The sequence below is a fragment of the Musca domestica genome, unplaced genomic scaffold (assembly GCF_030504385.1).
Source record: "Musca domestica strain aabys unplaced genomic scaffold, Musca_domestica.polishedcontigs.V.1.1 16, whole genome shotgun sequence".
NCBI classification, from domain to species: Eukaryota; Metazoa; Arthropoda; class Insecta; order Diptera; family Muscidae; genus Musca; species Musca domestica.
The window spans coordinates 14,366,623-14,510,801 of NW_026712219.1; the positions used below are offsets into that span (position 1 = coordinate 14,366,623).

The 144,179-nt window shown below is 35.1% G+C and overlaps 2 protein-coding genes across 3 annotated transcripts; both read left to right on the top strand.

Moving 5' to 3' along the window:
• The first annotated feature begins 16,959 nt into the window (after positions 1-16,959).
• On the top strand, positions 16,960-21,556 carry LOC101892947 (uncharacterized). The gene is made up of 4 exons (XM_020039987.2): positions 16,960-17,047; positions 17,534-17,743; positions 17,821-17,926; positions 21,175-21,556. Exons 2-4 carry the CDS (start codon positions 17,609-17,611, stop codon positions 21,519-21,521), a joined length of 588 nt encoding a protein of 195 aa, XP_019895546.1. The 5' UTR covers positions 16,960-17,047; positions 17,534-17,608; the 3' UTR covers positions 21,522-21,556.
• Positions 21,557-46,044: 24,488 nt separating this feature from the next.
• Positions 46,045-99,230, top strand: LOC101889846 (uncharacterized). 2 transcript variants are annotated; one of them, XR_009341823.1, is made up of 2 exons: positions 46,045-46,313; positions 97,536-97,622. XR_009341823.1 is itself a non-coding variant. In XM_011297966.3 (2 exons), exons 1-2 carry the CDS (start codon positions 89,280-89,282, stop codon positions 98,601-98,603), a joined length of 1,089 nt encoding a protein of 362 aa, XP_011296268.1. In that variant the 5' UTR covers positions 89,274-89,279; the 3' UTR covers positions 98,604-99,230. The 2 variants fall into 2 exon arrangements, 1 of the variants encoding a protein (XP_011296268.1); XM_011297966.3 differs by lacking the exon at positions 46,045-46,313 and adding an exon at positions 89,274-89,300 and having other exon boundaries at positions 97,536-99,230.
• Positions 99,231-144,179: the final 44,949 nt, after the last annotated feature.

Below are 144,179 nucleotides of genomic sequence, written 5' to 3' on the forward strand. Positions count from 1 at the left end.
GAAGAGATGGACCTGCATAGACAATTTTCGGTCACAGTCTGTAGCAATTATGAGGAACTTCAACTACGAAATTTTAAACAATTTCGGTGAATAATGTAGTTTAAAACAAGTAAGCAAAGGCTATAGTCGTACGAGGCCGACTATGTTATACCCTACAACACTACAATATGTTAGAAGCCCCCTTATGTCCAAATCCATATTGGAAGATTTCGCTTTTGAAATTAGGATTTTGACCAGGGAATTTTGCCCAACATTTATGCACTCCGTCGGGCTGTTAGTTGTTGTAGTCCATTTTACAGCTAAATATAATCCAATGGTCATCCAAAATGCTAGAATTCTTCCCTGTCCTTAACTCTCTTCACAGGCGTGTCGATTGGCTTCAATTGTGTGATCGGAAAAACATTTCTGTATCTCCAAATTTAGACTCATCTACATGATTTTCTTGTCTACGATATTTGGCTATATTCCTCAACGAAATCAGCATAAAAAAGCCAGAAGTTCGCCTTTTGTGTATTTCAGATATCGCCTGTAAATAATGCTGGTATTTTTTGTTTTCACACAAAATTAGAGGTCCATTGTACCCGCTGATCTAAACTCTAACTTTATGCAAGATTTCGTGTCCTTTGGTTTCTATTTGTGACCTTTATAACGGCTGCAAAATCAAGAAAATTTTTAGTTGTTGGTCCATTTCAACCCCTAAATATATTGCTAACATCTTTGAAAACAATAGGCCTAGCCCTTCTGAGCCTAACCCTACCCTAGATAAAATTTGGGTGAGGATCGGATGATAATTACAAAATATACACTTCATATTATAAGTCAAATTGAAAAAATCGCATGCGATAAAAAATTATGAAAAAATAAAAAAATTGTCACAAAATGCTAAAAAAAACCAATTTTTAAATATTTTTTGCCAAGAGGACATTCCGAATTGACAAAATTTGTCAAAATCGGTCCAGTCATTCTTGAGATATAAGCATTCTAACTAACATCCCTTTCCTTTGTATACACACAATTTATATATTTCGCTATATATATCCGATATTATTACTATCGGCATCTACGTAACGGTCAGAATTGACCTGTTCATCTATTTGTGATTTCGCCGGGATTAAAAATATTCGTGGTTTAATGGAAAATTTGACTTTAATTTAACACAAATGTTGTGGCCTATTACACCTACTAAATATTACTCGATAACCATCAAAATTGGAAGACTTTTGCCCAGCCCTAAGCTCTAGCTCCATACTAACTTCCGCGTCGATTGGTCTATAATTGCGACCTGTAGAACAACTGCAAATTCAGTTTTTGGTTCATTTTAACCACTAAATATTATGCGATCATCTCCAAAAGAAATAGGGTTCCATTCTGACCCTAGCCCCACTTCCATTCTAAATTTCATGAAGATCGAGCCATAATTGCGACATGTAAAGTGATTACAAATTAACATGGACAGACGGACGGACGGACATACATAGCTAGATCGACTCAGCTCGGCGAGATAGGAAGATCCATATATACTTCCCTATGTGGGAAACCAACATTTCGAGGTGTTACATAATTTTTGGCCCAATCCAAGTTTCAATACCGGTAGATAATCTCGCTAAAATCGGGAGGTCTAAAAAGTATATTTCGAGGTGTTACAAACATAATGACAAACTCTCCATACTATGGTGGAGGGTATAAAAATTGAAGACACATATATGGGCGTTTTGAAAGTTTAAATCGCAAGGTAGCCTAAGTCGAGGGGGCTAATTCCCGCTCCCTCGTATTTTTATACCCTCCACCATAGTATGGAGGGTATATTAAGTTTGTTATTCCGTTTGTAACACCTCGAAATATACGCTTTAGACCACACAAAGTATATATATTCTTGATCAGCATAAAATTCTATGTCGATTTAGTGATGTCCGTCCGTCTGTTTATGTGTGGAAATCACTCTGGCTTTCGAACGAAAAGAAGTAGGTTGATAATGTTTTACTCAGATGTGTCTTAGGTTTACGATTGGATATAGCCCCCATATAACTGTTAATCTCTATATTCGGTATTTTTATGCTTTTAGGGACATTGTTCACCGGAATTGTTTCAAATTTCGTTTTGCAGTTCGTAATGGATACTACAGTCTGTGACAGAAAATTTCCTAATCAGGTCTAGGTTATCGTGTAGTCCCCATATAATTTCAACGACATAATTCACCGGAATTGTTTCAAATTTTTCAATGGAAGTTCGTAATGGGTACTACAGCCCGTTTCAGTAAATTGGCTATTCAGGTCTAGCACTTGGTATAGCCTCTATATAACGGGGTCTTCCTATATTCGGTATTTTAAAAACTTCAGCGAAATTATTCACCGCAAATGATTCAAATTTCGTATTTGCAGTTCGTAACGGGTACTACAGGCTGTGACAGAAAATTTCCTATGCAGGTCCACATCTTCATATAGACCCCAAAATAACGGTATCTTCTTGAATACCAAATTTGAGAGAATTTCGTGGGTAAATGTGACTAGAATTATCAAAATACAGAATATTGGTGGTATCGTGATATTTGCACCCCCACAAATAGTACCTCCGGATATTCAGTATTTTGATAATTTGTGCACATTTTCTCATGGATTTGTCTAAAAAATTTCATTTGTGGTTCATAATGGGTTCTAGCTCCGGTGGCGCAACTTAATATGTATAGGTTTAGGTTTTGGTATAGCCCCCATAAAACGGTACCTCCCGATATTCGGTGTCTTGATGTTTTTTTTGCCACATTTTCTACCGGACTTGTCTTAAAATTTTTCGACCCCCGCATGCATAGTATACACAAGAACGATATATGGTACTACATACCAGATACAGCTATGAAATACCCTTCAGATTTGGATATAGTTCCCCATAAAAATCTTAATCCAAGTTCAGCCCAAATAAGATGGATTTTGGCTTATTCAACTTAATTTAGTTACGACATATAAAAGTACTGAAAATTGTGACTCTGTGTGGGTGAGGTACCATAAGGTGTTCGCAGATTTATATTATCTTCACAACTGTTCTTGTCTTAGTAAAAATGTTTGGATGTGTGTGAAATTCGAAGATTTCGTTTTCTTTGAGCATTTCGTTTTTAAAAATCTTGAACCCCATGTGGCGGAGTCACCAGAAAAAATGGTCCGATCTCTACCATCTCTATAACATATCTTATGTTGATGGAAAAATTGAGATTTACCAAGTCTGAATGGACCCAGATGTTAATTTCGCGTTTTAAGAGCTTCGTGGATATTCATAATTTTGATCCCTTTGTGGGGGAGGTACCAGAAGAAATGGTCCGATCTCCTGTGTTGATAGAAATATTCAGATGTGCCAAGTCTGAATAGAATCGGATTTTAATTTCGCGTCTTATGAGCTTAAAGGTTATTCAAAATTTCGACATTCTGTGGGGGAGGTACCAGAAGGAATAGGCCGAAATTTTTACCCTTTGTGGGGGAGGTACTTAATGGGGTGGACCGATATTATCCATTTTTGCACCTGACCTATCACTGATGGAAATATAAGGATTTGTAATGTTGGAGCAAAATTGGATCATCATTTCTCTTTCTGTGCAATAAAATATTTTCTTTGAAAATTGAACGATTGAACGATGTGGGTTAAAATTGTTGAGCCTGGAAGGTACCATATATAGGGATTATATAAATGGGGACTATGTACTTACATTGTCATTTGCTGTAAAATGTTTCTCTATGCCCAAAAAAGTCTAAATACACATTTCTAGCAAAATTGTTCAAAATCGACGTTTGTTTGTTACAGGTAGCTCTTCAAATACACATAGTAGTGTAGGGTATCATATAGTCAGCCCGTCCAATTTTTTACGTCTTTTTTTATCGGTCTCCATTTTTTGTTGTGCCGATGATGAAAATTAAACTAGTGAATTTAAGTTTTTTATTCTGAAACCAGTAAGGAAAGCTCAAATGTCGGGCGGGGCCGACTATATGATACCCTACACCACTATGCATATTTAGTAGAGCTCTCGTAAAAAGGTTTATACAGGACATTTCAGAGCTCTATGAGATATTTGGTACAAAATCAAAATCTATCTAATTCTATCGTGCATTTTACGAACTATAGCTATCTCTGAACCGGGTTTCTCCAAATTTGACGTATTAGCTTCTAGACTGAATTCGGTCTTATGTACGAAAATTCAGGTGATTTGGGCTGATATTGACCATTTACTGCACATTTAACCCGAAATCGGATGAAGATATATATGGGAGCTATATCCAAATCTGAACCGATTTCGATAAAATTTAAAACAGCTATTCCTGTGCTCCATCTAATACCTGGTACCAAATATCACGGTTGTGGAGTGAATATTACGAATGTAAGGGACTAAAACACTATATCGGATGAAACATATATATGGTTGCTATATCTATATCTGAACCGATTTTCACTAAATTAGATATACTGGCTTCTAGGCTGAATTTGGTCCGATGTACTAAAATTCAGTCCATTTGGACTTATATCGGTCATTTGGTGAACAATTAACCCGAAATCGGATGAAGATATATATGGGAGCTATATCCAAATCTGAACCGATTTCGATAAAATTACAAACAGCTATTTCTGGGCTGTATCTTATATCTGGTACCAAATATCATTCTTGTGGAGTGCATATTACGAATGTGAGAGGCTTAAACACCAAATCGGATAAAACATATATATGGGAGCTATAGCTGTTTCTGAACCGATTTTCTCCAAATTTGTTGTATTTGCTTTAAGGCTAATCTCGGTCACATGTGCCAAAATTCGGGCCATTTGGGCTGATATTGACAATTTAGTGCACATTTAACCCGAAATCGGATGAAGATATATATGGGAGCTATATCCAACTCTGAACCGATTTCGATAAAATTTAAAACAGCTATTTCTGTGCTCCATCTAATACCTGGTACAAAATACCACGGTTGTGGAGTGCATAGTAGGAATGTGAGGGACTTAAAGATCAAATCGGATGAAAGATATATATGGGAGCTATAGCTATATCTGAACCGATTTTCTCCAAATTTGATATACTTGCTTCTAGGCCGAACTCGGTTGGGTGTGCCAAAATTCAGGTAATTTGGACTGATAGTGGACATTTGGTGCATATTTAACCCGAAATCGGATGAAGATATATATGGGAGCTATATCTAAATTTGATCCGATTCTCTCCAATTTCAATAGGGTTCGTCCTTGGGCTAAAAAAATATTGTTTGGAAAATTTCATCTCAATCGGATAATAAATGCGACCTGCATTTTGTTCACAAGAATACATGGACAGACGGACGGACGGACTGACATGCATAAATCGACTCAGAAAGTGATTCTATGAAGGTTCTCAAAAGTAACTATGGGTCTATCTCGTTTCCTTCTCCATGTTACAAACAAATGCACAAAGACATAATACCCTTACCACTATGTGGTGTAGGGTATAAAAATTACTCCCTGCTGTCAATACTCATTGCTTGTAAAGTAAGGTACTTTACCTCATAGGTAATGTAAAGGGATGGAGGTATCAATGAAAAAGGTGACGGTTATTGATTACCTCAACTATAAGTTGAACTTCCCATAACCATATTCGGAAGTCGTTAATATTTCCCTCTTAAATTGAAGATTTTTGAAAACATTTAAAATAAGCATTGATTTAAATTCAATACTTTTCAATGAAATGTTATTGAATGGAATAACAAAGCCAACAAATCCCAAGAAATACTACCAAAACAAATCATTCATATGATTCACATAAATGTTATTCATCATTTATGACTTTAAGAAGTGGTATTTAGTCCAATACCTACGTTTCAGGCAAGGTCAATTACCTGGAAATCGTAACAAAAACAAAAATCAACACAACATAAAATGCCCATGTCAGTTTCAAATTTTATCTGTTTTTTTTTTCTGAATTTCATGGCAATTTGGATGTGCAATCATTGATATTTTTTCGACTGACAACCGATAATTTTGTTAATAAAAAATTCCCACATAAATTAGTTAATGTCAACACCAAAAACAAAAAACGGCATACTACAACACCTCAAACTGGGAGAATCCTCAAAAATCGAAATGAATTCCCAACAACAAATCTGGCTGGCTGGAAGCGTGCCAACATTTGTTTTATTCCAACCAGCCACAACCCCTGCATTTTTTTCTTCTTTCTTTCCTTTTTTTGGCTTAAAGCAATTGACTTTATTTTGGGTGGCGTGTTAATAACAACGCCATTGCTTCGGCGGCGCCGTTTATGATTAAAAGCCAATAATTAATAATGATTTGTGGGGAGCGGGGAAATCGGTAATGGAATGTTGAGCAAAGCAACCACAACGAACTACAAACTATGAAAAAATGATTGACTTACGTGTTTCAATGTGCGGCAAAGTGATAACAAAAATCTGACAAAGCCGCTGACGATGTCGACGACGATGATGATGAGGGGTTTTAATAATTATTAGTAATTTATAAATGTTAACAATGTTCGTTAACAACGTCGAACCATCGATGTTAGCAGCAAATCGCAGCAACATTGAATAACAGCTATTATTATGTGGATTATAAATTAAAAGTTTTAGGTTTTTGGTGAGCCTCTCTTCTTTTTTGGTTTGGTTTTGGACCTTCCAAATGGCCAGCAATCAATATTATTTGATGTTATCTGTCATAGAGGTATGTATGTAATTTGTTGGCGGTTTGAAGAGACTTGGGGCTGTATGTTGTTTGGCTGTAAAAGAAACAGATGGAAGTCATGTGTTATTCTACGGGTACATTACACTATGCGGCGAAATTCTATATTTTCTCCACCATTGGAACTAATTTGGAAATTTAAAAAAAAAATGAAATCCTTAAAAAATTCTGTTAAATTTTAAAAATGCCGAATATTGCCGTTATATTGGGGTCTATACGATGTGGACCTACATAGACATTGTTTCCATTAGCCATTACCATATTCAAATTCGAAACTTTAAATAAACGGTTAATAATGTAGCTAAAATCATCAAAATATCGTATATTGGGAGGTACCGTTATATCGGAGCTGTGCGAACACCTGGACCTGCACAGACAATTTTCTGTCGCAGGCTGTAGCATCCATTGCAAACTTCAAATAACACATCTCAAACAATTTCGGTGGGTATTGTACCTAAGATCGGCAAAATACAGAATATAGGGAGGTACTGATATATGGGCCTATACGAAGACCTGGACCTGCATAGACATTTTTCTGTCACAGACTGTAGTTCCAATTACGAACTCAAAATACGTAATTTGAGACAATTCCGGTGAATAATGGCGGTAAAATCATCAAAATACCGAATATTGGGAGGTACTGTTATATGGGGGCTATACGAAGACCTGGACCTGCATAGACATTTTTCTGTCACAGACTGTAGTTCCCATTACGAACTCTAAATACGTAATTTTAAACAATTCGGGTGAATAATGGATCTAAAATCATCAAAATACCGAATATAGGGAGGTACCGTTATATGTTGCTATACGAAGACGTGGACCTACATGACCCATTTACGAACTTAACCTGCCTACTGGAAAAATAAACATGTTTAGCCTTCTATCTCAAATTTTAGCCTTCTATCTCAATTCGTTCGAGAGATAGCGTGATTACAACAGACAGACAGACAGACAGACGGAGATGGCTAAATCGACTTAGAATTTTACGCTGATCAAGAATATATATACTTTGTTGGGTCTGACATGAGTATTTCGAGGAGTTACAAACGGAATGACAAAGTTAATATACCCTCCATAGTATGGTGGAGGGTATAAAAAGCAGTAATTTAGGCCGGACCGAACTTTGAATACCCCCAACAACAAAAAGAACGAATTTGGAAATTAAAAAAATCCGTTAGCAATTCTCTTAAAACCTTAAGAATACAAAATATAGCGAGTTACCGTTATATTGGGGTCTATACGAAAACATTGATGTACATTAGCAATTTTCATCACAGGCCATTAAAATATTCAAATACGAAACAATTCCGGTGAATAGTGTCGCACAAACATCAAATTACTGTTACACAGGGGCTATACGAAGACTTGGTCCTGCATGGCAAATTTTCAGTCACAGGCTCTAGTACCCATTACGAACATTTATTACGGAATTAGAAACAATTCCGGTGAACAATGTCGCTAAAATCATCAAACTATCGAATATAGGGAGATACCGATGTTTAGGGGACCTATAGGAAGACGTGGACCTGCAAAAGACAATTTTCAGTGGCAGGCTTTAGTACCAATTATTAACTTCAAACACGAAATTTGAAACAATTCAGGCGAGTAATTTCACTAAACTCATTAAAATACCGAAAATATAGAGAGGTGCCGTTATATGGGGGCTATACGAACTCCTGGACCAGCATAGGCAATTTTTCGTCACAGGCTGTAGTTCCCGTTACGAACTGCATATACGAAAATTTTAAAAAGTTTCGGTGAATAAGGTAGCTGATATCATCAAAATTCCGAATATGGGGAGTTACCGTTATGTTGGACCTAAACGTGGACCTATGTAGCCTAATACCAAAAATCATTCGGACCAAACACAAATTTGAATACATTTTTATGAACCTACTTCAATTCGTTCGCAGGCTAGACAGACGGACGGACGAAAAGACACACAGACGAGCATCGCTAAATCGACATAGAATTTTGTGCTGATCAAGAATATATGAATACTTTGTGGGGTCTAAAATGTATATTTCGAGGTGTTACAAACGGAATGACAAACTTAATATACCCTCCATACTATGGTGAAGGGTATAAAAAGGCCCATTTAAGAGACTACATCGCAAAGTAACGATTCATCAAATCCTATTTCCGAAATTCGCATTAGAACAGTACGAAAAGTACAGAGAGGTAAAAGATCTAGAAGTCTTAAATTTAGAATGAGGGTCATTTCCTATCATGGGAACTGTTAGAGCTAAAAACATTAAATTTGGTAATGGAATCAAGGTTGAGTAGTAGAGTCGATGCAAGGAAGTGGTTCTTGAAGTGTGTACTTATGTATGCGAAAAGTACTAAATGGCAATAAAATTTAGTACAATTTGAATTTGGAGCTGGAATCCTGAAATTTGAAATTAACGTAACTGGCGAAATGTTTACTTATGTGCACGAAAAGTACTAAATGGTACTTAATTTGAAAAAAATTTCGATTTGGGTGAATCGGTTGAGCTGGAATTCTGAAATTTAGAAATAACATTACAATTTCATTCTAGGACTGAGGAATGTACTAAACTTGGTACAATTTAAATTTTGGGTTAACCGGTAGACTTGGATTCTTGAAATTTGAAAATAAGATAAGATGAAGTGTATGATGTAGGTAGTTATGAAAATTGTTTACTTAATCGTACTAAATGGTACTAAATTTGCTACAATTTGGATTTGGGTGAACTAATAGGACTGGTATCCTGAAAATTGGAACAAATATTATTTTCGGAGTGTAGGATTGGAATATGTCAGTATTTTTAGAAAAATTGTACTTATATGTACTAAAATGTACTTAATAAAGTTCAATTTGTATTTGGGCAAACGCACACAGCCGGAATGCTAAAAGTGGAAATTCGTACTTATATGTACCAAATGGTACTAAATTTGGTAACAATTGAAATTGTGATAAACCGATGGAAACTGGAATTCTGAAATTTGGAATGAGAGTCACTGATGGAGAAGGGTTATTGGAAATTCGTACCTTAAATTTAAAAAAATGTTCTAAAATATCACTAAACTTCTAAAATGGTACCATTTGGTATTATGTGAACGAATACTGTTAAAAACTTGAATTTTGGAATGAGAATCAAGATTGAAAAGTAAGTTTGATATGTGAAGGTGGTTTTTTAAATGTGTACTAAGTGTACGAACTGTACTAAATCGTACTAAATTTAGAACATTTTGGTTCAGGGAGAACGAAAGAAGATGGAATTTTGGTGAGAATTTTCCAGAAAAAAAGTTATTCGTGATGGAATTTAAGCGTGATAGTGTGATTTCTTTGTATATGGCAGGAAAACCACAGGTGGCTATCGTTAGAGCACTTCCGTATTTAAATGTGAATAAATCTTGTCTCGTACCACCGCTCGTTACGTCAAGACGACGTCAAGAAATTGGACGGATGAAAACAGCAACATCAGCAGAAATGGTTCGAAAATTAAAGAAGCGACTTGATCGAAACCGGCGTCGCAGTGGCCGAGAAATGACTCGTGAGCTGAACATATCGCAATATTCCATTCGGCAAATATTGAAAAATGAGGTCGGAGTAAAGCCATTGAAATTCCCAAAAGTGCAAGAACCTACACAGCAACAGAAAGTAACTAGACTCAAAAGAGCTAAAAAGTTGCTTCGCTTTGTCGAAAGTGGTGAACTACCGAATTTGGTTTTTTCCGATGAGCAGTTCCAGTAGTTTGGTTTTCTCAGATCAGTAGTTCCACCAGAACCCAAACTCGCCGGGAAAGGACCAAAATACCGCAGAGCAAGCATGTGACTGTTTCATTGGCCATAATTCGTACCAATTCGGTGACCAATTCGAACAAATCTAAATTTATTCTAAAATTTGATGCTATTTCCGACAGTTTTTGCTTTCATTCAAAAAAAAAAACAAAATTAACAAGTTAAAAAGTAGTAAACTTTGAATACCCTCCACCATTTGGAACGAATTTGGAAATTTTCAAAAAATAAAATCCTTAAAACATTCTGTTAAAAATTTTAAAAATACCAAATATAGCCATTATATTGGGGTTTATACGACGTGGGCCTACATAGACATTGTTTGTCATAAGCCATTACGGTGATACGGTGGTAAACGGTGAATAATGTAGCTAAAATCATCAAAATATCGTATATAGAGAGGTACCGTTATATCGAAGCTGTGCGAAGTCCTGGACATGCATAGACAATTTTCTGTCACAGGCTGTAGCATCCATTACGAACTTCAATTACCACATCTCAAACAATTTCGGTGGGTATTGTACCTAAAATCGTCAATATACCGAATATAGTGAGGTACTTATATATGGGGCCTATACGAAGACCTGGTTCTGCATGGACAATTTTCTGTCTTAGGGTGTAGTATCCATTTCGAACTTCAAATACCAAATTTGAAACAATTCCGGTGAATAATGTCGCTAAAATCATCAAAATACCGAATATCGGGAGGTACCGTTATATGGGGGCTGTATGATAACTTGGACCTACATGGCCCATTTACGAACTTAACCTGCCTACTGGAAAAATAAACATGTGTGCAAAATTTTGGCCATCTATCTCAATTCATTCGAAAGATAGCGTGATTACAACAGACAGACAGACAGAAATCGCTAAATCGACTTAGAATTCTACGCTGATCAAGAATATACATACTTTGTTGGGTCTGACATGAGTATTTCGTGGAGTTACAAACGGAATAACAAATTTAATATACCCTCCATAGTATGGTGGAGGGTATAAAAATTGAGTATTGGGTGAAGGGACAGAGCTAGAATCCTAAAATTTGATATTGAAGTTGGTATCAGGAATTGCGATATGGAAGCGTTTTTGGAAATTCGCAATATAATTGCACGAAAATTACTACGTAGTATTAAATTTGTTATTGGGTGTTGGAATTGAGCTGAAATCCTAACATTTTATATGGATTTTGGAAAATTTCTCGAACAGTACTAAGTGGTACTAAATTGGGTATTGGATGTTGGGATAGATCTGGAGTCCCGAAATTTGGTTTTGAGGTCTCCTTTAGTATGTTAGATTGATATATTGAGGTGGTTTTGGAAATATAAATGTACGACAAATACTAAATTTGGTATTGGGTGAAGGCATAGAGTTGAAGACCCGAAATTTGCAATGGATGTCACTGTTGGTGTCTGTATTGGTTGAAGGGATAAAGCTGAAATCCCGAAATTTGTTGGCATCTGTGGCTAAGATATGGAGGGTGTTTTGAAAATGTGTCCTAAATTTGTGTGGAAAGTATTAAGTGGTATTAAATTATGTATTGGGTGTAAGGGTAGAGCTGGAGTCCTGAAATTTGATATGGATGTCTCTGTTGGTATCTAGTGCTGAGATCTGGTGGTGATTTTGCAAATGCATACTATAACTGTTCAAAAAGTACTAAATGATACTAGTTTTGAATCACTAGGATGCAAAGATGTAAATTGATACTAAATATTGTATTGGTGAAGGGATGGGGCTGAAATTTGATATTGAGGTCGCTATTGGTTTCTAGTGTTTACATATGGAGACGGGGAAATAGTTTTGGACAAAAAAATTGGATATGGGTCCATTGTGCAATGGATCGATAAACTTCGAGATCAAAGAGTCTGAAGACATTTTGGCGTTATTCTTTCTGAAAAAGGAAAAACTTGAATAATATATAAAACCTTAAAAGTCTGAAATTATAGTACGATGTAGTAGTAGTAGTAGTAAAAAACTTCTTTATTGAATAAATATTTTCAAATACAGTATGACATTAATAGATATTAAGAAGTTGATATTGGGATTGCGACAATGTTTTTAAAACGTCTGTCGCCTAGTTTAATAAATTCAAAGTTTTTCTTTTTTAGATAAAAGTGTTTAGTTAAATTCATTTATCAAAAGCTGCCTGTATTTATAGCTGACTTCAATGTAGTTTGTTAAGTCATTCCAGCCACTTTCTTCTTCGCCATTGAGTATCTTGATTATTTCCTCTTCATCAAGCGTTGGCTTTCTGAATGATCTCATTCTGAATTCTCGTAATACGGGACAAATTCCTAGAAAGTGCTGCATCGTTTCTACTTCCCGCATATTACAAAGCTTGCATTCTCTATTTCGGTCTCCTTGGTCAAATCTGTTGTATTCCAGAGGTATCATACCGCTACGCGCTTTAAAGATGCAAATGATTTTCTCTTCAGAGTACTTATCATTTAAATAGAGATGGCCAATATTTGTTTTTAGATGTCTATAAATTCGTTGACTCTGGCTATTTTCTTTTTTCCGTATATTTTCATTGTGGATTTGTAACTTTATGCATTTTATAATATCCTGACAGAAAGTAAACCAGTTGTTTTGAGAGGACATTACATGCGACCATTCCAAACTAAATGATTCAGCCAGTACCTTCAATTCCTTGGCCCAAAAAGTGTTCTTGCGATATATGAGTTGTGTAAGTTTTTGAGGAAGCCTGTTTTCAGAATATTGAAACAGAGTTTTTCCGAGATAGTTGAGGTGTAGCCCCAGTGTATATATTTGAGTATCTTCAACATCCGTTTCCAGCATCAAAATGTGGTTTGGAGTAAAACTAGGAACTCTCAATATTCGTTTAAGAAAGAATCTCAATAATGTGTTAGACTCTTCGAAGTAAGTGAATCCCCAGACCTGGGCAGCATATGTTTGTATGGATCTACAAACTGCTAAAAACAGCTTCCATTTTGCGTTCATATTTATGTCTGCTTTACCAATAAATTGTTTCCATGTCGAGTTTATAGCATTTTTTGCCTCTTTATTCCGATTTTGTACGTGTTTTAGGAACTTCATTTTTGGTGTGAACGTCACGCCTAAATACTTAAATTCATTTGAAATTTTGATTTCTCTGCCATTATACATCCATTTTTCATGTTTGCTTAGTTTCCCTCCGTTTCTAAAGACCATTATTTCCGATTTGGATAAGTTTACTTCTAGGCACCAAATTTTGCAGTATGTTTCCACTTTATCTATCATTTTTTGGAGTATTGCAATATCATCAGCAAGAAGCACAATATCATCTGCGTACAAAAGACTTCTGATATTGATATTGTCCACGAAAAGTCCACCCCCAATATGCTCGTGCAGATCGTTTATATAAAGTGCAAATAATAACGGTGACAATAGACAACCTTGTTTTACACCTTTTGTAGTTGGAAAGAAATCTGAAAGCTCTCTTCCATTCCATACTGCCGATTGGGTGTTATTGTATATTTTTTCTATTAATGTGACCATTTTGTATGAAATTCCCATTCTAAACAGCTTATAAATAAGTGCTTGTCTTGATATGTTATCAAATGCTGCTTTGAAATCGATGAAAAATGAGTATACTTTTTTCTTTTCTGCTAATTTGAGTTCGACAATAGAGGCAATATTGTATATGTTGTCAACTGTAGAGTAGTTTCTACGAAAACCAGCTTGATATTCGTTCAAAATTTCATGTTTTTCAACCCAATTGTAGAGCCGTTCATTAATTATCCCCATAAAAATTTTTGCCGCACAGTTCATGAACGAGATTCCTCTATAATTAGATGGCTCATTAAAATCTCCTTTTTTATGTATCGGAAAAATTACCGTTTTTGTGAAAGAGGTATCAATATTTGTGCTCGAAAATATGTTATTATATACATTCAACAATTGAGTATGTAGTTGTTCTGTGCCATTTATATAAAATTCGTATGGAATCCTGTCTTCTCCGGGAGCTTTATTTCTTTTCACACATGCAAATATTTTTTCCAGTTCGGACATAATTATTGGTGTGTCCAAATCAACATCTTCCTTATATGTAGGCGCATAGTAAATGAGTGTGGATTCTTCGGAATTATTTAAGAGACTTGAATAATAGCATTTAAAGATTTCTGGGGTTATATTTATCCCTACGAAGTTGCTTTCATTTCGAAGTTCTCTTGCCATTTTCCACCATTCTCCTGCGTTTCGTATGCTGTTTAGATTATTGCCGATTGATTTATAATATGCAGATTTACTTATATTACATATGTTTTTGTATTGGATTTGTGCGGCTGAATACCTTCTTTTGTCATCCAGATCTCCAGTTCTTCTATATATTTTGAGCAAATTAAAACTGTTTAAACGAGCTTTGTTGCACGTATTATTGTACCATTTTTGTTTTGCTTGAAATGTCGGCTTGTTTGAATATTGTGTGGGATATGACCTTGAAATCGCCTTACATATTGCCTCCAGGCATGACTGTGTTGTTACTTGGATTACTTCCAAATTTATGTTCAATCTTCGTTGGTAGTTATTCTTATTATTCTCTTTCCAGATGAGTTTTGGCAGTAATGACATCTTTTCTTCTGTTTGCGAATAGGATCCAATATTTATCCTTACTAGAATCGGGAAATGATCAGACCATACCTTATCCTCCACTCTAAATTCTACAATTCTTTCTAGAACTTCCTTAGATACTGCACATAAGTCATTCACAGAATCGCCTAATGTTGATATGTATGTGAGATCTCCTTCCTTATCGCCTTTTGTTATTCCGTTTAATATAAGCATATTGTAATCATCACAAAGCTGTATGAATTTTGAACCTTTTTGATTAACTATTTTGTCTTTTGATTTCCTTAAATCATATCCTGAGTAGAACTTTTTCCGGTATATATCTCCGATACTCTGATTCACTTCTCCAATTCTCGCATTGAGATCTCCTATTACTATCTGATTTGAGGTGTCCGCGGTTTGAAATATTTGGCTCAGTTTTCTAAAATCGTGATCCCAAGTAGATGGCCTGAGGTATTGGGGTATAAGTGTATATACTTGTTCCTTATATTGTAATTTTATAATGAGCTTGTCATCTGTATGGATAATTTCGTATGAGACACCCATATCAATCATTTCTTGTTTGATGCCTATTATTATTCCACCAATTGCTCTTCCAAACCTATGGACCCTTATAGCAGGCTCGAAAACTAATTGATATCCGATAAAATATGTCTTGGCTCTTTCCATTTTTCCACTTTCTAAATGTGTTTCCAATAATAAAAATACTTCATATTGTGTTATATATTGAAAAAACGTTGGGTATAGATATTTATTTTCTAGACCATTTATGTTATATGATAGTATGGATATGCTTCTTGTTTCGTTTACGGGAGTTATGTGCATCAGTTTTTTGGATGAAAATCGTTAATCAGAGTACCATAATTTAAATTGATTGACTTTATAACGTCTCCATACAACTTAACGAGTTCCTGTTCTCCATCAGCGTTGCCAGATACAAGTTTGTTATCTGCATTCCATCTGAACCAACTGTCTTTTATTTTAATCCTGTCTTCTCTCACCACGACTTTATGTTGTTTGCTAACTGAAAGTAGGTTTTTCTTAAGTGTAAGAAAAGCTTTCTTATGTTGTTGTTTATTAGGTATCATATCCCTCTCTATAGAAATATTTGACCCAGCTAATTTTCTGGTATTCTGAAAAACGTCTTGTATTGCCTTTTCATTATCAAGCTCTACAATTACTGCCATTTTGCCGTTACGGTCAAAAACTTTTTGCGCGTTCTTTATGTTGGCTAATGTGGCTAACTTTTCCTTAAACAACTTCACCACCTCTTCTCTTGGATTTTTGTTGCTTGGCAATCCTTTGATGAACAATTTATTTGGTTTAATCTGGTTCTGAAGCCAATTAATATCTCTTTTAAGTTGTGTGTTTTCATTCTTTACATTGCTTAGTTCTTCTTTTAATGCCTGATTTTCTGATTTAAGGCCATTTATGTCAGTACTAAAATTAACCATTTCAAGTCTTAAATCCTCTAAATCAGACTTTGTGGGTAGAGTTTTCAGCTTTTCATCTAAGTTCGTATTGATGGTTTCTTTTATTAATTTCACAAGATCATTGGGGTCCATGTTTGATGTTGTTTTACTGTTCTCTGGCGATTTGATTTCTACGTGTTTACGTTTAGGTGTTTGACAACTATCCTGCATGTTTCCGTACCCTGGAAGTTATCATAAATGGCAATGCTGTTGATCACAGATGTTATTTATCGATAACTCTAACTTTTATTATCGGAAAATTGCCACCACTAAACTTGGTTAGATAGAGTCAGCTGCTAAGTTTGTTTTGATTTCTCAGTGTTAGTTTACTCGTTGGTTTTATATTTGTGAATTTTGAGTGAAAATTCTTTCTTTTAAAATATTGTGAAAATAAATTAAATTTGCTGCTCACCAAAAGCTCTGCAGACGTTTATTTGTTGTGTTTGTGACTATGTGACTGCTATGGATTGTTATGATGTCCCACGCACTGGAATCATTTGTTTATTCTTGGAGAAATTTTGCTTCAATTGGAGACTCTATCTACGCACGTCTGTCCGCTGGTAATTAAACTCCCATAATCCCATAATAGTACGATGTAGGAAGTTTTGATTAGCAAAATTTGTTAAACTGAACAAATGGTGCATTTCGAGCATTAACAAAGCTTCATAGGAACTGTTGGAAGAAATCGTAAATATTAAGCTAGACTTTTCGAAATTCCCTTACAAATCATCATATTGGAATGATGACGTCAAAGACAAAAATGTTCTTCATAAAATTGCACTATAAGTCGTCAAAGAAAGGAAATCTCTTCATTCATTGTAAATAAGGAAAATATTTGCATCCATATCAAAAAAAAAAAATTTGCCTACAAAAATTTTAAATTCTTTTTAAATGTGGGTGTACTTTCCCACAGCAATAATGTGGTTTACAACGATGATTAATATTTTGTGGCATATAAATATATATTCTATAAGATATGTGGTCGCACTTATCGCAATAGAAAAATAATAATGATTTTATCTTTTTGATGCTAAATCTGATCTTAGTATTAAATTGTGCGAGCTAACAAACGGAGATTTATAATATTCTAATCACAAAAAAACAAAATAAATAAATAAATAATGAAAAATATTGTGTGGATATCAATTGTCATCAATTTATTCCTCCTAACGACTCAAATAATCGGTCTGGAAAATAAGGATATACCATGGTTTATATATCGCAAAAGTATCTACTACATCGATACCAAACCTAATGTAAGTCCAAGAAATTTGACAATTATTTCGGCGATGAACAGAAGTTATTTCTGGAGACAAAAAATATTTATTTCCAGTATACCGCCAAAGATGCCGACAGTATTTGCCAGGATAAAAGCATGATATTTCAAATATACACAATTGATATTGCCGATTTAATGGAATATGTCGATGGGATTTATGGTAAGTTGGCTTGATTTGTGTTTTTTTCTTTTGATTATGTTTTGCAGTGGGGAGTGAAATATATTAGCTAATATTAGTTGATTCGAACTTATAAATACCTATAGATCCGTGAAATTGATGAATACCATTGTAGGAGGACTTCAAAGGAGATTTTTTTCACAACTTTTAAAGAATAATATTTCAAGGACCAGTAGAGCATAAAAATTAGATTTAAAAAAAAAAAAAATCAAGGATCAACGTGTGTTTTTTATAGAATTATTTTTAAGGTTCAACGTGGATTTTTTAAAGAAAAATTTTTTCAATAACAGCATAAAAATTAGATTTAAAACAAAAAAATTCAAGGATCAACGTGTGTTTTTTTATAAATATTTTCAAGGATCAACGTGGACTTTTTAAAGAATTTTTTTAAGTATCAGCATAAAAATTTGATTTAAACCAAAAAAATTCAAGGATCAACGTGTGTTTTTTTAGAAATATTTTCTAGGATCAACGTGATTTTTTAAAGAAAAATGTTTTCAAGGATCAACGTTGATTTAAAAAAAAAAATTTTCAAGGATCAACATGGACTTTTAAACAAAAATTGTTTTCAAGGATCAACGTAGATTTTTTAAAGAACATTTTTTCAAGGATCAACGTGGACTTTTTAAAGAAAATTTTTTCAAGGATCAACGTGAATTTTTTAAAGAAATATTTTCCAAGGATCAACGTGAATTTTTTTAAGAAATGTTTTCCAAAGATCAACAACTATTTTTTAAGAAATGTTTTCCAAGGATCAATATCGATTTTTTTAAGAAATGTTTTCCAAGGATCAAAGTCGATTTTTTAAAAAAATTTTTCAAGGATCAACGTGAATTTTTTAAAGAAATATTTTTCAAGGATCAACGTGAATTTTTTAAAGAAATATTTTCCAAGGATCAACGTGAATTTTTTAAAAAAATGTTTTCCAAGGATCAACATCGAGTTTTTTAAGAAATGTTTTCCAAGGATCAAAGTCGATTTTTTTAAAGAAATGTTTTTCAAGGATCAACATCGATTTTTTAAGAAATGTTTTCCAAGGATCAAAGTCGATTTTTTTAAAGAAATGTTTTTCAAGGATCAACGTGGATTTTTTAAAGAAAATTTTTTCATGGATCAACGTGGACTTTTTAAACAAAAATTGTTTTCAAGGATCAACGTGGATTTTTAAAGAACATTTTTTCAAGGATCAACGTGAATTTTTTAAAGAAACGTTTTCCAAGATCAACACCAATTTTTTAAGAAATGTTTTCCAAGGATCAACGTGGATTTTTTAAGGAAAATTTTTTTAAGGATCAACGTGAATTTTTTAAAGAAACGTTTTCCAAGGATCAACACCCATTTTTTAAGAAATGTTTTCCAAGGATCAACGTGGATTTTTTAAAGAAAATTTTTCAAGGATCAACTTGAATTTTTTAAAGAAATGTTTTCCAAGGATCAACACCGTTTTTTTAAGAAATGTTTTCCAAGGATCAAAGTCGATTTTTTTAAAGAAATGTTTTTCAAGGATTAACGTGGATATTTTTTAAAGAAACGTTTTTCAAGGATCAACGTGTATTTTTTTAAAAAAAATCTTTTTCAAGGATCAGCGTGAATATTTCCAAAGAAATGTTTGTCAAGGATCAATATAGATTATTTTTTAAAAATGTTTTTCTAAGATCAAAGATGTTTTTTAAAGAAATGTTTTTCAAGGATAAATTTTGATTTTTTAAAGAAATGTTTTTTTCAAGGATAAACTTTGATTTTTTAAAGAAATGTTTTTTTCAATGACAAACATGAATTTTTAAAATAACGTTTTTCAAGGATCAACGTGGATTTTCTTTAAAAAAATGTTTTCCAAGGATCAACGAGGATTTTCTTTAAAAAAATGTTGTTCAAGGACCAAAGTGAATTTTTTAAGGAAATGTTTTCCAATGATCAACGTGGATTTTTAAAGAAATGTTTTTCAAGGATCGACTTGGATTTTTAAAGAGATTTTTTCAAGGATTAGCGTCGATTTTTTTAAGAAAGGGTTTTTCAAGGATCAAGGTTGAGTTATTTAAAGAAATTGATTTTTTGTAATGAAATGCTTTTGAAGGGTCAGTATGGACTTTTTTGAAGATATGGTTTACAAGGATCAACGCGGATTAAAAAAATATTTTTCAAGGATCAAGGTAGAATTTTAAAGAAATGTTTTTTTCAAGTATCGACGTTGATTTTTTAAAGAAATGTTTTTCAAGGATCGACGTGAATTAAAAAAGTCAAGGATCAACTTTGATATTTTTAAAAAAATGTTTTTCAAGGATCAGTTTTGATTTTTTTAAAGAAATATTTTTAAGGATCGACGTTGATTTTAAAAAAAAAAAAAAATATTTTTCAAGAATCAACATGGATTTTTAAAAGAAATGTTTTTCAAGTATCTTGAGGATTTTTTAAGGAAATATTTATCAAAGAGCAACTTGGATTTTCAATCGAGGTTGAAATTGGATTTTATAAAAAAGATTTTTTAATGATCAATGTTCAGCATTTTAAGGAAGATTCTTTCAAGCACAGAGTTTGAAAAAATCCTTGATTTTTAAGGACGTTTTTTATTAGAAGACTTTTTCATGAACTTTTTCTGGGAGTTTTGAAAAAAGTTTTTTTAAGGATCAAGAGAAAAACAAACGGGATTTTTCAAAGAACATTTTTCAAAGTTTATCCGAACAATAAACGTGAATTTTAGAAACCAAATTAAGATCAAAATAGAAAGAAATTTGCATTTTTAAAAAGATTTCTTCAGGGACCAGCCGAGCAATAGACGTGGATATTTTTTCAAGGTTTATCAGAGTCATAATTGTGAATTTTTGAAAGAATATTTTTTCAAGGTTTATCTGACGTTTTTGAAAGTTTACATCACCAAGTAACCTAAATAGAGGCGGCAAGTTCCCTTTCATTTTCTTCAAAGTCTTTTAGTTCTCCGGAGTCTTTTAGTTCTTCTTAGCCTTTTAGTACTTTTTCCTTTAATACTTAAATGATACGAGTACACCAGGAACGAACGCATGGGCAGGGCAAGTTATACCTTTGCATGGAAAACTTTATTTTGTGTTTATTGACATACCTCCCTAAAATGGATTGAAAATGCGTTGCCCCTTCGTCGTTGGTGTACACTATTTCTAAAATTTCGAAATTTTTAAAATGTCATCGCTAACTATTTTTTTTTTATTTTCTCTCTTCCCACACACACACACACATACACACTTTCTTCAAATTCGCAGGTCATGTGCCGTCATTTTGGACCTACCACAACTCATATTATGGCCTACGCATGGGAAGTGGAAATGAGAAATCCTGTTATCGGATTAATAAAATGAATAATGCCGTCATCAAAACCGACTGCGATGAGAAAATGGGTCTGTTGTGCAAGCGAGCCTATACCGGCGCCACTTTGTATTTTGTCAATGGAACACGTCATGACATCGATGAGTGTTCCGTTGCGAGATATTGCAATCCCCATTCGACGGCATATGATCACGTCATCAAGTTGTGTCTGGTGCACTATTTCAAATTCGATGTGGATAATCGGCGAAATAAAACGATGTGCTTGGATGAGGATTTCCTTTAAGAATAATAAAAATAGAATTTTTAATTTTAGAAGAAGTGGAATTTTAAATTCTTTATTGTGGAAAATATGGATGGAAATGTGAAGACTATTGCAAATAGTAGTTATGTTTTTTTTTTCTCACAAAAATATATATCTCAATGGGGCAAAATTTGGGAGGCAAGTTAGACGAATAAAAGTCGGACTAAAAGTAAAAGAAATTTGTATTTACGTCTGAAAATTGTACATCGCAAAGTAACCCTAGTTTTCCCGATGGCTTGCACGATGGTCAGTCTTGGTGCGTAGTCGGTGATAAGGCTTTTGGAAATTCGTACTAAAGGGATATGAAAGTACTAAAATGTACTAAAAATTTAATAATTTAAATTCGTCAAACGGATTGAGCTAGAATTCAAAAATTAGGAATGAGAGTCAGTAATGGAGTGCAGACAAGATGTACCAAAGGGTTTTTGGGAATTCAAACTTTAAGGTTACGAAAAGTTCTAAAATGCTATTAAACTTCCAAAATGGTATAATTTGTTATTATGTTAAGGGATAAAGCCAAAAACTTGAAATTTGGTATTAGAATAACGGTTGGAAAATAAGTTTGATGCATGAAGGTTGTTTTGGAAAAGTGTACTAAGTGTGCGAACTGTACTAAATGGTACTAAATTTGAAACAGAGGGAATTTTGATAATTTGTCTTGTGGTCACTGTTGGTGTTGGGTTTGTAATATAGAGGTGGTTTTGTAAATATATACTACAAGCGCACGAAAAGTACCAAATAGTACTATATTTGGTACCATTTGATATTGGGCGAACAGATAATGCTTGAAATATGTTTAGCCTTAACATATGGAGGTGGTTTCGGAAATGGGCACTATAATTGTACGAAAAGTACTTAATGTTTATACCCTACACCACAACGTGGTCAGGGTATTATGTCTTTGTGCATTTGTTTGTAAGAGGCAAAAGGAAACGAGATAGACCCATAGTTCCTTTTGATGATCTGCATAGAATCACATTCTGAGTCGATTTATACATGTCCGTCCGTCTGTCCATGTATTTTTGTAAACAAAGTACAGGTCGCATTTATTGCCCGATCCAGATCAAATTTTGCGCAGATCATTTGCTTGGTCCAAGGACGAACCCTATTGAAATTGGAGATAATCGGATAAAATTTAGATATAGCTCCCATATATATCTTCGCCCGATTTGCCTTTTATTGTGCACCAAACGTGTAACATCAGCCTGAATTGTATGGAATTTTGCATATGCACCCAAATTAGGCCTGAAAATAAGTATGCCAAATTTGATCGAAATCGGTTCAGATATAGCTATAGCTCCCATATATATTGTTCGTCCGATTTGTTATTTTTGTCCTCCGCAGCCGTAATATGCACTCTGTAACAACAATATTTGGGGAAATATATCAAATACAGCTCAGAAATACATTTGCTAAATTTGATCGAGATCGGTTCATCCAATATAGCTCCCATATATAACTTCGTCCGATTTATCTTTGATTGTGCACCAAGCGTCTAATATTTGCCCAAATTGGATGAATTTGGCACTTACGACCGAATTGAGTCTAGAAGCTAGTATGTCAAATTTGGTGAAGATCGGTTCACATATATACTGTTCATCCGATTTTTTATATTTGTTACCCACAGCTGTAATATGCACTCCGTAACAACGATATTCAGGGAAATATATCAAATACAGCTCAGAAATATCTTTGTCTAATTTTATCGAGATCGGTTTCGATTTGGATATAGCTCCCATATATATTTTTTATCCGATTTCAAATTAATTGTGCACCAAATGGGCAATACAAGTCCGAATTTAAAAGATACAAATGCTTCGGCTTATTTAGTCCTTTGAACTTTAAATTATAATTATAATCATAGCGTGTATGATTGCATTCTCCCATAAAAACTTTTAATTGTTATGCGCAGCTCTACTAAATTAGCAAATGGTGTAGGGTATCATAAAGTCGGCCCCGCCCGACCTTAAGACTTTCTTTACTGGTACAACATTTGGTATTTGGTGAATGAATAGGACTGGAATTCTCAAATTCGATATTGAGGTCTCTGTTGGTATCTGGTATTGAGATATGTAGGTAGTTCTAAAAATATATACTATAATTTTACGAAAAGTACTAAATAGTACTTGATTTGGTGTGGGGTGAAGGAATAGAGCTGAAATCCTGAAATTTGATATAGATATCACTGTTGATATCTGTTATTATTATATGGTGATGGTTTTGGAAATGTGTACCATAATTGTTCAAAATGTCCAGAATGGTACTATATTTGTTATTGGGTGAAGGGATATGATATGAATGTTTGAAATTTGATACCTAGATAACTGTAGGTTCAGATTGGGAGGTGAGTTTGGAAATAGCTACTATATTTAGACGAAAAGTGCTAAATCTGGTATTAGGTGAAGGGAGAGGGTTGGGATCCTCAAATCTGATATTGATGTCTCTGTTAGTATCTGGAATTGAGATATGAAGTTGGTTTTGGACATATGTACTAAAAGTACTATATAGTATCTCATTTCGTATGGGTGAAGGAATATAGCTGAGATCCCGAAATTTAATATTGAGGTCTCTGTGGTGGTTAAAAGTAGTTAAAAAGTACAAAATATTACTATATTTGGTACAATTTGATATTGGATGAACAGATAGTGTTTAAAATCTGAAATTTGGTATTAGCATCGCTGTTCATGTGTAGGCTGAACATATGAAGGTGGTTTCAGAAATGTTTGCAATAATTGTACAAAAAGTACTAAATGGTACCATATTTGGTATTCGGTGAAGGGATAGAGATAAAATTCTGAAATTTGATATTTAGATAACTTCTGGTATCTGAGGTTAAGATTTAGAGGTGTGTTAGGAGATATCTACTATAATTGTACGAAATTTACTAAATAGTACTAAATTTGGTATTAGGTGAAGCAATAGAGCCGAAATCTTGAAATCCTTCAATTTGATATAGATGTCACTCTTGGTGTCTGTGGTTAAGATATGAAGTGTACGAAAAGTACTATATAGTACTATATTTGGTACAATTTGGTATAGTGCTTGAAGTATGAAATTTGATATTAGGGTCGCTGTTCCTGTGTAGCCTGGACATATTAAAGTACTGAATGTAGCCTGATATATGAAAAGTACTGAACGGTACCATAGTAGGTACTAGGTGAAATGATAGAGATAATATTCTGAAATTTGATGTATAGATTACTGAGGGTATCTAAGGTAGGGATTTGTAGGTGGGTTTCGAAATGTGTTCTATAAAAAGTAGTAAATTGAAGTAAATTTTATATTGGATTAAAGGATATTGCTGGAATCCTCAAATTTGATATTGACGTCTATTTTGGTAACTGGAATTGAGATATGGAGGCGTTTTTATACCCTCAGCCATATGGCTACATAGGGTTTATATCATTTGATACAGAACATGTGGAGTCGATCTAACGATGTCCGTCCGTCTGTCTGTCTGGCTGGCTGGTGCGCACGATAACTCTCGAAGGGAGCATCCGATTAGGTCCAAACTTGGTACATCGTAATATTTTTTTCAAACTTAGATCGAGTTCGGAGATGGGCAATATCGGTCCACTTCTTCTGGTACCTCCCCCACAAAACGTCGAAATTTTCAAAAAATATATTTTTTGCACAGAAAGAGAAAGGATAATCCGATTTTGTTCCAACTTTGCAAATCCTAATATTTGCGTCAGTGCTAGGTCTGGTGCGAAAATGGACAATATTGGTCCACTCCTTCTGGTACCTCCCCCACAAAAGGTCGAAATTTTAAAAAATATATTTTTTGCACAGAAAGAGAAATGATAATCCGATTTTGCTCCAACTTTGCAAATCCTAATGTTTGTATCAGTGCTACGTCAGGTGTAAAAATGGATAATATCGGTCCACTCCATCAAGTACCTCCCCCACAGAGGGTAAACATTTTGAATAATTGTAAGTCTTATAAAATTTGATATAAGAACCCGATTGTCTTAAAATTTCACACATTACAATGTTTTTATAAACTCAAGATCTGATGTTAAGATGGAACATATTGGTCCACCCCTTCTGGTACCTCCCCCACCAAAGGTCAAAATTTTGAATATCCATTAAGCTCATAAAACGCGAAATTAACATCGCATTCCATTTAGACTTGGCACATCTGAATATTTCTATCAACACAGGATCTGTTTAAAAAAAACGGTTGAGATTGGACCATTCCTCCTGCTACCTCCCCCACAAAGGGTCAATGTTTTAAAAAACCAAATCGTTTATAAAATCCGATAAAAGCATCAAGTTCTCTTTATATTTCACACATCCCATTATTTTCACAAACAAAAGATCCGTTGTGAATATGGGATATATCGGTCCACTCCTTCTGGTAGTCCCCCACAAAGGCTCAAAATTTTGAATACCCATTAAGCTCATAAATAGCGAAATTGACATCCGATTCTATTCAAGACTTGGCACATCCCAAAATTTGCATTAACACAACACATACCAAACCTAGCACATCGCAATATTTATATCATATTTATTTAGGTCCGAAACGAAATCGCCAATATTGGCCAATTCCTTCGGGGACAACTGCATAAGGGGTTAAACCTTTGAATAATTATAACAGAAGTCAAAATATTTTTAAATAACACCGACAGATACTTTTTTACTTGTTTTGATATATGTTCTATAATTGTACGAAACGTACTAAATTTGGTACCGGGTGAAGGAATAGAGCTGAAATCACTAAATTTAATATATATGTCATAGATGTCATGTTCTGAAATTATGAAATTTGATATTGGTTGCTAAGGCAGAAAAATTGAATGTGGGTCCATTGTGCAATGGTTTTACTAACATCCTCCTCGGTAATCTTCAAAATGACAAACTTTGAAATCTTTTTGGTGTAAAAGGTAAATACAGGCTGAGATAAAAAAACTGCAACAAAGTCAAACGCCATAATTTTTAATTTTATTGAATGAAAGCAAAAAAATCGGAAATAGCATCAAATTTTAGAATAAGTTTACATTTGTTCGAATTTGTCACCTTTGGTGAGAATTATGGCCTTCAAACAGCAAATGAAACCGTCACACGCTGCCTGGTATTTTGACCCATTCCCGGCGAAACGCTTGCTTGAGGTGATCGACATTTTTTATGTCAACTTTACTTTCCAAAATACTCCAGACACAATAGTCCAACGGATTGGTATCCAAAGATTTTGGTGGCCATTGTGCGCTGGAAATGAAGCGAGGAAACTCATTTTGTAACGATCCTTGGGAGGAGCGTGCTGAGTGCGATGATGCTAAGTCCTGTTGGAATGTCCAAGATCTGCGGCCAAAATGTTTGCGTGCCCAAGGCTTTAATACACCCTCCAGAATATTTTCGCAATAATATTCGGCATTTATTTTGACGCCACAGTCGATTAATACGGAGCGGAGAGCGACCATCGGCTGTTGTGGCTGCTCACACCATCTTCATGGCCGGCGCTTGAGTTCTGGTGACCAACCGAAGGTGCACATTTTCAGCTGACCTCTTTGGCAAGTAACCAGTATAATTTTGTTTGTTTACAAACTGCAGGACTGAACGAATGTTTTCTCATCGGAGAAAACCAAATTCGGCAGTTCACCACTTTCGGCCAAGCGAAGCAACTCTTTAGCTCTGTTGGGTCTATTTTCTTTCTGTTGCGGTGTAAGTTCTAGCACTCCTTGGAATTTCAATGGCTTTACCCCGAGCTCATTTTTCATTATTTGCCGAATGAAATATTGCAATATGATCAGCTTACGAGCCATTTTTCGGCCACTGCGACGCGGGTTTCGATCAAGTCGCTTCTCCGCTATTCGAACCTGGTGTTGCTGTTTTCTTCCATCTTCTTATGTGGTACGAGACACATAAGATCTATTCACATTTAAATGCTGGAGTGCTCTAACCATAGCCACTTGTTGTTTTCCACCCAAATATAAAGAAATCCGACTATCACGATTGAATTACATCACAAATAACTTTTTTTCTGGAAAATTCTCACCAAAATGTTTTTGTACGCTTGTAAACAATATAATGAAGTGTCACTGGAATAATTTTAACAGCTGTCGGACGAGTGACTTAGAAATGACAGCAGTCTAAAGTTGTTTGCATTCTGAAAATATATTACGATGTGTATTACGACTTGGTTGCAAAATTTTGTCAAACTGAAGATATTGTGAATTTTGAGTACTAAAAAGGACGGAAGAACAAATCTAAAATTTAAAGCTGGACTTTTCGCTGACGAAGTAGCCGACACTATCGGCTAGCTTTATAGAATAATTCTTCCCGAAGTCATATCATGCATTCTATAGCAATGCTATTTGGTACGAAAGGTACAAATTCCTTCGTCAAATTTGGCGAAAATGGGAGCTGGATAGATGTCTTATGTGTTAGTTCCTTCTGCCATAAAGCCATATTACGCAATTAAAAAAAAGGTTAATAGTTGATATGATCTACTTCACACAAATTCCTAATATAAATATTTATTTGTTACGGGTAGATCTACTAAGTTTGGTGGGATATCATATAGTCGGCCAGCCCTGGTTTTCATTTGAAAACAACCCATCTTCAAAATATTTTATTTTTCTTTGAGTGCATAGCAATCATGATAAAATTTTAAATATCCACCAATTAAATGTTTAACCATCATATTAAAAAACAAAAATCTCAAAATACAACCGTTTTATGTTTTCTTTTTTTTAAAACATTAGATTAACTGCCAACCAAAAAAAAAATCGCTCTCAACAAATCAAAGATAAGACTAATTGTCCAATACAACGGCACTCTTATAACTCGATATAATGGCCGAACGAACACCTTTTTATATTTTTTCTTACCTTTCGCCACTCAAAAGGCCACTTCAATTTTGTAAAAATAAAAAAAAAAAAAACAAATGAAAACGGCAGTACAAGGTTGTAAAATTTAAGGTCTCCTGAGATTATCAATGGATCACCAACTGCCACCTCCGACACCACCATCATCATCATCACCCCTAACCATTGCCATTGATTGAAAGCAGTTATCGATTTATAGTCCATTAGTAAAATCATTCGTTTAGGCATCAACTAGTTTCATGCTTTATTTCTTAATTAAACCCCCCAAAAAATGTTGTGGAGTGGAATTTTTGAAATTATGAAAATTACAAAATTTATTTAATTGTTTTTTTTTTTTTTTTTTTTTTTTTTTTGAGCCCATATTTTGCAATATTGTGAATTTGTTGGCTAAAATGTTTTATTATACCCTACAACACTATGTGTTGGGGGTATTATAAGTTTGATTGGGTCAAAAATTATGTAACACCACGAAATATTGGTTTCCAACATAGGAAAGTATATATATGGATCTTCCTAGCTCGCCGAGCTGAGTCGATCTAGCTATGTATGTCCGTCCGTCCGTCTGTCCATGTTAATTTGTAATCACTCTACAGGTCGCAATTTTGGCCCGATCTTCACGAAATTTAAAATAGGTGGGGCTAGGGTCAGAATAGAACCCTATTTCTTTTGGAGATGATCGCATAATATTTAGGGGTTGAAATGGACCAAAAACTGAAAAAATTCCTGATTTTGCAGTTGCTCTATAGGTCGCAATTATAGACCGAAATTAGCATGGGGCTACAGCTTAGGGCTGTGCAGAAGCCTTCCAATTTTAATGGTCATCGGGTAATATTTAGTGGTGAAATAGACCATAAACATTTGTGTTAAATAAAATTCAAATTTTCCATTAAACCGCGAATATTTTAAATCCCGGCGAAATCAAAAATAGACGAACAGGTCAATTCTGACCGTTACGTAGATGCCGATAGTAAATATATCGGTTATATATAGCGAAATATATACAATGTGTATAAACAATGGAAGGGGATATTAGTTAGAATGCTTATATTTCAAGAATGGCTGGACCGATTTTGACAAATTTTGTCAATTCAGAATGCCATCTTGACATAAAAAGTATAAAATCGAAAAAAATCGCAGAAAAATATGCCAATAACGATGTTAATTTAGATTTTGCAGTATTTTGTGACTTTTTTTTATATTTTCATATTTTTTATCGCATGCGATTTTTTCAATTTGACTTATAATATTTTGTAAAATTTTTTCACCTTACAACACGGGTTGGGGTTATTATATACAGATTGCAATTATCGTCCGATCTCACGAAAATTTTCACAAGGGTAGGGTTGGGCTCAGAAGGGCTAGGCCTATTGTTTTTAAAGATGTCCGCAAGATGTCCGGTTGAAATGGAGCAACAACTAAAAATTTCCCTGATTTTGCAGCCGTTATAAAGGTCACAAATAGAAACCAGAGGACACGAAACCTCGCATAATGTTAGAGTTAGGACAGCGGGTACAATGGACCACTAATTTTGTGTGAAAAAATACCAGTATTACTTACAGGCGATATCCGAAATACACAAAAGGCGAATTTCTGGCAATCGACACGCCTGTGAAGAGAGTTAAGGACAGGGGAGAATTCTAGCATTTTGGATGACCATTGGATTATATTTATCTGTAAAATGGACTACAACAACTAACAGCCCGACGGAGTGCATAAATATTGGGCAAATGTCCCTAGTCAATATCCTAATTTTAAAAGCGAAATCTTCCAATATGGATTTGGACATAAGGGGGCTTCTAACATATTGTAGTGTTGTAGGGTAAAACATAGTCGGCCCCGTACGACTACAGCCTTTGCTTACTTGTTATTATTGAAAATTATGGGACTGCTAATATGGGGAGGAAATGACATATGAAATCATAAATGAAAAATCCTAAACATTTGGGGATTTTGCAGGTATAGATACCCTCAGTCACTGTTCGTTTATTTGAACACATTTTAACTTGTATTATGATTACGTAAACTGTTGACCTTTTTAGTGAGGGGAGGGTTCCAAAAGAGTAGGAGTAGGCCAATGTTGTTCGTATCTGAAATAAACGTGCCAGATTTGGAATATACCGACTAATTTATTTATCTTTACATGTGATATATAATTGTTTTTGGAAAATGTGAAAATCTGCGTGAGGTAGCGCATATAATGCTGTAAAAAATATTTCGAATAATTGTTAAACAAAATATAAACTTTTTGTGGGAGAGCTGCCAGAAAGGGGTCAGCCCATGAATTACATTTTACCAAATTTTAAAAAAATCGTCGATTTTTTTTTGAAAAATTATGAGAGATATAAGTATTGGAAATTGTGATCCTCTGTGGTGAAGGTAAAATATAAACCTTTTGTGTGAGAGCTACCAGAAGGGTTCAGCCGATGAATTCTATTTTACCAAATTTTAAAAAAAATCGCAGAAGCAAGGTTTTTTTTGAAGATTATGAGAGATATAAGTATTGGAAATTGCGACTCTTTGTGGGGGAGGTACCAGAAGGCGTGGGCCGCTATCTATCATCTTCACCCAGATCTTGTGTTAATACAAATTTTGGAAAGTGTGAAACCTGAAAGAAATCGGCTGCTTCATTTATTGAATTTATGAGCGTTTTTGTTTCTCAAAATTTTGTTGTTGTTGGATAGGACAACAAGGAGTGGATCGACATATCCCACCTAACCAACATATCATGTGGTAGTAGCAATTTAGAATGTATCGAATTCGATTCATTTCGAATTTTATGAGTTTCATGTTTACCCGTTTTGGGGGAGGAACCAGAAGGAATGAGCCGATATATCCAATCTTCACACCAAATCTTGTGTAAGTAGAAATATTGGGATGTGTTAAATTTAAAGAGATCAAACAGGGAGAGATGAAAAAACTGCAACCAAGTTCAGACTGCTGTCATTCTTAGGCCACTCGTCCGACAGCTGTTAAAATTATTCCAGTGACAGCCATTAAAATGTTTACAAGCGTACAAAAGCATTTTGGTGAGAATTCTCCAGAAAAAAAGTTATTCGTTATGGAATTCAAGCGTGATAGTGTTATATCATATATTTGACTGGAAAACCACAAATTGCTATCGTTAGAGCACTCCAGCATTTAAATGCGAATAAATCTTTTGTGTCTCGTACCATCGCCCGTTACCGTGATACAGGTAGCTTAGCCCGACGTCAAGGAAGTGGACGGAAGAAAACAGCGCCATCAGCAGAAATGGTTCGAAAAGTAAAGAAGCGACTTGATCAAAACCGCGCGTCGCAGTGGCCGGAAAATGGCTCGTGAGCTGAACATATCGCAAAAGAGCTAAAGAGTTGTTTCGCTTGGTCGAAAGTGGTGAACTGCCGACTGCCGAATTTGGTTTTCTTCGATGAGAAAACATTCATTGTCCAGCAGTTTGTAAACAAACAGTTGAAACAGTTGAAAATGTGCACCTTCGGTTGGCCACCAGAACTCAAGCGCCGGCCATGGTGGTGGTGTGGGCTGCCATAACAGCCGATGGTCATTCTCCGTGGCATCAGATTAAATGCCGAATTTTATAGCGAAAATATTCTGGAGGGTGTATTAAAGCCTTGGGCACGCAAACATTTTCCAACACGACTCAGCATCATCGCACTCAGCACGCGCAACCAAGAATGAGGTTCCTCGCTTCATTTCCAGCTCACTGGAGTATTTTGGAAAACATGGTTGGCACTAAAAATATAGTGTCGGTCACTTCAAGCAAAATACGGCAGAGCAACATTCGGACAGCGTGTGACGGTTTCATTGGCCGTTTGAAGACCATAATTCGTGCCAATGTTAACCAATTCGAACAAATGGCATTTGATTTTGGCATTTGACTTTGTTGCCATTTTTGATCTCTCCCTGTAGATGATGTAGTCTAAATTTGGAGATACTGTAGGGCTTCTTGCTCTTGGAGATGATCTCAAAATATTTATGGGTTCAAATGAACTAAAAACAGAAAAAAAATTCTGATCACAAAATTGAGACCAATCGACATGGAATTTTGCATGTGAAAAGAGGTAAGGACAGGGAAGAAGTCTAGCATTTTGCATGACCATTGGATTATAATTAGTTGTAAAACGGACAACAACAACTAACAGCACGACGGAGTGCGTAAATATTGGGCAAATGTCTCTGATCAAAATCCTTAGGGTAATGGCAGGGAAGTACTCTATGACATAATTTCAAAAGCGAAATCTTCCAAAATGGATTTGGACATAAGGTGGCTTTTTATACCCTACACCACATAATGGTAAGGGTATTGTGTCTTTGTGGATTTGTTTGTAACATGGAGAAGGAAACGAAATAGACCCATAGTTCCTTTTGGTGATCAGCATAGAATCATATTTGGAGTCGATTTATGCATTTTCGTCCGTCTGTTTGTCCATGTATTTTTGTAAACAAAATGCAGGTCGCATTTATTATTCGATTGAGATGAAATTTTCTAAATAACATTTGTTTGGCTCAAGGACAAGCCCTATTGAAATTGGTGAAAATCGGTCCAAATTTAGATTCATCTCCCATATATATCTTCATCCGATTGTAGGTTTCTTGTATACCAAATGGCTAATATCATTCCAAATGGTGTGAATTTTGCTACATCCGACCGAATTCAGCCTACAAGCATGTGCTTCAAATTTCGGTTCAGATATAGATGTAGCTCCCATATATATGTTTCATCCGATTTGGTGTTTAAGTCCCTCAAACTCGTTATATGCATTCGGCAACAATAATATTTCGTGCTAGATATTTTATAGAACTCGCAAATACCTCTGCCATATCAAGATCGGTTAAAATGTGGATATAGATCCCATATATATCTTTAACCGATTTCGGGTTGATTGTGCACGAAATAGCGAATATCTACCAAAAAATCCTGAATTTTGGTACAGCCGACCATATTAGTCCAGAAGGAAGTACATCAAATTTGGAGAAAATCGGTTCAGATATAGCTATAGCTGACATACATATTTTTCATCCGATTTGGCGTTGGCATACGACAAACAATGATATTTGGTACCAGATATCTTATAAAGCTCGGATATACCTTTGCCAAATTTTATCAAGAACGGCTAATATTTGGATATAGCTCCCATATATATCCTTAATCCGATAATATCTACCCAAATGGAGTGAATTTCGGGATGTACTTATGCATTTTGTGCAAATCGTCTCCGATATATATTTTTTATACCCTCCACCAAAAAAGGTATGGAGGGTATATTAAGTTCGTCATTCCGTTTGTAACTCATCGAAATAATCATTTTAGACCCAACAAAGTGTATATATTCTTGATCAGCGTAAAATTCTAAGACGATTTTGCCCTGTCTGTCCGTCTGTCCGTCCGTCTGTCCGTCCGACTGTTGTAATCACGCTACAGTCTAAACGAATTAAGATAGGAAGCTAAAATTTTGCACAGATCTCTCTTTTGTTTGCAGGCAGGTCAAGTTCGAAGAAGGACTATATCGGTCCACGATATCGTATAGCTCCCATATAACGGTACCCCCGATATTCGGTATTTTGATGATGTTAACCACATTTTTCAATAGAATTGTCTGAAAATCCACACAAGGAGTTCCTTGTGGGTACTTTATACCTCGGCAGAGAATTGTCCATACAGGTCCACGATATTGTATAGCCCCCATGTAACGGTACCCCCACGGTATTCGGTATTTTGATGATTTAGCCACATTTTTCAATGGAATTGTCTGAAATTCCACAAAAGGAGTCCCTTGTGGGCATTTTACCTTCTCAAAAAGAATTGTCTATATAGGTCCACGATATTGTATATCCCCCATATAACGGTACCCCCCGATATTCGGTATTTTGATGATTTTACCCACATTTTTCAACGGAATTGTCTGAAAATCCACACAAGGAGTTCCTTGTGGGTACTTTATACCTCGGTAGAGAATTATCCATATAGGTCCACAATATCGTATAGCCCCCATGTAACGGTACCCGCGATATTCGGTATTTTGATGATTTTAGCCACATTTTTCAATGGAATTGTCTGAAATTCCACAAAAGGAGTCCCTTGTGGACATTTTACCTCCCCAAAAAGAATTGTCTATATAGGTCCACGAAATCGTATATCCCCCATATAACTGTAACCCCCGATATTCGGTATTTTTATGATGTTAGCCACGCTTTTCAATGGAATTGTCTTAAAATTAACACAAGTAGTTCCTTGTGAGTACTTCACCCCCTGAGAGAGAATTGTCTATACAGGTCCATGATATCGTATATCCCCCTATATAACGGTAGCTCCCGATATTCGGTATTTTATGATTTAACCCACATTTTTCATCGGAATTGTCTGAAAATCCACACTAGGAGTTCCTTGTGGGTACTTTATACCTCGGCAGAGAATTATCTATATAGACCCACAATATCGTATAGCCCCCATATAACGGTACCTCCCGATATTCGGTATTTTTATGATTTTACCCACATTTTTCAACAGAATTGTCTGAAAATCCATACAAGGAGTTCCTTGTGAGTACTTTACACGCAGACATAGATTTGTCTTTATAGGTCCACAATATCGTATATCCCCCATATATCGGCACCTTCCTATATTAGATATTTTAAAGATTTTAAAAGAATTTTTATTGGATTTTATTTTTTTGAAAATTTTCTAATTCGTTCCATATGGCGGAGGGTATTTAAAGTTCGGCCCGGCCGAACTTACTGCTTTTTTACTTGTTTAATATAATCCTTCTCCAAGTTATATCATGCACGCTATAGCGAACTATAACTGCTCTAAATCCCAATGTTGATAGATGGTATGATTTACATGAAATAAATTATTTTGGTACGGGAGCTCTACTAAATATCCACAGTGGTGTAGGGCTCCGCCCGACTTTTGACTTTTCCTTACTGGTTATATATTGTTCTGTTGTAGGGTATCACATGGTCGGCCCCGCAAGACTTTAGCCTTTGCTTACTCGTTATTATTATATTTATTATTAATATTATCATTGTTATCGTTATTATAATTTTTTTTAATTTATTTTTATTCATCGTTTTTTTTTTTTTTTTTTTTTTTTTTTTTGTGGGCCAATAATTTTTTTTTACCAAATATCGAAATATTTGTTTACTTTTTATATTTTTCTAAACAACAATTTCATTAAAGTTTTATGTCCCATCTCCTTCTTCATGCGAATGAAGAATTTCTGCAGCACTCAGTACTCTTCTCACAAATGAAAATAAAAGAAAACGTAAAAAATTGAGCTCATAAATTAAATTAAACCAAAAAAGGAATAGAAACACGATCAGTAAATATCTATTATAAATTATAAACACAAAACAATTAGATTATGTATGTTTTGCTTCGGCGACATGTTATGAATAAATTCATAAATTTTAGGAACTAAATATTCACTCAATTTTATATTCAAAACAAATTGAAAATAATTACTTTAAAACTAAGGCAAATCAACGATTCAAAGACCGAAGCTAACAATGCCGCGCATAAATTGCAACGGTAAAACGGCAATAAAAATTGCTGGACTGAAGACCGTTCAACGCCATCCAACCTCCAAACTGGAAATGAAATTAAATGATGTATTTATTTTGTGTGTGCGTGTGATTTTGAAATTGTTGTCTTTTTTTCTACTTGCTTACCACTGCTCTGGTTTAAACAATGTCCGCGTAGTTCACAACCAGAGGCTTGTTGAAATTAAATCGTTTAACTGTTGTTTTTTTTTTTTTTTTCAAATAATAAAAATGTAAGGCACGCATTTTCGAAGTTTTTGGTGTTGTTAATAATGCTGCTGCCGCTGTTGTTGTACGGTTTTGCGGTCTTGGTTTAAATGGAGGCGAAATAGTTTACCACTCATAAATATATTTAAATAATTTCATGATGTCTAATGTTTCACAGTGAGTCGGAAAAATAAGTAAAAAATTCCGCTGAATTTTGCCAAAACGATAATAAGGAAAAATTACATTTTTTAAGTTCTTCTAGTGTAAGTAATTTTATAAGGCATACTACCTTAAGGGAGTCTACAGGGTGAGATAAAAAAAACTGCAACAAAGTCAAATGCCACAAATTTTATTTATTTATTTTTTAATTTTATTGAACGAAAGCAAACAATGTCGGAAATAGCATCAAATTTTAGAATAACTTTAGATTTGTTCGAATTGGTCACCTTTGGCAAGAATCATGGCCTTCAAACGGCCAATGAAACCGTCACACTCTGCCCGAGGTCACAATCTGCGATCGAAATTTTGGTATTTTTTAGTGCCAACCTTGCATTCCAAAATACTCCAGGCACAATAGTCCAACGGATTGTTATCCGAAGAATTTGGTTGCCATTGTGCGCTGGAAATGAAGCGAGGAACCTCATTTTGTAACCATTTTTGGGTGGCGCGTGCTGAGTGCGATGATGCTTAGTCTTGTTGGAATGTCAAAGGTCTGCGGCCAAAATGTTTGTCTGTCCAAGGCACCTCCACCCTCCAGAATATTTTCGCGATAATATGCTACATTTATTCTGATGCCACGGTCGATTAATATGAGTGGAGAGCGACCATCGGCTTTCATCCATCACCATCACCATGGCCGGCGCTTGAGTTCTTCTGGTTGCCAACCGAAGGTGCACATTTTCAACTGTCCTCTCTGGCAAGTAAACACGATCATTTTGTTTGTTTACATACTGCTGAACAACGAATGTTTTCTCATCGGAGAAAATAAAATTCGACCTTTCACCACTTTCGGCCAAGTAGAGCAACTCTTTTGCTCTTTTGAATCTATTTTCTTTCTGTTGCGGTGTAAGTTCTTGCACTTTTTGGAATTTCAATGGCTTTACCTTGAGCTCATTTTTCAATATTTGCCGAATGGAATATTGCGATATATTCAGCTCACGAACCATTTTCGGCCACTCCGACGCGGGTTTCGATAAAGTCACTTCTTTACTTTTCGAACCATTTCTGCAGATGTTGCTGTTTTCTTCCGTCCGCTTCCTTGATGTCAGGCTACGCTATCAGTATCACGGTAACGAGCGGTGGTACGAGACACAAAAGATGTATTCACTTTTAAATGCTGGAGTGCTCTAACGATAGCCACTTGTGGTTTTCCAGCCAAACATGAAGAAATCACACTATCACGCGTGAATTCCATCACGAATAATTTTTTTTCTGGAATATTCTCACCAAAATGCTTTTGTACGCTTGTAAATAATATAATTAGCTGTAACTGGAATAATTTTAACCGCTGTCGGACGAGTGATTTTGAAATGACAGCAGTTTGAAGCTTGCAGTTTTTTCATCTCACCTTGTTAATTGCTCTGTTCCCGAGTCTACAAGTTTATACTAGGTTTGCTTTTTATACCCTCAGCCATATGGCTACAGAGGGTATATATCATTTGATACGGTCAAAACGTGCCTGGTCGAAATAACGGTTTTAGACCCTAGGTCTCTTTGGACCAAATCCGTTTCAGAACATTTGGAGCCGATCTAGCGATGTCCGTCCGTCTGTCTGTCTGTCTGTATGGCTGGCTGGTGCGCACGATAACTCTCGAAGGGAGTATCCGATTTGGTCCAAACTTGGTACATCGTAATATTTTTGTCAAACTTAGATCGAGTTCGGAGATGGGAAATATCGGTCCACTCCTTCTGATACATCCCCCACAAAAGGTTGAAATTTTCAAAATATTTATTTTTTGCACAGAAAGAGAAACGATAATCCGATTTTGCTCCAACTTTGCAAATCTTAATATTTGTCTCACTGCTAGGTCAAGTGTGAAAATGGACAATATCGGTCCACTCCTTCTGGTACCTCCCCACAAAGGGTCAACATTTTAAATAATTACAACTCTCTTAAAATCTGCTGTAAGAGTCCGATTGTCTTCAAATTTCACACATCTCAATATTTACATTAACCCAAGGTCTGGTGTTAAGATGGAATATATCAGTCCACTCCTTCTGGTACCTCCCAAACAAATGATCGAGATTTTCAAAAAAAATATATACTTTCTGCACAGAAAGAGAATCGATAATCCGATTTTGTTCCAACTTTGCAAATCCTGATATTAACGTAAGATCAAGGTCAGGTGCAAAAATGGATGATATCGGTCCACTCCATTAAGTGCCTCCCCCACAAAAGGTTGAAATTTTGAATATCCATCAAGCTCTTAAAACATTAAATTAACATCCAATTCCATTCTGACTTGACGCATCTCAATATTTTCATAAACGCAAGATCTTTTATAAAGGTGGTAGAGATCGGACCATTCATTCTGGTACCTCCCACACAAAGGACCTAAGTTTTGAATAATCAAAACGAACAAAAAATTCGAAATAAACATCGGGTTCTCTTCGTATTACACACGTCCCATTATTTCTACTAACTCAAGATGGGGTGTGAAGATGGGATATATCGGTCCACTTCTTCTGGTACCTCCCTCACAAAAGGTCAACATTTCGAGTATCCATGAAGTTCATAAGACGCAAAATTAACATCCGATTCTAATCAGACTTGGATGATGTAAGAGACAGATTGTCTTCAAATTTCACATATCCCAATAATTTTATTAACCCAAGGTCCGGTGCCAAGATGGAATACATCGGTCCACTCCTTCTGGTACCTCCCCCACAAAGGGTCAAAATTTTGAGTATCCATGAAGCTCGTAAAACGCAAAATTAACATCCGATTCTATTCAGACTTCGAGCTCTCAATATTTTCATCAACATAATATCTGTTATAAAGATGGTACAGATCGGACCATTTTTTCTGGTACCTCCCCACATAGGGTTCAAGATTTTTAAAAACAAAACGCTCAAGGAATTCGAAGAAAGCATTCAAATGCATCCATCCATCTCCTCAAATTTCCCACATACAGACATTATTTCTAACACAAGATCTCTTGTGAAGATGATATACGCCTGCCAACTTATAACTGTCATAACTTGCGAAACAAGTCGGCGATTCTTTACAACTTGCTATATCTAAATATTTCTCTTAACCAGTATTCTGATATGAATATGTAATTTGTCGGATTCTATGATTTCGCAAAAAATTGGAAACGAATGTCCGATTTCCTTCAAATTTTGCATATATCAATATATATTATCTGTATTAAATGAAGTATGAAAATGGAATACTTCAGTCCGCTATATCTGTTACCTGACGCATATTTCCATTTTCCGAAAATGTGCACATATCTCATATAAAGTACAAGAAGTAGTCGATATAGTCCAAATCTGTCGCGATCATAACTCAAGGCTGGGGGTATACATCTGTCGGCAAAACCGACTGATACTATTTTACTTGTTTTATTTCCAAACACTGTGCCTTTTGTTTGTATGACGGAATAGTTTATTTTAACTATGTAGATAGCAAACGACCTCCACGGGTATTACGGCAAGGGGGAATGAATGCCGCAGATAAATACCAAAGAAACAAACAAACAAACAACGAAAAATGTTAACAAACTCTTCAATACCACCGACGAAGAAGCTGAAGAAGTCATTGGTTGTGGTATGTCTCATAGCTATTTCTTAGATTCGTGTTTGGTTTACAAACTAATTTTCTGGTTTCTAAACAAAATTTACAAAAAAAAGTTTTTATTTCTTTGCTAATTTTTAAGAAATATTTTTTTTTTCGATACTGCAATAATTAAATCATAGTTATACCCTACAACACTATGTGTTGGGGGTATTATAAGTTTGATTGGGCCAGAATTTATGTAACACCTCGAAATATTGGTTTCCCATATAGGAAAGTATATATGGATCTTCCTAGCTCGCCGAGCTGAGTCGATCTAGCTATGTATGTCCGTCCGTCCGTCTGTCCGTCTGTCCATGTTAATTTGTAATCACTCTACAGGTCGCAATTATGGCCCGATCTTCACGAAATTTAGAATGTAGGTGGGGTTAAGGTCAGAATAGAACCCTATTTTTTTGGAGATGATCGCATAATATTTAGGGGTTGAAATGGACCAAATATTGAAAAAATGTCGGATTTTACAGTAGCTATACAGGTCGCAATTATAGACCAATCGACGCGGAAATTCGCATGTAGCTAGAGTTTAGGGCGGGGAAGAAGCCTACCAATTTGGGTGGTCATCGGATAATATTTAGCGGATAAAATAGGCCATATCTTTTTTGTTGAAAAAATTCAAAATTTTTCATTAAACCGCGAATGTTTTAAATCCCGGCGAAATCAAAAGCCATGACAAGGTTACCTCTGATCTTTACATTGATGTTAACATCCATCAAATCGGATATATAGCAAAATATGTACGATATATATGTCTCTCAAAGAAGATATGCTTGAAAGATCTCTTATATGTCGAGAACGGCTGAACTGATTTCGACAGTTCTCATTAATTCAGAATGGCCTCTTCGCAGGAAAGAAAAAACGCCTAAAAAATCGCATAAAAATATCTCTCTAAAGATGAAAATATTGATTTTGTAATATTTTCTCATATTTTTTCAATTTTGTCATAATTTTGGCATATTTTCATTTTGAATTAAACATTTGGTAATATTTTTACAGCTAACAAAACTAAGTAGTTAGGATATCAGGATATCATATACAGATCGCATTTATGACCCGATCCTTATGAAATTTTGCATAGGGATAAGATGAGGGTCAGAATAGAAGCCTACTCCTTTTGGAGATAATCGCCATATATTTAGGGGTTGAAATGGAAAAAAAAAACTGCAAAATTTTCAGCAAGTCGTAATTATTGCCCGATCCTCACGCGCATTTGAATGGAGGTTACCGGACATTGCAAAAGCCAAATAGTTTTGGATGGCCATCCAAAAATATTCAATGTGTGAAATAGTTTGCCAACTTTTGTAGACAAAATACGAAAATATCCATTCCAGTGTCTTTTTGGAGAATTCACAAATACAGGAAAGACGCACTTCTGACTATTTCGTTAAGGGCAATTTCGTTGAAGAATATAGTCAAATGTCTGTATCTCACATAGATGCGTTTAAGTCAAAAACCAATAATAAATGTTAATCTTTTGCCACTTCTGAGAGATTATAGGTCTTTGGGAAATATTGGTTCCAGATCTAGGAAGACCATTTAAGTGCAACATCTACCAATAAATTGGAAATGAGCAAATTAGTTTAAGTTGCTATTATTCGAAAATTAGAGAACGAAACCTGATGGTTTTCTTTTATTATTTGTCACAATATCTTGTGGAATTCTGTCGAGTATTTCGCCTATATAAACTGTATGGTTTATTATAGTGTTGTAGGGTATTCAACGGTCGGCCCCGCTCGACTGTAGCCTTTGCTGACTTGTTTTTGTAATGCTTCTGATGTGAATGTGGATAATGGTAGAATGGTTAATAGTTGTAGTGGTGACAGCACTCTTCCATACCAACCACAACGTCCGCAATGACAAAAATCAAAGAGTTTGCCTTCATTCATTTGAATGATCCGAGACTTCTTTGTTGAATGCATTACCGAGCATTAACAAACCGCCAAGCTAATGTGTCATCATCAATCTTCCCCCCAGCCACATAGACCACCCTCAACACACATCATTCAATTGATAGGCATATCATTAGTATCTGCTAAACTGTTTAAGTCATTCATCGGATATTGCATTACAAATTTATTTTATTATTATTATTTGTTTTTTTTTTTTTGTTTTATTTTTTGTTTTGTTATGTTAATGGTATGTTAGGAAAACAATAAAAAGAAGAAAACCCATTGATATTTATAAATATAATATGACAATAGTTAAAATAACTTAATAAGATATTAATAGAGGGACATTATTGAAATTGACACAGGTGACAAATTATGGATCTAAACATATTAACCCGAAACAAAGAGGGGTCAAATCTAACAAAAAAAAAAACATACCGGTCACAAAAAGGGGTGAAGGCAAATCATGTTTTGCAGAAATTCGGTCATCTCTTACATCTGAAAATCTAAAAAATGCCCTAGACCTAAATAAAAAACATAAATAACTAGCAAGTGCGAAAAGTCCAATTTAAAATTTTGATTCGTTCCAAGAGTTTGTGTTAGGCCTCAAAGTGTATATATTATTCTTTTTTTTTCAAAATTTTCAGACTTTCATGATTTTTCCTTATTTGAAAGGAATACTAAGAAAACATTTATTTTTTACACCAAAAATAATCTTCAAATCGATCATTTTGTTGTTGACCGTCTGTGGAAATCACTCTAGCTTCCGAACGAATTGAAGTAGATTAATAAAACTTTACTCAAATGTATGTTATGTCTGCAGGACTGTTGGTATTAAAAATGGGCCATGTAGGTCTACGTTTTGGAATAGCCCCCATATAACGGTACCTCCCGATATTGGGTATTTTAATGATTTTAGCGACATTTTTCACCGGAATTGTTTCAAATTTGGTATTTGGAGTTCGTAATGGATATTACAGCCTAAGACAGAAAATTGTCTGTGCAGGTCCACGTCTTCGTATAGCCCTCACAGTATAACAGTACCTCCCGATATTGGGTATTTTAATGATTTTAGCGACATTTTTTACCGGATTTGTTTCAAATTTGGTATTTATAGTTCGTAATGGATGCTACAGCCTAAGACAGAATATTGTCCGTGCAGGTCCACGTCTTCGTATAGTCCCTATATAAAAGTACCCCCCAATATACGGTATTTTGATGATTTTAGCTACTTTATTGTAATGGCTTATGACACACAATGCTTATGTAGGTCCACGTCGTATAGAACCCAATATAACGCATATATTCGGTATTTTTAAGATTTTTACAGAACTTTTATTTTTTTTTTTTTTTCGAAAATTTCCAAATTCGTTCCAAATGGTAGAGGTTATTCAAAGTTCGAAGTAAGTTCCGAACTTACTGCTTTTTAACTTGTTTTAATTATTTTTTTTTTGTTCTTCAAAACTATTTTAAAGTCTCCATATGGAAACCCAAGAAACCAAAAGTGACCTCAATAGCAAATTTCAGAATTTCAGCTCTATCTCTTCACCCAATTCCAGATATGTGCAGGGTGAGATAAAAAAACTGCAACAAAGTCAAACTGCTGCTCTGCGGTATTTTGGCCCATTACCGGCGAAGCGCTTGCTTGAGGTGATCGACACTTTGGTATTTTTTGGTGCCAACCTTGCTTTCCAAAATACTCAAGACACAATAGTCCAAAGAATTGGTATCCGGAGAATTTTGGTGGCCATTGTGCGCTGAAAATGAAACGAGGAAACACATTTTGTAACCATTCTTGCTGAGTGCGATGGTGCTGAGTCATGTTGGAATGTCCAAGGTCTGCGGCCAAAATGTTTGCGTACCTTCCAGAATATTTTCGCGACAATATTCGGCATTTATTTATGAGGCCATCGTCATACGAGCGGAGAGCGACCATCGGCTGTTATGGCGGCCCACACCATCACCATGGCCAGCGCTTGAGTTCTAGTGGCCAACCGAAGGTGCCCATTTTCAGCTGACCTATTTGGCTAGTAAACACGGTCATTTTGTTTGTTTACAAACTGCTGGACAAAGAATGTTTTCTCATCGGAGAAAACCAAATTTGGCAGTTCACCACTTTCGACAAAGCCGAGCAACTCTTTAGCTCTTTTGAGTCTATTTTCTTTCTGTTGCGGTATAAGTTCTTAAACTTTTTGGAATTTCAATGGCTTTACCTAAAGCTTATTTTTCAATGTTCGCCGAATGGAATATTGCAATATGTTCAGCTCGCGAGCCATTTCTCGGCCACTGCGACGAGGGTTTCGATCAAGTCGCACCTCTACTTTTCGAAAATTTTCTGCTGATGTTGCTGTTTTCTTTCGTCCACTTCGTTGACGTCGGGCTACACTGCCAGTATCACGGTGACGAGCGATGGTACGAGACACAAAAGATTTATTCACATTTAAATGCTGGAGTGCTCTAACCATAGCCACTTGTTCTTTTCCACCCAAATATAAAGAAATCACACTATCACGCTTGAATTCCCTCACGAATAACTTTTTTTCTGGAGAATTCTCAGCAAAATGCTTTTGTACGCTTGTAAACAATATAATGAGCTGTCACTGGAATAATTGTAACAGCAGTCTGATATCGGTTACAGTTTTTTCATCTCACCGTTACTTATTTCCCAAAATTTCCTTGAATCTCCAAAACCTCTTTGGTGCATCAACGACCCTCATTCCAAATTTCCTCCTCCTTCCTTAAATATTTATTGTATTTTTCGTACCGTGCTAGTACAAATTTCCAAAAACCCAGCCTTATCTGACCTCTTCATCCAAAATTTCAAAATTCTTGCTTTTTGGCATTGATGAATCATTAAGTCAGTCAGCCTTCATTAAATATTATCCGATGTTCTTCCAAAATGTTGGTTCTAAATCTAAACTCATACACAACTTACTTCCAAAATCGGAGGTAAATCCAAAATCTATAGCTTTCACTAGATCTGACTGTATTTCTCGCTGTAATACTCTCAGAAATTATTTTTGACTTGCTGCCAGTTTTTAGCATAAGGTAATTCAGGGAGGAGACCAACTACATCTCTATATTGTTAGGCAATTTTCCCATATGGTTATGTGAAAATCTTATTTCAACATAAATATGCTGAAAATGTGCAAAACAATTCATAATTTCATAAGTTTGTCATTCCATCTGCAGTTGTCAAATGAAAATATGCCAGAAATGCTGCCGCCGCATAATCGAAGGAAAAACATATGCCAGACACGTTTCCATTTTTGGCCAACAAAGCCAGTGACACAACGCCAGAAAAATGTAATGGAATTTGCGAAAATATGCACCGAGAAAATGTGAGCAACAAAAAATCCTATGGATTGCATAATAAATGTTTCATTTGAATGTAATTTCTTTCTTTCCTTACCATCTTGGCTAGGCATCATCGGCAGAGCCAAAAAAAGAAGTAAATAATTTACGCCAACTCGTCCCAGAGTTGTAAAAATGAAATCCTGTTGCAAGTACTTCGGCTACACATTCACATTGGCGCAACAAGCCATTATGACAAATGGCCAAACACAGCCACAATTCAACTGCTCCCGCTGCAGCTGTCGGTGCAAGCAGAGCACACCTGTAACAGGTAATAAATGAGATGCCCACAGACATACGCACGTAAAGTGCCAAGTATTGGAACGAACTGAAGACGACGACTGGCGTTACACTGGGCCCCGAAAAGGAACTTCAGGGACTGGTATAATTTTGGATTCTTACTTATTTTCCAAAATGTCCTTGAATATCCGAAAACCCTTTGGTGCATCAACGACCCTCATTCCAAATTTCCTCCTCCTTCCTCAAAAACCTTTTTGTACTTTTCGTACCGTGCTAGTACGAATTTCCAAAAACCCAGCTTTATTTGATCCCTTCATCCAAAATTTCAAAATTCTAGCTTTCTGGCATTGATGAATCATTAAGTCAGTCAGTCAATCAGGACTGGTATAATTTTAGATTCTCGTATCAAAAAGCAGTGTCTAGGCAGGTTTTGGGACCAGAAAGAAGTTTTCCTTTGGATCTGACCAAATCTCGATAGAAATATTTTAAAGGTAAAAATTCACATTTCATAGGATTTTATATCAGAGTTATAGGAATTTATTATCCCTCGCAAAAAATACCATTTTTGTTTAAAATTGTTAAATTTCCCTTTGGAAATGGTGTACAGCTTCTCCAGTGTTTATGTCACACTTGAAATCCTCCACATGGGGGCCTCAAATTGATCACAAATGTTTAAATGGTTATTCAATCCTTGTTGGCATCTGATGCTGCATCACCGTCACCGTCACCATTACAATCACCACCAACCAAACACCAGTTCATACGTAACTCAACCGTTCGGCTAAACAAATACGAGGACAATAACTGGTTCATGTTGCAGGTGAAAGAGAAGAAGAAAAAGACGAAACCACCTTACCACAACAACACATTGTTGCCATACTTGCTGCAAGGCAATTTGGTGCAAGGAGATGAAATCTGAAAGGTAAGGACCCACATAAGAAATCAATGTAACAGAAACAAACACTATGCAACAGAAATAATAAAAACTCAAACCTTATTCGGAAGGAAACATATTATATTCTGCAACACGGAATTGTATTCACGGTGGAATTGTCGATATTAGGACAGAAAACCAAAACATAGGCCTTAAAAACTCTTCTGGGGTTGTAATCTGCAAAAAAACAAAAAAAAAAAAAGAAAGTCTTAAAGTCGGGCGGGGCCGACTTTATGATACCCTACACCACGTTGCTAATATAGTAGAGCTCCACATAACAATTAAAAGTTTTTATGGGAGAATTCAGTCATACACGCTTTGATTATAATTATTATTTAAAGTTCAAAGGACTAAATATGCCGAAGCATTTGTATCTTTTAAATTCGGTCTTGTATTGCCCATTTGGTGCAAAATTAATTTGAAATCAGATAAAGATATATATGGAAGCGGCATCCAAATCTGAACCAATCTCGCTAAAATTTGGCAAAGATATTTTTGAGCAGTATTTGATATATTTCCCTGAATATCGTTGTTACGGAGTGCATATTACGGCTGTGGGTAACAAATATAACAAATCGTATGAACAATATATATGGGAGCTATAGCTATATCTGAACCGACCTTCACTAGACTCAATTCGGTCGTATATGCCAAATTCCATCCCATTTGGACAAATATTAGACGTTTGGTGCACAATAAAAAGTAAATCAGACGATGTTATATATGGGAGCTATATCCAAATCTGAACCTATCTCGATAAAATTTAGCAAATATATTTCTGAGCTGTATTTAATATATTTCCCCAAATATTGTTGTTACAGAGTGCATTTTACGGGTGCGGAGGACTAAAATAACAAATCGGATAAACTATATATATATATATATATGGGATCTATAGCTATATCTGAACCAATTTCGATAAAATTTGGCATACTCATTTTCAGGCCTAATTTGGTTGTATGTGCAAAATTCCATACAATTCGGGCTGATATTACACGTTTGGTGCACATTAAAAGGCAAATCGGACGACGATATATATGGGAGCTATATCTAAATTTTGACCGATTATCTCCAATTTCAATAGGGTTCGTCCTTGGGCCAAACAAATGATTTGTGCAAAATTTCATCTGGATCGGGCAATAAATGCGACCTGTACTTTGTTTACAAAAATCATCAGATGAAACTATGGGTCTATCTCGTTTCCTTTTGCCTGCTACAAACAAATGCACAAAGACATAATACCCTGACCACCTTGTGGTGTAGGATATAAAAACAAATCCACTTGAAATGTTCCACAGCCCAGACTGGTTATTGGGCATTGAAAGTATAAAAACATCTACTACGATTTCGGAAAAAAGTGGACAATCTCTCAAAAATAAAACAAGTTTAAAAGTATCAGTCGGTTTTGCCGTCAGATGTTATAGCCTCAGCCTTTATGATTCTTATGATTGTTCAAACTGTTGACTCTCCAGGGGGGGTTCCTTAGGAGTGGGCCAACATTGTCCATTTCGTTTCTAACCTTAGTCTGATATAAATATTAAAACGTGACAGGTTTGGGCTATATCGACTACTTCTAACCAACATAGTATGGAGGGTATATTAAGTTTTTCACTACGTTTGTAACAACTCGGAATATAATATTTAGACCACACAAATTCTGTATTAAATTCTGTGTCGATTTGCTTAAATTTTGCTGAGATTTGTATAAGGTCTGCAGCACCTTTGGAAATAAAAGTGTCTAAATTTTGGTATAGCCCTCATATAATTATACCTACAGGAATTTTTGGTGTGTTAGTCACAATTTTAACCCAGAAATTTGATGTAAATTAGCAGCATGTGTTTCCATTATATAACAAACATTCATGCATAGAACTGTCAATATAGATCTAAGTTTTGATATAGTCTCCACATGACTGTACCTCCAGATATTCGGTATTTTGATGATTTGTGGCACTTGAGGTGTCACTTTTCAGCGGATGTATTTTAAACTTGGAACCAGAAGTTCCTACATCCTCTATTCACCTACGTTTTCGTATAGCCCCCGTATAACTATACCTGCCTATATTCGGTATTTTGATAATTTTACCTATATAATTCACCGGATTTTTTTTCAATTTTCGTATTTGAAGTTCCTAATGGGTACTACAGGCTATTTGGTATTTTCAAGATTTATGCGATGTTTTTCACTGGAATTGTATCAAGTTTCGTATTTAAAAATCGTAATGGTATATTACAGAAAATGCTTATCCAGATCCAATATAGTATTATTTGTCTACAGATTTTTTTTCTGTTCGAAATGGTGGAGTGCATTCAAAGCTCGGCACGGCCGAACTTACCGCCATTTCACTTGTTTTTTATTTAACGTTGCAACAAGCGTGAAGTTGACCACCAGTGCTCAAGCGCCGGCCATGGTAATGGTGTAAGCCGCCATAACAGCCGATTGTCACTCTCCGCTCGTATTAATCGACGGAGGCATCAGATTAAATGCCGAATATTATAGCGAAATTATTCTGGAGGGTGTATTAAAGCCTTGGGCACGCAAACATTTTGGCCGCAGACCTTGGACATTCCAACAGCACCATCATATCTAGCGCACAATGACCACCAAAATATCCGGATGCCAATCCGTTAGTCTATTGTGTCTGGAGTACTTTGGAAAACAAGGTTGGCACTAAAAAATACCAAGTGTCGATTACCTCAAGCAGGCGCTTCGCCGGGAATGGGCCAATACCTCAAAGCAACATTAGGGCAGCATGTAACGGTTTTATTGGACGTTTGAAGGCCATAATTCGTCCCAATGGTGATCAATTCGAACAAATCTAAACTTATTCTAAAATGTTATGCTTTTTCTGACATTTTTTGCATTCATTCAATAAAATTTAAAAAAAAATTACAAATTATGACGTTTGACTTTGTTGCACTTTTTTATCTCACCCTGTATATCGATTGAAACATTGACTGAACCTTATTTGAAGATCTGTAGATTTTCGAATTATAAAATATTTATTTATCAAATTTATTTTAGGTTCATCAAGCATAGATTATATTCGCTGATGGCATCCTTTCCCCTCCTTCTCTTTTGAAATCTGAAAGTGAATAAGTACTTCCGTTTACTAGAACTCTGAGGCCATATATCTGCCGGTAAAACGTCTAACTCGTTATCTAACTATTTTATTTTACCCTTTCCTGGAAAAATACAGTATACACACCCACGTATGGTGTTAAATCTTTCCAAAATGTCCAATCCAATAGGTCTCTAAAAAACGTACCACAAAAGAGCACTAATACCTTGCTTGTGACAGCATCCGCATTGCAAATAGCCAAAATACCCTCCATTTAGGTTGATGTCAAAATTACCGATTAAGTAATGTTCCACATGCGCAATGCGATATGCATACATATGTTATGTATGTTGCCCTGTGTAGATTGTGACACAAAGAATGATACAGATTTATTTGATTACATCCGTATAACAACGTCCATAAGTAGTTGGCCACTGCTATTGCCGGGCGATAGTCATTCCATTGACCAGTTTCTTTTTGTTTGCGTTTTACACAAAATTTAAGCCACTTGTCTTGTTGTTACACTTGTTGTCATTGCTGGGTTTTTGTTGTTGCAATGCTTATGCGATGGTCATCGCCTTTTCTTGGCATTCCAATATCGCCATTGTACAGCCAAACTCACATAATTTTGCACCATTAAATGGATGCTCGACTGACCTAATTTCGTTTTTCGGCCGAGTATTTGCTTCCCCGGATGTTGAATTTCATGTTGGCCGGCCAGTCAGTCATTGAGTTCAGTTGTTCAATTGTTGTATTTGTATTGTATTTGTTGTCTCCATTCGAACAAAAGTGGATTCATGTTTTTCTTCGCCCTCTTCATCTTCTTCGGGGTTTTCTCTTCGTTTTTTTTGCTATGTCATTGTGTAATTAGATGGTGTGTTTTTCGAATTTACAAAAATTGTTGTGCCTTTACAAATATTTTTTATAAAGACTGATATTACTTGTTGTTGGTGGGTTTGTTATTGTTGTCGTTGCTATTTTTGTTGGCCCATGTTTAATTCAATAAAATAAATTACATTAATTTTTTTCCTGCGTACATATGTATGTATTATACAATAAGTTGTTTTACTACGGTTCGGATTGTTGGGAGACTTTGCAAATCACCTAAACACCAATTTCTCAATAAATTTCAAACATAATTTTCACTCAATTTTATATGTAAATAAATTTGTATTTTTACACACACATGTAGTCGTAGGAGGAAAAGTTGGTTTTTATAATATAAAATTTGCTTGGGAAACATGGCTAAGATCTTCAAGGCTCCAGAAAGCTGGTGTTAAGGTTAAGCATTATTGCTAGATGCAGTTCTTTTCGTTTATCAACTACACATAGCAAACTATAGTATATTAAAACGAAACAAGAACAAGTAAAAAAGTTGTAAGTTCGGCCGGGCCGAAATTTGAATACCCTCCACCATTTGGAAAGAATTTGGAAATTTTCAAAAAATAAAATCCGTTAAAAATTCTGTTAAAGTCTTAAAAATACCAAATATAGCCATTATATTGTCTATACGACGTGGACCTGCAAATAAACGGTGAATAATGTAACTAAAATTATCAAAATACCATATATAGGGAGGTACCGTTATATAGGGCATAATATACCATCATACTATGGTGCAGGGTAAAAAAAACAGTTAACAATTTCCATAGTCTAAAATTTGGAGAGTCATGTAAAAATTTATCTGTAAATGTCGAAATTCCAGTATTCGAGGGTAATTTTTTGTTATTACGAATATTTAATCCAAATTTGAAAAAATTCTTTAAAAAGATGACTACAATCACCAAAATACCGAATATCGGGAGAAAATCCTGACTTATATAGACTGACTTGTCCTATATAAGCAGAATAACCCATCACGGAACCCAAATACGGAATTTAAGTAATTACGTTAAAAAAAGGTGGCTAAAATCGTCAATAATCGGTCAATAAATATCGAATATCGGGAAGTAATTTTATGTGGGCTATATTAAAACGTGGACCTTCATAGAAAATTTTCTGTCCCATAAGTAGAAAACGTTATAAACTCAAAATACCAGATTTAACAAGTAAAAAAGCAGTAAGTTCGGCCGGGCCGAACTTTGAATACCCTCCACCATTTGGAACGAATTAAAAAAAATTAAAAAAAAATCCATTAAAAATTCTTTTAAAATCTTTAAAATATCTAATAAAGGAAGGTGCCGATATATGGGGGGATATACGATATTGTGGACCTATAAAGACAAATCTATGTCTGCGTGTAAAGTACTTACAAGGAACTCCTTGTGTGGATTTTCAGATAATTCCATTGGAAAAAGTGGCTAAAATCATCAAAATACCGAATATATGGGAGTACCGTTATATGGGGGATATACGACATCGTGAACCACTATAGACAATTATCTTGCAGGGGGAAAAATACCCACAAGGAACTGCTTGTGTGGAATTTCAAACAATTCCATTGAAAAATGTGGGTGAAATCATCAAAATACCGAATATCGGGAGGTACCGTTATATAGGGGCTATACGATATCGTGGACCTATATAGACAATTCTCTTTCAGGGGTAAAGTGCTCACAAAGAACCCCTTGTGTACAAAGATCCACTTGTGACCATTCCGTTGAAAAATATGGCTAAAAACATCAAAATACCGAATATCGAGGGTAACGTTATATGAGGGCTATACGATATCGAGGACCTATATAGATAATTCTCTGCCGAGGTATAAAGTACCCACAAGGAACTCCTTGTGTGGATTTTCAGACAATTCCGATGAAATATGTGGGTAAAATCATCAAAATTCCAAATATCGGGGGTACCGTTATATGGGGGATATACGATATCGTGAACCTGTATAGACAATTCTCTCTCAGTGGGTAAAGCTCTCACAAGGAACTAGTTGTGTGGATTTTAAGACAATTCCATTGAAAACTGTGGCTAACATCATCAAAATGTCGAATATCGGAGGGTACAGTTATATGGGGGATATACGATATCGTGGACCTATATAGACAATTCTTTTTGAGGGGGTAAAATGCTCACAAGGGTCTCCTTTTGTGGAATTTCAAACAATTCCGTTAAAAAATGTGGGAAAAATCATCAAAATGCCGAATACCGGGGGTACCGTTATATGGAGGCTATACGATATTGTGAACCTATATAGATAATTCTCTGCCGAGGCATAAAGTACCCACAAGGAACTACTTGTGTGGATTTTCAGACAATTCCATTGAAAAATGTGGCTAACATCATCAAAATACCGAATATCGGGGGTACCGTTATATGGGGGCTATACGATATCGTGGACCGATATAGCCCATCTTCGAACTTGTCCTGTCTGCAGACAAAAGAGAGATCTGTGCAAAATTTTAGCTTCCTATCTTAATTCGTTTAGACTGTAGCGTGATTACAACAGAGGACAGACGGACGGGCAGGGCTAAATCGTCTTAGAATTTTACGCTGATCAAGAATATATATACTTTGTTGGGTCTAAAATGATTATTTCGATGAGTTACAAACGGAATGATGAACTTAATATACCCTCCATACTTTTTTGGTGGAGGGTATAAAAATATTCCGTTAGAAAATTTTGGAGAAATTTGTAAAAATGTTGAATATAGGGAGGGACAATTATATCAGGGCTGAATTACAACAGACAGACGGACGGATATGGCTAAATCGACTTACAATTTTACGCTGATTAGGAACATATGTACTTTGTTGGCTCTAAAATGATTATTTCAAAAAATCTAGGATAAACATTAAACCTTTTTTCGAAGAGATTTCTATTCATTAAAATTTCGAAATATTAAATCGTGACAGTTCAATGTGGCTAGGACCTTAAACTATTATCCCAGATTTTCGTATGTATATAATGCTAAATTACGACCAACCCAGTTAAAACCTTCAAGAAATCGGAATGCCGACACAAATAATTAGACACACACATTAGAAATCTTTTACGGAAAGAGCCATAATCGCAGCTATGTTGTATTACTTGTGATTAAAGTAGCTAGGTCTTGAACCATCTTCATGAAATTGTATGAATAGAGTAAGGGTCAGAGAAGAAGCTAATTGGTGTTGGAGTTGAAAATATTGGAGTAGAAAATATTAAGAGAGTGAAATGGTACAAAAGTATAAAATTTCTTGATTTGCGGTGGCTTTACAGGTCACAATTATAGGACCATCGACACAGAAGCTGTCGGTCAAACACTGATGGTAACATTTGTGCAGGCATTATTTAAAACATCCACTAAGATAGGTTTGGACGTAAGGTGGATTTCCAATAGGGTTGTTGGGTTGTTGTAGGATACCACATGATCGGCCCCGCACGACTGTAGCCTTTGCTTACTTGTGTTTTATACCCTCAGTCATATGGCTATAGAGAATATATATAAAAAACTGCAACAAAGTCAAAAAGCCATCATTTTTACATTTTTATACCCTCCACCATACTATGGAGCGATGTCCGTCTGTCGGTCCGTCTGTTCGTCTGTGTGTCTGTTGTAATCACGCTATCTTTCGAATGAATTGAAATAGATGGCTAAAATTTTGCACACATGTTTATTTTTGCAGTAGGCAGGTTAAGTTCGTAAATGGGCCATGTAGGTCCACGTTTTCATATAGCCCCCATATAACGGTACCTCCCTATATTCGGTATTTTGATGATTTTAGCGACATTATTCACCGGAATTGTTTCAAAATTGGTATTTGAAGTTCATAATGAATACTACAGTCTAAAATAGAAAATTGTCTGTGTAAGTCCATGTCTTCGTATAGCCCCCATATAACGGTACCTCCCGATATTCGGTATTTTGATGATTTTAACGACATTATTCACGGGAATTGTTTCAAATTTGGTATTTGAAGTTCGTTATAGGAACTACAGTCTTTGACAGAAAATTGTCCGTGCGGGTCCAGGTTTTCGTATAGGCCCCGTATATCAGTACCTTCCTATATTCGGTATTTTGATGATTTTAGCGACATTATTTACCGGAATTGTTTCAAAATTGGTATTTGAAGTTCGTAATGAATACTACAGTCTAAGATAGAAAATTGTCTGTGCAAGTCCATGTCTTCGTATAGCCCCCATATTACTGTACCTCCTGATATTCGGTATTTTGGTGATTTTAACGACATTATTCACCGGAATTGTTTCAAATTTGGTACTTGAAGCTCAAAATGGATACTACACCCTAAGACAGAAAATTGTCTATGCAGGTCCACGTCTTCGTATAGCCCCCATATTACTGTACCTCCCTATATTCGGTATTTTGATGATTTTAGCGACATTATTCACCGGAATTGTTTCAAAATTGATATTTGAAGTTCGTAATGAATACTACAGTCTGTGACAGAAAATTGTCTGTACGGGTCCAGGTCTCCGTATAGGCCCCATATATCAGTACCTCCCCATATTCGATATTTTGACGATTTTAGGTACAATACCCACCGAAATTGTTTGAAATATGGTATTTGAAGTTCGTAATGGATGCTACAGCCTGTGACAGAAAATTGTCTATGCTGGTCCAGGTCTTTGCACAGCTCCAATTTAACGGCATCTCCCTATATACGATATTTTGATGATTTTAGCTACATTATTCACCGTTTATTTCAAGTTTCCAATTTGAATATGGTAATGGTTTATGACAAACAATGCCTATGTCCACGTCGTATAGACCCCAATATAAAGGCTATATTCGGTATTTTTAAAATTTTAACTGAATTTTTTAAGGATTTTATTTTTTAAAAATTTCCAAATTCGTTGCAAATGGTGGAGGGTATTAAAAGTTCGGCCCGGCCGAACTTAGTGCTTTTTAACTTGTTTTTTTTTTTTTAATTTTATTGAATGAAAGCAACAAATGTTGGACATAGCATCAACTTTTAGAATAAGCTTAGATTTGTTCGAATTGGTCACCTTTGGCACGGTATTAGGAGATTTAAGGGGTCATTGTGCGCTGGAAATGAAACGAGGAACTTTTGTAACCATTCTTGGTTGGCGCGTGCTGAGTCCTGTTGGAATGTCCAAGGTCTGTGGCCAAAATGTTTGCTTGCCCAAGGCTTTAATAAACCCTCCAGAATATTTTCGCGATAATATTCAGCATTAATTCTGATACCACGGTAAATTAATACGAGCGGAGAAGGACCATCGGCTGTTATGGCGGCCCACACCATCACCATGGCCGGCGCTTGAGTATATCAACCACACAAGAGATACTGTGTTAGCAAATATCTTTGGATGCTTATTTCGCTTTGGCTTTTCAAAATCTTGAACAATATGTCGTGGACGTACCAGAAGACATGGTCCAATCTCAACAATCTTCATAACAGCCCTTGTGTTGATGAAAATATTGAGATTCACCAAGTCTAAGTGGAATCGTACGTTTTGTGAGCTTCGTGAATATTCAAAATTTTGACCTTTTGTGGTTGAGGTACCGGAAAGAGTGGGCCGATTTATGTTCTTTCCACAAGACCTAGGTTTAAAAAAAATATTGTGGTGTGTGAAATATGAAGAAAACCGGGATGCTTACTTCGGATTTTATAATCGTTTTGGTTATTCAAAACTTTGACCCATTGTGTGGGAGGTACAAGAAGAAATGGTCCGAGTGGACCGATATTGTCCATTTTCTCATCTATCACCTAGCACTCATGCCGATATTAGGATTTGCAAAGGTGGAGCAAAATCGGATTATCATTTCCATTTTTGTGCAGTAAAATATATGTTTGAAAATTTTGGGATAGGTACCAGAAGGAGGGGACCAATATTGTCCATCTCCGAACTCGATCTATGTTTCATAATAATATTACGATGTACCAAATTTGGGCCAAATCGGATACTCCCTTCTAGAGTTATCGTGCGCACCAGCCATACAGACGGACGGACCTCGCTATATCGACTCCAAATGTCCTGAAACGGATTTGGTCCAAAAAGACGTAGGGTCTAAAACTTTTATTTCGATGAGGTCGTATCAAATGATATATACCCTCTGTAGCCAAAATTCGATCTACGGAAAAAATACGGAAAGGGGAAATATATACGATATATATTTAAAGAACAGATATGGATCTGTTCTTCAAATATTATATCGTATATATATCCCCTATTCAAAAACTTGGGGTTACTAGCTTCTGGTAAGACGATCTATGGGAAAATCTCTGCGATATGTCGTAATGCGTGCGTGTATGACATATATGTATTAAGGGGTGTTACAAATTTGTTGGTCCCACGCATGGTTACGGTGCCCCCTTCCTATACTATGGCATTAGGTATAATTACATTAGTCTAATAACTCAATTCTACTGTCACATTCATTTATTTCCCTGTGATTTTTTTTTAAATAAGCGTTGAACTTCATACCATTTAATTACTCTGGTGATATTCCACCCGAAAATAAAAAACAAAACAACGCCCAAAACAAAGTAAACAGAAAATATTAATAAAATAAACAAAAAGAAGGAGAGGGAGAAGGGCGTTCAAACACCACACCCCGCCAACCCAAATCAGCTCATATTTTAACTGTTGCATTAAATGTTGTAATTGAAACCTGAAATTTCATTATTGTTGTTGGCCGTAATGAACGTTGTCATTAAAGACACGATGGTGTTCATCGTGATCAGTACGAGGTACCACAAAAAGCAAAAAAGGGCCACCTCATTATTACAGTTTCATAAAATGTGTAGTGTTTTTTTTTTACTTTTACGCTTCCATGCTCTCCAGCCATCCAGCCAACCAACCAACCATTCGCTCAAGTACATCAACGAATTCTTTGAAGGTCATCCGGCTTGTTGTAATTGTGGAGAAGGGCATTCACGTTGCAGATTACAAACCCAAAAAAATAAAATGCCCCACATTTACAGGTTACATGATTTACTCCATGGCGTTGCATTGCATCGTTACAATTTTTAGGGCCTTTCCCATAAGAATGTGGTTGGAGGAGCCATGGATAATTGTTACTTTGATTTAGGGTTACAAGTGTTCAATAACATACATATACAAAGGCAGAAGCAAACACACACAACTTCAGGTTCTATATGAGTGGAAAAAAAACAAAGTTCAAGGATAGCTACACATTAATCAGATTGAAAATATTTATTGATTTTTGTGCGATAATTATTTATAATTGTAACAATTATGTTGTGTCATGGCCGTCAAAAATAAAAACAAAACAATATTCATTGATGATAATAATCAAAAATGGTTTATTATGACGTTCTTTGTTATGGGTTTTCAGTTATAGATTATTGATGAATGATTTTTCAATAGGAGGTATTGTGATTGATTGCCATGGGGTATGAAAAGAAGATTATGGACTGTGATCTTGAAATTGATTTAAATTAGTTCTTTTTGATAGTCTTCCATATTAAACATACCATGAGTAGATATCATTTGATAAAATATGTTACCGTAACAAAAATTTCAAGAATCTTCTACTTTTGAAGTTATGAGAATCTTTTAATGGAAAATTTTTCTTCTGCAACAACTTGAACACTTTGTGAGAAAACTATTGAATGACACTCTCTATAAAAATATTTTGCTAGACAAATTAGCCGGAGCAAATTTAATATCTTTATTACCATTTTCTGAATAGTTGAGATGTAAACCTAAACAGATGAGTATATACAGGGTGAGATAAAAAAAACTGCAACAAAGTCAAACGCCATAATTTTTACATTTTTTATAAATTTTATTGAATGAAAGCAAACAAGTAAAAAAACATTAAGTTCGGACGGGCCAAACTTTTAATACCCTCCACCTTAGGGTAAAGAAACATTAGAACCCATTGCGTCCCACAAATACCAATTTTTAGATATATTCATGGGAAAATGTCGCAAAATCATCAAAATATTGAATATCGGTACCGCTATATGGGGCTATACAAAAACGAACACCTATACATACAATATTTCGGCAACGGAGCTAGAACCCATTAGGACAAAAAAATGCCAATTTATAGATAAATCCGCGACGAAATGTAAAAATCATAAAAATAACCAATATCTGGAGGTACCGTTATATGGGAGCTATACCAAAATGTGGATCTATACATAAAATGTTTTGCCACCGCAGAAGAATTTGCAACCAAATACCAGTTTTTAGACAAATCCGTGAAAAAATGTGGCAAAAATCATCAAAATCGGAAGGTGCCGTTAAATGGGGACTATGCCAAAACGTGGTCGGATATATCTAATTTTCAATACAAATTATTCTGATATATGTGATCGTGTTTTCAACAGACAGACGGACGGACATCGTCAAATCGACTTAGAATTTCATGCTGATTATGAAATATATATATATATATATATATATATATATATATATATATATATATATATATACATATATATATATATATATATATATATATATATATATATATATATATAGGGTCTATGACGAATATATTTTATTTTAGATTTGTTCGAATTGGTCACCTTTGGCACAAATTATGGCCTTCAAACGGCCAATGCTGCCCGAATGGTGCTCTGCGGTATTTTGGCCCATTTCCGGCGAAGAGCTTGCTTGAGGTGATCGACACTTTGGTATTCTTTAGTGCCAACCTTGCTTTCCAAAATACTCCAGACACAATAGTCCAACGGATTGGTATCCGAAATTTTGTTGGCCATTGTGCGCTGGAAATGAAGCGAGGAACCGCATTCTTGGGTGGCGCGTGCTGAATCCTGTTGGAATGTCCAAGGTCTGCGGCCAAAATGTTTACGTGCCCGAAGGCTTTAATACGCCCTTCAGAATATTTTCGCGATATTATTCGGCAATTATTCTGATGCCACGGTCGATTAATACGAGCGGAGAGCGACCATCGGCTGTCATGGCGGCCCACACCATCACCATGGTCGGCGCTTGAGTTATCGTGCACATTTTCAGCTGACCTCTTCAGCGAGTAAAAACGATCATTTTGTTTGTTTACAAACTGCTGGACAACGAATGTTTTCTCATCGGAAAGAAACAAATTCCGCAGTTCACCACTTTTGGCCAAGCAACTCTTTAGTTCTTTTGAATCTATTTTCTTTCTGTTGCGGTGTAAGTTCTTCCACATTTTGGAATTTCAATGGCTTTAGCCCGAGCTCATTTTTCAATATTTGCCGAATGGAATATGTTCAGCGATATATTCAGCTCACTAGCCATTTTTCGGGAACTGCGACGCGTGTTTCGATCAAGTCGCTTCTTTACTTTCCGAACCTGCTGATTTTGTAGGTATGTATGTCTGTAGGTATGTCCGTCTGTCCATGTTAATTTGTAATCACGCTACAGATCGAAATTATGGCCCGATCCTCACGAAATTTTGCATGGAGGTGGCGTTATGGTCAGAATAGAAGCCTACTTTTCGAGATGATCGCATAATATTTAGGGTTTGAAATGGATTAAAAACTGAAAAATGTTCTGATTTTACAGTTGAAGTAAGCATAGGGCTAGAACATAGGGCTAGGCAGAAGCCTTCCAGTTTGGATGGTCATGACTTACACGAGATCTTGTGATATAACTATTAAAATGTGTCGAATATGAATGAAATCGGATGATCATTTCGCGTTTTATGAACTTCATAGAAATTGTTCACCTTTTGTTGGGGAAGTACCAAAAGGATATGGATCGATATTACACATCTCCGAAATTGATCTTAGTTTGACAATAATATTATTTCGATTAAATCTACGAGCATTCGATTCTATACTTTTAGGTGAAGAATCGTCAAATATCGCATGTGGGACTCTTGATACCAGATTCGTACAAACCACGTACTATAACTAGACCCATAGTTCCTTTTGATGATCTGCATAGAATCACATTCTGAGTCGATTTATGCATGTCCGTCCATCTGTCCATGTATTTTTGTAAACAAAGTACAGTTCGCATTTATTGCCCGATCCAGATGAAATTTTGCACAAGTCATTTGTTTGGCCCAAGGACGAACTCAATTGAAATTAGAGATAATCGGTCAAAAATTAGGTATAGTTCCCATATATATCTTTGCCCTATTTGCCTTTTATTGTGCACCAAACGTGTAATATCAGCCCGAATAGTATGAAATTTTGCACATACAACCAAATTAGGCCTGAAAGTAAGTATGCGAAATTTGATCGAAATCGGTTCAGATATAACTGTAGCTCCCATCCCTCCGCAGCCGTAATATGCACTCTGTAACAACAATATTTGGGTAAATATATCAAATGCAGCTCAGAAATACCTTTGCTAAATTTTATCGAGATCGGTTCGAATTTGGATATAGGTACCATATATAACTTCGTCCGATTTACCTTTTATTGTGCACCAAAGGTCTAATCGAATTGAGTCTAGAATCTAGTATGTCAAATTTGGTGAAGATCTGTTCAGATATAGCTATAGCTCTCATATATATTGTTCATCCGATTCGTTATATTTGTTACCCACAGCCGTAATATACACTCCGTAACAACGATATTCAGGGAAATATATCAAATACAGCTCAGTAATATCTTTACCAAATTTTATCGAGATCGGTTCAGATTTGGATATAGCTCCCATATATATCTTTATCTGATTTCAAAGTAATTTTGCACCAAATGGGCAACACAAGTCCGAATTTAAAAGATACAAATGCTTCGGCATATATAGTCCTTTGAACTTTAAATTATAATTATAATCATAGCGTGTATGATTGAATTCTCCCATAAAAACTTTTATTTCTTATGAGGAGCTCTACTAAATTAGCAAAATGGTGTAGGGTATCATAAAGTCGGCCCCGCCCGACTTTAGGACTTTCTTTACTGGTTTTAATGCACTAAATCCTTGTAAATATTATTAAAAATCATGGTTTGGAAGCGGCGAAAAATTCTTGTAGATGTTATAACAAAACCGTGCAAAATTCAGAAAAAAACGTTGTAGGACTCGTTTAACACTTAATTATATATGTATTATATGATTTGTATTTTTCATATTATTGACCCTTTATGAGGAAGTAATCGGAAAAGTGGGCTACTATTGTCCATTTTCGTATTTGACTTACATATAACAATACAACGATGTATCAAACGTAGATTTCATGGAGTACTCATTTCGATTTATATGAAATATATTTAAAGATTAAGATCTGATTTTGCAGTTTCAAAATTTTGAATTTTTTGGATTTTGTCAATTAATTATTTATTAATTATTTCTTATTATTATATTATTATATTTGGGTAATCCCAGAGATACAATGGGTGTGAAAATAGTACCAATAACGATTAATTGCCAAGACGGTCTCTACGTTTAAGTCTGATATTTATAAGACTTATTTTCCAAACAACAAAAAAAAAAGTAAAAAAACGTTAAGTTTTGCCGGGCCAAACTTTTTATACCCTCCACCTTAGGGTAAAGGAAACATTTGAGACATTATGACCCACATAACCAAATTCATGGGAAAATGTGCCAAAAATCATCAAAATATCGAATATGGGGAAATACCGCTATACAGGGCTATACAAAAACGTGGACCTATACATACAGTGTTTCGCCAAAAGAGCTAGAACCCATTAAGACCAACAAATAGCACTTTCTAGACAAATCCGTGAAAAACTGTGGCAAAAATCATCAAAATACCGAATATGGGGAGGTACCGTTATATGGGGCTATACCAAATCGTGTACCTATACATGCAATGTTTCGCTAAAGGAGCTAGAACCCATTATGACCTGCATCTACCAATTTTCAGAGAAATTCGTGAAAAAATGTGTCAAAAGTCATCAAAATAACGAATATCGGGAAGTACCGTTATATGAGGACTATACCAAAACGTGGACCTATACATACAATGTTTCGCCACCGGAGCTAAGGCCCATTATGACCTTCAAATATCAATTTTAAGACAAGTCAGTGAAAAAATGTGGCATAAATCATCAGAATACCGAATATCGGGAGACACCGTTATATGGGGACTATACCAAAACGTGGACCGATATATCTCAATTTCAATACCAACCATCCTAGGCACAACACAAATTGCTCTACTAAATTTTGGCGCCATACGTCAAATAATATGGGCTGTATCGTGATTTCAACAGGCAGACAGACAGACGAACATCGTCAAATCGACTTTTATCGAATTTTATGCTGATTATGAATATATATACTTTATGGGGTCTACGACGAATATTTAAGAATGTTACAAACGGAATGACAAAGTTAATATACCTTCCTTCCAAGGTGGCATGTTCATAGATCATTTCATTAACCAATCCAAACGAATTATTCCCTGAAAGATCATTTCCTCAACAGCTACGAGGCTGCATCATCTTAATGCGATATTACTTAAATAAGACCACACTACAAATACGCATTCCACCTGCCTAGTGGATAAATCAGGCCATTTATACAACCATTAACGACATACTTATCTCCCCACCGCAATGGGAGAAAGATTTTTCCGTAATTAGTCTGTTTCCGTAAGCAAATTATGCCATGGCATGAAAATGCCGCGAATGCAAGAAAACCGGTGGAAAACTAAAGTGTCATTATTAGCCAGCAACAAATTACAAATAGACATGAAAATACAAACGCACACGCACACATACATACACCGAAATACAATCGTTATTAGACCATCACAACGGTCCTCCAACTTAAATAAGATTTACTAACTTATTTTTTAAACCAAAATCTCTTTGCGTATCTCTTTTAGGTTGGCAAAATGCTACGCATGCGCAAATTAACATTTTCATAACACAATCTAAGCGGGGCAGGCAGCCAGGCTAGTCAGTGAATGATAAAAATCAATTTGAATTTTTTATTATTTGCTGCTGCTACTGTATCTGTCAATTTCTGTGTGTCCGTGTGTTTGTGTGCGACGGAACAATGATTTCAATTGAAATCCCTTGAATTAAAAAAAAATAAAATTGAAAAAATAAAAAACTAAACAAAAATTGTGCAAAATTCGATGATTGCCATAGAGATGATGGCTGGAACGGCGAAGAATGATGCCTTCTCATTGATGGCAACCTGGCTGGCTGGCTGGCTGGCTCACTGACTGACCAACAAAGAGTAGCTGCCAACAACAAAAACAACAGCGTCTGGGATTTTATGCAGACTTTGGTTTTTTTTTCTTCTCTCATTCACTCGATTGCGTCACTTGCAATTGCACGTACGGCCTTCACGCGTAAGAAATTAACTACAATTGACTCCAAAGCGTAGCTGTGGCTCTGCGGAGCGCAACACACTAACCGAAGCAACAACATGCATGCATACACATGATCATACAGAGTGGTCACTGAGATCATTATGATGATTGCAAACATCGTCATCATCATCACTATGTGTGTGCATGTGTGTGTGTGGGGAATAGGGATCGTTCGCATACGGCACTCTTGTTAGAGTCATTTATCATTAACATGATGACGATGACGCTGACGACGACGACGATGATGATGGTGCATTTTACACGATAATGGTGGCAAATCATGACAAAAACAATTATGGTTCAGTGGGGATATACGAGGGCTGGTTTGCGGAGATCCACAGTAACACTGTGCAACACAAAAAATAATTCTAGAACAAGTTAAACAAGTAAAAAAAAAACATTAAGTTCGGCCGGGCCAACCTTTTAATATCCTCCACCATAGGGTAAAGGAAACATTAGAAGAAATGTGGCAAAAACCATTAAAATGCCGAATATCGGGAGGTACCGTTATATGGGGGCTATACCAATTCGTGGACCTACACATGCAAGGTTTCCCAACGGAGCTAGAACCCATTATGACCTACAAAGACCAATTTTCAGACAAATACGTAAAAAAATGTGGCAAAAATCATCAAATTACCGAATATCGGGAGGTACCGTTATATGGGGGCTATACCAAAACGTGGACCTATAATTACAATGACTCGCCACTCGAACTGGGACCCATTATGACCCACAAATACCAATTCTTCAGAGAAATTCGTGAAAAAATGTGTCAAAAATATTCAAAATACCGAATATTGGGAGGTACCATTATATGGTGGCTATACCAAAACGTGGACCTATACATGCAATGTTTCGCCACCGGAGCTGGAACCCATTATGACCAACAAATATCAATTTTTAGACAAATTCGTTAAAAAAATGTGGCAAAAATAATCAAAATATCGAATATCGGGAGGTACCATTATATGGTGGCTATACCAAAACGTGGACCTATACATGCAATGTTTCGCCACACGTACAGGGACCCGTTATGACCAACAAATACCAATTTTCAGACAAATCCATGATAAAATGTGGCATAAATGATCAAAATACCGAATATCGGGAGGTACCGTTATATGGGGACTATACCAGAACGTGGACCGATATATTTCATTTTCAATACCGACCTTCCTAGACACAATACCAACTGCTCTGCTAAATTTTGGCGCTCTACGTCAAATAATGTGGGCTGTATCGTGGTTTCAACAGACAGACAGACGGACAGACATACGAACATCGTTAAATCGACTTAGAATTTTATGCTGATTATGAATATATATATATACTTTATGGGGTTTACGACGAATATTTAAGGATGTTACAAACGGAATGACAAAGTTAATATACCCTCCTTTCCAAGGTGGAGGGTATAAAAATATCAGTCGGTTTTGCCGAAAGATGTATACCCTCATCCAATGTTCGATTATTTAAATATATTTTGACTTCTGTTTTGATCACTTAAATGTTTGACCCTCTATGAAGTAGGTTCCGAAGGAATCGATCAATATTTTCTGTTTCGTATCGGAACATTTCTAGCCAATTTTATGCGAAATTCATCTTCTTTCTGGTTGAGAGAAATATTTAGATGTAGCAAGTTGTGAAAAATCGCTGACTTGTTTCGCAAGTTATGACAGGTAAAAGTACTGAAAATTGTGACCATTTGAGGGTGAGGTATCAGAACTGGTTCGCAGATATATATTTAATTTTCACAACAGATCATGTGTTCCCAATAACATTTGTATGTGTGAAATTTGAAGAGAGTTGGATGCTTATTTCGATTTCTTTGAGCGTTTTATTTTTCAAAAACCTGAACCCTGTGAGAAGGAATGGTCCGATCTATACCATCTTTATCAAAGATCTTGCCTTGATAGAAATATTAAGATATGCCAAGTCTGAATGGAAGTTTTATGAGCTTCATGGATATTTAACATATTTGACCCTTTGTCGGAAGAAGGCATGGACCGATAAATCCCATCTTCAGGGCAGATCTAAAAAGAACCCGATGTTTATTTCGGATTTTATAATCGTTGTGCTAATAGAAATATAGATATTATCCAAGTCTGAATGATATTTACTTCGCGTTTTTAAACTTCATAAATACTAAAAATGTTGACTCTTTGTGGGAGAGATACCAGAAGGACCATTCCTTCTGGTATCTCCATTCCTTCTGGATCGCTACCATCTTTATAACTTACCTTGTGTAGATGGAAATATTGAGATGTACCAAGTCTGAATGGAATTGGATGTTAATTTCGAGTTTTATGAACTTCATGAATATTCAACATTTTTGGCCCTTTGTGGGAGGAGGTATCAGAAGGAATGAACCATGGATGTGTGAAAAACGAAGAGATCCGAATACTTATTTCGGATTTTATAATCGTTTTGGTTATTCAAAACTTTGACCCCTTGTGGGGGAGATACCAGAAGGAATGGTCCGATCTCTACCTCCTTCCGATCTCTACAGATGTTATGTTATGTTATTTATTGTTATGTTATTTATTGCCAAGTCTGAAAGGAATCGGATGTTAATTTCTCGTTTCATGAGCGTTATAGATATTCAAAATGTTGACCCTTTTGTGGGGGATATATTCTGGAGCTGACCGATATATTCCATCTTCACACCAGATCTTCGCTTAATAAAAGTATTGTGATGTGTGTACTTTGAAGGTAATCGGACTCATATAACAGACTTATATAATTATATAAGTTATAATTATTCAAAATATTGACCCCTTGTGGGAGAGGTACTTGATGGAGTAGACCGATATTGTCCATTTTCACACCTAACTTAGCATTGATGCAAATATGGAGATTTGCAAAGTTCTTAAAATTTTGACCTTTTTGGAGAGGTACCAGAAGGAGTGGACCGATTTCCAAACTCGATCTAAGTTTGATAATAATATTATGATGTACCAAGTTTGGACCAAATCCGATACTCCCTTCGAGAGTTATCGTGCGCACCAAACAGCCAGACAGGCAGACATCGCTAGATCGACGCCAAATGTCGTGAAACTGATTTAATATTTGATTTAGGCAAATATTGAAAAATAACCTCGGGGTAAAGACATTGAAATTCCAAAAAGTGCAAGAACTTATACCGCAACAGAAAGAAAATAGACCCAAAAGAGCTAAAGAGTTGCTTCGCTTGGTCGCAAGTAGTGAACTGTCGAATTTGGTTTTCTCCGATGAGAAAACATTCGTAGTCCAGCAGTTTGTATTGAAGTATCCAGTACGAACTTCATTCGAAGTTTGAAACAATCCCGGTAAATAATGTCGCTAAAATCATCAAAATATCGAATATCGGGGGGTACCGTTATATAGGGGCTATACGAAGGCGTGAACCTACACAGATTATTTTCTGTCTTAGGCTGTAGTATCCATTACGAACTTCAAATGCCAAATTTTTGTAATTACGCTATCTTTCGAACGAATTGAGATAGAAGGCTAAAATTTTGCACACGTGCTTATATTTCCAGTAGGCAGATTAAGTTCGTAAATGGGCCATATAGGTCCACGTTTTCATATAGCCCCCATATATAAGTACCTCCCGATATTCGGTATTTTGCTGATTTTAGCGACATTATTCAACGGAATTGTTTCAACTTTGGTATTTGAAGTTCGAAATGGATACTACAGTCTATGACAGACAATTATCTGTGCAGGTCCACGTCTTCGTATAGCCCCCATACAACGGTACCTCCTGATATTCGGTATTTTGATGATTTTAGCGACATTATTCACAGGAATTGTTTCAAATTTAATATTTGAGATTCGTAATAGACATGACAGAAAATTGTCTGTGCAGGTCCACGTCTTCGTATAGCCCCCATATAACGGTACCTCCCAAACTTCGGTATTTTGATGATTTTAGCGTCATTATTTAACGGAATTGTTTCAAATTACGTATTTAGAGTTCGTAATGGAAACTACAGTCTGTGACAGAAAATTGTCTATACAGGTACAGGTCTTCGTATAGGTACAATACCCACCGAAATTTTTTGAGATATCGTATTTGGCGTTCGTAATGGATGCTATAGCCTGTGACAAAAAATTGTCTATGCTGGCCCAGTTCTTCGCACAGCTCCGATATAACGGTACCACCGTATATTTCAAGTTTCGAATTTGAATATGGTAATGGCATATGACAAACAAGGCCTATGTAGGTCCACGTCGTTAGACCCCAATATAACGGTTATATTAGGTATTTTTAAAATTTTAAGAGCATTTTTTAAGGACTTTATTTTTTGAAAATTTCCAATTCGTTCCAAATGGTGGAGGGTATTCAAAGTTCGGACCGGCCGAACTTACTGCTTTTTAAGTTGTTTCATCTCACTTTTTAATGTGTGTTTTTGATCAGCATACAATTCTAAGTCGACTTAACGATGTCCATCCGTCAAAATACAGTCCACATTCTTCGATGTAATCTCTAATTTCAATCTAGCTAACTTTACTGCGGGTTTTATATCTTTTGCAGATTTTATTTCTTCTCCATAGTGTAGGGTACAACAGCCTCAACCCACACGAACTGAAATCGAATTGAACTTGTTCCACACAACAAATCATCCATCGTATGCGCATTGCCGTTCCCATAATTACATAGTCACTTACAAAGAGTAACCTGCTAGTAGTTAAGACTTTTTGCAAATATAAACCCAAATGTATATTTTTTATAGAGCAACAACTACAACCGTTTAAAACATACAACATGTATTAACCAAAAATAATGAAACAACATAATGTCTGTACCATACACCACATTCCACCATCATACATGTATACATGTATGTATGATGGTACATCTTATGTATTTTGTGTGGTTGTAAGTAAAGTGTCTAAAGATGCTGTCTATCCGTCTGACATGTCAGGGGCAAAAGAGTGGCGAAACTGGGTACCTAGCCTTACCACCAACTCCCGTTGGGTCTTCTTCGCATCGAATGCAAGAAATGTGGCTAAAAACGTCCGAAACATAAAAATTGGCAATAAATCGGCAATGCTGCTAACAATGTATTGCAAACGAGTTTATTAAATATTATGGACAGTAATTGTTGGGATGTTTTTTTTTTCGGTCTCGGGTAATGTTTAAGCAGAGCTCATGGCAGACACTCAAGTATCCTCTTCAGCTGTAGTTGAAAAGGCGACAAAAAAGAAACTCAGCTGTGTTTTGTTTCTTGGCAAGGTCACAAAAAATTCTTTTTGGTTTTATTTGCAAATACACCGGTGATTTCATTAACATAGCTGGCATAGTTTTTTGTTTTGTTTTTTTTTTTTTTTTTGCTGATTTTGGAACAGTGGGTGCCTGTTTGTTTTAATTAAAACGAATAACATTTATGGGAATTTTAAATAAATAAACAATTTAATAGTTTTTCGTTTTTTTTTATATTTCAACCAAACAAATTTGTTTTGATTCATACTAATTGACCCAAATGGTTGGCCAAAATTGGCCAAACAAAAATTGATTATAAATTCCATATTTGCCACGAATAGACTTCCTCATATCAATGTGTAAAAATAAACATATTTACCCTTGGTAAAAAGATGTTAAGTAGCGGTTTTTTGGTGAAATGTATTTGGAAATGTTATACACCTATGACCAAATGCGAGATCATATTATGTTATAAATTTATTTTAATAAAGAATTTGGAATTTCCTAAATTAATTTTTTTGTCATACTCGTAATTTTGAAGGCTTGCCATTCTGTTTGTGGTAATTCCAAATCATTCATTAGATCCAAAGTAATGTATACATTCTTGATTGGTGCTAAGGCTAAGGCGACCCGACGATTGTAGTGACCACGTAACTTAGAAATTTCACTTCCTTGTTTGAACTCTGGAGTAGTTCGATAAAGACCACCAATACTAAATATTTTTATTCTATTGTAGCATTTACCAACGATAAAGGAAATAATTTGGTTTTTCGTGCCACTTACAACACTTTAAATATTTTTTATTAGGTATTCAGATGGGTAGAATTTTGTATTTCAAATATTTGCACAAAAGTTCGGTACTTGTAAAACCTTGAAGAAAATCATTGAAAAACTGAAATTTCCATTTATTATTCAGCCGTTAAGATGAAACATTAGCAAGTAAAAAAGGTGTAAGTTCGGCCGGGCCGAACTTTGAATACCCTTCACTATTTGCAACGAATTTGCCAATTTTCAAAAAAAAAAATAAAATCCGTTAAAAATTTTGTTATAATCTTAAAAGTATCGAATGTAGCCGTTATATTAGGATCTATACGACGACATGGACCTGCACAGGCAATTTTTATCATAAGCCTTTTTTAATATTCAAATGCGAAACTTGAAGAAAAAAAATTGTGAATAATGTAGCTAAAATCATCAAAATTCCGAATGTCGGAAGATACCTGTATAGGGGGGGCTAAACGAATACGTGAACCTGCACAGACAATTTTCTGTCTTAGGCTGTAGAATCCATTTCGAACTTAAAATATGAAATTTGAAACAATTCCGGTTAAGAATGTCGCTAAAATCAACAAAGTACCGAATATAGGGAGGTACAGTTATGTGGGGGCTATACCAAAACGGGGACCTGCACAGACAATTTTCTGTCATAGGCTGTATCTATTGCCAACTTCGCTAAAATCATCAAAATACCGAATATCGGAGGTTATCGTTAATAGGGGCTATACGAAGACGTGGACCTGCACTGTATTCATTTCGAACTTCAAATACTAAATTTTAAATAGTTCCGGGGAATAATGTCTCGAAAATCATCAAAATATTCAATATCGGGTGGTACAGTTATATGGGGGCTATACGAAGACGTGGATCTACATGACTCATTTTTTGTCTTGGAATGTAGTATCTATACGAACTTCAAATACCAAATTTGAGACAATTCCGGTAGATAATGTCGCTAAAGTCATAAAAATACCGAATATCGGTAGGTACCGTTATAAGGTGGCTATACAAAGACGTGGACGTACATGGCTCATTTTCAATACCAAAAGTCCTGCAGACGTAATACACATTTGAGTAAAATTTTATCAACCTACTTCATTTCGTTCGGAAGCTAGAGTGATTTCCACAGACGGACAGACGGACGGACATTGCTAAATCGACATAGAATTTTATGCTGATCAAGAATATATATACTTTGTGGGGTCTAAAATGTTACAAACGGAATGACAGACTTAATATACCCTCCATATTGTATAAAAAGACTAAAACGCTCCACGGTTTTGTATAGAACCTTTATATCTCTCTATGATTCTATGTATGTCCATTTCGAATAGCTATATCGGTCCAAGATATTGCTCAGACAGAAAATTTCCTTTATGGATCCAGGGATTTGTATGGCCGCCACTCAATGTTAGATAACTTGATTATTTTCCACATTTTTTTTAATGAATTGTATAGAATGCAGAATTAAAATTCTTAATAAGGGTCTGTGTATGAAAATATTTTATATAGCTTCCGCCTATTAAAATATCGATATTTGGTATTTTAATGATTTTAGCCACATTTTTCAATCGAAAAGTTTGATATATTATATTTGAAATTCCTCCAGCTGGCAGACAGTATTATACGTAGGTCCATATATTGGCCCCTACAATGGTGCCTATCGCTATTCAGTATTTGCACCTGGTTTGGACTATATCCAATACTTCCTCCTATAAAAGTTTTTGAGTTAAAATCTTTTTGACCAGCATAAAATTCTATGTCGATTTAGATGTTTGTCTGTCCATCTGTGGAAATAACTCTAGCTTCTGAACAAGTGAATTCTTGATAGATTTCTTTTCGTATAGCCCTTATATAACGGTAGTGGCTTCCCTTATAAATGAAATATCCTGGCAAAAAACTTTCCATGTAGGTCCAAGTTTTGGTGTAATCTCCACACAGGGTGAGATAAAAAAACTGCAACAAAGTCAAACGCCATTATTTTACTTTTTTTAATTTTATTGAATTCGCATTGGTCACCTTTGTCACAAATTATGGCCTTCAAACGGCCAATGAAACCGTCACACGCCGACCGAATGTTGCTCTGCCCTATTTTGGCCCATTCTCGGCGATGGCTTGCTTGAGGTGATCGACACTTTGGTATTTTTTAGTGCCAACCTTGATTTTCAAAATACTCCAGACACTATAGTCCAACGGATTGGTATCCGGAGATTTTGGTGGCCATTGTGAGCTGGGGTGAGCGAGGAACCTCATTTTGTAACCATTCTTTAGTGGCGTGTGTCGAGTGCGATATTGCTGAGTCCTGTATGAATGTCCAACGTCTGCGGCCAAAAAGTGTTGCTTGCCCACAGTTTTAATACACCCTCCAAAATATTTTCGCGATAATATTCGGCATTTATTTTGATGCCACGATCGAATAATACGAACGAAGAGCGACCATCGGATGTTATGCCGGCCCACCCACACCATCACCATGGCAGGAGCTTAAGTTCTGGTGGCCAACCGAAGATGCACATTTTCAGCTGACCTCTTTGGCAAGGAATGTTTTCTCATCGGAGAAAACCAAATTCGGCAGTTCACCACTTTCGGCCAAGCGAAGCAACTCTTCTTTACTTTTCGAACCATTTCTGCTGATGTTGTTGATTTCTTCTCTACACGTCCTTAACGTCGGGCTACGCTACCAGTATGACGGTAACGAGCGATGGTACGAGACACAATAGATTTATTAACATTTAAATAGAGTGCTGGAGTGCTCTAACGATAGCCACTTGTTATTTTCCAGCCAAATATAAAGAAATCACACTATCACGCTTAAATTTCATCACGAATAACTTTTTTTTTTTGGAAAATTCTCACCCAAATGCTTTTGTACGCTTGTAAACAATATAATGAACTGTCACTGGAATAACTTTAACAGCTGTCAGACGAGTGGCTTAGAAATGACATCAGTCCGTAGTTGGTTGCAGTTTTTTCATCTCATCCTGTATATACAAATCTGAAATGATCTCGATTTTGGCAAAGATATTTCTAAGCTGTATTTGAAATTTCTTCCCATATATCGTTGTTGTGGAGCATATTACGGCTATGAGGGAATAAAATAACTAATCAGTTATTAAATACATATATTTGGGAGCCATAGCTATATCTGAACCGATTTTCCTTATATTTTCATTTTGATCGCATGTGCCGAATTTCATCCTATTTGGGTGCACAGTAAAAGACAAATCAGACGACGATATTTATGGGAGCTATATCTTAACTTTAACCGATTATCACCACTAGGGTCCGACTTGACTAAAAAAAATGAACTGTACAAAATTTCATCCCGAATTAAATGTCAACTGTATATTGTTTACAAAAATACATGGACAAACGGACGCACGAACGGACATATCTGCAGATTGACTTAGAATGTGATTTTTTGCAGATCATTTAAATAAATTATGGGTCTATCTCGCTTATAAATAAATGCCAAGATACCCTGACCACAGCGTGGTGTAGAGTATACAATTTGTTGATAGTATCCAGTTTGTAGATCAAAACCTTAAAGTGTTTCTGGTTCTTAGGACAAACAATTTGGATTTGAGCGAACCGATAGAGCTTAAATCCTTAAAATTGGAAATAAGATTACTTTGCATTGTAGGAATATTGTACAATTGTAGAATGAACATAAGATTTGAGTGAACCGATAGGACTGGAATCCTGATATTGGGAAATACGATTTCTATTGGAATGTATAATGTGGAAAATGTGTACTTAATGATACTTACATTTGTACAAAATGAAATTATGGTGAACCGATAGAGCTGGAGTTCTGAAATTTTAAAATAACATTTCTATGCGATTGTATGGTTGAGGTATGGACGTAGTTTTGGAAATTTAGAGTGTAGGATTGGGGTATGTATGAAATTTGAAATGAGGGTTACTATTGGAGTATGGAATCGGGGTATATAGGAACTTTTGGAAATTCGTAATAAACGGTACTATATTTAGTACAATTTGATACTGGGTGAACATATCGTGCTTAAAATCTGAAATTTTGTATTAGGGGTCGCGGTTAATGTGGAGGTGGTTTCGGATATTTGTACTATAATTTTACGATCCTAATTTATTGTTGGGTCGGAGTCCTCAAATTTGCATAGAGGTCTCTGGAATTGAGATATGAAGGTGGTTTTGGAAATGTGTGGTATAATTGTACGAAAAATACTAAGTAGTACAAATTTTGGTATTAGTTGAAGGGATAATGATTAAATTCTTAAATATGATATTTTTATACCCTACAACACTATGTGTTGGGAGTATTATAAGTTTGATTGGGCCAAATATTATGTAACACCTCGAAACATTGGTTTCCCACATAGGAAAGTATATATGGATCTTCCTATCTCGCCGAGCTGGGTCGATCTAGCTATGTATGTCCGTCCGTCTGTCCATGTCAATTTGTAATCACTCTACAGGTCGCAATTATGGCCCGATCTTCACAAAATTTAGAATGTAGGTGGGGTTAAGGTCAGAATAGAACCCTATTTCTTTTGGAGATGATCGCAAAAACTGAAAATTTCCTGATTCTTCAGTTGCTCTACAGGTCGCAATTATAGACCAATCGACGCGGAAGTTAGCATGACGCTAGAGCTTAGGGCTGGGCAGAAGCCTTCCAATTTTGATGGTCATCGGGTAATATTTAGTGGGTGAAGTAGGGCATAACATTTGGGTTAAATAATAGTCAAAATTTCCATTAAACCGCGAATATTTTTAATACCGGCGAAATCACAAATAGACGAACAGGTCAATTCTGACCGTGTCGTAGATGCCGATAGTTGATATATCGGATATATAGCGAAATATATTCAATATGTATATACAAATGCAAGGGATGTTAGCTAGAATTCTTTTATTCACAAGAATGGCTGGACCGATTTTGACAAATTTTGTCAATTCAGAATGCCCTCTTGGCATAAAGTTATAAAATCTAAAAAAATCGCATAAAAAGATGCCAATAATGATATATTTACGGGTTGAAATGGATCAAAAAAAGAAAAAAAATTCTGATCGCACAATTGAAGCCACGCCTGAGAAGAGAGTTAAGGACAGGGATAAATTCTAGGATTTTGGATGACCATTGGATTATATTTATCTGTAAAATGGACCACAATAACTAACAGCCTGTTCAAAATGCTAAGGGTAATATCTGGGCAGTTCTCCGTGACATAATTTCAAAAGCAAAATCTTCCATATTGTAGTGTTGTGGGGTATCACATGGTCGGCTCGCACGACTATAGCCTTTGCTTACTTGTTTTTTGATCAATTTTTCCTTGGCCTATAAGTGATAAAAAGTTTTGTTTATGGTAAGAAGTGTCAAAAGAAGAAATATTCTACACAAATTTCAGTATTAATAATTATAAATCCCAGAATGAACCCTCTGGAATACCCTCCACCAGGAGGTAAAGAAATTTTCAAAACAAAAAAAATCTTAAACAAGTAAAAAAGCAGTAAGTACGGCCGGGCCGAACTTTAAATACCCTCCACCATTTGGAACGAATTAGAAAATTTTCAAAAAAAAAAAAATTCAATAAAAATTCTTTTAAAATCTTTAAAATATCTAATATAGGAAGGTGCCGATATATGGGGGGATATACGATATTGTGGACCTATAAAGACAAATCTATGTCTGCGTGTAAAGTACTCACAAGGAACTCCATGTGTGGATTTTCAGGTAATACGATTGGAAAATGTGGCTAAAATCATCAAAATACCGAATATCGCGGGGTACCGTTATATGGGAGCTATACGTTATCGTTAACCTATATAGAGAATTCTCTGTCGGTGGGTAAAGTGCTCACAAAGAACCCCTTGTGACCATTCCGTTGAAAAATATGGCTAAAAACATCAAAATACCGAATATCGGGGGTACCGTTATATGAGGGCTATACAATATCGTGGATCTATATAGATCATTCTCTGCCGAGGTATAAAGTACCCACAAGGAGCTCCTTGTGTGGATTTTCAAACAATTCCTATGAAAAATGTGGGTCAAATCATAAAATACCGAATATCGGGGGGTACCGTTATATGGGGGATATACGATATCGTGGACCTGTATAGACAATTCTCTCTCAGGGGGTGAAGTACTCACAAGGAACTACTTGTGTTGATTTTAAGACAATTCCATTGAAAAGCGTTGCTAACATCATCAATATACCGAATATTGGAGGTTACAGTTATATGGGGGATATACGATATCGTGGACCTATATAGACACTTCATTTTGAGGCGGTAAAATGCCCACAAGGGACTCCTTTTGTGGATTTTCAGACAATTCCGTTGAAAAATGTGGGTAAAATCATCAAAATACCGAATATCGGGGGGTACCGTTACATGGGGGCTATACGATATTGTGGACCTATATAGATAATTCTCTGCCGAGGTATAAAGTACCCACAAGGAACTCCTTGTGTGGATTTTCAGACAATTCCGTTGAAAAATGTGGGTAAACTCATCAAAATACCGAATATCGGGGGTACCGTTACATGGGGACTATACGATATCGTGGACCTATATGGACAATTCTCTGCCGAGGTAAAAAGTACCCACAAGGAACTCCTTGTGTGGATTTTCAGACAATTCCGTTGAAAAATGTGGGTAAAATCATCAAAATACCGAATATCGGGGGGTACCGTTATATGGGGGCTATACGATATTGTGGACCTATATAAATAATTCTCTGCCGAGTTATAAAGTACCCACAAGGAACTCCTTTTGTGGATTTTCAGACAATTCCGTTGAAAAATGTGGGTAAAATCATCAAAATACCGAATATCGGGGGGTACCGTTACATGGGGGCTATACGATATCGTGGACCTATATAAATAATTCTCTGCCGAGTTATAAAGTACCCACAAGGAACTCCTTTTGTGGATTTTCAGACAATTCCGTTGAAAAAATGTGGGTAAAATCATCAAATACTGAATATCGGGGGGTACCGTTATATGGGGGCTATACGATATTGTGGACCTATATAGATAATTCTCTGCCGAGGTATAAAGTACCCACAAGGAACTCCTTGTGTGGATTTTCAGACAATTCCGTTGAAAAATGTGGGTAAAATCATCAAAATACCGAATATCGGGGGGTACCGTTACATGGGGGCTATACGATATTGTGGACCTATATAGATAATTCTCTGCCGAGGTATAAAGTACCCACAAGGAACTCCTTGTGTGGATTTTCAGACAATTCCGTTGAAAAATGTGGGTAAAATCATCAAAATACCGAATATCGGGGGGTACCGTTACATGGGGGCTATACGATATCGTGGACCTATATGGACAATTCTCTGCCGAGTTATAAAGTACCCATAAGGAACTCCTTGTGTGGATTTTCAGACAATTCCGTTGAAAAATGTGGGTAAAATCATCAAAATACCGAATATCGGGGGGTACCGTTATATGGGGGCTATACGATATTGTGGACCTATATAAATAATTCTCTGCCGAGTTATAAAGTACCCACAAGGAACTCCTTGTGTGGATTTTCAGACAATTCCGTTGAAAAATGTGGGTAAAATCATCAAAATACCAAATATCGGGGGGTACCGTTATATGGGGGCTATACGATATCGTGGACCGATATAGCCCATCTTCGAACTTGACCTGCCTGCAGACAAAAGAGAGATCTGTGCAAAATTTTAGCTTCCTATCTTAATTCGTTTAGACTGTAGCGTGATTACAACAGACGGACAGACGGACGGACAGGGCTAAATCGTCTTAGAATTTTACGCTGATCAAGAATATATATACTTTGTTGGGTCTAAAATGATTATTTCGATGAGTTACAAACGGAATGACAAAGTTAATATACCCTCCATACCTTTTTTGGTGGAGGGTATAAAAATACAAAATATATGGAGTTACCGCTACATGTATCAGTATCAGTCGGTTTTGCGAGCAGATGTATACCCTCAGCCAATTCTCGATTATTTAAATATATTTCGACTTCAGTTATGATTACTCAAATTGTTGACCCTCTATGGCGTAGGTTTCGAAGGAATAGGCCAATATTGGCCATTTCTTATTTGATATAAATATAGCGGCGTGCCAGGTTTGTACTATATTGGTTAATTCCTTGGCTTTATATGATATATGTGATAATTTTTTGAAAATGTTAAAAAGTGCGTGAGGTACCAGATACAGTCGACCGAAGTATTTCATTTTTATACTTCATCTAATACATATATAAATATTGGTATTGGCAAAATTACCAGAATAACGAATAACGAATTTATATCCAATTTTATGCGAAATCTTAAATTCCATAACCATCTCATGGTTTCTGGTTGAGAGAAAAATTTAGATATAACAAATTGTAAAGAATCGCTGACTTGTTTTGCAAGTTATGACAGATAAAAGTATTGAAAATTCTAAACCCTTGTGAGTGAGGTACCAGCAGGGATTCGCAGATATACATCATCTTCACAACATATATTCTCTTAGCAAAAATTTACGTATGTATGAAATTTGAAGAGAGTTGGATTCTTATTTGGCTATCTTTGAGCGTTTTGTTTGTCAAAATCTTGAGCCCTATGTGGGAGAGGTATCAGAAGAAATTATCCGATCTCCACCATATTTATAACAGATCTTGTGTTAATGGAAATATTGAGATGTACCAAGTCTAAATCGATCGGAAGTTAATTTCGCATTTTTTAAGCTTGATGGATATTCAGCATTTTGTGGGGGAGCTAACAGAGGGAGTGGACCGATATATTCCTTTTTCGCACCAGATCTTCTGTTAGTAGAAATAATAGGATATGTGAAATATGAAAAGAACCGGATGCTACTTTCGGATTTTATTATCGTTTTGGTTATTCAAAACTTTAATCCTTTGTGGGGGAGGTTCCAGAAGAAATGGGCTCATCTCTACAATCTTTATAACATATCTTGTGTTAATAAAAATACTGAGATGTGCCAAGTCTGAATGGAATGGGATCATAATTTCGCGTTTTATGAGTTTCATGGATATTCATAATGTTGACCCTCTTTGGAGGAGGAACCAGAAGGAGTGGACCGATATATTCCAACTTCACACCAGACCATGGGTTAATAAATAATATTGGGATGTGTGAAATTTGAAGACAATTGAATTCTTATTTCACATTTTATAAGAGTTACAATTATTCAAATTTTGACCCTTTGTGGGGGAGGTACTAGACATTAAAACAAGAAGAGTATCGTTTAATGGGGTTATTCCGAAATATGCACTTCTATAAAATACTCATAATGTAATATATAAATCCGAATGTAATTTTCATAAAAACCATAGAACTGTGCAGAAAAATTGGGAAATATTTTTAAAAGTTTAAATTTTAACAAGTAAAAAAACATTAAATTCGGGATTTCCTATACCCTCCACCTTAGGGTAAAGGACACATTTTTATATAACAGTAAGACCGCTTGCATAATCCAGTAAAATTTATGAAAAAACCATAAAGTGAGTGAGGCCGTTATATGGGGCCATACCAAAACGGGAACCTCTATAAGCAATTTTATACTTCAAGGATTGTCATCTATCAAATCTTCTAAAATACCAAATTTGAAACAATTTCGTGGGTAAATGTGACTAGGATTATCAAAATACCGAATATTGGTGGATATAGTTATATGTGCGGTTTAGGAAAACGTGGAAATAAATATTCAATGTTCTGGCACCGGGCTAGAACCCATTATGAACTGCAAATACCAATTTTTATCAAAATATCGAATATCGGGAGGTACTGTTATATGGAGGCTAAACCAAAACGTGATTCTTTACATACAATGTTTCGCCATACGAGCTAGAACCCATTTGAACCACAAATACCAATTTTTAGGCAAATTCGTGGAAAAAATGTGGAAAACATCATCAAAATACCGAATATCGGGAGGTGGGGCCTTACAACAACGTGGCCGTATACTTACAATATTTCGCCACCGGAGCAAGAACCCATCATAAGCAACAACTTCCAATTTTTAGACAAATCCGTGAAAAAAATGTTACAAAAATCATCAAAATACCGAATATTGGGGGTACAGTTGTATGGGGGCATACCAAAAGGTTTTTCTTAAGAAATTCGGGTTCAAAAATTTATCATTTTGAATAAACTCCATCATGTGACCACTCTTTGGATTAGTATTTAGTTTTTGTCTGTTTAGCAGATCATTCGGGTCAAATATACGGGCATCCGTGCCCGTCCCCAAAAAAAAAAAACTGTTTTCCCGGAATCAGGAGACAAATACATACCCCTGGAAAAAATGTCAAAGATGTGCATTTTTGGAGTTAAGTCAATTTTTGGATAAATGCGGGTTTGTTTACTTTTTTAGAATTTTATAAATACATTTTCACGCTGTCCTTGGCAAAATATTTTCGAAATATATGTTAAATTTTGAAAACGTAAATTCCAAACAAAATCTCAAAACTGTTTGTTTTTTTTTTTTTTGCAACCATTGCAATAAGGGTGTTTGCAAATTTTAATAAACTGCAAGTGTTTTTTCATTCCTTTTGGCGAACTTAATAGTCCAACTGTGTCCAAAACATTAGTTTCAATTAAATACACACACACACATAAATCTAAACGAAATAATGCAATTTCTGTCAATGCCTTCAATGAATTGCAAAAAAAAATGACAACAACGAAATATAGGTAACAATGCAGGAGCCTTGATATCGATTTAAATAGCTCTGATAGCTTTGAATCAATAGATAATGTGTTATTTATGCCTTTAATTTGTATTGTTTCTTGATTTCTATTAATTTCGAACAATGGCTAACAACGGCAGCAACAACAACAACGGCGATGTTGAAGACGAAGACAATTTGGCTGCATGATTTCGGACATTCAATTGGCCAAATGGCCAAATTGAAGCCCAGCTCGATCTATGTATGTCTGTTGGATGACATGTCGTTTAATAGATCGTGTTTACGATGCCACTGCAATGCTACTGTGTCGTTGACAAACTGCCTGTTTGTCTGACCGACTGACTGACTGACGGTTTCATCAACAACAATGTACGATTTTCATGCACTTAAGTACGTGACTTAATCATGAATGTCAGGCGATAAACAAAAAATTAGCAGCCATAACGGTTTTCATACCCCCTGCCAAAAGTCAATCATTTCAAATTCATTTTTTTCGATTTTGGGTTTCTTGTTTTAGGGGAGACATCACCCAGGTGCTAGGCATGCGCACAATCGCAACTGATAAAGATCACCAAGACGACAACGATAATGATGATGATGTATGTAGTTTTTATTCACAAATCGATGCCAAATTTGTTTTTTTTTTAGTATTGTAATCAAAATAAATGAGAGTGGAAGAGATTTTGAAATCGCACGGACGACACCTGATGGAAGTTTATCAACAATGCATAGTTTGTGACACAATTTAGGGCATATCCCAAGTCACTATCCCTTTATAGAAATAAAGAGATGTTTTGGAGATGAAGAGATGAAAAGAGGGAGATATTTTTATAGTCAAACAAATCCTCCCATATAATAGAAAATGTTCCTCTCATAAAATAGCTGAAAGTCTTCTCCCAGTAGACATGAAGGTCTTCTCCTTGAAGAGTTGTAGGTCTTCTCATAAACGAGGTGCAGGTTTTCTCGTAGAAGAGATGAAAGTCTTCTCGCAGAAGTACTGAAGGCTTCCTCCTGGAAATGATAAAGGTCTTCTCGTAGAAATCTGAAAGTGAACTGGAGGTCTTCTCCCAGAAGAGCAGAAGGTCTTCTCACGGAAGAGCAGAAGGTCTTTTCGAACGGAAGGTAATCCCTTAAACTTGCTGAGTTTCTTCTCGTAGAAAAGCTGAGGGTATTCTCAAAAAAGAGCTGAAGGTCTTCATGTAGAAGAGCTGAAGGTCTCGTAAAGGAACTGAAGGTCTTCTCTTAAAATATGTGACAGTGTTCTCGTAGAAGAGCAGAAGGTTTCCCCTTGAAATGCTGAAGGTCTTCTCGTAGAAATCTGAAAGTGAGCTAATGGTCTTCTCATCGAAGAGCATGAGAAGGTCTTCTCATAGAAGACCAGAAAGAGATCTTCTCATAGAAGACCAAGTGAAGGTATTCCCATAGAAGACCAAGAAAAGGTCTTGCAACAGAAGACCAGGAGAAGGCCTTCTCATAGAAGAGCAGAAGAAGGTCTTCTCATAGAAGAGCAGAAGAAGGCCTTCTCATAGAAGAGCAGAAGAAGGCCTTCTCATAGACGAGCAGAAGAAGGCCTTCTCATAGAAGAGCAGAAGAAGGTCTTCTCATAAAAGAGCAGAAGAAGGCCTTCTCATAGAAGATCAGAAGAAGGCCTTCTCATAGAAGAGCAGAAGAAGGTCTTCTCATAGAAGAGCAGAAGAAGGTCTTCTCATAGAAGAGCAGAAGAAGGTCTTCTCATAGAAAAGCAGAAGAAGGTCTTCTCATAGAAGAGCAGAAGAAGGTCTTCTCATAGAAGAGCAGAAGAAGGTCTTCTCATAGAAGAGCAGAAGAAGGTCTTCTCAGAGAAGAGCAGAAGAAGGTCTTCTCAGAGAAGAGCAGAAGAAGGTCTTCTCAGAGAAGAGCAGTAGGTCTTCTCAGAGAAGAGCAGTAGGTCTTCTCATAGAAGACCAGGAGAAGGTCTTCCCATAGAAGAGGTCTTTTCATAGAAGACCAGGAGAAGGTCTTCCCATAAAAGACCAGTAGGTCTACTCAGAGAAGGCCAGAAGGTCTTCTCATAGAAGACCAAGAGAAGGTCTTCTCATAGAAGACCAGAGGCAGGTCTTCTCATAGAAGACCAGTTGCAGGTCTTCTCATAGAAGACCAGTTGCAGGTCTTCTCATAGAAGACCAGTTGCAGGTCTTCTCCTAGAAGACCAGTAGCAGGTCTTCTCGTAGAAGACCAGTAGCAGGTCTTCTCGTAGAAGACCAGTAGCAGGTCTTCTCGTAGAAGACCAGGAAAAGGTCTTCTCCTAGAAGTCCAGTAGCAGGTCTTCTCGTAGAAGACCAGGAAAAGGTCTTCTCCTAGAAGACCAGGAAATGGTTTTCTTCTAGAAGATCAAGAGGTCCTCTCTTAGAAGACCAAGAGGTCCTCTCTTAGAAGACCAAGAGGTCTTCTCTTAGAAGACCAAGAGGTCTTCTCTTAGAAGACCAAGAGGTCTTAGAAGGTCCTAGAAGACCAAGATGTCGTCTCTTATAAGACCAAGACGGCTTCTTTTAGAAAACCAGGAGTTCATCTCTTAGGAGGCCAGGAAATGTTCTGTTAAGCGACCAAAAGTTCATCTTTTAGTATCAACTCTTGGAAGATCAGTGGCTCCTCCTAAAAAATCAGAATGTCAAACTTTAGAAGACCGTTCTGTCTTCCAATTGGAATATCTTTTCATAGATGCCTGGAATGTCTTCTTATAGAAGACGGGATTTATGTTGAGTGCTTACCAAATTCCATTTTTGCAATATGACATTAAGATGATCGATTGATGCAACTGCTTCCAAACAATTATAAATGTGTTACAAACTCTCAAAATAACCACAAATCCTACAGTAACCTCCCCTTTCGAACACTCAATTACACACTGTGGATAAAACCTTCATTCACTGGATTTCAACAAACTTGTAATATTTTTTTTTTTTTTTAAGTTCGTCTACCGTAAAATGATTTGAGGCAGGTTAGTGTCAGCTTAAAACTTCAACACTCAATGTCGCCGTGGAGCACAATTTCAACAATCATCATCCGAAGCTAACAACACCATGTCCAAGTACTTTAATGAACTTCAATAGTCAACACACATACACACTCACACACACACACACATGTCCATGCACATGATTAATGATCATTAATTATGGTGGTGAAGAGACAATGAAAAGAAAGACAACAAAAATATCAAATAAGTATATATCGCCGTATGCAAAACAACAAATACTCCCGCTTTTTTTCTTCTTCTACCTCTTCAATTGCGATTCATTCATTGTTTCACCCAAAAAAACCGAAAAATGAAAGATATTTGTTTTTGAAGTTGCTGGCAAAAATCAAAAAAAAAAATAGAGTTGGAAATGGTGGAATATTAATTTGTTATCTCATGGGATTAAGCTATTAACAATCGACGGAATGACATACTTTTCGAGGTGTTAAATATTTCAGTTATCAATTACACTGCTTCACATTGTTTTGATAAATGTTCCACAACATGTTAGTCTAATTCAAAAAATTGAAATGAAAAATTTAGGCAAAGGCAAATCGAACGAAGATATACATAGGAGCTATATCCAAATATTAACCGATCTCGATAAAATTTAGCGAGGGTATTTCTGAGTTGTATTTGATATATTTCCCCAAATATCGTTGTTACACAGTGCATATTACAGCAGCATATGGGAGCTATATATATATCTGAACCGATTTCGATCAAATTTGGCATACTTATTTTCAGGTCCAATCTGATCCTACGTGCAAAATTCCATACTATTTGATATTACAAGTTTGGTGCACAATAAAAGGCAAATTGGACGAAAATATATATGGGAGCTATACAAACATTTTAACCGATTATCTTCAATTTCAATAGGGTTCGTCCTTAGGTCAAACAAATTATTTGTGGAAAATTTCATCTGAATAGGGCAATAAATACGACCTGTACTTTGTTTACCAAAATACATGGACAGACGGATGGACATGCATAAATCGACTCAGAATGTGATTCTATGCAGGAATTCCAAACTACTTCATATCTCCAACATCGACCACAATCATACATCTACAGCATATATTTCCAATACCACCTCCATATCTCAACAATATACACCAATTCTAACCCAAGCCCAAAAACTCAGAAACCTACGATCAATACAAAATGTTGTACCCCTTTCTACCTTATGTACTCTTGTAGTACTTATTTCCAAAAGTAATTCCAAATTTCAAAACCCCAGCTCCATAGGTTCAGCAAATTCAATTTATAACAAATTTAGTACTATTTAGTACACATAACTCTACCTTAAAACAAGCAATCTTATTTCCAAATTTCCGGATTCCAACCCTATCGGTTCACAAACATCAAAATTGTACCAAAATTAAATACGAATTTATACCTCTACACCTGAATCATACAATCCATAAAAATCTTATTGTTTAAGATCATATACTTTGTTGGATCTAAGCAGATTACTTTCGATGAGTTACAAACGGAATGATTTAATATACCCTCCACACTATGTATGTAAGGGGTATAAAAATAAATTGCATTGTGTTAGTCATTGATGTTCTCTGGAATGCGTAAACCGATTTTGTTCCTGCAAACTTCATACAGAAACTGACATCAATACCAAGGTTCATATCTACGTCAGTATCTGTATAATTCGTGAGTTACAGTCAAAAAATAAATATTTCAGTGATCCAATGCCCAGGCGAAGCGTCTGAAGCTAGAATCGTGAAATTTTGAGAAGACCTTATGGTCTTCGATAAAAAGACCTTCAGTTTATATGGAGGGATGTGATAAGGTTGCGTTTTATCCATACCACAAGTGCACTAAAAGATCCTAGACATCTAATGGGCAAACGGATGGGGCTTGAATTCTGAAATTCGGAATAAAGGTCACTGATGGGGTGTGGCATAGATGTAACAAATTCAAACTATAAATATAGGGATAGAGATATAATATGGACAGAATTAATATTAAAAAATATAACGTTTATATAAATGAAGGTTGTTTTATAATTGTGCACTATGGGAAGAACTGTAGTAAATGGTACTAAATTTGATATAGTTTGATTTTGGGTAAACGAATGGAGCCTTAAATTTGGAGGTGGTTACTAACTTCAAGCGTACGCAAAGTGCTCAATGATATTATATTTGAAACTGATCGGATAGTGCTCGAAATCTGAAAATTTCCACGGGCATCACAGATAGTTCGAAAGGCTGAGATTTGGAGAAAAGAAAATTAAATGCTAATAAATTATGTATTTGAAAGGGTTGAATTCTGGTCGGTGCCGTTGTAGCGATCTCACGTCAGATTTCAATAATGATATTTCAATATATTCTAAGGACCTTAAAAACGTATCATTATTTAAAAGTTATAGCAAGTACCGATTGAGAAGGAAACCTTTATTTATTTTATGTTTATATAGTCAATTTTCAATACAAAAGTAAAAAAACATTAAGTTCGGCCCGGCCGAACTTTTAATGCCCTTCACCTTAGGGTAAAGGAAACATTTTTATATAAAAGTATCTGAATTCAAGCGTGTTTCACTTTAAACTTCATAAATTTATCAAAAAAGCATAAAGTGAGTGAGGCCGTTATATGGAGCCATGCCAAAACGGGAACCTCTAAATTTTGTACTTCAAGACAATTTTACACTTCAAGGATTGTCATCTATCAAATCTTTTAAAATACCAAATTTGAAACAATTATGTGGGTAAATGTGACTAGGACTATCAAAACACCGAATATCGCTACGTATTTTTATATGTGCGTTATAGGAAAACGTGGAACTAAATATTCAAAATTCTGCAACCGGGCTAGAACCCATTATGAATTAAAAGTACCAATTTTTATCAATATATCAAATATTGGCAGGTACCGTTATGTGGGGGCTATACCACAACGTGAACCTACACATACAATGTTTTGCCACACAAGCTACAACCCATTACGAACTACAAATACAAATTTTTGGACAAATCCTTTTAAAAATGTGTTAAAATCATGAAAACACCGAATATAGGGAGGTACCCTTCAATGGGGGCTATACCAAAACACAGAGCGATACATACAATGTTTCGCCACCGGAGCTAGAACCCAATATAACCTACAAATACCAATTTCGAAAGAAATCCATAAAAAAATGTGGCAAAAATCATCAAAATACCGAATATCGGCTGGTACCGTTATGTGGGGGCTATACCAAAACACAGACCTATACATACAATGTTTCGCCACACCAGCATGAACACATTATGACCTACAAATACCAATTATTATACAAATCCGTGGAAAAACGTTGCAAAAATCACGCTCTACGTCAAATAATGTGGGCTGTATCGTGATTTCAACAGACAGAAGGACAGACAGACGGACATCGTTAAATCGACTTAGAAATTTATGCTGATTATGAATATATATACTTTATGGGGTCTACGATGAATATTTAGGGATGTTACAAACGGAATGACAAAGTTAATATACCCTCCTTTCAAAGGTGGAGGGTATAAAGACAGGTCTGAGTAAAATCAGCTACTTCATTTGGAACGGATGCTAGAGTGATTTCCACAGACGGACAGGCACAGTTAAATCGACATAGAAATTCAGGTTCAGATAGGTCCACTTTTTGGTACAACCCTTAAATAAAGATACCCTGTGATTTCAGTTACTGATTTTACTCATATTTACCAATCACAAATTTTTAGATTTTATTTTTAAGATTTTAGGTACAATATTATCTGAAATTCCTTAAAATTATTAGAAGTTCCTAATAGATACTACGGCCTGTGGCGGAAAATTGTCTATGCAGATCCAGGTCTTCGTATAACCCCGATAAAACGGTACCTGTCTATATCCGGTATTTTGATGATTATAGCTACATCATCACAGGATTTTTTTTTTTTAAATTTCGTATTTGAATATTGTAATTTCTTATGACAAAGGTTACCTATGCAGGCCCATGTCGTCGTATAAACCCCAATATAATGGCTATATTCTGTATTTTTGAATTTGAATAGAATTTTAACGGATTTTATTTATTTATTTATTTTTTTTATACTCTCCACCATACTATGGAGGGTATATTAACTTTGTCATTCCGTTCGTAACTCCTCGAAATACTCATGTCAGACCCAACAAAGTATATATATTCTTGATCAACGTAAAATTCTAAGTGGATGTAGCGATGTCCGTCTGTCTGTGTAATCACGCTATCTTTCGAATGAATTGATATAGAAGACTAAAATTTTGCACGCATGTATATTTTGCCAGTAGGCAGGTTAAGTTCGTAAATGGGCCATGTAGGTCCAAGTTATCATATAGCCTCCTTATAACGGCACCTCCCTATATTTGGTATTTTGATGACGTTAGCGACATTATTTAACGGTATTTTTTCAAATTTGGTATTTGAAGTTCGAAATGAATACTACACCTTAAGACAGAAAATTGTTTGTGCAGGTCCACGTCTTCCTATAGCCCCCATATAAGAGTACCTCCCAATATTCGGTATTTTGATGATTTTACCGTCATTATTCACCAGAGTTGTTTCAAATAACGTATTTGGAGTTCGCTATGAGAACTACAATCTGTGACAGAAAATTGTCTATATAGGTCCAGGTCTTCGTATAGGCCCCATATATCAGTACCTCCCTATATTCGGTATTTTGACGATTTTAGTTACAATACCCATCTAAATTTTTTGAGATGTGGTATATGAAGTTCGTAATGGATGCTGCAGCCTGTGACAGAAAATTGTCTACGCTCGTCCAGGTCTTCGCACAGTCTCGATATAACGGTACGCTACATTATTCACTGTTTATTTCAAGTTTCGAGTTTGAATATGGTAATGGATTATGACAAACAATGCCTATGTAGGTCCAAGTCGTATGGACCCCAATAGACGGCTATATTTGGTATTTTTAAAATTTTAACAGCATTTTTTAAGAATTTTGTTTTTTGAAAATTTCCAAATTCGTTCTAAATGGTGGATGGTATTCAAAGTTCGGCCCGGCCGAACTTACTGCTCTTTTACTTGTTCTAATTGCGAATATATCGAATTCTAGCACTGAGTTTCACTTCAATTTCCATACAATGAATAAGTATTTCATAACAAGTAATATTTAATATGTTTATTATGAACCCAATATTTTCCTTCCAACATTTATGCTTCACATTCCACGATTTACATTACCATTTTTTTTTTGCTGATCCAAAAAAATTGTATACAAAAAATCCTTTTATGGGATTATATTTCATTCAACCACAAAATATGAACCAAACAGTAAACAACTTGTGTAAATAAAACAAAATACGAAGAATTACCATCCAACCATCAGACACAACCGTATGCTGCCCCTGACCTATCCCAAATGAAATGAAGTTGATGTTGGATCTCTGAAAAAAAGTGTTAAGTTTAAGCTGAAAACTGCTCCATCATTTGCCCGAAGTGTGAGAGTATGTGTGTGAGCGGGCCATCATCACACACAACTCTCGGACACTTCGGTTTGGAAACCTACCTCAATGATGGTTGGTTGGTTGCATTGAGAGCTTTGGTTGGCGCGCAATGCTGGAGTAAGACACACATTTCATTTCCTTCTGTTGGCGCTCATGTTTTACCGGCCCAACACTTGAGTCTTCGTGTGTGTGTGAGAGTATGCGTGTCATCAAAACTGAGAGTGAGTTTTGTTTTGGTTTGTTTTCGGAATTCACAAATCGAATCCGAATTCAAGCTTTATACAAATTTACAAAGGGGGCCTGATGTTTCGTGTTGCTGTTTCAGTTTCGGTTTCATTTTCGTTTTAAAACTTATTTTGGCATTTTCAGTTTCAACAATGTTGTTGCTTTTGTTTTCGGCTTCCATTGCGGCTCAGCGTTGTTGTTTACGACGATGATGATGATGATGATGGGCCACCAGCTGGCTTAGCTTGACGGGCTAACTGACTCTTTCGGGGCTCTGTGATGATCATGACGTCGTCGCCAACCACGACGATGATCATTTCCCAAAATATAAATAGATCTGCAGTGGTGAAATGTGGGTAGTTATATTAGAAGACCTCAACAGAGGCAGTCATACATTTGGTGCTAAATACACATTAAACGCGTCCACATAGCGGGGGGATTACAAATATGAGATCCCTACAATTATTGGTGGGTGTTGAAAGTGAATTTGAATATTAAAAAAAATAATTACAAACATAACAACTAAACATGAAACTGAAACATTAAAATATGGATAATTTTTAAATAACTGTGAAACATACAAAATGGCTCAAAATTAAACAATGTGAAAACTAAAATTAACAAACTCAAAAAATGCACATTAAAATATATAAATTGAAGAGCTGAAAACCACTAAAATAATTAAAAGAACAGGAGGACAATTTTTATAAATAATATTGTTAAAAAAAAACTCACAAAAAATATTGAATTATCGAATTTTAATAAAAATGGAAAAAATGCATCAAATTTTCAAAAAAAGTCATGGCAATCCAATTAATTAATTATGCAACAAGGATTAATATATACACTTGGAATACAGTACAGGATCTCATCTAAAACAACAAATAAGAAGAGCGCATTTACAATAGGGGATATCTGCAATAGCCTATACTTGTGATTGTAATTTTTATCGTTTTAATGAATTGATAATTGGATACGATATTCTTAGGTCCTGATAACAGACAAGAATAATGTGGTGAATTTTATAGAAACGCTAAGTGTTCTAAGCCATAAATATTTTGACATATTCTGAGAGTATCAAGGTTTTCGGGGGTAATTGGAAAAAAATTAAAATTAGATTTGGAAAAACGGATATAAAATCGAGGCATAATTTCACGACGCGAAGTAGTATTAAATTCACTTTAATGACCCAAATCCCATTTATTGCCGCATCGAAAAATTAGGTGAAAATATTAAAAAATCTAGGAGGGAAATAAGTAGTTCCAGTTATTTTCTCAAGAAAGTAATGATCATACCTCGGAAACTATTTTATCGTTTTCACTGAATATTTATTTTATTTCTCATTGGGTACTATAACTTATTCCAATTAACAATTCCAAAATAAGTGGACTTCAACTTTGACGGACCTGTGTTGAGTTTTTTTGTAAGGTTATTTAATAACAGCCAGTTCGACTGGCTATTGTTACCAATTTCGTAGGAAAATAGTGAAAACGTTTTTTAATCTCCAGATAACAAAAAAAAATTAAAAAGGCTCATAAGTTCTATAAGTTTTAGAATAAAAATTAAAAGATTGGATCATACGTAAAATTCCTATTTTTATGAACTAAAAATTTAAAACTTAAAAAGTTCAACAATAAAAAATGAAAAATAAAATGGGCCATATAAGTGCACGTTTTGTTCCACGATAACTAAGGCTTTTTGTGTGTTTTAGTCACAATTTCAAACCGAATTTTCTGAAAATTAGGAATTTGTGTTTCCAATATGTAGGAAACATACCTGCAGCGAACTGTACATACAGGTCCAAATTTTATTGTTGACCCCATATAACTGTACGTTCAGATAATAGGCATTTTTATGATTTGTGTCACAGTTTCAAATTTGGTATTTGGAGTTCGCAATTTTGAAGAATAGCGCTGAATTGGTTTAGATGTTTAAAAAATCAAATGCTCATTTGGCATTTTATGAGCGTCAAGACTATTAAAAATTTTGCTCCGTTGTTGGGGAGGTATTGGCAGAGTGGGTATAAAAATATAGGATAAAAATATTGTACTTTGCTATGTTTGGCCAAACTCGGAAGATCGTTTCTGTTTCTGTGAGATATGTAATTTTAACTTTTTGTGGAGGAGTCACCTTTTCCAATCTAATTTAAATAAATAAGTCTTCTTTGAGCTTTAGCTCTGCTTTTTTATTATCCGATATTTCGCAATGGATTACATTATATATTTAGGGAAATCTACAAAAATAAATTTTGTATCAAGCCTAATATATATAAGCCTTAACAATGTTTGGCCTAAGAACCAGAAACTATTTTGGTCTATTTTGATCTGCAAACTAGTATTATCAAGTCCACTTATAATTTTTCACAACCCCGATTGATTATTCTACCGGGAAATTATAAGAACATTTGCGGCGACTTGCAAAAATGTAAAAGCAAAAGAAAAATTGATCAAAAAAATTAGTAAATATTTTTGAGTTTTCTTGGGAACCTTGATGCAAATATTTTTATACATGCTTGTAACATAAATAAGTAAGTGAGATAGATCTAAAGTTCCTTTGAGGATCTTCATAGAATCACTTCCTGAGTTGATTTATGTATATCGGTCCGTCCGTTCTTCCGATTGAGATGACATTTTTCAAAAATATTTGTTTGACCAAGGACGAACCCTATTGAAATTGGTGAGAATCGGTTCACATTTAGATATATAATATAGCTCCCACATATAGATATAGCTCCCATATATATCTTCAACCGAAAATAGCCAATATAAGTCCATATGACCAGAATTTTGGCACCGAATTCAGTCTAGAAGCAATTACATCAAATTTGGTGAAAATCGGTTCAGATGTAACTATAACTCCCATATATATTTTTCATCCGATTGGTGTTTAAGTCCCTCACATTCGTAATATGCATTCGACAACAATGATATTTGGCACCAGATAACAGATACAAAAAAGAAATACCTCTGCCGAATTTTATTGAGATCGGTAAAGATTTGGATATAGCTCTCTTATCTGTTTTTATCCGATTTCGGGTATATTGTGCACCAAATGGTTAATGTATTTCAAATTTTGGTGAAAATCTGTTCAGCTAAAGCTATACCTCCATATGTTTTATTTTTGTCTTTGACGTCATTCTTGTAAAATGATGCTTTGTTGGAGATTTTTGCACAAACTCGCGTAAAATACGGCTTTAATCCTATAATGAGTTTTCAATATATATGTATATATCAATTCTTGGCCTTTAGGTACGATTTAGATTTTTGACATTTTCTAGGACTTGTAGCGGAATTTTATGACAAATAATTTTGTAGAATGTTTTGACTTGCTACGATCCCGTTTAAAGGGAGTTTTTTATTGTGATGAATTATAAATTGAGAGAAGTCTTCAGATATTGTTTGTTTTCACAGAATTTTGGCCAGTAAAAACCATTTAGAGTTACAGAGCCCCATGTTGCCTTATATTCTTGTTTGTGTTGCTTAAGAGAGAGAAAGATGCAGAACTTCCTATGAAAAGGTTTTTTATTACAAATGTTTTCATGTTTTTTTTTTTTAATATTATAAAAATTCTTTCATATATTGTTAGAGTGTCAAGATTCCAGACAAAATATTTAATGTAATATTTTTTACTACAGCCCCTTTTCTAACAAAGTACAGATTTTAATTAGAAATTTAATATTAAAAAAAAAAACCAAATAAGTTTCGAATTCTCTATACATGCACACTTTAATTGTATTATATTTCGATATTTAAATAAAATATGTAGATATTCAGTGATAACAAGAATCCAGATCACACATAAGCTCTCCAATCGTCATTTGACTATTTTGAAAAAAAAAAAAAAACGTATTCCAGAGTTTGGATATCGAATTACATAGAACTGCCTTAAAATCTTGCTTATATATTTGAAGGTAATGATAACAATCATGGTTGAAATATTCCTGGAAAATTTCTGAAGAGTGTCTGCTAGAAGAAATAAATTATAGGTTTCTTAAAAAAATATATATTTTTTTTTAGTTTTTTTACTTATCAAAATTTTTAAGACTATTGCGAAGTATACATTATGTTACATTGATCAAAAACACTAAAATTGTTCCGATTTTTAAGGTTATAATTTCCTAACTTCCAAATCAAAAAATAATTTTCTGATTTGTCAAATGAATTGTTAATTTTATTTATTATTAATCCATTTATATAACAGCTGGAAACTAGTGGAATTTTAGAAATCACTTATATCTAAAACGACAAAAATGAAGTACTTATGCATGACATCGATGATATGTTCTAAAAGCATCAATAGTTTACAAAACTACAAATTATAAATATTTTTATCAAAATATTTCATTCAAATACTGTAATATTAATTTAAAAATTATAGAAAATTTTCATATAAATAGTTCTGAATCGATTTCCACTCATCTGAAAATATTCTCTCATTGTCCTTAAAATACATCTCCCCATCTTCTTCCACATCATTTTCTTATATGATTATGAGTTAACTAACCTTTGGAGACCTCATTTCATATAAACGCATCTCGACTTATAAATAGACACAAATTGGCCCAAATCGTTTTGGTTCAAATCAAAAACTTTGAATAAATTATTTAAACTAACCAAATATCAAACAGTAGCATTTGATTTATGAGGGGCATTTCAAATAGCCCCATGGACTTATGTCGTAAATATTTATCGACTATAAAATTCACAACAAGGTATTGTTCGTCGATTTAGTGGCTTTATAATATGAAAATAACAACAAGCACCACACACACACACAATAAAATCAATTAAAATTACACTATTGTCATTCATTAAAAACAAATTAAAGGCATTAATTTGACACGCTTATGTTTCTATTAGGCACATGCTATAAAAACGCAGCTTGAGGTGTTTAATGGTAGAAACATAATAATAAAAATAATAATAAAACTTAAAACTTTTCGTGAATAAAAACACCACTAACGAATTAATATCCGAAATACCCTAATTTTCCTTATTTAAAATGGTAAACAACTTAAGACCTTCTTAGTATAATTAATTTAATCAAAGTGATAATGACTAAGAATTGTTAATAGGAAAATTGCGAACATTATGATGAGGTCATAGAACTCATGAAAAAATAACAATAATTTTCTAACACAGAAAAGTTTCAGTTTCTAATATTGTTGCCTTACCAGTTTTTTTTTTAATAAAATTACCTTTGTGATGTCTTAAATTATTTTCTATTTGTATTAAAAATTTCTTGAAGAACTTCCGTTACTGACCTAGAATTTTTACAAACCTATAACACAAAATTAACGATTTTTGGCATAACCTAAATAAATATATACCTTATATGAGATATGTGATAATTTTTCGAAAAATCACTGACTTGTTTCGCAAGTTATAACAGATAAGAGTATTGAAAATGGTGAGGTACCAGAAGGAGTTGGCAGATAAATGTCATCTTCACAAAAGATCTTGTGTGTGAATTGTGAAGAGAATTGGATGCTTATTAAGCTTTCTTCGAGCATTTTGTTTTTCAAAATCTTGAAACCTATGTGGGGGACGTACCAGAAGAAATTTTCCGAACTCTACCATATCTATAACAGATCTTGTATTGATGAAAATATTGAGATGTACCCAACGGAATGTTAATGAAAACGGATGTTAATTTCGCGTTTTGCGAGCTTCATGGATATTTAAAATGTTAACCCATTGTGGGAAACGTACCAGAAGGAGTGCACCAACATATTCCACCTTTTCACCAATCCTTGGGTTAATAAAATTCCTGTAATGTATGAAATATGAATAGAACCGGATGATTATTTCGGATTTTATAATTGTTTTGGTTATTTAAATCTTTGACACTTTGTGGGGAAGGTACCAGAAGGAATGGAACGATGCTACCATCTTTATAACAGATCTAATGTTGATAGAAATTTTGAGATTTGTCAAGTCTGAATGGAATCGGATGTTAACATCGCTCTTTATGAGCTTTACGGACTTTTGACCATTTTTGGGGAAGGTACCAACACGACTGGACCGATAGACATATTCACATCAGACTTAGGGTTAATAAAAATATTGTGTTGTGACATTTTATAAGAGTTATAATTTTTCAAAATTTTGACTCTCTATGGAGGACATACTTGATGGAGTGGACCGATATTGTCCATTTTCGCACCAGACCTCGCACTGATCAAATTTTAGGTTTTACAAAGTTGGACCAAATTCGGATTATCCTTGCTCTTTCTGTGCAGCAAAATATTTTATTGAATTGAACCAATATTATCCATCTCCGAACTCGATCTAAGTTTGACAATAGTATTACGTTGTACCAAGTTTTTATCAAATCGGATACTCCCTTCGAGACTTACACAAATGAATTGAATTGAAATGAATTCGAATTTACAAATGAGTTTCTCGAATTTCAATTGAAATTTTACCAATTATAAATGGAATTTTCGAATTGAAAATAAAAAGTTTCGAACATTATATTGCTTGTCCGAACTGTGCTTCAGATTGTTATACCTTCCACCATGGTCTAGAGGGTATATTAGTATGTCATTCCGCTTATAACACCTCGAAATGTACATTTTAGTATATGTATTCTCGATATCCATCTGTCTGTCTGTCCGTCTTGGAAAATCATTCTAGCTTCCGAACGAAACAAAGTAGGTTGAAAAACATTTGCTCAGATGAATGACATTTTTAGTGTAGAAAAAATGTCATATAGATCCACGTTTTGATATATCCCCCAGATTAAGGTACCGAAAGGTTAGGGTATAAAAAGGGTCGGGCGAGGACCAATATTCAATTTGGAAAGATTTCAGATCAAACTGAATAAATTGGAAGAGCTCGCCTACATTTGCGGTGCATCAAATTTTAAAGGACTGAGTAGTTTTGGCTTCTAATCAAAGTCCGAATGTTTCCTGACCAAAAAAAAAAAATCTATGAAATACGAAATATCAAACAAATTTCAATAGAATTTCGAAAGTATGGATATATGAATATCAATTTTAGGTAATATTTTTTAAAAATAGTTCATAAGTCGCCGTCCGGGCTGGTGGTCTACAGGGTGAGATAAAAAACTGCAACAAAGTCAAACGCTTTAATTTTTATTTTTTTTTTTTTTTATTGATTGAAAACAAAGAATTCGGAAATAGAAAAAATTTTAGAATAAGTTTAGATTTGTTCGAATTGTTCACCTTTGGCACGAATTATGACCTTCAAACGGCCAATGAAACCGTCACACGCTGCAAGAATGTTGCTCTGCGGTATTTTGCCTCATTCCCGGCAAAACGCTTGCTTGAGGTGAACGACACATTGGCATTTTTTAGTGCTAATCATACTTTCCAAAATACTCCAGACACAATAGTCCAACGGATTGGTATCCGGAGATGTTCGTTGCCGTTGTGGCCATTCTTGGGTGGCGCGTGCTGAGTGCAATGATGCTGAGTCCTGTTGGAATGTCCAAGGTCTGCGGCCAAAATGTTTGCGTGCCCAAAGCTTTAATACACCCTCCAGAATATTTTCGCGATAATATTCGGCATTTATTCTGATGCCACGGTCGATTAATACGAGCGGAGAGCTGTTATGGCGGTCCACACTATCACCATGGACGGCGCTTGAGTTCTGATGGCCAACCGAAGGTGCACATTTTCAACTGACCTCTTTGGCAAGTAAACACGATCATTTTGTTTGTTTACAAACTGCTGGACAACGAATGTTTTCTCATTTGAGATAACCAAATTCGGCAGTTCACCACTTTCTGCCAAGCGAAGCAACTCTTTAGCCCTTTTGAGTCTATTTTCTTTCTGTTGCCTTGTAATTTCTTGCACTTTTTGGAATTTCAATGGTTGATTTTTCAATATTTGCCAAATGGAATATTGCGATATGTTCAGCTCACGAGCCATTTCCATTCGGCCACTGCGACGCGGGTTTCGATCAAGTCGCTTCTTTACTTTTCGAACCATTTCTGCTGATATTGCTGTTTTCTTCCATCCACTTCCTTGATGTCGAGCTACGCTACCAGTAACGAGCGACGGTACGAGACACAAAATATTTATTTACACTTAAATGCTGGAGTGCTCTAACGATAGCCACTTGTGGTTTTCCAGCCAAATATAAAGAAATCACACTATCACGCTTAAATTCCATAACGAATAACTTTTTTCTGGACAATTCTTACCAAAATGCTTTTGTACCCTTGTAAACAATATAATGAGCTGTCACTAGAATAATTTTAACAACTATCGGACAAGTGGTTTATAAATGACAGCAGTCTGAAATTGGTTGTAGTTTTTTCATCTCACCCTGTACTTCATCGCCCAATTTAAGGGGATTTTCCATAAATCCATCGCTTCATTTAAAAAACGCATATTTTCAATTAACTATTTTGATTTCTCAATGGTTATTGGCAATGTAGGATAGACATATACTCATAATAATAAGGAACCACCAGATAATCGTTATCTTGAGAGGTATAACGACATATAACAAACCTATTGGCATTTCAAATTGTGAGCAATCACAAAATGTCTTGTAAAAAAATCGGAACAACTGCTTTCGAACACTTTCCGGGTTTTTCATTCCCTTAAAGTTTAAGTTCGACCCGGCCAATTTAATTCTCAAATAGTATACCCTCCATTTAAAATTTATATTTTTTTCTCATTTATAATCTATTTTCTTTCCCTCTCTCCCTCCCAACTCGAACCAACAGCTCTTGGGTGCCAGCTGTGCTCTCATAGTCAGCTTTGCCTTCGCCCATCCGCCCGAAGGTGTTTGGAAAAAGAAACTCACATGGAAAGAAGATTGGGTACAGGTTTGGAAGACCGTCAAAAAAGAAGCATGGGAAACCAAATGGAAAAAGATACAGGTGCCCATTTGGAAAGAGGTCAAAGTGCCCGTGTGGAAAGAGGAACAAGTACCCGATTGGAAGATTGTGAAAAAACCCCACATCGAAGAACGTGAAGTTCCCGCCTGGAAAGAAGTCAAAGTACCGGAATGGAAGAAAATCACCAAACCCATTTGGAAAGAAGTCCAGGTGCCAGTGTGGAAGGAAATTCAAGTTCCCGTGTGGAAAGAAATCCAAGTACCCGTCTGGCGTGAGATAAAGGTACCCGTTTGGAAAGAAATCCAAGTGCCCGTCTGGAAGGAAATTCAAGTACCCGTCTGGAAAGAGGTACAAGTACCCGACTGGAAGAAAATGTTCGTTCCCGAATGGGTCAAGATGGGCATTCCCGGTGAAAAGTATCTCGGCAAAGATCACGAGGGTTGGGAATACACCAGTCACGATCTGTGGCGCAAAAAGCTGATATGGAAACCTGTCTGGAAAAAGGTTTGGCGTACCGAAAAGAAGCAAGAATGGAAAACCGAAAAGAAACAAGAATGGAAAACCGAAAAGGTCCAAGAATGGAAGATCGAAAAGAAACAAGAATGGAAGACAGAAAAGGTCCAAGAGTGGAAGACGGAAAAGAAACAAGAATGGAAGACCGACAAAAAACTCGAATGGAAAGTTGAATGGATTCAAGTCTGGAAGCCGGTGAAGAAACAAATTTGGATCAAAGAGAAACGTGAAACATGGGTCGAAGAGAAGGTACAAATCTGGCGCACAGAAAAGAAACAAGTCTGGGCCACAGAAAAGAAACAAGCCTGGAAGGACGAATGGAAGGCCGTGCAAGTGCCCGTCTGGAAGGAGGTCAAGGTGCAGGAATGGAAAAAGGTGTGGAAACCAGTATGGGAAAAGGTGTGGGTACCCACACCTCACCATGAACATGGCTGGGATTAAGTCCGTGTCACTCCGTGTCACCTCATCTTCATTCCATCCATTCACCAGCTATTTAGGTAGACTAGTTAAGTAAGACAAATCATCAGACTTCTTTTTTCTCTTTCAAACGAGACCATTCGTTTGATCGAACGGTCGTTCGTTCGATCGTATGCGCCCATGAACCAAGTGCAGTTTGGATGCCACAGTACTGAAACCATCATTAATGTTTATTTTTTTTAATAATTTTTCTCCTTCTCTCTCTCTCTCTCTCTCTCTCTCTCTGTATCGCTCGCTCATCAATGTTAATAAATTATTATTTAAGTTATTTTTGTTTTCATTCTGTCTAACTTTTGTGAAAGCAAAGAGAGTCAATGCTCTCCAGTTCCCCAATTCTTTTCTCTTACCCAAATTACCTTTTCAGTTATCCTTGCAAAATTTATTTTATTTAGCATTCCAATTTTTTTTATTTTCCATTTAATTTTTTTATTTTTGTTATAAAAATTGTTAAACTATTTTTTCTCTAGAATAAGTTCTTTTGTACAAATTAGTCATTCACTCTTAACGTTGTTGTTGTTGTGAGGCTTTTATTGTCAACCCAAAATACACGTTAAGAGTTAATTTTACACAAACCAATCATTATACAAAAAAAAATAATGAAAATGTATTATTTTATAAAAAAAAAATTATAAAAAAATTGTTGATATTTTTTATTGCAACAACAGAACACGTTGTTGCAATTGTAAAATAAAATAATATTTTTTGATAATAAAAAATGAAAATTTTATACAGTTGTTTTCTTTGGAGAATATTAAAAATTTACGACGATTTATTTCATTTGAAGTTCACCGAAATAATCCTTTAAGGTCCTGTAGAGTATATATTCTTGCAAAGAAATTAACGACTATTTATGCATCGCTCATTAACTCAAGGGTGGAATAACTCGAAAATTGAAGTATTTGAGTTAGTAATTTCTATATTTATACCCTCCACCATAGTATGGAGGGTATATTAAGTTTGTCATTCCGTTTGTAAGGCCTCGAAATATACATTTTAGACCTCACAAAGTATATATATTCTTCATCAGAATGCTATGTTGATTTAGGGGTGTCCGCCCGTCTGTCTGATCGTCTGTGGAAATCACTCTAGCTTCCGAAGGAAATGAAGTAGGATGATAAAATTTTTCTCAAATGTATATTACGTCTGCAGGACTTTTGGTATTGAAAATGGGTCATGTAGGTTCACGTTTTGCTGTAGCCCCCCATATAATGGTACCTTACTTTTTTCGGTATTTTGGTGATTAAGGCAACATTATTCACCGGAAATGTTTCAAATTTGGTATTTGAAGTTCGTAATGGGTACTACAGCCTATGACAGAAAATTGTCTGTGCAGGTCCACGTCTTCGTATAACCCCCATATAACTGTACCTCCCGATATTCGGTATTTTTATGATTTTAGCGAGATTATTTACCGGAAATGTTTCAAATTTGGTATTTGAAGTTCCTAATGGATACTACAGTCTATGACATAAAATTGTCTGTGTAGATTCACGTCTTCGTATAGCCCCCATATAACGGTACATCCCGATATTCGGTATTTTTATACCCTACAACACTATGTGTTGGGGGTATTATAAGTTTGATTGGGCCAAAAATTATGTAACACCACGAAATATTGGTTTCCCACATAGGAAAGTATATATGGATCATCCTAGCTCGCCGAGCTGAGTCGATCTAGCTATGTATGTCCGTCCGTCCGTCTGTCCGTCTGTCCGTCTGTCCATGTTAATTTGTAATCACTCTACAGGTCGCAATTATGGCCCGATCTTCACGAAATTTGGAATGGAGGTCGGGGTTTGGCCAGAATAGAACCCTATTTCTTTTTGAGATGATCGCCAAATGTTTAGGGGTTGAAATGGACCAAATACTGAAAAAATTTCGGATTTTGCAGTAGCTATACAGGTCGCAATTATAGACCAATCGACGCGGAATTTCGCATGTAGCTAGAGTTTAGAGCTGGCAAGAAGCCTACCCATTTGGGTGGTAATCGGATAATATTTAGCGGGAAAAATAGACCATATCTTTTTTGTGGAAAAAATTCAAAATTTTTCATTAAACCGCGAATATTTTAAATACCGGCGAAATCACAAAGCCATGACAAGGTTACTTCTGATCTTTACATTGATGTTAACATCCAACAAAACGGATATACAGCAAAATATGTGCGATACATATGTCTATCAAAGGAGATATGCTTGAAAGATCTCTTATATGTCGAGAACGGCTGAACTGATTTCGACAGTTCTCATTAATTCAGAATCGCCTCTTGGCAGGAAAGATAAACCGTCTAAAAAAATCGCATAAAAATATCTCTCTAAAGATGAAAATATTGATTTTGTAAAATTTTCTCATATTTTTTCAATTTTGTCATATTTTTGGCATATTTTCATTTTGAATTAAACATTTGGTAATATTTCTACAGCTAACAAAACTAAGTAGTTAGGATATCAGGATATCATATACAGATCGCATTTATGGCCCGATTCTTACGAAATTTTGCATGGGGATAAGATGAGGGTCAGAATAGATGCCTACTCTTTTTGGAGATGATCGCCATATATTTAGGGGTTGAAATGGACCAAAAAAACTGCAAAATTGTCAGCAGGTCGTAATTATCTCCCGATCCTCACGCCCATTTTAATGGGGGTTACCGCACATTGCAAAAGCCAAGCAGTTTCGGATGGCCATCCAAAAATATTCAATGTGTGAAATAGTTTGCCAACTTTTGTAGACTAAATACGAAAATGTCCATTCCAGCGACATCTACCAATAAATTGGAAATGATCAAATTTAAGTTGCTATTATCCGAAAATTAGAGAACGAAACATGATGGTTTTCTTTTATTATTTGTCACAATATCTTGTGGTGTTCTTTCGAGTATCTCGCCTATATAAACTGTATGGTTTATTATAGTGTTGTAGGGTATTCAACGGTCGGCCCCGCTCGACTGTAGCCTTTGCTTACTTGTTATGATATTAGGGACATTATTCACCGGAATTGTTTCAAATTTGGTATTTGAAGTTCCTAATGGGTACTACAGTCTATGACATAAAATTATCTGTGCAGTATAACCCCATGATACCTTCCTATATAGGATATTTTGATGATTTTAGTTACATTATAAACAGAATTTTTTTCAAGTTTCACATTTGAATATTGTAATAGCTTATGATAAAAGTTGCTTATGCAGGTCCATGTCGTCGTATAGACTATAATATAACAGCGACATTCGGTATTTTTAAGATTTTAACAAAATTTTCAACGGATTTAATTTTTTAAAAATTGTCAAAATCATTCCAAATGGTGGAGGGTATTCATAGATCGGACCGGCCAAACTTACAGCTTTTTTACTTGTTTTTTTTTTTTCAAACGAATCGTACTTTTCCTGCCCATCAAATTTTAAGTGAAATCTGTAGAACTAAGGAAGTTAGACCTTTTTTATTACAATCAAAAAATCAGGGTATTGAGTTTATGAAGCACTTAATATTACAAACAAATAATAAAGCGAGATAGACCCATAGTTACTTTCGAGGATCTTCATAGCATCACTTTCTGAGTCTATTTATGAATGCCAGTTCGTCCGCATTTTGTGAATAAAATGCAGGTCGCATTTATTATCCGATTGAGATGAAATTTTTCAAACAATATCTGCTTGGCACAAGGACAAATCCCTATTGAAATTGGTGACAATCGGATCAGATTTGGATATAACTTCCATAAATATCTTCAACCAATTTCGGGTTAATTATGCACCAAATGGCCAATATCAGTCCAAATGACCTGTATTTTAGCACATCCAATCGAATTCAATGTAAAAGCAAGTACATCAAATTTAGTTAAAATAGGTTCAATAAGTGCACCCATATCCAGGGTGAGATAAAAAAACTGCAACAAAGTCAAATGCCATAATTTTTTCATTTTTTTTTTAAATTTTATAAAATGAAAGCAAAAAATGTCGGAAATAGCATCAAATTTTAGAATAAATTTAGATTTGTTCGAATTGGTCACCTTTGGCACGAATTATGACCTTCAAACGGCCAATGAAACCGTCATACGCTGCCCGAATGTTGCTCTGCGGTATTTTGGCCCATTCCCTTGCTTGAGGCGATCGACACATTGGTATTTTTTAGTGCCAACCTTGCTTTCCAAAATACTTCAGACACAATAGTCCAACGGATTGGTATCCGGAGATTTTGGTGGCCATTGTGCGCTGGAAATGAAGCGAGGAACCTCATTTCGCAACCGTTCTTGAGGGGGCGCGATGCTGAGTGTGATGGTGGTGAGTCTAATTGGAATGCCCAAGGTCTGCGGCTAAAATGTTTGCGTTTCCAAGGCTTTAATACACCCTCCAGAATATTGCCGCGGTAATATTCGGCATTCTTTCTGATGCCACGGTCGATTAATACTAGCGGAGAGCTACAGTCGGCTGTTCTTTAGCTCTTTAGAGTATATTTTCTTTCTGTTGCGGTGTAAGTTCTTGCACTTTTTGAAATTTCAATGACTTTACCGAGACACCATTTTTCAATATTTGCCGAATGGAATATTGCTTTATGTTCATCTCACGAGCCATTTTTCGGCCACTGCGACACGGAATTCGATCAAGTCGCTTCTTTATTTTTCGAACCATTTCTGCTGATGTTGCGGTTTTCTTCCGTTCTCTTCCCTGACGTCGGTCTACGCTACCAGTATCACGGTAACGAGCGATGGTACGAAACACAAAAGATTTATTCACATTTAAATGCTGGAGTGCTCTAACGATAGCCACTTGTGGTTTTCCAGCCAAATATGAAGACATCACTCTATCCCGCTTGAATTCCATCACGAATAACTTTTTTTTTGGAAAATTCTCACCAAAATGCTTTTGTGCGCTAGTAAACTATATAATGAGCTGTCAGTGGAATAATTTAAATAGCTGTCGGACGATTGGCTTCGAAATAACATCAGCCTGAAGTTGGTTGCAGTTTTTTGATCTCACCCTGTATAGATCCAACAAAATTACCAATTATTGCAATCACGCAAGAGTCAAAACTAATTAAAATTGGAAGCTAAAATTTAGCACAGATCAATCTTTTGTCTGCAAGCAGGTCAAATTCGAAGATGGGCCGTATCGGTCCACGATATCTTACAGCCCCCATATAACGATACCTCCCGATATTCGGCTTTTTGATGATATTAGCAACATTATTCACCGGAATTGTTTCAAGTTTCATATTTAAAGTTCGGATTCGGTACTACAGCCTATGAGAGAAAATTACTTTGCCTGTCCAGGTCTTTGTATAGCCCCCATATAAAGGTTTTCATTTAAGTGGTATTTCTCGATGGATTTTTTTTTTAATTTTTCAAGATCCTTCAAAATTTTGGAGGGTATTAAAAGTTCAGTTCGGCCGAACTTAGCTGCTTTTTTGCTTGTTTGTAATAATTTACAAGTTTAAGATTTAAGATTAAATATATAGATCTTATATTTATGATACGGCCCCAAAAAGAGAATATATAAATATATGATCAAGTGCTAAGGGTATATATAAGTCGGAATACCGACTGAAGTTTTCTAACTTGTTTGAAGACAATATCAGCCAAATGGCCACCACGGGCAAACTTACAGAACCATATTCTTTCCGTAAATGTTTATTAAACGAGTCGCCCCATGTCAGTACCGCGAAATCTATTTGTGAGGTCATGAGTCAACAGAGTAGCTACCGAGGTAAAAATGGATCAAATCAGTCAGATGATATTTAAATGACTCGCATTTTTCCACCTATTTCTGTATTGCGGCCCAAGTGTTGTTGCCTGTCACTTCAAAGGATAAGAGACTTCTAGAGGTCCTCTATAGAAGATCAGATTTCGTATCTCTAATAGACCCCCCCCCTACAAATTATAAACACTTTAAATAAAAACCATAAATTTCCTACTAAACAATCACCAGAGACTTACTCTAGCTCCATTTTTGCCAAACACATCAGTTCCAATACTTCCAGATTTGCCATTTTCCCTTTTAACCTTTATATTATGCAATTTTTTCGTAAAATCCACACCAGCATCTGGAACAAACGCAAACAAAAAACCACAATCTCACACCCGTCCTTACAACCAGACAATCCCAAATTTATAGCCACAATTTAGCGCAAAAAAGATGCCTTAATTGAAGCCTATCAGAAAAGAAAAAAATACAGAGCGAGAGAAAAGTTAACAATAAAAGACACGAACGAACGAATGGACGAACGAAACCAATATGAAGATGTGACACGGAAGTTAGATAAGAAACCGAAAAGCACACTTGTTCAGCATCATCGTACGGGGCGGCAGTAGTGCGACCAACACCAACCAACCAATACTGGCCTCGACTGTACATCTGGTTGCGCCCGTTTCGGGGATATATGTATGAAGGCGGCAGAGGTATTAAAACACGATTTTCTCGGTGTGTGTGGATGGGTATTTTTTCTGGTCTGTCATCGTTTTTTTTTTCAGTTGATCTTCTTCAGCTTGGGGCATCTGCATCAGCAAGAAGCTACTATTGCATAATCATTTACAGGAAACCTCTGTCAGCTCCACCAAAAAAATGCAGCGTTGTAACCACAACTTTTGAACACTCCAACAAAAAAATAACACCAGCCGAAACAAGAGGAGCCTTCAATTGTCTTTAGAGCGACTGCCAAAAATCATGAAATTTTAATTTACAATGGCCGGGAATCAGATTGCCCGCCAAAAATAAAATGCGGCAGACAAAGCCACCAAAACCAACAACAACAACAACAACAACAACAAGGAAAACAAGTTGAACATCCACAAACAAGAATTGCCTTTTTTTGAATATTCGACATTTGTCTTGGGCATCTTTGGTTTGTATCATTTGCATTGGGGCCGTGTTTTACAACAACTGCAACGTCATCTCGGCCGAAATGACCCTCTTCCACTTTGCTCTGCACCGCGACCAACCGACATTAACAACAACAAGTTAACATTCATTCAATGATAAACTTGTGGTTGTTTCTTTTTTTGTTCGATTGTTTGTTTGCCTAGGTCGCTTTGGGATGCAACTTCCAACTCGGCAAAAATAACAACAAAAAGCGGAATTATCTCAAGGAAACGGCAAACAACCCACTGAAGTGAAGATGCATCTGATAGAGACAACAAAAACAACATCGAATCAATGGCAAACAAGAAATTTTTCATTGACGCTTCAAAGTTTGACTTCCTAACCGTTGAAACAACCAACCCCACTCCTCTCTTCAAATGAAAATAACGTTTGGCCCAAACACAACATCTCTGAGTGCAACATAATGTTGTTGCAGGTTTTTCTTCTTCTCTATTTTTATGGACTTCAAATACCCGAATGCGAAGGTAAAATTTATTGCCTCGCTTAGAGAGTGGCAGATGAGCAGTATTCGGCCGCATGTTTCTCACATATTCGTTCAAGTACTCTATTATTATAGCTATTGTTGTTGTTGTTTTTTTTCAAATATTACAGGATGCATAAAACAAAAATGATGCACGATAAAGATCAAGATGTAGGAGAGAAGTATTCCGTGAGAGATTTGCCAAAAACAACTCTAGAGAAAATCAAAAGACTTAAGACACAAACTTGAAAAATAATTAATGGGACTTAAAAATTCGTATTGAGGTTTGAAATGGTATTTGAAGCTGTCTAATTTTAGATTTTAGAGTCATCGGTCAAAAATTAAATTTTGAAGTCCAGCATGGTGAAGGTGTCAGATGAGACTAGGAAATTCGTACTAGAACGGTACGAAAAGTACAAAAAGGTACAAGATATGGTACCATTTGTATTTGAGGAAGGAGAAGGAGTAAATCTACTGAAGCTAGTATATTTAAATTTTAAGTGAGGATCACTCTTGGTCCAATTCAAATTCGTACAAGAACGATACGAAAAGTATAAAAAGGTAAAAAATATGGTACCCTTTGTATTTGAGGAAGAAAAACGAGTAAATTTGCTGAAGCGAGTAACTTTGCTGAATTTTTGGCTGAGGGTCACTCTTGGTCCGAAGGGGTCAGCTAAAGCTAGGTTTTTGGAAATTATTACTAGAACGGTACGAAAAGTTCAAAATATGGCACCCTTTGTATTTGAGGAAGAAAAACGAGTAAATTTGCTGAAGCGAGTAACTTTGCTGAATTTTTGGCTGAGGGTCACTCTTGGTCCGAAGCGGTCATATAAGGCTAGGTTTTTGGAAATTTGTACTAGAACGGAACGAAATGTACAAAAAGGTACAAAATATGATTCCCTTAGCATGTGAGAAATGAGAAGCAGTAAATTTGCTGAAGCTAGAATCTTAAAATATTGGCTGAGGGCCACTCTTGGTTCAAAGGGGTCAGATTAGGCTGAGCTTTTAGAAATTCGTACTAGAACGTTACGAAAAATAACCTTTGTATGTGAGGAATCAATAGAGCTAGAACCCTTAAATTTGATTTTTTTTTAAATTTGGATGTTTTGGAAATTCGCACTGTAAGTGTACGGAAAGTACTAAAATGTACAACATTTGTTACAATTTCGTATAATGTGAATGGTTAGAATTAAAAACTTAAAATTTGAAATGGGAATCAATGCTCAGGAGTAGGGAGGTAGTTTTGGAAGGTCAGAGGAGTAGAGTAAAAATATAAGGAGGTGGTTTGGAAAGTGTGTACTCATGTATACGAAACTTACTAAACGGTACTAAATTTAGTACAATTTGAATTTGGAGGAACGGATGGACCTGGAATACTCAAATTTGAAATTAAGACTACTGGCGCAGTATAGGATTGGGATATGGAGAAAGTTTTCCAAATTTGTACTTATGTGCATAAAATTGTACTAAATTTGGTACAATTCCTATTTACAGGGTTGCCCATATTCGACGGACCCATGACTCTTTGGGCCCATTCCAATTGAATTTTGTACGGGAACAAATGCAAATCAATGCGAATAATCCGTTGTAAAGTGGACCGATCCATGCCCAACTGCTGAGAACGGCCTTTTTGGGATGTTCTTGGGGACCTCTCAACACTAGCTCGTACGGCAGCGATATTCTCCGCCGATCGCCTTGTTCGACTTTTATATGGCCCCTCCGGATTAGAAAGAGCCTTACCAGTCGTAAATTTTTCGTATAAACGCTTAATGGTGTTCTTAGAAGGCGCACTTCTCACATTTTTTAATGTTTTAAATGCACGTTGAGTTTTCATAATTGACTTCTTCTGTTAAATGTAAATTTCAACTATTTCAGAGCGCTCGCGTGGCGTGTATTGGTTCATGGTAAAAATCTGCTTGGACTGACGCTTCAAACGCGGTATGTCATTAAGCGATGTGACATCTCTGTCAAAAGTTATGGCGTTGCCAGATGGGTCCGTCGAATATGGACAACCCTGAACTGAACTGAAATACTGAACTATTGATATTATATTGTGTTCTAGGATTGGGGTATTTAGGAAGTTTTGGAAATTCGTACTTAAGTGTACTAAATGGTACTAAATTTGGTCAATTTAAATTTTGGGAGAACCAATAGAGTTGGATTCCTGAACTTTGAAAATATGATTTTTATTGGACTGTATGATGTAGGTAGTTATGTAAAAATTTATACTTCAGTGTTTTAAATGGTACTAAATTTGGTACAATTTGGGTGAACCAATATAGCTGGTATCCTGAAAATTAGAAATAAGATTACTGTCGGGGTGTAGATTTGGGATATGTAAGCAGTTTTGGAAATTTCCACTTATATGTACTAAAATGTCCTTAATAAAGTACAATTTTTATTTGGGCGAACCAACACGGGTGGAATCCTAAAATTTGGAATTGGTGTTACTGTGGGAGTATAGGATTGGGGTATGTAGGAAGCTTTGGAAATTCGTTCTGACGTGTAATAAATTTGGCATAAATTGGAATTGTGATGAACCGATGAAACTCTAATTTTGAAATTAGGAATGAGTGTCACAGATGGAGTGCAGGATAGATGTACCAAAGGGTTATTGGAAATTCGAACTTTAAATTTAGGAAATTTTCTAAAATTCTACTAAACTACTGAAATGGTACGATTTTGTATTAAGCGAACGGATAATGCTAAAGTTCAATTTTGGTATGAGAGTTAAGGGTGAAATTGCTGGAATTTCGAACTTTTTATTGAGGTCCCTATTAGTAGTAGGTTCGTAATAAAGAGGTGGGTTTAGAAATGTGTACTACAAGTACTAACTAGTACTACGTTTAGTACAATTTGGCTTTGGGTGATCAGAAAGTGCTTGAAATCTGAAACTTGGCATTAGGGAAGCTGTTCATGTGTAGCCTGGATATGTGGGGGTGGTTTCGGAAATGTGTACTCTAATTGTAGGAAAAGTACTACATTTGGTGTTGGTGTTGGGGGTTTGGTGATAAAATTCTATATTTGTACGAAAAGTACCAAATGGTACTAAATTTGGTATTGGAGAAGGGATAGAGCTGGAATCATGAAATTTGATATTGAGGTCAATGATGGTATCCGGAAATTGAGATATGGAGGTGATTTTGGAAATGTATACAATAATTGTTTCTAAAAGTAAAAAATGGTACTAAATTAGGTATTGGATGAAGGGATAGAGCTGGAATCCTGAACTTTGATATGAATGTCACTGTTGGTGTCTGTGGTTAAGACATGGAGGTAGTTTTAGAAATGTGTACTCTAATTGTTCGAAAAGTACTTAATGGTACTAAATTTGGTATTGGGAGAAGGGATAGAGCTGGAATCCCGAAATTTGTTTTTGAAGTCTCTGTTGGTATCTGGGTTTGAGATATGGTGTTTGTGTTGCAAATGTGTACAAACTATAGTATGAAAAGTACTAAATTTGGTATTGGGTGAAGAAATGGGGCTGAAATCCTCAAATTTGATATTGAGGTCTCTGGAATTGAAATATGGAGTTGGTACTATAGTTCCAAGGATACTAAATGGTAGAAAAATCGGTATTGGGTGAGGGGATAGGTCTGGAATCCTCATATTTGATATTGAGTACTATAATTGTTCGAATGTACTAAATGGTACCAACTTCAGTATTGGGTTTATGGATTGGGCTGAAATCTTCAAATTTGATATTGAGGTCACTGTTGATATTTGGAATTGATATCTTGTGGTGGTTTTGAAAATGCGTACTATTATTGTTCGAACAGTACTAAAAGGTACAAAATATGGTGTGGGCGAAAGAATGTGGCTGGAGTCCTCAATTATGAAATTGAGGTCTCTGTTAGTACCTGAAATAAAGATATGGAGTTGGTTTGGCAAATGTGTTCTATAATTGTTCGAAAAGTACTAAATGGTACTAAATTCGGTATTGGGTGAAGGGATAGTGCTGGAGTCCTCAAATTTGTTTTGACTACTACAAATGACTAGCATGAGCAGTTTAAATTAATCTTAAATTTTTATATTGACTTTTTGCTGACGAAGATGCGTACACTTGCTAGTAGATGATATGATCCTGACGATTTCAAAGGGACCACATTCGAACACCTTATTTACAAAATTGTACTTAACGCCATTTTGAATTTACGCTCAGCCTGAAAAATGTTCTACCCTAAAAATGTTCATATACTCATCAAGACCCATTGTCAACGATATAAATATGAAATCCACCATAGGCACAATATCTTCTAACTTCCTCTACAATTAAAAATTCTAAGGCATTCAACTCTTATTATGGGGGGTATCCTTCCCCCCAATAGTTCATTGTCTGCCACAGCAAGTAAGCTATTAAAACGCATTGCCATTGTTTTGGGCATCTGTAGGTAATGTTGGAATAATCACACCATAGCCACCAGTCAGTCAAACTGGCAAAAAGTTCGAGTTCAAGTAACAATAAACAAAATCTACAAAAAAACAACAAAACAAAAATAGCAACAACAACTACCCACTATGTACATAGTAACATATTGCCACACATATACGAAGTGGTGAAGACCAACGTACACGGTCGACTATGCAACAAGTTGCAGCATTAGGCAACAACAGCAATAACAACTACCAAATGCCCCAACAAAAAAACGAAATTGTAATAAAAACAAAACCAAATAGCGACAATAAAAACAAACAGCTGTAATAAAAAAATTTGTTGACTTTCGGCTGATAACGACAATATTTTATGGTCTGAAAACCGCAGTGTTTTTCTTTTTCTCGGTGGCTCCCAAAAACGCTATCTAAAGTGAAGTCAGTGAGTGAGTGTGTTAGGCATTTAGTTGTTTTTCATTTGCTTCGAAACTGACAAAAAAACAATAAAACTATTAAATCAACACCTACTCATAAGGAAATTCAAGAAGAGACAACCAAAAATTTATATGTGAACTACTATTACGACGACGTGTGTAATTTCTCTGTCGGGCAAAAATAAAAAATAGAAAGGAGAAAAAAGCAACAAAAAAAAAAGTCACAGAAATTATTTCCTCAAAAAGCAAGGCACACCAACAAACTAAGGCAATGAACCAAACCGAAAAGTTAACACAAAAATGGAAATTGTGTAATCAACTCCAAATGGAAAATGTAAGACAATAAATAAATCAAATTAAAATAGTTTATTTGTAATTGCTGCGAAGATGTGGTTTGGACATTTATAATAACCTGTTATAAGTGTCCAAATCTGTGCAGTCCCATAATTGATATTTATGAAAGTATTTATGGGTAATAGAGATTTTGGGTTATATCGTATCCAAATCGGGAATGGAAATGTAAATGATGCTGAGATATGTATTTCATAAACGCGCAACCCCTAGAAACAAATTGGAAGATGTAGTGGCTCAGCAAAAATGTGGAAGTCTTATCTGCTGTCTAACCTAATACAATGTAATGTTAACAAACAGTTATATCCATTACCAGTATGATAAAAAATAATGGATTATTAAATTTACAAATTACAAAACTAAAGAAGCAATTTTCCTTAATACCAAGTAATGAGCAATGGGGGCATGGAGTGTACTTTTCATCAGAAACTATTTACAAAACCACATCTTTACCCCTTTTTTAGAATTATATCAAAAGAAGTACGCCAAGAGTCAATAAATAAGTTTACAACACCAGAGTTGAACTTGTAATTAATTTTACCACACATCATTATTGTACTCTTCACCATAGTCATTGTCATCCTCAACATTTCGAAATATTCATTTTCGACACCAAAAATGTTATCTGGACCGCCCGTCTTTGGAAATTGTTCTAGCCTCCAAACGGAAGGAAATAAGTTGAAAAATTTTTAATCACATGTATTTTTGGTCCGTAGAATTGTTAGTATTGACAAGTGAAAAAGCAATAAGTTCAGCCGGGCCTAACTTTAAATACCCTCCACCCTTTGGCCGATATTTAGGGGCTATACGAAGGTTTGGACCTGCAATTTTCTGTCACAGTACGGTACCTCCCTATATTCGGTATTTTGATGATTTTAGCCACATTATTAACCGGAATTTTTCAAATTTTGTATAAAAGGTTCGTAAAGGATACTACAGCCTACAATGGAAAATTGTCTGTGCAGGGCTACGTTTTTGTATGGCCCTCCTATAATAGTACCTCTCTATATTCTGCATTTTGATGATTTTAGCTACATTATTCAACGAATTTGTTTAAGTTTCGCATTTGAATATTGCAATGGCTTATGACAAAACTTGACGATGCAGGTCCACGTCGTCGAATAGACCCTAATATAAGATTTTACAAAATTTTTAACGGATTCATTCCAGACAGTGGAGGTTATTCAAAATTCAGCCCGGCCGAACTTACGACTTCTTTACTTGTTGTTCCTAGGATTAGGGAAACATCCTAGCAGAGAACTGTTTATATAGTTCTAAATATTTGGTATAGACCCCATATAACTGTACTTCTCGATATTCCGTATCTTAATGATTTCTGTCAAACTTTATAACAGAAATGTTTCAAATTGTTTTATTTGGGCTTATAATAATAGATATTAACTCCCATTCAATTGCCCAAAGAGGCCCACGTCTCCGCATATCCAACATATAAATTTCAGAATTTTATCTCAACCCACACCAAATTTAGTACTATTTTTTTCTTTTTGTGCAATTATAATATACACTTTCAAAACCTCCTCTATATGTCAAGGCTACACATGAACAGCGACCCTAATACAAAATTTCAGATTTCAAGCACTATCTGTTCACTCAATACCAAATTGTACCAAATATTGCACTATTTAGTACTTTTCGTACAACTATAGGACACATTTCCAAACATCCGCCAAATATCAAACACAGATACCATCAGTAATCTTAATATCAAATTTCAGAATTTTCTCTTTATCCCTTTTACCGGTACCCAATTTAATACCATTTAGGTACTTTTCGAACAATTATCAGTTGAAGTGCACATTTCCATAACTACCTCAATATCTTTACCACAGACATCAACTGTTAGGTCTATATCAAAAGTTCTATTCCCTCACCCAATATAAAATTTAGTACTTTTCGAGTACGCATTTCTAAGTTTAAAAAAAATTCTGGTTAAAAAAATAAATAAAAAGAATTCAAAAATTAAAAAACAAGTAAGCAAAGGCTATAGACGTGCTGGGCCGACTATGTGATACCCTACAGCACCACAATATGATAGAAGCCCCCTTATGTCCAAATCCATTTTGCAAGATTCCGTTTTTGAATATAATGATTGATTGAATACAATGGTCACCCAAAATGCTAATCTTTTTTCTTGTTCTTAATTGTGTGATCAGGAACATTTTTATGTTTTTGGTTCATTTGAACCCCAAAATATTTTGCGATCATCTCCAAAAGCAAGAGTCCCCTCTGTATCTCAAAATCTAGATTCATCTATACGATTTTCTAGTCTACGATATTTGGCTTTATTCGTCTATGAACTCAGCATAAAAAAACCAGAAGTTCGCCTTTTGTGTATTTCGGATATCGCCTGTAAGTAATGTTGGTATTTTTTCACACAAAGGTAGTGGTCCATTCTATTCTCTATCCTAACTCTAATTTCATGCGAGATTTCAAGTCTTTTGGTTTCTATTTGTGACCTTTATAACGGCTGCAAAATCAGGAATATTTTTAGTTGTTGGTCCATTTCAACATCTAAATATATAGCGGACATCTTTGAAAACGATAGACCTAGCCCTTCTGAGCCTAATCCTACACTTGTGAAAATTTTCGTGAGGATCGGACGATAATTGCAATCTGTATATAATAACCCCAACCTGTGTTGTAAAGTGCAAAAGTATTACAAAATATACACTTCAATATTATAAGTCAAATTGAAACCAGTAAGGAAAGCTCAAAAGCCGGGCGGGGCCGACTATATGATACCCTACACCACTATGCATATTTAGTAGAGCTCTCGTAAAAAGGTTTATACAGGGCATTTCAGAGCTCTATGAGATATTTGGAACAAAATCAAAATATATCTAATTCTATCGTGCATTTTACGAACTATAGCTATATCTGAACCGATTTTCACCAAGTTTGATGTATTTGATTCTAGGCTGAATTCGGTCAGATTTGCCAAAACCCAGGACATTTGGGCTGATATTGGACATTTGGTGCGCAATCAACACGAAATTGGATGAAGATATATATATGTAGGAGGTATATCCAAATCTGAACCGATATTTGTAAAACTGAAAAAGAAGATATTTCTTGGCTGCATCTGATACCAAATATTATTCTTGTATCGTACTTTTTTCTAATTTGAGGCACTTAAAGTACAAATCGGATGAAAGGTATATATAGGAGCTATAGCTGTATCCGACCGATTTTCACTAAATTTGATGTACCAATATTAGCCATTTGCTGCACATTTAATCCGAAATCGGATGAAGATATATTTGGGAGCTATAGCTATATCTGAAACGACTTTTACTAAAATTGGTGTCCGTTCTTCTAGGCTGAATTTGGCCAGATATGCCAAAATTCATGCCATTTCGGTTGATATTGGCCATTTGTTGCACAATTAACTCGAAATCGAATGAAGATACATATGGGTGCTATATCCAAATCTGAACAGATTTTGAGAAAATTAAAAGCGACTACTTTTGGGCTTTATCTGATATCTGGTACCAAATATCATTCCTGTGAAGAGTATGCTATGCTATACTATATCCAAATCTGAACAGATTTTTATAAAATCAAAATCGACTATTTTTGGGCTTTATCTGATATCTGGTACCAAATATCATTCCTGTGAAGAGTATATTACGAATGTAAGGGACTTAAAGAGCAAATCGGATGAAACATATATATGGAGCTAGAGCTATATCTGAACCGATTTTTACTAAAATGTGTGTACTTGCCTATAGGCTGGTTTCGGTCGAATTTGCCAAAATTCATGCCATTTGGGCTGATATTGGCCATTTGATGCACAATTAACACGAAATCGGATGAAGATATATATGGGAGGCATATCCAAATCGGAACAGATTTTAATAAAATTAAAATCAACTATTTTTGGGCTTTATCTGATAACTGGTACCAAATATCATTTCTGTGGAGTGCATATTACGAATGTGAAGGATTTAAAGACGAAATCGGACGAAACATATATATGGGAGCTATAGCTATATCTGAACCGATTTTTCTAAAATTGGTGTACTTGCTTCTAAGCTGGTTTCGGTCGGATTTGCCAAAATTGATGCTATTACGGCCATTTGGTGGTCAATAACCCGAAATCGGATGAAGATATATATGGAGCTATATCCAAATCTGAACCGATTTCGATAAAATTTAAAACAGCTATTCCTGTGCTCCATCTAATACCTGGTACCAAATATCACGGTTGTGGAGTGAACATTACGAATGTAAGGGACTAAAACACTAAATCGGATGAAACATATATATGGTTGCTATATCTATATCTGAACCGATTTTCACTAAATTTGATATACTTCCTTCTAGGCTGAATTTGGTCCGATGTACTAAAATTCAGTCCATTTGGACTTATATCGGCCATTTGGTGCACAATTAACCCGAAATCGGATGAAGATATATATGGGAGCTATATCCAAATCTGAACCGATTTCGATAAAATTACAAACAGCTATTTCTGGGCTGTACCTTATATCTGGTACCAAATATCACGGTTGTGGAGTGAACATTACGAATGTAAGGGACTAAAACACTAAATCGGATGAAACATATATATGCTTGCTATATCTATATCTGAACCGATTTTCACTAAATTTGATGTACTTGCTTCTAGGCTGAATTTGGTCCGATGTACTAAAATTCAGTCCATTTGGGCTTATATCGGCCATTTGGAGCACAATTAACCCGAAATCGGATGAAGATATATATGGGAGCTATATCCAAATCTGAACCGATTTCGATAACATTTAAAACAGCTATTTCTGTGCTCCATCTAATACCTGGTACCAAATATCACGGTTGTGGAGTGCATAGTAGGAATGTGAGGGACTTAAAGATCAAATCGGATGAAAGATATATATGGGAGCTATAGCTATATCTGAACCGATTTTCTCAAAATTTGATATACTTGCTTCTAGGCCGAACTTGGTTGGGTGTGCCAAAATTCAGGTAATTTGGACTGATAGTGGACATTTGGTGCTCATTTAACCCGAAATCGGATGAAGATATATATGGGAGCTATATCTAAATTTGATCCGATTCTCACCAATTTCAATAGGGTTCGTCCTTGGGCCAAAAAAATATTGTTTGGAAAATTTCATCTCAATCGGATAATAAATGCGACCTGCATTTTGTTCACAAGAATGCATGGACAGACGGACGGACGGACGGACGGACATGCATAAATCGACTCAGAAAGTGATTCTATGAAGGTTCTCAAAAGTAACTATGGGTCTATCTCGTTTCCTTCTCCATGTTACAAACAAATGCACAAAGACATAATACCCTTACCACTATGTGGTGTAGGGTATAAAAATCGCATGCGATAAAAAATATGAAAAAATAAAAAAAATGTCACAAAATACTAAAAATCTATATTAACATTATTATTGGCATATTTTTATGCGATTTTTATACCCTACAACACTATGTGTTGGGGGTATTATAAGTTTGATTGGCCCAAAAATTATGTAACACCACGAAATATTGATTTCCCATATAGGAAAGTATATATGGATCTTCCTATCTCGCCGAGCTGAGTCGATCTAGCTATGTATGTCCGTCCGTCCGTCTGTCCGTCTGTCCATGTTAATTTGTAATCACTCTACAGGTCGCAATTATGGTCCGATCTTCACGAAATTTAAAATGGAAGTGGGGCTATGGTCAGAATAGAACCCTATTTCTTTTGGTGATGATCGCATAATATTTAGGGGTTGAAATGGACCAAAAACTGAAAAAATCCTGATTTTGCACTTGCTCTACAGGTCGCAATTATAGACCAATCGACGCGGAATTTCGCATGTAGCTAGAGTTTAGGGCTGGCAAGAAGCCTACCTATTTGGGTGGTTATCGGATAATATTTAGCGGGTAAAATAGACAATATCTTTTTTGTTGAAAAAATTCAAAAATTTTCATTAAACCGCGAATATTTTAAATCCTGGCGAAATCACAAAGCCATGACAAGGTTACTTCTGATCTTTATATTGATGTTAACATCCAACAAAACGGATATATAGCAAAATATGTGCGATATATATGTTTACCAAAGAAGATATGCTTGAAAAATCTCTTATATGTCGAGAACGGCTGAACTGATTTCGACAGTTCTCATTAATTCAGAATGACCTCTTGGCAGGAAACATAAAACGTCGAAAAAAATCGCATAAAAATATCTCTCTAAAGATGAAAATATTGATTTTGTAAAATTTTCTCATATTTTTTCAATTTTGTCATATTTTTGGCATATTTTCATTTTGATTTGAACATTTGGTAATATTTCTACAGCTAACAAAACTAAGTAGTTAGAATATCAGGATATCATATACAGATCGCATTTATGGCCCGATCCTTACGAAATTTTGCATGGAGATAAGATGAGGGTCAGAATAAAAGCCTATTCTTTTTGAAGATGATCGCCATATATTTAGGGGTTGAAATGGACCAAAAAAACTGCAAAATTGTCAGCAGGTCGTAATTATGGGGGTTACCGGACATTGCAAAAGCCAAGCAGTTTTGGATGGCCATCCAAAAATATTCAATGTGTGAAGGAGTTTGCCAACTTTTGTAGACAAAATACGAAAATGTCCATTCCAGTGACTTTTTGGAGAATTCACAAATACAGGAAAGACGCACTTCCGGCTATTTCGTTAACGCTGATTTCGTTGAAGAATATAGTCAAATGTCTGTATCTCATATAGATGCGTTTCAGTCAAAAACCAATAATAAATGTTAATCTTTTGCCACTTCTGAGAGATTATAGGTCTTTGGGAAATATTGGTTCCAGATCTAGGAAGACCATTTAAGTGCAACATCTACCAATAAATTGGAAATGAGCAAATTGGTTTAAGTTGCTATTATTTGAAAATTAGAGAACGAAACCCGATGGTTTTCTTTTATTATTTGTCACAATATCTTGTGGAATTCTTTCGAGTATCTTGCCTATATAAACTGTATCGTTTATTATAGTGTTGTAGGGTATTCAACGGTCGGCCCCGCTCGACTGTAGCCTTTGCTTACTTGTTTTTAAATGTTATACTTTTATGCCAAGAGGGCATTCTGAATTGACAAAATTTGTCAAAATCGGTCCACCTATTCTTGAGATATAAGCATTCTAGCTAATATCTCCTTCCCTTGTATATATACATTGTATATATTTCGCTATATATATCCGATATATTTACTGTCGGCATCTACGTAACGGTCAGAATTGAGCTGTTCGTCTATTTGTGATTTCGTAGGGATTAAAAATATTCGCGGTTTAATGGAAAATTTGACTTTTATTTAACACAAATATTATGGTCTGTTTCACTCACTAAATAGTACCCGATAACCATCAAAATTGATCATAAGATCTAGCCCCATGCTAATTTCCGCGTTGATTGGTCTATAATTGGGACCTGTACTGCAAAATCAGGATTTTTCAGTTTTTGGTCCATTTCAACCCCTAAATATTATGCGATCATCTCCAAATGAAATAGGGTTCTATTCTGACCCTAGCCCCACCTCCATTCTAAATTTCGTGAAGATCGGGCCATAATTGCGACCTGTAGAGTGATTACAAATTAACATGGACAGACGGACGGACGGACATACATAGCTAGATCGACTCAGCTCGGCGAGATAGGACGATCCATATTTACTTTCCTATGTGGGAAATCAATATTTCGTGGTGTTACATAATTTTTGGCCCAATCAAACTTATAATACCCCCAACACATAGTGTGGGGTATAACAAATAGCTCACAATTATCCCATTCGATGTAGAAACATACTTCCCCATAATATTCGTATTCTCAATTAAATTGATGTGTAGTTTTTTACTGTCAGCCTAACGCTATTGCAAAGGCGTTGCGGGTCAATGCTTCTTAATAAAATCATATCCCAATCTGAACAGAATTCAATATAATTTTACACTTTTACACCAAATTCTGTCACTAATTCCACATTTCAAACACGTGAAATCGGCCGAGAATATATGTATGGAAGATATATCAAAATCTTAACCGATTTCTTATTAATTTGTCAAATTTATTATTGTAACCACATTCCGCCACATATTCTGAATTTCATTGGAATCGGACATACATATTGTGTTTGGTGCATAACATACATGAAATTGGCCGAAATATATATATGGGTGCTATACCCAAACGATTTTAATATAACTAAGCAAACAAATTTGTTAGACAAATTCCATCATACATTCTGAATGTAGCGTACACAGCGTGTTGAAGTCTTGAATATTTGTGGAAGCTATATCGAAATCTGAACCGATTTCAATATAATTTGGCAAATTCATTTTTGATTCAAATTCCGTTACGCATTCCAAATTTAGAGATTGTATCTCTAATCGATCAATAGATATGTACCAAGTGGTATTAGTCGATTTCGCCGACAGATGTATACCCCAGCCTTGAGTTATGAATGTGACAGATTTGGACTATATCGACCACTTCTTGTACTTTATATTAGATATGTGCACATTTTCGGAAAATGGAAATATGTGTCAGGTAACAGATATAGCGGACCGAAGTATTCCATTTTCATACTTCATTTAATACAGAGAAAATATTTTGGCGTGTACAAAATTTGAATGAAATGGAAATGTATGAAATTAAATATTCATATCAGAATACTGGCTAAGAGAAATATTTAGATATAGCAAGTTGTAAAGAATCGCCGAATTGTTTCGCAAGTTATGACAGTTATAAGTTGGCAGATGTATACCATCTTAACAACAGATTTTGTGTTGGAAATAATGTCTGTGTGTGGGAAATTTAAGGAGATGGATGGATGCATTTCGGTGCTCTTTTCGAATTCCTTGAGCGTTTTGTTTTTAAAAATCTTGAACCCTATGTGGGGAGGTACCTGAAAAAATGGTCCGATCTCTACCATTATTATAACAGATCTTGTGTTGATGAACATATTGAGAAGCTCCAAGTCTGAATAGAATCGGTTGTTAATTTTGCATCCGAATCGGATGTTAATTTTGCGTTTTATGAGCTTATTCAAAATTTTGGCCTTTTGTCGGGGAGGTACTTGATGGAGTGGACCGATATTATTCATTTTTGCACCTGACCTAGAACTGACGTAAATATCAGCATTTGCAAAGTTGGAAAAAATCGGATTATCGATTTTCCTTCTGTGCAGAAAATATATATATTTTTGAAAATCTCGATCATTTGTGTGGTAGGTACCAGAAGGAGTGGACCGATTTTGCCCATTTTAACACCAGACCTTGGGTAAATATAAATATTGGGATGGACGTTTTGACCGTATCAAATGATATTTACCCTCTGTAGCCATATGGCCGAGGGTATAAAAAATGTATATAGCCTATGTTTCTTTCAGGCGACGTTGTAGTATACTTGGAAGTTTTTAGGAAAATCTGTTCAGCGGTTTTCGAGTCCATAAATTACAAACAAACAAACAAACAAACATTTTCGTCTTTTATAGTTATAAATCTCCGCCAGAAAGTTCCTAATATCTTAAAATCTCTATATTCCCATATCCCATTTTGTTGAAAAATCTGATTAGGACGTTTTAAATACCAATTAATAGAGGATGCCGTTACATAGGAGTCCATTCCTAAATATGGATCCACGCATGACACAATTACAGAAGGTTCTGCCTTCTAAAAACATTTTTTTCTTTGGGTGCCCCTATTCTAGCATAATATATCCATAGTTTGTTTATGTGTGTGTATTGTTAAAAAAATTAAAATTGAAATTTCGAGGTTTGGTACGCAAAAGGACAGATTCAATAAGCCCCGTCCCTTTATATTGGAGGATATAGAAATATGCAGCTCTTTTTAGAGCTATATCTACCAAAGTTTCATTAGCAGGTTGTCTGTAATTGAATTTTATGGGAATTTTCACCCGATATAAAAAGTCATTAAACTTGCAAATATTTCTTTAAATTAAATGGTATTTAAACTATTTCAATGGCGGGCAACTATAAAAAGATGTACTACTTGATATAGGCCTAACCGGCTGAGGTGAATGTGATCAGATTTTTAATGTTTGGCAAGGTCGCAGACATTAGCAAAAATAGTTGTTAGGCCCCTCTTTGCTATGCAATTTGCGATCATTAAACATCGTAATTTTAACACCTTTTAATCATAATTAACATGGGTCGCAGTAGGCCAAAATTAAATTCGTCTACCCAAAAAAAAAAAAAAAACAAGATAAGCCCATTTTGAAAATAAAATAAAAAAACAATAAGCGGAAACCAATAATCGTAATTTGGCGTCATAAACTTTGAATGCATAATTAATTTTTGCCCTCCCAAAAAAGGGAGCATTAGACAAAGTTATCGCTTAATCATCAACCTGTTTGGAGGTGACAAAGCAAAATTAGCCAAAAAATGAAGTGATTCCACACAGACCAAAATTTGGTGGCTAATTTTAGTTGGTATGCAAGAAATTGTCTCACCCATGGATTTCTGTGCCTAATCTCAAAATGTAAAAATGCAAAAACCCACAACTTATTATTAAAACAAATAAAAACTAAAAATCTTCCAGTATAAACAAAATAAAGCAAGAGCTTAGTTTCACAAATCATTAAATCATTTGATTTCGGTGGAATTTCACAAATATGCAATTTATTGCGAATTTTGTTAAATGTTGACGCAGTGGATTTTTCCAGAAGTTTATATTTTTTCCATTTTTGAATATAAATTACAATATTATTTAAAATGTGTATCACATTAGTAATGTAAACAAATAAAAGAAGACTGAGATGCATTAAAATGATTATCATGGTGATCATTACGGTGAATACTTCATCCGCTGAGATCAAAAAATACTTTGGGGACAACATCGACAAGAAAGTTCGATTGTTTAGTTTGACAAAATCATTTTATCAAAACTTCATACATCGTTCTAAATTGTTAGGCTTTTACGGTTTTAAATATTATTCAAGTTTTCCCATTTTTATAACCTCCACCATATTATGGAGGGTATATTAAGTTTGTCATTCCGTTTGTAACACCTCGAAATAAACATTTTAGACCCCACAAACTATATATATTCTTGATCGGCATAAAATTCTATGTCGATTTAGCGTTGCCCGTCCGTCTATCCGTCTGTCCGTCTGTGGAAATTACTCTAGCTTCCGAAAGAATTAAAGTAGATTGATAAAATTTTACTCAAACGTATATTATTTCTGCAGCACTTCTGGTATTGAAAATGGGCCATGAACTTCCTTCTCCCGATATTCGGAATTTTGATAATTTTTGCGACAATATTCATCGGAATTGTTTCAAAATTTAGTATTTGAAGTTCGAAATGGATGGTACAGCCTAAGACAGAAATTTGTCTGTGCAGGTCCACGTCTTCGTATAGCCCCCATACAACGGTACTTCCCGATATTCGGTATTTTGCACATTGGACCCATTGCACATTGGACCCACATCTAGATTTTTTTGTCCAAAACTATTTCAACGTCTCCAAAAACCAACAGCCACCTCAATATCAAATTTCGGAATTTCAGCTCTATCCCAAAACCTAACTTCACATTTTGTGGTATTTTGCACTTTTCGTACCTTCTCTCAACTATGGATACCAACAATGACATCCCCATTATCCCCATTATCCCTTCAACCAATACAAAATTTAGTAGCATTTAGTTCACTTCGAAAAGTTAAAGTATGTATTTTTAAAACAACAATCCCTATATCTCAACCTCAGATACCAACAGAGACCTTAATATTAAATTTCAGGATTTCAGCACATTAATTTTCACAATTACCAAATTCAGTACCATTTAGTTCGCATATCCAAGACCACCTCTTTCTCTCAACTACAGACACAAACAGTGGCATCCATATCAAATATCAAGATTTCTGCTTTATTTCTTCATCCAATACCAAATTTAGTATCACCACCTAGTACTTTTCTACCTATCTTAACCACTGACGCCAACTGTGAGCTTAATCAATTTTCGGGGTTCCAATTCTATTCCTTCTCCAAATACCCAATTTGGTACCACTCAGTACTTTTCGGACAATTATGGTAGAAACTTCCATAACCACCTCCATGTGTTGACCACAGACACCGACTGTGTCCGGATTTCAGCTCTATTCCAAGAACATACACCGCAACAGAAAGAAAATAGACTCAAAAGAGTTAAAGAGTTGCTTCGCTTGGCCGAAAGTGTTGAACTGCGGAATTTGGTTTTCTCCGATGAGAAAACATTCGTTGTCCAGCAGTTTGTAAACAAACAAAATGATCGTGTTTACTTGCCAAAGAGGGCAATTGAAAATGTGCACCTTCGGTTGGCGACCAGAACTCAAGCGTCGGCCATGGTGATAGTGTGGGCCGCCATAATTGATGCTGTGACATAATTTGTATGTTTTATTTTATTTATGTATTTTTAAACCCTCAACCATATGACTATAGAGGGTATATATCATTTGATACGGGCAAAACATGCCTCATCGAAATAACGTTTTAAGACCCTAGGTTTCTTTAGACAAATCCGTTTCAGGACACTTGAAGAAGTTCTAGCGATGTTCGTCCGTCTATCTGTCTGGCTAGCTGGTGATCCACCATTGGTACATCGTAATATTATTGTCAAACTTACATCGAGTTCGGAGATGGACAATATCGGTCCACTCCTTCTGGTACCTCCCACAAAATGTCAAAATTTTCAAAGAAAATAATTTTTTGCACAGGAAGAGAAAGGATGATCCGATTTTGCTCCAACTTTGCGAATCCTAATATTTTCATCGGTGCTAGGTCAGGTGCGATAATGGACAATATCGGTTCACTCCATCAAGTCCTTGTCCCACAAAGAGCCAAAATTTTGAATAATTACAACTCTTATACAATTTGATTTAAGAGTCCGATTGTCTTCAATTTTCACACATCGCAATAATTTTATTAACCCAAGGTCTGGTGCCAAGATGGAATACATCGGTCGACTCCTTCTGGTACCATCCCCCACAAAACGTCGAAATTTTCAAAAAAAAAAACAAAGAAAATATTTTCTGCACAGAAAGAGAAGCAAAAATCAGATTTTGCTCCAACTTTGCAAATCCTAATATTGGCGTCAGGTGCGAAAATGAATAATATCGGTCCACTCCATCAAGTCCTTCTGGTACCTCCCCTACAAAGGGTCAAATTTTGGAATAACCAAAAGGTTTATAAAATCCGAAATAAACATCAGTTTCTCTTATATTTCACACATCCCATTATTTTCACTAACAAAAGATCTGTTGTGAAGATGGCGTATATCGGTCCACTCCTTCTGGTACTTCCCACACAAAGCCTCAAGGAAAGTGAAATAAGCATCCAACTCTCCTCAAATTTCACAAATACAAACATTTTTGATAATATAATATACTAGCTGGCCCGGTCCGCGTTGCCGGCCCCTACTTTTAGTTTTTAATGCATATTTTTTAAGGCATTATAGAACACTGATCTGAATGATTTCAAAATATTCAAAGATAATTGGTCTTTTACACCCATTACCTTAAGATAGGAATTAATTTATTTTTGTCATTTAAATTGTGTGTTGGAAAACCCATAAAGTCCATATTTTTCTTCATAGTATAATTCAATAACGATCCAAAAAATAATATTCGTGATTTTTTCATGTTTCTGCCACAATTTGATATTTCGTAGTTCAAAGCATGTAGACGTACATCCCACTTCTACGTTCCCAGCCAATATTCTCTTGAGAGTTAAAAATTCAATAGTATACCAAATTTTTTTTTCTGACCAAACATTGGTTAGGAATGTGGATTTGCGGGTACACTAATGTGGGAACTATACTTAATAAAATGCCTATGTGGACAATTATCTGTAAGACGATTCTCTATCCCAGAGTAGCCTAAATACAATTTTTTAGCGAAATCAATTGATGAATGTGATCAAGACCAAGATGGACTCTACTCCAAAAGTCAAAATATTATGAGAAGAGGTTTTTTACACCCGTAGAAACAAAGATGTCAAATAAAGGCCTGAAAAATGAAAGAAAAATGTCGAAAACCCCGAATATAGCTTAAATTATATAATGGTTATACCAAAACGTGATCATATTTTGCGAGGATGGTTTCTTCTCAAATTACCAACTTTTGCTAAAATGCGTATGAGTAAAATATGGTTAAAATGTAAACTATACTTGAAAAAGGAGTGTACCCTTATCCGGGGGTCATATATCGTGACCTGCAAAAGCGATTTAAGATATCTTGAAAGTTTTTTTTTTTTCCTAAATGACCAATTCGCTCTACCATTTTGCACCATTTTGCTCCAATGAATTGCATTTTGAGTTCTCATTGGGCGGATTATTGTAATATGAAAGAAATAGGTTCACATATAAGGGTTATACCAAAGCATGGTCCTATTCTTATAATTATTTGAAAAAATGTGTTGTTCTTCTTAAAATCTCAAATTACCAACATTTGATATACATCTGATATATATTTTGAACAACTGATTATTCATGAAACCCCTAGGAAAAATTTAAAACTCTATGGTAACTTTTGCGAAGTATAGAGCAAAATATTTGAGGCCCTTTGTGTTTGGTTAAACTATATAAAATGGACCCTAAAAACGTTTGATCCCCCCTTTTTGGGATTGTTATGTACCAACCAAACTGACTACTGATGATAGCGCATAGTCACCGTATAACGTTTCATGGGAGTTAAGGTTACTTTTAAGGTTTCGGAAGAATTTTCCGAGGAAATGTATCCTTTTCTTTCCAAATTTTCAATTTGCTCCACTATTTTATATAGTTCGCATATAACAGTGCTCTTCATATTCGGTATTTCACTGGTTACAGTCCCAATGAATTTTGCATTTTTAATTCTCATTGGATGGATTATTTCCATATCTAGTCAATTTCCATTGAATTTTTTTTCGATTTTTCCCGATTTGAGAATTTTTGCCATGAGATCTCTTTTATCGTGTTTTTTAGCGATTTTGAAAAAGTAATTATCTTTTAACATTGGTCTAACCGCGTTAAGTTATTTCGATATCATTTGACTGACTTCCATGCAACCCGCCATCAATTTCAGTTCTCAAGAAATCAAGTCAATTAAATGAATTGGTATTAATATTCGAATTAAAAAAAAATATAAAAAAAAACACTACAAATGTACATTAGAAAAAAGTAAGTCAAAATGGAAAAAAAATCATGCAAAATAAAACATTACTATTGTACATTTCAAAAGTCAAAATGAAAATTTTAATATATCACATTTTTACGCGATTTTTTTGAATATTATCCTTTTCGGAAAAGAGACAATTCCGAATTTGTATGAATCGTTAAAATCGGATCAGCGGATCTTGAGTTATAAGCGTAGTAACTAACACAACTTACATTTATATATATATATAGATGTTGTGCAGATGATATATATCTGTGAACCCCTTCTGGTACCTCATTTAGAAAGGGTCACAATTTTCAATACTTTTATCTGTCATAACTTGCGAAAAAAGTCAGCGATTCTTTACAACTTGCTATATCTAAATATATCTCTCTTTGCCAGAAACCTGAGATGAATATGGAATTTATGATTTTCCATAAATTGGATATAAATGTTCGATTTGCTTGTAATATTGTTCATACCAATATCATTGGCTAAGGGTATACCTATGTCGGCAATTTAATTTATTCAGGGACCATGTCGGTTAATTTATTCAGGGACTCTCAGAAAAGGTGACGAGAAAAGCTCTTAGAGATTTCAGTAACCCACTGGAGTTGCCGGAGATAGCGTAAGAAAATTTTTTTATTGTGAACTTACTCATAGACCTGGTTTGCAGATTTTTGGTTTATGGTCCTTTAAAAATCCTTAAAAAATCCACGTTTATGGTCCTTTAAATATTCTTTAAAAAATCCTCGTTTATAGTCCTTTAAAAAAATCGCTAAAAAATCCACGTTTATAGTCCTTTAAAAATCTTTAAAAAATCCTTAAAAAATCCACGTTTATTGTCCTTTAAATATCCTTTAAAAATTCTTTAAAAAATCCACGTTTATAGTCCTTTAAAAATCTTTAAAAAATCCTTAACAGATCCACGTTTATGGTCCTTTAAATATCCTTTCAAAATTCTTTAAAAAACCCTCGTTTATAGTCCTTTAAAAAAATCTTTAAAAAATCCACGTTTATAGTCCTTTAAAAATCTTTAAAAAATCCTTAAAAAATCCACGTTTATGGTCCTTTAAATATCCTTTAAAAATTCTTTAAAAAATCCACGTTTATAGTCCTTTAAAAACCTTTAAAAAATCCTTAAAAGATCCACGTTTATGGTCCTTTAAATATCCTTTAAAAATTCTTTAAAAGATCCACGTTTATGGTCCTTTCGTTTTTAAAACCAGTAGTGACAAAATTGGTTTCTATGACAGCCCTGATTGAATATTTTTTTCTTAATTCCTGAAATAGATATATACTTATTTATTCTGGTATTTATTTATATGTTATTTACACATTTTCATGTAAATTTAATTTTTATTTATTTGATTTATTATAACAGTTTTCGTTTTATTAACAGGAGTGGTGACAATTAATATTTAATGCATAAACACCCTAAATATTTAAATATCTGTGAAATGAATAGTTCAGAAAACATAAACAACTGTCTGGATATGCCAATAAAAACAAATGTTAATAAATAAAAATAAAAATATTTTTTTCGAAATTCCGACCTTGACTTCAGCCTTTGCAAATTGAATAGAAATCTGCAATAAATTAAAAACCTATCCCCAAATATATGTCAAATTGTAACAAATGCATTTGAATGGCGGATGCTATTCAAGATAGCCTCAATTCGAATCCAAAGAAGAAGAAGACAAAAACTGGGAATACAAATTAAACAAATATCAAACGATTAGATTAATTTACACTCGCAGATGCCAATAAAGCCAATAAAAAATATAAAAATAAAAAAAAATGTAAATATTTCACCATACTCACCACAATGGACCTACCAGACAGCCAGTTGGGGTCATATTCAAAAACATAAGGTAGCAATTTATCTTTTGTCTCAAATATCATTCACAGATTCAACGTGACGTGATAACTTGATGTGTTAGCTGGGCATGCTTTGGCCAGTCACAGATAATACCAAAAGGTGTTGGGGTTAATGATACTCTTCCAGTATCGCGTGGTTGCGGATTTTTTTTTGCATTTGATTGTCTTTTCTTCAATAAATCTTTTTAATGTGGATCACAGACTTGTTATGTTTGTTTGTTTTTTTTTTTTTTTTTTTTTTTGTACTTTTAACACGGGAAGCAACAAAGTTTCGATTTTTTTTGTTAAATATGCTTAAAATAATGCTAGCTTATGTTGATATTTATTATCATTTTTTATGTTTTATGCAAAGTTGTGTTCCTTTATGCGCTTGATTTATGGCATAAAACAATGTTTAATGTTTCTTCAAAAAAATGTTATTTTTAATTATAGCGAACAACAAGCATGGTCTGGCAAAAAATCTCATTACCAAATAATGGGTTTGTTAACAACATTTTGTATGCATTAACAGTATACTCTCCACTTATTTTAACATGGACATATCTTTGGAAGTATTTCCATGAAGAGTTTAAGATTTAAGTTTGAACAAGTAAAAAAAGTAATAAGTTCTTAAGGGCCGAAAAAATTCATAAATTTAAAAAAATAAAAATCCAATAATCCTGTTAAGATTTTAAAAATACCGAATATAAGGAGTTACCGTTATTTTGGGGTCTATACAAAGACGTGGACCTGGATGGGCAATCTTTGTCGCAAATCATCATTATATTTAAACACGAAATGTAGCTAAAATCATCAAAATACCGAATATAGGGAGGTAACGTTACATCGGGTCTATACGAAGACATAGATATGCATAGACAATGTTCTGTCACAGTCTGTAGTACCTATTAGGAACTTCAAATACGAATTAAGGTGAATATTGTACCTAAAATCGTCAAAATACGGAATGTAGGAATGTACTGATATGTGGGGCCTACACGAAGACCTGGACCTGCATAGACAATTTTCTGTCATAGATTGTAGTACCCATTACGAACTCTAAATACGATATTTAAACAACTCCGGTGAATAATGTCGCTAAAATCATCAAAGTACTGAATATTGGGAGGTACCGTTATATGGATGGTATACGAAAACGTGGGCCTGCATACGCAATATTTTGCAATTGGCTGTTGTACCCATTACGAATTCTAAATACGAAATTTGAAACAACTCCGGTGAATAATATCCCTAAAATCGTCAAAATATGGAATATCGGGGGGTACCGTTGTATGTAGACTATACGATATCGTGGACCTTTATAGACATTTCTCTTCCAGGGGATAAAGTGCTTAGAAAGAACTTCTAGTATGGATTTTTATACAATTCCATTGAAAAATGTAGCTAAAATCATCAAAATTCAGAATATAGGGAGGTACCGTTAAATGGGGCTATACGATATGAAGAAGGAAAGGAGAGACCCATACTTCAGAATTGAATGCCATTCTGAATATGATATTTATGCATATCCGTCGATCCGTCTGTCCATGAATTTTTGTAAATAAAATAAAAGTTACATTTATTGTTCGATTGGCCCAAGGACGATCGTCTAAATAGAATGTATTTCGGCACATCTGACCGAACTCAGTCTAGCAACAAGTACTTCAAATTTGGTGAAAATCTATAGCTCCTATGGATATGTTTCATCCCATTTGGTATTTAAGTCCCTCATCTTCGTAATACACACTCCACAGCAATAATATTTAATACCAGATATCAGATACAGCTCACAAATGTATCACTCGAATTTTATATAGCTCTGTTCAGATGGGATATCTTTAATGTTTTAAATGGTTAATGTCACCCAAAATGGAGTAGATTTTGGCACGTACGACCGAATTCAGCCTAGAAGCAAGTACTTCAAATAAAAGTTATAGCTATATGTCCATTTATATGTTCCATTCGATTTGGTACAACAATGATGTTTGGTTCCAGATATCAGTTTCAACCCAGAAATATTTCAGTCAAATTTTGTTGAGATCGGTTTAGATTTGAATATATCTTCCATTTATATCTTCATCCGAAGGTATGAATTTGTTTATAATTATATTTCTTTGAAGTTATTTACTGACCCTTGGCAATTGCCCTATATTTTCGCCATCTGTAGTGCTGATAGGTATTTAAAACAATTACCCACAAATTTATAGTTCATTTTTACCTGATGGCCATTCAAAATGCTATGAAATGCTCAGACAAAAACTCTAACCAGATGTGAAATTCCGTGTCGATGGGCCTTTAATTGTAACTTATAGAGTAACGGAACGCCTAAATATTTTACGATCAAGTCCAAAAACAATAGGCTTCTATTTTCCGGGACCTTAACTCAATGCAAAACTAATTAACACGGAAGGATGGACGGACACACATAGCTAGATCGACTCAGCTTAGCGAGAGAGGAAGAATGTGGGTGTGGACCAATATTTTGAGTTGTTACAACCTTTTGGCCTAATCAATCTTATAAACTATCAAACATGGTGTTGTATAGCATAAAAAGCTGCAATATGTTAGTAATTGATGTTCTCTGGAATGCGTTAACCAATTTTGTCCCTGCAGACTACATATAAAAGATAACGTCAGCACCAAAGTTTTTATATATAAATGCCTACATATGTATATTAGTTAATTTACAGTTATTATAGTGAATAATGCATTCACTTCGGAAAAATGAATTTCAACATATGTCAGTAAGTGACTGAGTGAATACCCAGTGCCTAAAGGCACTTATAATTGAATTCATTGTACATATTTGGCAAAAAATATAGCTAGAATTCTGAAATATGGAATGAGAATCGTTAATTTGATGTAATATATATATATATATATATATATATATATATATATATATATATATATATATATATATATATATATATATATATATATATATATGTATATATATATATATATATATATATATATATATATTACATCAAATTAACGATTCTCATTCCATATTTCAGAATTCTAGCTATATATATATATACATATATATATATATATATATATATATATATATATATATATATATATATATATATATATATATATATATATATATATATATATATATATATATATATATATATATGTCAAAATTTCAGCTCTATCCGTTCACATTATACCAAGTGGTGCCAAATCTAGTGCTTTTTAGGAATTTTTCGAATTTTTTAGGAAACCTTTGATATATCTGTGGGTAGGCCTTATTTCCAATTTCTGAATTCTAGCTCTATCCATTTCCCAAATACCATATTTAGTAACATTAATTATATATATATATATATATATATATATATATATATATATATATATATATATATATATATATATATATATATATATATATATATATATATATATATATATATATATATATATATATATATATATATATATATATATATATATATATATATATATATATATATATATATATATATATATATATATTATGTGAACGGATATAGCTAAAATCTTGAAATTTGCAATCCGAAATAGAATTAGTAAAGGGACCTGCTTTTGGAAATACGTACTAAATGTAAGAACTGTACTAATTGTGTTACATTTCGGTTTTGAGTGAACAGATCAAGTTGGAAATTTGAAATATTGGTATTGGATTCACTGTTGAAAATGCATACTACGAAAAGTACAATATGATACTTAATTTGATATTGGTTGAGCGGATGGCGTTTGAAATCTGGAATTTGGCATTGGTGTCCTTCTAGTGAGTAGGGTTTAAGATTTGGAGGTATTTTTGGAAATACGTACGAAAATAGTACTTAATGTTACTAAATATGGTATTTGGGAAATGGATAGAGCTAGAATTCAGAAATTGGAAATAAGGGTCTCAGAGTGGCCTACCCACAGATATATCAAAGGTTTCCTAAAAAATTCGAAAAATTCCTAAAAAGCACTAGATTTGGCACCACTTGGTATAATGTGAACGGATAGAGCTGAAATTTTGACATTTGGAAGACGATTAAACGTCATCTCTCTTGAAATCACGATACAGTTCACATTATTTGACATAAACCAAAAATTAGGCACAATAGTTTGTATTGTATCTAGAATGGTTGGTATTAAAAATGAGATATATTTGTTCACATTGTCGTACAGCCCCCATATAATGGTGCCTCCCGATATTCGGCAATTTGATGATTTTATGCGTGCGGGTTTCCTGTGCCCCAAATGTGATGCTTCTCTTCTTCCAAGATCCGTGCGCAATTTTCATAATGTTCAAATCTGACCTGAGCTAAGTGTTACCATTCACGAAATTTGCTCAAGGTGTAAAAAGGGCGGATTTGCAAAACCGTTATATTTATTTTTCCTTTCGATTTCAAACTTCTTTTCTTTAAGTATTTTGAGTTCTACTCTTTTTTTCAAACAAGAGTACTCGAAAAGGTGTTTCGGTACTATTAAGAACCTAATGTTTCTTTATTAAACAACGACAGAAAATATATGCAAAGCAAAAGGTGCCGATGTATCGTAAAGTGTGTGTAGGCTTTTTTAAATTTTATAAAAATAAATATTGTTATTACATCATCCTCAAGCGTACCAAAAGAAAAACATTTAAGGTGTTATTTATGTATTTAGCTAAACAATTAAACATTTCGAAATTCCATCACAACTTCACACCATAATGAGTTCTATAGCAATTAAGTGTCTTCATTTCCTTTCAGTCTCGTGATTTGTCTACTCGCATTTGAATTCAAACGTTTATTTGATTTATTGCAGAAAAATATCTTTTCACGCCAGTGAATAATTCAAGATAACAATCCAAGAATTAAGAAACTCTACGTTTAAATTTTTATTTCAAAATGCTCATCCATTTCATTTAAACTTCAATCGCCTTTAATGACTAAATTTAAAATGCTGCACACTATCCAACAAACAGAATGAGATGAAAAAACTGCAACCAACTTTCAGACTGCTGTCATTTCTAAGCCGCTCGTCCGACAGCTGTTAAAATTTTTCCACTGACAGCTCATTATATTCTTTGCAAGCGTCCAAAAGCACTTTGGTGAGAATTTTCCAGAAAAAAAGTTATTCGTGATGGAATTCAAGCGTGATACTGTGATTTCTTTATATTTGGTTGGAAAACCAGTGGCAATTGTTAGAATCTCCAGCATTTAAATGTGAATAAATCGTTTGTGTCTCGTACCATCGCTCGTTACAGCTCGTTACAGAAAACATTCCTTGTCCAGCAGTTTGTAAACAAACAAAATGATCATGTTTACTTGTCAAAGAGGACAGCTGAAAATGTGCACCTTCGGTTGGCCACCAGAACTCAATTGCCGGCCATGGTGATGGTGTGGGCCGCCATAACAGCCGATGGTCGCTCTCCGCTCGTATTAATAGACTTTGGAATCAGAATAATTGCCGAATATTATCGCGAAAATATTCTGGAGGGTTAATTAATTTTCTAGAAGGGCATTGAATTACAAGGAAGATGCCACAAGGTGAGAGGGGTTAACTGAAGGAAATGGTATATAATTAATGTTACTAAATATGGTATTTGGGAAATGGATAGAGCTAGAATTCAGAAATTGGAAATAAGGGTCTCAGAGTGGCCTACCCACAGATATATCAAAGGTTTCCTAAAAAATTCGAAAAATTCCTAAAAAGCACTAGATTTGGCACCACTTGGTATAATGTGAACGGATAGAGCTGAAATTTTGACATTTGGAAGACGATTAAACGTCATCTCTCTTGAAATCACGATACAGTTCACATTATTTGACATAAACCAAAAATTAGGCACAATAGTTTGTATTGTATCTAGAATGGTTGGTATTAAAAATGAGATATATTTGTTCACATTGTCGTACAGCCCCCATATAATGGTGCCTCCCGATATTCGGCAATTTGATGATTTTATGCGTGCGGGTTTCCTGTGCCCCAAATGTGATGCTTCTCTTCTTCCAAGATCCGTGCGCAATTTTCATAATGTTCAAATCTGACCTGAGCTAAGTGTTACCATTCACGAAATTTGCTCAAGGTGTAAAAAGGGCGGATTTGCAAAACCGTTATATTTATTTTTCCTTTCGATTTCAAACTTCTTTTCTTTAAGTATTTTGAGTTCTACTCTTTTTTTCAAACAAGAGTACTCGAAAAGGTGTTTCGGTACTATTAAGAACCTAATGTTTCTTTATTAAACAACGACAGAAAATATATGCAAAGCAAAAGGTGCCGATGTATCGTAAAGTGTGTGTAGGCTTTTTTAAATTTTATAAAAATAAATATTGTTATTACATCATCCTCAAGCGTACCAAAAGAAAAACATTTAAGGTGTTATTTATGTATTTAGCTAAACAATTAAACATTTCGAAATTCCATCACAACTTCACACCATAATGAGTTCTATAGCAATTAAGTGTCTTCATTTCCTTTCAGTCTCGTGATTTGTCTACTCGCATTTGAATTCAAACGTTTATTTGATTTATTGCAGAAAAATATCTTTTCACGCCAGTGAATAATTCAAGATAACAATCCAAGAATTAAGAAACTCTACGTTTAAATTTTTATTTCAAAATGCTCATCCATTTCATTTAAACTTCAATCGCCTTTAATGACTAAATTTAAAATGCTGCACACTATCCAACAAACAGAATGAGATGAAAAAACTGCAACCAACTTTCAGACTGCTGTCATTTCTAAGCCGCTCGTCCGACAGCTGTTAAAATTTTTCCACTGACAGCTCATTATATTCTTTGCAAGCGTCCAAAAGCACTTTGGTGAGAATTTTCCAGAAAAAAAGTTATTCGTGATGGAATTCAAGCGTGATACTGTGATTTCTTTATATTTGGTTGGAAAACCAGTGGCAATTGTTAGAATCTCCAGCATTTAAATGTGAATAAATCGTTTGTGTCTCGTACCATCGCTCGTTACAGCTCGTTACAGAAAACATTCCTTGTCCAGCAGTTTGTAAACAAACAAAATGATCATGTTTACTTGTCAAAGAGGACAGCTGAAAATGTGCACCTTCGGTTGGCCACCAGAACTCAATTGCCGGCCATGGTGATGGTGTGGGCCGCCATAACAGCCGATGGTCGCTCTCCGCTCGTATTAATAGACTTTGGAATCAGAATAATTGCCGAATATTATCGCGAAAATATTCTGGAGGGTTAATTAATTTTCTAGAAGGGCATTGAATTACAAGGAAGATGCCACAAGGTGAGAGGGGTTAACTGAAGGAAATGGGGGGAAACATGTAAGAATTGTAGTAACAAGAGTTGAGAGTAAATGTGTTTAAATATGGTTTATGCAGATAGCTATTGGTGGATTTAACAGGGTTCAGAAGGAAGTTGGATTGATGTTGTATCAAAGTCCTTTAAATACAGGTATTTTTATTTTTTGTAATTGTGAATTTAACGTATGAAAACATCATGGTAGAAGAATATAGGTAGACGCATCGACGCAGCTGCTGAGACAATGAAGTGTCAAACCAATTTTGGAATTGAAAATGTTGAATGAAAAATTGTTTAAATTTGTAAAAAATTTTTGAAAAACACGAATTATAAGAACCTCCAAATGACGTCGTAAAAGAAAATATATAAAAATCTACTTATATTTAAAAAAACATTTAAATTTTTTTGACACATCAATGCTCCCAAGCGTTGATGCATCTACCTGAATTCTTCTGCCATGGAAAACATAAGCAATAATTTCATGGCGCAATATTTGGACGTTGCACCATATTTTCAAAATCAGCCGAAATGTCAAAATTTGTTTACGTTTTATTCCGAGTTTATGTATCTTTTTCGTACTGAGATTCCATTTACAATAAATGTTTTGACAACTCGTGTAGACGATGATGATGTGATAAACGGAGTACTACTTAACGATTGTGTCAGTTATAGTTTTAACAATTCGATAGCATTTCAATCTCGATATTAAGATTTTCTGTTGCTTACCCGACTTGTTTAGAGTCTGAAAAAGGAAGCTCTTTTTATAAAATCTTTACTCTACAAAAAATATTTTCTGTTAACTTTTCTTGGAGGAGTTTTATTTCCACGAAATGTCATGCAAACATTTTAGCTGCAGACCTTGGACATTCCAACAGGGCTCAGCACTATCGCACTCAGCATCGCGCCACCCAAGTATGGTTACAAAATGAGGTTCCACGCTTCATTTCCAGCACACAATGGCCACCAAAACTATTTTGTCTGGAGTATTTCGGAAAGCAAGGTCGCAAAGCAACATTCGGGCAGCGTGTGACGGTTTCATTGGCCACTTGAAGGTCATAATTCGTGCCAAAGGTGACCAATTCGAACAAATCTAAACTTATTCTAAAATTTAATGCTGTTTCCGACATTTTTTGCTTTCATTCAATAAAAATTTAAAAAAAGATGTAAAAATTATGGCGTTTGTCTTTGTTGCAGTTTTTTTATATCACCCTGTATTAGCAGCTGTCTGGGAAACTAACTGCTGGTATAGACACAACTCGTATACAATTTATTAATATTATGCCCTAAGCGATGATGCTACATCATATGGCCCATTTAATGGAGCCCTCAAAAAATCATCTGCTGCAAACAGCAACACCGCCACAATGGGGGGAAGATGAGTCGGATGTGTAATTCATTTAGAGACAAATGTTAAACAAGGTCACTCTGCATGGAAACAAAAAAAAGTTAAAAAAAGAAAAAAACAACAACAACAACAATATATGTAATCTTTAAATGTTGTTTCTTTTGTTTTTACAATGAATAAACCAACCACAAAAAACAGCATGTTGTGTCTTTTCAAAACAAACTGGCTTGGTATTGAAGTTGAGGATTGTCTTGAAAATGTAATAATGGATATTTAACGAGTAAAGACGTACAAATCAAAAATAGAAGCCGACTGGTTGAGTGCCTCTTTGAAATGGATTGCTCCTTTAGAATTACCGGAATTTCGAAATTCATAGAAATTTTAAAGAATTCTTTATTTGTGAACATTTTATTTTAAATTAAACAAAAAAGTATGAAATAGACTGTGTGGCTTCTTTAATTTCATTGTTCAAACAGCTGTACTCCAAATGTGGGGTAGCATGCTGAAATAAAAACCAGTAAAAAAGCTGTAAGTTCGTCCGTGCCGAACTTTGAATACCCTCTACCATTGAGAACGAAATTGGCAATTTTCAAAAAAAAAAAAAAAAAAGTTTAAAAATTCTATTAAAGTTCTTAAAATACCGAATGTAGCCGTTGGGGTCTATACGACGAGGTGGGCCTGTATAGTTAACTTTTGTCATAAGCCATTACAATATTCAAATGCGAAACTTGAAAAAAAAATCGGTGAATAATCCAGCTAAAATCATCAAAATACCAAATATAGAGAGGTATTATTATATGGGGGCTTCACCAAAGCGAAGACCTGCGCAGGCAATTTTCTGTTTTAGGCTGTAGTATCCATTACGATCTTTAAATACCAAATTTAAAAAAAATTTCGGTAAATGATGTCGCTAAAATTATCAAAATACCGAATATCGGGAGGTGCAATTATATGGGGGCTATACCAAGACGTGGACATGCACAAACAATTTTCTGTAATAGACTGTAGTTTCTGTTGCGAACTTCAAATACCAAATTTTAAACAATTCCGGTGAATGATGTCGCTAAAATCATCAAAATACCAAAATATAGGGAGGTACCGTTATTGGGGGCTATACCAAAAAGTGGACATGCACAGACAATCTTCTGTAACATTATGAACTTCTTATACGAAATTTGAAACAATTCCGGTGAATAATGTCGCTAAAATCAACAAAGTATCGATTATCGAGATGTACCGTTATATGGTGGCTATACGAAGACGTGGACCTGCACAGACAATTTTCTGTTATAGGCTATAGTATCCATTTCGAACTTCAAATACCAAATTTGAAACAATTTCGGTGAATAATGTCGCTAAACTCATAAAAAATACCGAATATGGGGAGGAACCGATGTAGGTGGGTTGTACGAAGACATGGACCGGCATAGACAATTTTATGTCTTAGGCTGTAGTATCTATTACGAACTTCAATTACCAAATTTGAAACAATTTCGGTCGCTAAAATCATCAAAATACCAAATATAGGGAGGTACCGTTTTATAGGGGCTATACCAAAACGTGGACCTACATGGTCCATTTTCAATACCAAAAGTCCTGCAGATATAATGTACATTTGAGTAATATTTTATCAACTTACTTCATTTCGTTTGGAAGCTAGAGTGATTTCCACAGACGGACGGACATCGCTAAATCGACATAGAATTTTATGCTGATCAAAAATATATATACTTTGTGGGGTCTAAAATGTATATTTCGAGGTGTTACAAACGGAATGACAATCTTAATATACCCTCCATATTATGGTGGAGGGTAAAAAAATATACAAGGAAATAGGGAAAACTTGCCCCCTCTATTTAGGTTACTTTACGAAGTTGACTTTCAAAACGTGGATACACGTGCCTTCTATTTTTAGCTCTTCGTTCCTTTTTATAACCTACAACACTATGTGTTGAGGGTATTATAAGTTTGATTGGGCCAAAAATTATGTAACACCTCGAAATATAGGTTTCCCACATAAGAAAGTATATATGGATCTTCCTATCTCGTCGAGATGAGTCGATCTAGCTATGTATGTCCGTCTGTCCGTCCGTCCGTCCGTCTGTCCATGTTAATTTGTAATTAAGCTACAGGTCGCAATTATGGCCCGATCTTCACGATATTAAAAATGGAGGTGGGGTTATGGTCAGAATAGAACCCTATTGTTTTTGGAGATGATTGCAAAATATTTAGGGGTTGAAATGGACCAAAAAAGAAAAATTTGCTGATTTTGCAGTGGCTCTGTAGGCCACAATTATGGACCAAACGACGCGGGAATTTATATGGTGTTAGAGATTAGGACTGTGCAGAAGCCTACCAATTTGGGCGGCCATCGGGTAAATAGCGGGTAAAATAGACCCTTACTTTTATGTAAGAAAATAGGAAAAAATTCCATTAAACCGCGAATATTTTTAACCCCAGCCGAATCATAAATACATTAAAAGGTCACTCCTGCCCATTAAAGCGATGCTGATAGCCAAGAAATCGGATATATAGCAAAATAGGAACAATATATATGAAAAAGAATTGATCTTATTTATTCTGCCTATAAATCAAGAACCGCTGGGCCGATTTTAACAATTGCCATCAATTCGGAATGGTCTCTTGCCAGAAAAGGATAAAATCTAAAAAAAATCGCGGAAAAATATACCAATAAAAAAGTGAATATTTTTTGTCGAATTTCTTCAATTTTTTTCAAATTTTTTATCGCATGCGATTTTTTCCAATTTGACTTACAATTTTGAATTGTAAATTTTCTAAATTTTTACACCCCCAACACTACGTTTGAGGGTATTATATGCATATCGCAATTATAGTCCGATCCACACGAAATTTAGCATGGAGTGGGGTAAGGGTCAGAATTAAAGCCTATTGTTCTTAAGATGTGCATTTAGAGGTGCAAATAGACTAAAAAAAATATTTTTTCTAGTTTTGTAGTCGCTCTATAGGCCACAATTGAAAACTAATCGACACGGAATTTCGCATCAAAAGAGAGTTAAGGACAGCTGTAAAAAGGAAAACAACTTTCGTGAGAAATTGTTTAAATACTTAACAACACTCGGAGTGCGTAAATATTGGCCAAATTCTCCGGGTCAAAAAACTAAGGGTGGGGCTCTTTCAAAAACGAAATCTTCCAAAATGGATTTGGATATAAGGGGACTTCGAACATATTGTAGTATTGTAGGGTATCACATGGTCGGCCCTGCACGACTGTAGCCTTTGCTTACTTCTTTTCCTATCATTTTTTTTTTGTCCTGCCCAGTGTAATACTCTCAAATTTCAACTGATAGCTAGCGTCCAGAATAAGATCTATGAACATAGCTTTACAAGTTGTTATGTCTCAATAACTTTTTCCTTTGTTACTCTTGGTATATCCAACCCTAACAGCTTCGTTTGATTTTCAAGCACTTGAAAACTCGTGGCAGAGATTTAAAATGGTCAAACTGTTTTCAAAATTACAAAACTGTTCCAGTTATTAAAATATTATTTTGTTATTAATGACATGGAGCGGGGGAAAGTAAACATGCAGCTGTCTCAGTCGCACAACAACCCATTGACTACTACTGCGTCCATCCCAAAAATGGCATGGCCGAATAATTGGTGTTTACAATCCGTTATTGTGTTTTTAAATTGTGTTTTGTGGGATGTGACTTAACAATCGGATCCCGTAGAAAATGGGACGACAAAAAAAATATTCAAAATATTTCAAGTGGTCAAACCCTCAAAAAAGTGATCAACTTGAACACCTTACTCACATCTTCTCATCGTCAGCATTTCTAATTAAAACACTCATCATTTTTTATAACTTTTGTTGCTGTTGTAAATAAATACAATATTTACAATTTTTTTGTTGCTACTTCGCATAACAAGACATCAACAAATCACAACAAACCATGAAACTCAGTTTGGGACAAAACCACTGAACACAACATGAATACAGGGGGGGTAAACACTGATCATCAAACATAACCGTCATCATCCGTCTGTCGTCTCAACACCAAAACGCTCGTAGACGCCTGTTTGCGTGCCGTTTAAACGCTTCCATCAGTGTGGCGATTTTTGGTTTTAATGCACAACTAAATCCATTTAATGAGGTGTAAATTTATGCGGAGAGACTGTTTGGAATGAAATGAAGCATTTTGCAGCTACTGGTCAGTTGGTGACGGCCTACTGCAAAAGCAAACAAACAAAACACTTCAACAGACATCAACACATTGTAATGTGAGTAGGAAATTGCTTGAAAATGATAAATATTTATAAATTAGATTTGTAACAAAATCTGTAGACCATATAAACAAAAGACTTAAGACACGAACTTGCAAGAGTATCAAACCCCGACTATGAACATGGATTTTTGGAGGATCCATGGCCAACTTTAAGCAACTTTTAAAGGATCCATTGTCTAGTGGATATTTTAAACAATTTTTGGAGGTTCCATGGTCAAATATAAACGGGGATTTTTGAACAATTTTTGGAGAATACATGGCCAAATAAATTCGTGGATTAAAAGAAAATTGAGAGATCCATGGTCAACTATAAACCTGGATATTTTAAATCGTTTTTTGGAGGAACTATAAATATGGATTTTTTTAACCAATTTCTGGGAGGATTCGTGGCCAACTATAATTCAGGATTTTTAAACAGTTTTTGAGGAATCCATGGCCAACTAAAATTTTGGATATTTTAACGATTTCTGGAGGACCCATGACTAACTTTGAACCAGGATTTTTTTTCGCAATTTTTGGAGGATCCATGGTCAACTATAAACGTGGATTTTTTTAAACAATTTTTGGAGGATCCATGGCAACCTATAAATGTACATTTTTTAAACAAATTTTTGAGAATCCATGCCCAAATATAAAATGGATTTTTTATCGCAAGTTTTTAAGGATGCATGTCCAACTATAAACTTGGATTTTCTATATATATAACCTATGACCAACTATAAAAATTGATTTTTTGAACAACTTTTCGAGAATCCAAGGCCAACTATTAACGTGGATTTTTTTAACAATTTTTAAAGAATCCATTACCACTTCTAAATGTACTTTTTTGAATTTTTTAAGGATCAATGACCACCTTTAAATATAGACTTTTTAAAAAATTTTTGAGGATTTATGGCCAACATTAAATTGGGATTTCTTAAACAATTTTTGGAGGATCCAAGGACAATTATAGACGAGAATTATATACAGATTTTTTGATTATCCATGGCAACTGTATACTTAGATTTTTTAAAAAAAATTTTTGAAGGATTTATGGCCAACTATATACTTGGTTTTTTTTAACAATCTCTGAAGAATCCATGGCCAAATCTATTTTTTTGATTTTTTATAATTTTTGGTCATGGCCAACGTAGATTTTTAAAACAATTTCTAGAGTATAACCATAACCACATATGGTTAGGGATTTTTTAAACAATTTTTGAAGGTTCCCTAGATTTTTAAACTTTTTACGGAGAATCCATGGCCAACTAAAAACGTATATATTTTTAACAACTTTTGGAGATGGTTACCTATAAACGTGGATTTCATAAAGAGTTTTGGAGGATCCATGACCAGGATAATAAGTTTTGGAGGGTCCATTGCCAGATATATATAAACGAGGATTTTGTAGCATATTTCGGAGGATACACTGCCAAAATTAAACTTTAGGAGAATCAAATCCCAACTATAAACTTGGATTTAAAAAAAAAATTGAAAGTCCAATGTCACCTATTAACGGAAGTTTTTAATACATGGCCAATTATAGACGAGGAGTTTTTAAACTTTTCAGGATGATTCATGGCGCACTACCAACGTGGATTTCTCAAACAATTGTTAAGGGATGCATGACCACCTATAAACCGGGGTTTTTATACCCTCAACCATATGGCTAGAAAGGGTATATATCATTTGATATGGCCAAAACGTAACCGTACGGTTTTAGACCCTAGGTCTCCTTGGACCAAATCCGTATAAGGTTAGCGATATCCGTCAGTCTGCCTGTCTGGCTGGTGGGCACGATAACTCTCGAAGGGAGTATCCGATTTAGTCAAATCTTGGTACATCGCAATATTTTTGTCAAACTTAGATCGAGTTCGGAAATGGGTAATATCGGTCCACTCCTTCTGGTACCTTCCCCACAAGAGGTCTAAACTTCAACAAAATATATTTTCTGCACAGAAAGAGAAATGGTAATCCGATTTTGCTCCAACTTTGCAAATCCTAATATTTGCATTAGTTCTGGGTTAGGTGAAAAATGGACAATATCGGTCCACTCAATCAAGTACCTCCCCCACAAAGGGTCAACATCTTGAATAATTATAACTCTTATAAAATATGGTGCAAGAGTCCGATTGTCATCAAATTATACACATCACAATATTTTTATTAACCCAAGTTCTGGCGTGAAAATGGAATATATCGGTCCACTCCTTCTGGTACCTCCCCTACAAAGGATCAAAATTTTGACTATCCATGAAGCTCATAAAACACGAAATTAACATCAGATTCCATTCAGACTGGGCATATCTCAATATTTCCATCAACACAGGATCTGTTATAAAGATAGAGAGATTGGACCATTTCTTCTGGTACCTTCCCCACAAAGGATCAAAATTTGGAATATCCCAACCGATTGTAAAATCTGAAATAAGCATCCGGTTTTCTTCAAATTTCACACATCCCATTATTTTTAGTAACACAAGATCTGCTGAGAGGATGGGATACATCGGTTTACTCCTTCTTGTACCTCCTCCACAAAGGGTCAATATTTTAATATTGAATATTGAATCGGATTCTATTCAGACTTGGTACATCTCAATATTTCCATCAACACAAGATCTGTTATAAATATAATAGGGATCGGACCATTCCTTCTGGAATTATGCCCCCCCCCCCCCCCCCCCTCACAAATTCTCAAATTTTAAATAAACAAAACAATTATAAAATTAGCATCCGATTCTCTTTATATTTTACCAATCCTATTATTTCCAGTAACACTAGATCTGATGTGAAGATGGTATGTATATGTCCACTCCTTCTTGTACCTCCCACACAAAATTTTGAATATCCATGAAGCTCATAAAACTCTAAATTAAGATTCGATTCCATTCAGACTTGGTACAATATATATATATTTCAATCAGCACAAGATCTATTATAAAGATGGCAGATATCGGATCATTTCTTCTGATACCTCCCCCACATAGGATTCAAAATTTTGAAAAACAAAACAATCAAAGAAAGCGAAGTAAGCATTCAACTCTCTTCAAATTTCACACATACAAACATTTTGTCAACACAGGATCTTTTGTGAAGATGAGCTGTATCTGCGAAAAAAAATTTTCAATACTTTTATCTATTATAACTTGCGAAACTTGCTATATCTAAATATTTCTCTCAACCAGAAAACAGAGATGAATATGAAATTTATGATTTCCCATAAAATCG

What these genes read in the sequence shown, in the direction of transcription:
- LOC101892947 (XM_020039987.2), top strand. Translation starts at nt 17,609, where the DNA reads ATGAAAAATATTGTGTGGATATCAATTGTCATCAATTTATTCCTCCTA. An exon ending in ACATCGATACCAAACCTAAT is followed by an intron (nt 17,744 to 17,820) that starts GTAAGTCCAAGA and finishes ATTTATTTCCAG; the next exon opens with TATACCGCCAAAGATGCCGA. An exon ending in ATATGTCGATGGGATTTATG is followed by an intron (nt 17,927 to 21,174) that starts GTAAGTTGGCTT and finishes TCAAATTCGCAG; the next exon opens with GTCATGTGCCGTCATTTTGG.
- LOC101889846 (XM_011297966.3), top strand. Translation starts at nt 89,280, where the DNA reads ATGAGATCCCTACAATTATTG. An exon ending in TGAGATCCCTACAATTATTG is followed by an intron (nt 89,301 to 97,535) that starts GTGGGTGTTGAA and finishes TCGAACCAACAG; the next exon opens with CTCTTGGGTGCCAGCTGTGC.